This window comes from Chamaea fasciata, unplaced genomic scaffold, assembly GCF_029207755.1.
Source record: "Chamaea fasciata isolate MVZ Bird 193981 ecotype frontalis unplaced genomic scaffold, bChaFas1.0.hap1 SCAF_3, whole genome shotgun sequence".
NCBI classification, from domain to species: domain Eukaryota; kingdom Metazoa; phylum Chordata; class Aves; order Passeriformes; family Sylviidae; genus Chamaea; species Chamaea fasciata.
In genome coordinates, this window is record NW_027094088.1 from 25,147,083 (window position 1) to 25,291,261 (window position 144,179).

The 144,179-nt window shown below is 39.3% G+C and overlaps 3 long non-coding RNA genes across 3 annotated transcripts; 1 reads left to right on the top strand and 2 right to left on the bottom strand.

Moving 5' to 3' along the window:
* Positions 1-33,789: 33,789 nt before the first annotated feature.
* On the bottom strand, positions 33,790-100,462 carry LOC136286615 (uncharacterized). The gene is made up of 3 exons (XR_010719957.1): positions 100,388-100,462; positions 34,037-34,085; positions 33,790-33,878 (listed from the first exon to the last, which is right to left on the bottom strand). It is a non-coding gene; the product is annotated as an uncharacterized lncRNA (long non-coding RNA).
* LOC136287636 (uncharacterized) lies at positions 41,105-42,022 on the top strand. Its single transcript, XR_010720228.1, has 2 exons — positions 41,105-41,382; positions 41,833-42,022. It is a non-coding gene; the product is annotated as an uncharacterized lncRNA (long non-coding RNA).
* Positions 100,463-132,089: 31,627 nt separating the features above from the next.
* Positions 132,090-132,502, bottom strand: LOC136287637 (uncharacterized). Its single transcript, XR_010720229.1, has 2 exons — positions 132,458-132,502; positions 132,090-132,261 (listed from the first exon to the last, which is right to left on the bottom strand). It is a non-coding gene; the product is annotated as an uncharacterized lncRNA (long non-coding RNA).
* Positions 132,503-144,179: the final 11,677 nt, after the last annotated feature.

Sequence of the window (144,179 nt, forward strand, 5' to 3'; positions counted from 1 at the left end):
AGCCCAGTCTCAGACATACCATTTGCTTGGCTCTGTTAGACTAGGTAGAACAATCTGTTGTATTACTGCTTTGTGCCCAATCTAGAATGCCCCATGTAACTCTTGCTGCACCAAAACCAAAGTGAAATAAAATCTCTATTATCAGAAATGTGGATAATAAACCCTTTAAAAACTTTATAGGCACCATTTTAAGTGAAAGAAGGAGAAGAGGTGGGTCCAAAAGCAAACTAATCTGCTTGATCAAACATTACAAATATTATCAACATCCAAATTCCTTTTTATCCCAGGACATGTTCTTCGGATTGCATAAAGGCATTGCATTTCTCTATATTTCAGAGTGGATTATTGATGGTTCACAGCCCTAAAATGCAGCATAGACCTCTTCTGCTTATGCTGTAAAAATACTCTGTGGTCTTGCTTAATAACAGTTGTGGAGAGCACAAAAATAGTCGGGGGAAAGATCTGGGAGCAGGATGTACTGTCTCCTGGCGTGGTGCTCAGTACACGTTCCACCAAACTGCAGCTCAGGGAGCTAATGGGCGATGACACAAACACACACGTGTGCTCTCCCTCCCACCCAGGTGGTATTTTTATTCCTAACCTCCTTTTCCCTGGGTTGCAGGGAAGTTTGACAGATCCAGTGAGCATCTCACGGGATGCTTGGGAGCTGGCAGGCTCTGGCCTGAATTTTACCCACTGACCACAAAGTACAAAGCAGTTTAAAGCTTAGGTTGAAGGTTTTGTTAACGAGATGTCATTATAGAGGGGGGACATGAGACTGGGAGCATGTGATGAAGCCAAGCCTTGGTTCATCTGACATGATTAATCTGAGCCAGACCTGCCAGCAATAATGCTCTGCAAGAGGAAGGTTTGAGGGAACCGTGCGGGCCCAAGTCCCAGGGCTTTGGTCAGCAGACCCATCTCCTGCCCTAGTGCCGTCCAAGCAACCTGCAGCCACTAGAGCAGTGTTAGTGATCAGTTGGTTCAAAGACCACCCTGGTTAAAACAGGCTCAAGTGGGCTGCTCAATGCACTAAAGCTCTGTATGGACCCAGGGTTTAATGACAGCAGCTCTGCAGGCAATTCATGGCACCTACAACATCCAAAACATTTAAAGAAAAGCTGTAATGTAAGTTGTGCCATTGTGTATTTTTCCAGAGGGATAGAAACTGATTAAATGGCAACTTTAAAAATGCCTTTTTCTAGTAGATATTTGTTTCATCAGATAATGGGTTTTATTTAAAAAAATCAGTGCTAAAGGCATACATGTTCCCCATTCCTTCACCAAACTGGAGAAGAAGTACTACTACCATAAGACTCCCCACCAAAACAGAACCTATTTTGTCCTCTGGAGCTATGAAGCCACAGATTAGGACTGCTCCTGTGTATACCAAGACTAACTTCACAGTTGCCACACTCATGTAACTCACACTGAAAAAGAATTGATGAAAAAAACCTACTAGTGGAACTCTTAGATGTCTTAAGAGAGAGAAAAAAAAATAGCAAAAACAAAACAAAACAAAAATAAAAGGAAGGAGAAGAAAGAAAACAGCCCCTCCTATGCCCAAGTTTCTGAAGATTACTGGGATCAGAAAGTTGAATAATGAATGACACTTTAAAATGAAAAGCCATCTACATGATATTTTGTGTGCCCTGGTAGATTTAATTCCCTTTTCAAGTACCCTTAAAAAGTGAATTAGGAAATGGAGGTTAGATCAAAGTTGGCATGGGAAGAAACAAGAAAACAAACCAAAATCAACCACTCATTTGCTATTGAAATGTTTAATCTAAACCTTCTTCTGGTTTAAAAATAGAAACTATTTATAAGACAATGCATGCTTTAATCAGAATGCAAGAAACTAGCCAATAATTAAAAGTTCAAAATAAAGGTTTAAACTCAAACATAGTTTTGCAACTACAGTTACAGCCAGATTACAAAATTCCTTTCACACAATGCACATAGCACCCTTTGAGACTTAATGACATTCTGCAGCTGGGGTAGAATGAATCTGAGTTCTTTCTGTTCTGACTTATTTACTTCTGCAAGAAAATTCCCCATGGCAACTGGCCAAAGGGGCTTGCCTCCTTAGTGTGTGAAATGTGAGCAGATACAAACTTGACACCATATTTCATCCCCTCGCCTTCCCTCGTGTCTGCATTCCTAACTGTAAATTAAGGGGTGTCACTGACTGTTCTGGGGTAGCAGGAAGCAGCTCATTCAGAAAGATAGGAAATGACAAAAGAGGGGGAAAAAAACCACATTGCAATGCTTCAAGACAGTTTCTGAAACTATAGTGAGATTCTTCTCACCCATAATCAGGACAAGCTGAAATTTTGCAACAGCTGATTCTCTTCTAAAAATGTGACAGTTTTTCCTTTTATTGACCTTTTAGAGATGCATTTATCTCTGCATCTATACAGAAATCAGTAGAAATTTGTTGGTACTTGATAACGCATATCTGTACTTGCTGCAGCACCCCTCTCAATTACAGTCTCTTTTCAGGAATGCAAGTTGGGTTTTTCCTGTGTGGAGGGTCCACTAAAACACAGAATACTTCTGCAGCAGAGTCTGCCAAAGCTGATTATGAAAGAGGCAGTTTGGAACATGCAGCCTTAAGCTGGACTTTAGAAAACAAGAGGCACCTGGGAAATGATGTGCAACTGTCAGAGACTAAATACACTCTGGCAAAACCAAAATTCCCCTAAGGACCTCAGTCAGCCAAGGGTGAAACCATGACCTTGTACACATGTTTATCCTTCTTGGAACTGATATGCATAATAGATCTGCTATTTCAGCTAAGGGATACCATCTCCCTGGTTTTCCCTCTGATTCCTGACTGTACAGCTATGTTTAGTAGTGACACCAGTAAAACTTACTTAAAAGACATTTAGTTAACAAGGTGCATTTTTGAGAAATCCTGACAGAGTCTCAAAATACTGTTATCAACTTCCAAACACATTCTAAAATGTACCATAGTTATGAGTTTATGTCTATCTATTGTGTCCTACACACTACAGATTTACAGGCTGCAGGCTGCCCTAGACAGAATCATGTGATTCCTTCCAGAATATGGAGACACCCTTCTAATTCTATTTGTAACCCCAAAAAATGTCAGTGCTATGGGTGTGACAATATTTTAATTCATTGCGCTTGAAATGAGGATGTCTTACTAGAAGTTTCAAGGAACAAGACCAAAACCAAAAGTCTGACGGTCCAACCGTGTTTTGCTTGTAGCTATTTTAAATTTATAAACAGAAAAGATCAAAAACTTTTGTTCAGTCCTATGTGCTCTCCGTGGACTGCAGAGGACCCAGCCATTGGTGTCAAGAGCAGCTCACAGTAGCTGTGCTCACACCTCAGTTCCCCACAGGAGCTGGGATCTTGTTCAGACTGGCTGCAGTGAGGAGGCATTCCAGGGCAGGGAAGCTGAGCCAGGTGAGTACAATCTGCATCCACTTATCCCAACCTGCACAGCACTCCCTATGCTAGCCCAAGCAAGTGAGAACTGATTAATCTGTGCAAAAATTATGCCAAAAACCTTATAAGTGTAATTAACTCCACTCAAAATGTTTGCAAAGTTTAGCGATTTAATTCTCATTTAAAGAAATGGAAAACGAGGTTGGAAGTTTTGAAGAAAAACCCAGGAAGCTGTTACCAACAGAAGGAATCCACAGGCTGAATTCTGAAGATTTTCCTCTGCCTGTGCTAAGGCCTATTGAAGAAAGTCTCCCATTAACATCTGTGTAACGGCTACTGGATCTGTGAGATGTGGCAATCCAACATGAAAGTGATTAAAGCCTGGTTGGCCAGGCAGAAACAGAAATGCAAATGTCAAATAGTGAATGGCAAATTAGAGCTTCCAGATTATTTTCATTGTTTCAGTAGTTCTCTGCAAAACACAAAAAACAAGTGATGTGAGCATTTTAAGAGACTCATATTGTAGATCCTTTTGGTACTGCCAGAGAGATGTTAGATACAGTCCCTTATGCTTCTAGGAGAATACTCCTGAAGTAACTGCTAACTACTGAGAAGAAAAGTTAACTATCAGCTAACAAATAGAAGGAAAAAAAGAGAAAAGCCAGTTCAGAAAAGCAAGAAAACTTTAAGTGCAGTTTGATTCCTGAGAGACAGTGGAGACAGGTGAAGGAGAGGGTTTTTACAACAGCATCCAAAATAGGTGACAAGGAGGATTGGGGAAAATGATTTTATCTTTTCTCTGGGAAGCAGAGCAGCAGTGTCAAGATTTGAGAACCTAGGAACAAAATGAAAGAGGACATATAGTCTTGGGTATTTGTAGTTCTACCTTGCCATACACAGCAGTATGGCAAAAGTTGTCACACACCATTTTGGTATGGCCATCAGGGCTGTAGGGGTGTGGCACAAGATTTGTTTATTCTGAGGGGATAGAAGGGACTGCTGCAATACTTCTTCAGCTGTTGAGGCTCCTGCCATGAAAGAACGTGTGAATCTTCAGAACTGCACACCAGCTGAAAGCTGGCAGAAAACTATATAACCACTGTTGTCTCTGAAACATTTCCAAACCAGACCCTCCTGCTTCCTTGGCTATGAGGAAAGAGATTGTAGTGCTTACTCCACTACTTTACACCTAAAGAGGTCTTAAAAGGCCAACTGTGACCCAATTCTGCTCTTTTACAATAGCAAAAGGGTCAGAAGAGAGTAAAAATATTGGCTGGCAGGCAGGGGGAGAACAACAGAGGGGTACATGCTCAGAGAAGTCCTGCATCAGTGCCTAAGCAGCATCTGTTGAAGGACCAGCACAGCATATCTGTTCGGAAAAGAACAGGCTTGTAGGGATTTACATGTTCTCATAAGCTGCAATAATAAAAGAACATTTTGAAAGAAATAATAAAAAAAAGGAGTAAGGAACATACAAATTGTTCATTAGCTCTAAAACAAGAATTTGGCAATACTAAGTCAGCTGTTTCATATCATTTCAAAATGATGGGTTTGGGTTGCTTTCCTCTTTTCAAAGGTTTTTCCCCCTCCACAGCACCATTACTCAAGTTTGCATAAGAGGTCAAAACAACTAACAGATGGAAAAAAAAATCATAACCATTAGCTGAGGTTCAAAAGGCAGTTACTCTATTAGAAAATGATTTTGACTTCTATTAAAGGGACCTGTTTTACACAAATCCTAAAACAGCACAGGCTGGCACTACTACATTTCTGTCAGGAGGGCCACTTTGAGTCACAGTACCCGAAGATCTGTTCCAGGTACTCTTAAGTTAGGCTCTGTGGGGCCTGAGTCTGTAGAGGTGGGATAAGCCAGATTCTTTTTAAATGCTTTTGAGAAAACAGATTAGTAGTCAACTTTTTCAAAATAGCTTTCATATTTTAAAGGTATCTGTTCGGGGATATGGGCTGTTGTTTTTTGCCTTTTTTTTTTCTTTTCTTTTTTAATAGAGAAAATTTTCTAAAGGAGTTGGCACTTGGAGAGTGGGTGACATTGTCTGACTAAAAAGCACCCCCTGTAGATGCAGAGTCTGAAGGAAGTATCAGGCACCATACCATATATTCTCAAATTTACTTAAAACACAAGTTAATTTTTTGTCCCACAAAGGTCTTTAAATACACAGTGCAGCAACTAGGATTCCACAAATTACTTAAACTACCCAACTCAATGTACTAAATACATGCTAGCTGTCCCAGAGATTTATACACAAGCCTTCATAATTTCACAAGTGTCTTTAACAGCCTGTGCACCATCCTCCCAGAGCAGCTTTCTCTCCCCATGCTCCACTCACATTCAGCACTTCAGTCCTTCCTTTGATTTTGTGTTCCTGAAGGCAGTGTTTCACATTCACTCCAGTACTCAGGCACATGATGATGGAGGACAAAACTGCTAACAGTCTCTAGAACAGGGAAACCTCTCTCCCTTCCAAGCAGGACAGGAGAGTTCCAGAGTGTTCTTGAGTGGTGAAGATTCAAATTTTAAGCCTTTTACAGTTCTACAACACCAGTTGTCAGGTTTCTCTAAGCTGGGAAAAATCAGCCCATAGGGCGTTACTCTCCCTAACATTTCTTTTTCAAAGCGGGTGAGACACTGAAACCTCCACATCTTTTCACTGGGGTTAGCCCAGCCCCTCAGAGGTGTCCCCATCTTTGATAACTCCACTCAAGCTCACTGCAATTTTGCCCTCAGACCCCCACTTTAGCATGTGTTACGCCCATCTAGACAAACATATTCATTGAAGTTCTTGTAACCTCCATGCCTAACAGATTCAGCAAAGATAAAAAGCTGAAAGTCCTTTGAGGAGCTTTCACTTCCATTCATTAACCACAAGGATCATACTGAGTAAGGAATCTTGCCTGCATTAGACTTTGCTTTTAAATTATAAGATAAAGAACAAATATCAGGTCTTTTGCTCCTGGGGAAAAGGGGGTGGAATAAATTTTGAGTAATTTTCACTCTTGTTGAGATTTTCACCTGTCATTTATAGAGTTGAGACCCATATTGTCATCCATGAGCTTGGCACCTCAGCAACACATCGCAACTGAGCAAGCAAGAGCTGAGGCTCTTGTCTCTGCAACATCCCACCAAAGAATTCTGAGATGGCAGAAATTTACAGAAGCAGAAGAGTGAGATCAATGGCACTCTCCCAGACTGATACTGAGAAATGCCCTGGAGTTAAGGCATTCCCCCCATCCTGCTGTCCTCTGGTGGACTTTTTTTTCATATCACTCTTCCACATTTTACCCTAAGAAGGAAACTATTATTGACAGGAGATCCCAAGCAGCATCAAGTTGCTGAGAAATCAGTAGAGATGTCTGCCTGCAGGGTCAGAGCTTCCTTTCTCATTCGTGGTGTTATAATCTAAAACTGCACTCAGCTGTAGTAGGATTTCAGAGTATTTCAATTTCCATTCCAACATGCAGCACAAGAGTGCCTATGGAGCCAAAAGAATTTGGGCCAAACCACTAAGAGTTCTCATCTTTACTAACATGCACTTGACCACACACTGCTGGGCAAGGAATGTAGTCAGCATTGCTTATATCAGCTTACTGTAAAGACCACAGACTTGTAAATTGTGAAGTTTAGTCTCACACAGAATTAGGAAGGAAAGAAACTTCTGCTGATGTTGTGCTGAGTAGCATTTTTTTTTCCCAAAAAAGGAAGTGTCCTCATAATAGTAACATTGTTGGATGTATTTACTATCAAGCTCAACAAGGCACTTGCTTTTCCTTTTTATGTCATTTGTATCTTTCACCACAATCATATTAGCAGCTGAGAAAACATCATTCCTGCTTTGAGGGAGCAGGTTAAAAATACTGTCTCCTACTAAAAAAATGTTCTGCTCATTGTGAACAAGTCTGTGATACAGATCTTCAGCACTTCATACCCACCCATCTCAAAGGACTTCACTCTCAGAGTGAGAGCATATGCAACTTCCCAACTTCCCTTCTGAATAGATAACCAGTTTTGGAATGAGGAAATATGTACCAATTATTTTTAAAACTGGTAGCCTAGAGTTAGACTTCTAGGCTTATTGTTTGCTTTTTTAGATTTTTAGATATAGAAAACTTCCATTATGCATTTTCGAAAATGGATATTCAGCATCTCTGAATTTCAGCACTTTTTTAGGTATTAAGGTTTATCTTTAAAATATTGACAGTCATATCTTTTTCAGAGAGTCATCCGGCTAAATTAAAAGATAATTTTTGGTACAAGTTATATATTTAGGCATAAACATTAACTAAGTATTTATTCATACAGATGTAGTGATTTGCACTGATAACAAGGAGACTAATTATCACTCTTTACAGCTGAATCTTAAATCTATATAAACAAAGATTCCCCAAAAAAGCAAGATGATCCACAGACACAAACACACACTTGTGCACACACAGTTTTAGGAGAAGGACCAAGGCCAATGGTGCCTGCCTCCATTGCTACCCCCATCTGGCCAATTCCAAAGACTGCTCTCCCTAACAAAGCCCTTAAATTAAGCCAGTACATTGCAAAGACTTAAAAGAAAATACAAAATAATGATCATTCTGGGTATGTTCTTATTCTGAATAATAGCAATTTCATCTAAATAAAGTCTGGCTTAAAATTCCCTTACCAGAGAAGATGTCAAATGATTTATGAAAATTCTGCTTCAGGTATCAGAGTAGTAACAGCACTGTTAAAATCCCAATCCCACAAATTATAAGTACCAGTTTAATCTATAAACCCAACCTTTCATCTTCTTGTTCCAATACAGCTTGATCCAGTTTGGCTGCTTCCTGAGCTTCCAGGCTTGGAAGAAGTAAAGAGTTGAAACCCAGCCTGAGCATATGCAATGTTCTTCATTTTACCTCATAAACACCGCGCTCCTAGACATTAGTGGAATTGCATTTGAATGCAGTACTCTGGGGTAAGGCAAATGCAATGAAACATTCCCATGTGTAATAATCACTCTAACAGTGATATAAAAACACACATCTCCTAGCACCATGACAAAGCAGAGCTTGCCAGACCAGCTGGATACAGTAGTTTAACACTATCTTGGTGGACATATATGGATCTAGGACTCAGGTGAACATATAGCAAAATGAACAGCATAAGAAAATTGTTTGCAAAAAAATTTTCTCCCAAGACCTCAGCAATATCTAGTTCATGTTTTGATATGAGCCACTATCCACAGCAGATAGAGCAAATCAATATTTTTTCACATGATAAAGATCAGAAATTTCTGTCTTCATAGGAGCATTCATTGCCCCTTGGATGCCCAGAAAGTACAGCAACTGCCAAATCCTGGGAAGAAGTTCAGCCTTTCATCATGATCCTCCAACAATCCAGATCTGTACTTGCCATCTGCAAAGAGTCCACAACCAAATGCATCAGTCCACTGGACTTTTGTGAGCACAATGAACAGTTTTCCTTTGTCTACTTGCTTATTTAAATTCTAGATTATAAAAAAAAATAAAGAAGAAAAATTCAAGACCTACACTGGTTTCTTCTCTCAAAGGAAAATTCTTAATTAAGTTGGAATCTTAATTAGTACACAAGAGTATAGTAAAGTACAAGGAAATAGAAGTTCCAGCATAAGAAAAGCAGGATGTGTGGAAAATATAAACAACTTGATTCAGTCAGCATGCAAGGGATGGAGGCCTGTTTGTCACCAGATCTGCCCAAGCTTCCCCCTGGAGTGAAACTCAAGAAGCATGCATGGACAAAAGCATGTCAGGGCTTGGTGGGGAAGCCAATACAAGAATAGCTGCAGTAGTAACAGTGTTCCACATTCATGAAGATCTTGGGTTACCAAGATAAATTCAGCTACAAGACTCACCCTTGTGAATTCTTAACCCTTTCACTGCAGGATGCCTTCACACATGGCAATGGGGGGAGAGAGTGACTGCTAGGAGTCTCAGGAAAAGCTGGTTTTTTTGGCTGACAATGATACATCTGCTATCACTCAGATTTAATCTTTCTAGAAATTTAAAGTCTTATTTAAGAGGTAATGGATATTGTTGTGGTTATAAAGTACTTTGCCTTTAAACCATACTGATGTGATTAAGTCGGTTATTTTCCTCACATACTGAGGCATAAGACCTGCTTATCCCAGTCTCCACAAATGAAAAATTAAAATAATAACTTTAAAAAATGTTTGTTTACATTTTTTCCAGGAAAATTTTTAGAAATATTTCACTTCCTTCAACTAATAAAGGACATCATTTGAGGTAATGGCTTTCTTTTCCAGTTTCCAGATGCCCTGCTAGCTGCAGTGTTAACAGGCAACAGCTACAATTTTCTTATCTTTCTGAGTTATAATATTAAAAAACATTTATTTCGTTTGGTTTGGTTTTAGGATGGAACCTCTAATCTTTGCATTTAACAGCACATTACTGAAGACAATACGGAGATGTCTTGAACACCAAGACATCTCATTAAATTTTATATTTTAAAAAGATATTAAGACCTCTTAACAAATGCTTTATAGTCTGTTTGACTGTGGGTTTCAAAAAAAAATTCCTTTTTATGTGTGTTGTACGAGAAGCAGATATATTGTAATATTTAAAAAAAAAAACCTTGTATTTTTTTTTCTCCTGAAATTGGTCACAAGATATAGAAGAAATATTGTAACAAAGCCTACTGATACAGTAGTCAGGTTCAAAATCTATTAATGGGTCAAATTTCAGTTATGTTTCTATCAACAAAGGCTTACTGCATTCTTACTCTTCCAGAATTTCATTTGGTGACCACTCTGTCAGCATCAATGCTTTATGTGTAACATGGGGATCCATAAATAGTTCCCTTCATGACAAGAGAACTGTAGGAATAGAGCCATGAATTTTGGGATAAGTGAAAAACAAGCATTGAAAGATGACATGCAATTATCAAGACAGAAAAACTCACGTTAGGTATCAAGACTTGTGGTCCACTGAGAAGGATACAGAATTAAGAGTCAGGTTTATGCCAGACAACTCAAAAGAACAGAAAACACTGAAAACTCCTTGTGGCTTCTTAGCAAAAGGGTGGGTGTTGGTGCACCTTTCTCCTTCCAAACAGCTTTTCTAAGGCTGCAGTGGAAAAATCCCTGATAATGGACTGAAATCAGCACCATGTACAAGAGCTGGGAAGGCCAGCTCGATCCTAGCAGCAGCCAGTCCTTCCTCGCCCAGATCCAAGCAGTCAGGTTGAATCCCATCCTGAACTCTTCACCTCCTCTCCAGCACGCTTCCCCTCTAAATATAAACTGCACTGCTGACATGATTGCAGCTGGCACTAATCTTTTCAGATGTTTTCCATGTTGTCCTTGGTTTTGTTTGCTATGTTAAATCAGGCAAAATTCTGGTTTAAGCAACAAAGTAGCAAAAATATACAGATGAAACAACAAAAAAAACCAGATTAAAAAAACCTAGGAACCCAAAAGATGGATGTAGGAAGGGAGGAACAGAGCTTCATAGAAAACAAGTGATTTGATGAGCCTGAATTAAGTTGAGCTAATAATATTATCTGAAACATTAAATATCTTGCAAGTGTTAGAATCTCTAACAGAATCTGTAATTCTAGTAGTAACAAAGCTGTACACTGTGAACAAACATGCTTGCACCAGAGATAGTTGAACTCTTATTACTCATTAACGAATGAGTAATAAGAGTACGCTCAGTCAGAGCTGAGGTTCCCCTGGTACTTGAGCAGCTAGGAGGAAAACCTACAGGAGAAAAACTGCAGAGAGCAATTTCCTGCAGCTTGTATCATTCAGTGGAAGTACACAAACTTCAGCTAAATTCTGTGTACCCCGCTGTAGGAGCACATAAAAATTTAAAAATTACAAGCCTTTCTAAGAACTCACAGCAAAACGCAAACTAGGATGATTAAAAGCAGAAAAGCATTATGTACCCTAACAAAGGAACTCTGTCATGCTATTAGATCTCTAGCTTTTTCATGAAAACACACCTTAAGTGACAGCAATAAGAGGCTGCTTCTTTCTCTGTTGCAGAGTGGTGAACACTGCCATGGTATGCAGACAATCCAGGAGTGGTTCAGCAATCATCCAGAATTGCTCTGTGTCACTCCTGATTTTTCCATTGCCATAAAAATAGTGGAGGTGTGAGTTTTGGAGGTGAGGCAGCAGGAACAGGGTTCAGAGTTCTGAGCCAAAGAAAGGGAATGGGGCAAGTCCTGCTAAAAAACTATACCAACCCAAAACACACATGTGAAAAGATGCCAATATTAGGTGAGCAACAAACGGACCAAAGAGAGCTGAAAAATGCCAGAGCCCTGTTTTCCCAGCATAACCAGCTGTCACTAACTGCAACCTTACAAAGAGAACAAGGTTCTATATTGAAGGGAAGTTTAGGAGAAAATGTACCTGCAGTGGCATCCACTGCATGTCACAGTTCCTCCCATCCAGTGCCTGTATGGCCAAGTAGGAGGGCAAATGGTTAAAAGGCATAATCAATTTTAATTAAACAGCTGAGTCCAAGTACCTACATGCTCTAGATGCATTTAGTTGTCAAACTGGGGGCTGCTGCGCTTTTCATCATGACCAATAAACAACCTTTTCCATTAATATTTTACACAGTTTTCTTACATCTCCCCCTTTTTTTAACATTGCATGCCATTTAATTGACCCAAACGCTTGCACAAACACACAGGGAGAGGAGGGAAGGAGGCTGTTGCTATTTGAACTAGTATGCTGTTCATCATAAAATGTTTGGGCAGAAGTTAGTGTACAAAATCATGTAACCATATCAAACTGTAATTAGCATAAATTTATGCATTTGAATGCTTTTACACATTTGTTGCATGCTCAAAAAGAACTTGAAACTAGTAGCTTTATCACTGGGATACCTTCTGTTTCTCTTTCTTCATATGGACATTTATCTCTAAGACTGACCCTATGCACATGAAAAGTCATTCAGCTGTAAAGACAGTGAGGAGGAGGGATAAGGTAACAAAATAATACTAGCTAAACAAGAGGATTTTTGTTGTTTGGAAAACAATAATAATGTCCTTACATTTGTAAAGGACCATGCCCTGTGAGCTTTCTTTTGCACCCTCTTTCTGCCTGCAGGAGCATAAGGATAACCAAGAAAATCCCCACTGAGGGTTACCGTGCACACGTTTGAATGAATGAGAACTCTTTAATGTATTTAAGAGTTCGTAACATTATGGATATTATACATAAAAAGAATAGGACAGTTTTGTGCCTAAAAACAGTCTCTAAATACTATCCTTCAGGACACAAACAGATTCCCTTCAGTAGTCAGTCTAATTTATATCCTCTATAGCACATTACACAATGACCAGTTGCTCATAAGAGCCTTTCTTGCTGGAAAGCACTAGATATTCGTTGTCGCTTGGGTACTAGGACACAAATTTCCAGGTTTGGAAACCACAGCTCCTGTTTTTCTGTGATATGTCCTTAACTAGCAAAGGATAAAATAATTCAGAGACTAATGCCCTATTAACTTTCCTGTTAGATAACTTGTACTACACCTGTAATTTCAGTTAACTCTTTTTTACAGGGTCTGGAGAGAAACCCCAGCCTCCCAGCATATCCCCCTGCATAAGGTTACTCCCTTACCACAGCAAGATCTCTAAAAGAAAACTGTCTGCACCTCTCCCATTTCACTGCAAATGCCAGTGTTTGGCTGCAAATGCACCACTTCCACTGGAAATTTAAGCTAAAGATCTGACTATGTCTGGAAATCACTGAGGGCCCAGGCTGCTTTCCTCAAACCCTGCTGAGAGGGGAAAGCATAAGGCAAGAACAGTCACAGTTTCTGCAGCTTCAGCACTGCTGCAAACTTTTCTGCTCTCTTTTCTGTTCAAAGCTGTGACATGTGGGCTTGCAAACTAGCACCAACAAGAATTTCTAATTTGTCTCTAATCGCATACAGGTGAAGGTATCTCAGCTCAATAAATCAAGATTACTGACTCATGCACTTGCTTAGAAGTATTCCTTTTTGTGCTTATGAAGGGAGGGAAAGAGGAAAGGAGGGAGGGAATGGGGGGGGGGAAGGTGCAAGATTTCCCATAGGCTGTTAAAATGCATAAGCAATTAATTTTTCTTAACTGGCTGAAAAATGAACTGAAATGGAGCAGGAAACTTAAATCTATTTAAAAAAACAAACAAACAAGCAAAAAAGCATAAAGAACATCCTAGACCTTGCATGTTATGTACGTGGTACGAATGGGGAATTTTAGGTATAACTTGATAATTGTTGCTGGTGGCGCAAGTTCTATTAGCCGCACTCAGGGCTGGCAGGGCTCCTGATCCGAGGGCAGATTTCCGCGGGCTGCGAGGCGCTGAACACTCTGAGTGTGCCATGAGGGGGTGGAAGGGCTCTGTGTAATTACACCTCTTGCCAGCCTGCAGAAACAACAGCCATCCACCACTCCAGCCCAAAGATAAAATCTGCCAGAAGGAGACTAGACATTCACACTAATCTGCCGGCCTTCTGTTTCAAATGACACGTGCTTGTAAACAAACAAACAAAAGTACATTTGGGGTTTCAGACTATGAAGAAAAAGGAGACTCTTTTATTTTTTTAATGCACGGGCTAAAATCCTAATATGCAAACCATCAGTCAAACTCTAATTGTCTAAATTACTAAAAATGCCTTGCAAAATTACGGCAAATACTCTACCTAATGGTGAACATGAAGATATTTAACTGCAAATTAATGACAACTCTGCTATGACATTAACAAAGGAGACTTGAGAAAAATGAAAAATTAGATCGTTCTGGAGAGCAGACAGGAAAATGCACAGCTTTCATGCATTGCCTACATGTTTTCAATCAAAACCACACAAAATTTGCCCGAGTTCAGATTTCATTGCAAACATGAAACTTAGCTCAAGGGAAAATTTGCTAATGTTTGCATAACTATTCAGTCAACTGGGGCCCAGCCTCAAGCAAAGCTTTGTGATCTAAAGAATTATAAGAAATGTACAGTTTCACATCAAAACTAGGTGAAATGAGGAAAAAAAAAAAGAAAGACAGTTTAATTTTGAATTATGATGACATTTTAAATAAAACTTCAGAGGCAAATGTAATAACACAGACTGCACGAGCACAAGTGAAGACTGAGGATAACGTGCTGCCTAAAATAATCATAACAATTTTAAAAAGTTTAATCTTGCTTTAACAAGGCCTGTGAGAATAAAAGCTGTTCTCACGCTCACAACACACCTTGAGGGACAGGGCAGAGGGGACACCCCCAGTGCCATATTTCTATCTAAGAAATTGAGCAGAGTGGTTACACATGAGCAATAAAGCTTGACTGTGCACTTAATTTCTCACCTAAACATCCTTCATCTACTCTCAGATTTGCTTCTGCAGCAAAGCCAATCACATACACTCACACACCTGCTTCAAGCAGCTCAAAACTCTAAAGCCAAATGGGGTCTCACCAGTATCACTTTGCACATGCTCTGAGCAAATCACCCAGGTAGGCTCCATGTGCAGTTAGTTAGCCATGTGCATATCCTCACATCTTTCTATCAGCATCTGGTGCCATCTATTTTCATACAGTACTTTCTAAAGCAGTTTGCTTCCATGTTTTTGCTTCTGCCTTATTGAGTCATTCTGAGCTTTGACATCACTACAGTTGAATTCAGCCTGCCGGGGATATTCAGTGATGGAAACTCTAATGCGCAATCAGACTGGCCTACAAAATAGTTAGCAACCCCATAGCTGCCCAAAAAAAATTGTATTGAGTGTGTTCCTTTATGCAGAGTCACTAAAACAACCCTCTCACATACTGCACAACCAGAGGCTCCCCTTAAGTGAAGAGAAAAAAAGCAGTAAAATGTATGCTTTGTATGTCAAAGTAGGATTATACATTGAGATAAGTAACAGAAGAAGCATGGCTTATTTTTATCTCAGTATGCATAATTACAGTCAGACGTATAAACTGTCAACACACTGCTAGGGAGGAGGGGGAGAGTAGAAGGGGAATTTTTTTTTTTGGCAGAAGGAATGGAATGATTTTCTGGTTTGCTTTGGTTTTACAGTCAGCTAGTTATCGCAAAATCCATATCCTTATGTCAGGGAAAAAAAAAAAAAAAAGAAATTCCCCATTTCATGGTGAAAACATAGCTTTTAACCTCCACCATGTGAAGGTAATGATGGAAACATTAGCAGTCACTCTCCTTTGAGAGTAATTTATTCCTGGACTAGAGTAGACTCTGCCAGCAAGATTACATTCAAAAGTGAACAATATTAGAAAATCCCAATGACAAGGACTATTTAGCAAATTACACAGCTAAGAAGAATTTTCTGACTAATTCTGTTCCCCAAGTTAAAAAATGTTAAAAGGTTGAATTCCCCAAATGGAAAGATCACTTGGCCCAGATTATAAAATACTCAACAGTTTTTTCTGACACTATTTAAACCAGCACAAAGATCTAAATCACATTAGAGAGGGACATTATTATTCAGAAGCATTTTGGAAAACCAGAGCAATAGCCATGTTGCAGCTCAAAAGTCTGAGGTAGCATGAGCTCAAAGTGGGCCTCCCCACATTCTGGTTCTGCAGGGAGTCACGTCAAGAACCAGCACAGCTGCATCTCTTGAGCTCCTTAGAGAGTCCTGTGAGATCCCCTACAGTACTATTCTAATCCAGCAACATATTTTCCATTTCCCATTTTCCAGCCCCATCCCTACTAACATGAGCATCTTGCAGCCCTGCCCCCTTTAGCATGGTGTGGACATGTGCTTTGCACTCAGTATAAATCAGCTCCAAAAGCTGACAGACCCTGGAGTCACTTGGGCATCACAACTTTAAATGATGCCCTAAATTTCATTTTAAACCTGAGCCAGGGTCACCGCCTGTCCTGATTCACTTCCCTATTGTATCACCCCAGCAGCAGCTGGTAGATGTGCTCTGAGCGGCTTGTCTCTTGGCACCCAGTGGAAAACTCTCTTTCCTTGTGTGAGGAATTGCTCTAATTCTTCCATTTGCTTCATTCTGTGCAAGATATTAGGTGAGCCTCACAGATATCATCTGAACTTACCAGGACACTGTTAATACCCAAAGGACAGAAATTCTGGTTCTGGAAGAAAGCAAAGTGTCAGAGTGACCTACTGTAAACCCATTTATATCACACTCTGAACTGAAGGCACGTGATTCTGTCAAATGAGGTATCAAGTAAAGGGGCACTGTCAGCAGCCACTGCTTTTCAAAATATTTCAATAAATTCACAGAGTGTTTCCTCAAATGTTTAAGCCTCTCAAAACCCCTGTGCAATTTTCTTTTTCTACATGCATGGCATGTCATAGAGACAATCAAAAATAAATAACTCTTCCTTGAGATGATCGGCACTTGGCAACGACATCCAGAGTTTCTCAAGGCAAATTCGAGAGCAGACAGGCTAAACAGACTGAGAGTCATAAGCTAGACACAAAAGTGGCCAAAGGGAGCCAAAACCCTGACACAGGGAGTGCATCCAAATTTTAATGAATTTGTTCAATCAACAAATTCTGGAAATTCAGGATTCACCCAATAAACTCAGACTTTGTCCCCCAGATGTCTATTAACTCATGAGACATTTTAAAAAGGCCTCAGGTCTTCTTGGCCTGGCCATTTTTTCCTCTCCTTTTTTTTTTTTTTTTTTTTTTTTTTGGTAGGAAATGAGTAAGTGCCAAGAACCATAGGCCAACCAGAGCTCAATATGTTTTATGTACATAAATGAGCATAAGCAACAGAACACAGAGGACCATTTTGTATTATTGTAATTACAGTTGATGGATTCCAGAAGAACAGGCTATATGACACGTCAAAAGAAAGATGAATATGCAAGCTTAAACTATGCACTTGGTGTGAGCTTCACAGTTATGCATTCTGAGTGTCTCAGAACTACAGGTCATCAGCCAAGAGCTACATAACTCATTTGGCAGCAAACAGGTACCAAAAAAGCCCATCAAAATCTGTCATTTGCTTTTTTTTCAAGGAATGGCTTCAAGGTACTTTGGAAATGTCTTTAAGTACCCTGGCTGCCACAGCTAAGTCACCTTTCAGCCTTGACCACTGTTTCTATAAAAAGAAACATCTAGAATTAATCTTTTCTGTCTTGTTGAACATTTAATTTCCTGACTTTACCTCTAAAAAGTCTTTTCTTCCCCCCTTGTCACTTATTCCTCACCACAGTACCAAGTAATTCTATTTTTAGCACAGAAGAAAGTGTCAAGAGAAACTGTCAAGGGTGGTGCGCCACAGAGCTGACCCACCACAGTTTTACATACATTTAATATAACAATTATCTTCAAAGCTCTTTGTTTTCTCAAAATAGAAGACTTCTACCAGGAGGCACAATGAATAAAGGAGGAAAATGCAGCTATTGGTGAGAAAAAAGACAGTAGATTTGTTGCTGCCAGGATGGGGAAAACATAAATACTGAAAAACATTTCAGAAGAAAAGGGGTTTCATTTTGTTATTATTTATATAAATATTAAGTGAGAAGCTCTTGTTCACTATTTTTTAACTGACCATGGCATCATTTCAAAGCTGCTGATAAATGTTTCAAAACTCATGTGAATAAAGTAATGCGGGTTTAAATTTATCCTTTTATTGTTTTGACCCTGTCAACCTTTTTTTATGGCAAATGTTTCTCTAGCATCATTCAGGTCTGCATCAGTGGCCCTACTCATTTATCTTGCTTTGAAAAAAAAATCCACTTTTGGAAGACGGGCAACCAAAATTTTGGAGCTCTGATCTTGTAAAGAATCATGAAAACACAAAAGTTTTCAGTATTGCATTGATCATGTCCATGACTTAAATGGAGAGGGACAGACTGTGACTTCACATTCAAGAACTGAATTAAAGAAAAAGTACAAGAAAGGTCTTGCCAAATCAAGCCCTCTTCACACCACCCTAAGAGGGAAAGGGCCTGTGTTATAGAAAGCCTCATAACCTTTATCAGCTGTAATCCCTATTGTCAGAATCCCCAGCAGAAAGCACAAGTGGGCTGAATCCATGGTATCCAGAGAAGTCAGTCACCTGTCATTAACAGAGTCCTGTATGTAGGCATCTTGATGATGTCAGGTTAAAATAAATGTGTTTCACAAACATGATTAATACCCATATCTTTTGCAGCTTTCCTAAAAAGACACGATTTACAGATACTCCAGAGAGAATTTTCAGATGTATAACCCACAGATATATATATACATCTGAAAAAATATCGAAAGCAAAGCACGTTTCTGCAGGAGCACAGCATTTTTCACATTTGCCAGAGGCACGTGAGGGAAATGTATCCCAAGATCCCTCTCTTTGGTCTCCAGTACTCCTGGTTCTCCTCTCAATATGCAGAACTTGTTTTCAATTTCTGCTGCAGGGTTGAGATTTGAGAGAGGTGCACAAAACCCACATTTCCATACTTTGCATTATGTAAGAGCAAATGCAGCCCGTGTTTGACTGGAGCAGTGGGGTAGCTGCCACCACACCCCATGGCAGAGGCACACACCACCACCTCCAGGACAAGAAGCTGATACGAACCCAGAAAATCAACATCTTCACAGAGCAGTAATTACAGAAGAGGCAGAGACTTACCCAAATTATTTTATTAGTGTAATGTTAATAACACATACCACAGCATGGCATACTTTTCCCAACATGACAGTGACTGAGTGCCATCATTGTCACATATCAGAATCTTTCTAAACAAGGATAGGAAAGGTTGGCTTTGCACTCCAGCAAAATATTTGAATTTAACCAACTGTGTAGTTTCTTAATCTTTAGCCTGCCTTTGGGCAATACTTGAAAGTGAAAGGATCAGAATAATAAATCTGGATGTCACAACAAAGGGTTCATCTGTAAACAGCAACCTGACAAATCTAACAGACTGGTCTGGTAATTATGACAAGAAATGAAATCTCCATGTAGATTATTTGCAGAACTAGCGGCATGAAACTTGTCTCAGTGGTGTCTTTATCTGTTTAATGGGCATGCATACATGTATAAAATCACTTATCAACAAGTTTTTAAACTTTGTTTTCAGCCACAAGAATTCAGTAAGTGGTATCATTTTGGATAAACACCAGCAGTGCAGAGAAACGTAACTTAAGTTTAAATAAAGCAAAAGTCTTGCTCAGACTTTTCTTTGTGCTTCTCCAAATTTAGAGGTAATTATTACCAGCAAGAGAAGGATTAATTTCTTGCACTCTCCTTTAAATAAATAGAAAAGCCTAGATGACAGATTGCATAGAATTATCATTGTATGGGCTCAAATAACTTTTTGCATGATCAGAACATACAGGCTGAACTGTGCAAACTCAGAACTGCTTCAGCTTGCCAAATTCCAGAATTCAAGTTGTAACAGTGGTGCAGTAAAGTTGTACTGCCCTGTAGTAGTATCTTGATAGTAGGGAGGACTCTTGTACTGTCTGTTTCCTGTGTCAAACCACAGCAAGATCCTCTCATGACTATTGCTAGTAATAAAAGCTTGAAAAACATCACTCACCTTTGCAGATGCACAGTCATAGGTGCTCCAGGCTTCTACACTGATTCTAAAAAGCCATTTTAAAAATTGATGTTGGCAAATTTTTTGGCTTCAGATGCTGCCTCAGCCCTTCTGATTCTCCAGTAAGAATTAAAATAGCTTTCCAAAGGAACAAACTGGACCAAAAATGCAGCACAGGAATAGTCCCATGGAGACCAATGGACTACCCAAATGCATTAAATGGTGCCATATAAATATTCATTTGTCTTCACATTGGTCAACTAGAATTTTCACAAGGTGTTGAAGGACATATTTCTTTTTCACAGAAAATACCCCTAATTCTTAGCTTCTCAGGGGGCTGAAGATAAAAGAAAGAAGGTCGTCTGTATGCAACAAGATGCTTTTAATTTTGTCCCACTGAACTTCCAGGACCCACAGTGGGAGGTCAAAATGCATCCATGACTTGGATTTGGTTGTTTCCAAATAGTTATTAATTGTCCCTGACTGTTGGCATCTAAAAAAATTAAATAATAAAATAATAAAATAACAATATAACCATGTTTTATTAATGAGGCTTTAGATACAAGTCAAATTCCTCAATTTGCCAGAAAAGCCATACAGAAGAAACAAAACTCCACTCCTTAACTAATCTGCAGCTTAGAAACATATTTTAAAAACCATAATTTGCATAAGTTATTTGTAATATGGTCAGGTACATCTCAAAATCTGATCTCCATTTAGATATCAAGAGTACTTTGCATCAAGCACCTACTAAACAAGTGACAAAACTGCTTTTCTCTTTTCCTGTTTAATGTTAGATGCACATATCAGCTATGTTAGAAATATGTTTCCAGTCTATGTCCCCATTTCACAGCGGGGTACACAAACTTGCATTAGTTTCTGCTGCATCTGCCAAAAGACTCAGAATGACACAGATCTTTAAATCAGAAAACATGCTGTGCATTTAAAACCTTGTTCATCTCTATTTGTTATTGCTAAATTAATGAATAATAACACCCCATTTGTGTGTTTCATTATGAAGTACAATATGCTCACACAGACCTAATCATAAAGTCCACTGAGTAAGCAAAATTCAGAGGAAGAAAATAAAGATTGATATTAGAGTATAACAGTGGCATAAGAACCACAGGGGACTTCCCCCTGAATTTCAAACCTTCTTCGTAACTGGCCTAGCACTGAGGATAGAAATGAACTGGATCACAAACCTCTGAAGAACAGATTTGCAAATCCCTACCCAGGCTCAACAGCCATAAGATCTTCCATTCATTACAGGACCATCTAAATAACTCCATCAATAAACACTGCTCTGTTTGAAGACAAGTTCCCACAGAGATTTCACCCACATGCATGAAAAGACAAAATAAGATTTTTTTGTATGATGAAGGCAGTAAGCAGAGGAAGAACAGAACTGTTGGAAAGATCCATGGATCAAGGTTAGTTGAAAAGGCTGCTCACAAAGCCTTCAGCAAATCATGACACAGACAGGCACGTATTTTCACCTGCCGTATTATCCCAGCAGCTCAAGCGGTGACTCTGTATAAAGTCAACACCATCCTGAGGCAGAAGCTGCAGAACCTGTCTCAGTATCTGACTTTAGGAGACCCAGCCACCACTCCCCAGCCATGCTACAGTTCCAGGACACCTGAGCACACTCTGCAGTGACTTTTAGACCCTCACATCTCCCAGATTTCAAATGCTGCTGGTTCTCTAATGATGTCACGGGTCTTGAGTCTTTCGTCATATAAATACATTGTTCACAGGGTCAGACAGGTGGGTCACCACACAGGCAGAGCCTCTTACAGTTCTCCATGGAATTTGTGTTCATTGGCAAATCTTATGGTATCTAAGTATGAAGAGAGAAAAATAAAAAGCTGGATCCTTCTTCTGTTTAGAGTTTCTCATGTTTAAAGAAGCTCTAAAGACAGAAGAACAGAGTTTAGAGAAAAAGAAGAGTTTAGAGCTTCTGTTTAGAGCTTCTCCTTAGCTTATGATGGCTAAAGATCCAGTCCCTTAACATATTTGACTATTGCTGTCCTCTAGAAGAGAGTGATCAGCTCTATCTAATGGCTTCGGTGTGGATGAAAGTGCAATGGTACTTTACGGCAATTTGCAAGGACCGTTTCCCATCCCCACTGCCAGTATCACACACCATATGCTTTGGCTCAGTGCAAGGCAGGAGAGAGCACGTGGCTCCAGACTGCACTGAGCACACAGTGTGCTCTGCAGCACTTCCTACACTAACACTGTGTACTCAAAACCATAGTTCCCTCCTAGGAAAATTTCTTTTCACCAACTTGCAACAGACAGGAGCAAACAGGCTCCGATTCAGGGCTCAGAAGGCTATCTGAAGAGATGAGGAAAGCCTCACTACAGTTTCCTGCAGCTGTCATTGCAAGCATTGACACGCCTCATAAAGTCAGCATGGTTACTATCATTTTCTTTTGAGGTCTGGTGATAGCAGCTTTCTCGTGTAACATATTCAGATTCTTGCACCAGCCATATCAGGCATCTCTGCTATTTCAGCAGTATCAGCACAAACAATTTCCTAAGTAGTCCTTTTCTGCCAGCTCAAAAAGATGGATTTGTTTATTCATTCAGACTCACTAAACTAGCTAAATGTTGGCTTTGCCTTAGAAAATGGCCTACAATTATTAGGCAGCATGAAAAATGAGAAAGAGGAAAATAAGCATGAGTTTTCCACAAATCTACCTGTACTCTGAAAAAGACCCTGTGGTTTCTACTGTAAGGCTGGGGGGATCAGTGATACACAACTTGCAAGCTCAGGATACGCATACTAACCTATTTACTGAGCCTATACAATTCTGTCTTTTCTCTTAAATGTTAATACCCCAGATGCAGGGAAGAAAAGACAGCATATCTGAAAAGAGTAAAGTATCCGTCATTCTTCCTCTAAATCTGCAGATATTTAAGAGTTATCATGAGATGAGAAGGGCAGTTTCCCTAAAAGCATTATGTGAGAGTTCATGAATGAGGAACTGTGTTCCAGAAAACTCTCTCTCACAACACCTACACCACTACAAACACCAGGTTTGAGTACAAACCCTTTTCCTTTCAGCACTTGATGCCTTCATAAGCTAGAATACCACAGGCAGCTGTACTCATGGTTTGGTATAGTGACTCTGTCCTGAATACAAAGCTTTGCAGAAAAAAGTGACAAAATTTTGCTGCAGGCACTATAACTAGACAACTTTGCTCTAAATAGATGGAAAATGTGGGGAATATGGAAGAAGCTCAAGAGACATAGTTTGGTTTGTAAAAGATTCAGGTGCTTTATTTGGAGCTCATTCCCAGATCTTTCTGATATTTTGTGCCTCTTGATTTCAAGACAGAACCAGGACATATGAGCCAATTTTTGTCATGTCTAGCAATTCCATCATCCCCCACATTTTTCCTGGAAACAATACCACAGAGAACACCAGCCTTGTCATCAATAAAGCTCCAGGTTCAACAACAAATACTGCATGCCATCTTGCATCCCATTTTTATTCAAATCAGCATCAGGTCTTCACACAGAGGTAATCATAGAGAGCTCCCATGAATACATGCTTAGCAAAGGCATAATGTAATATACAATGAAAGAACAGTGATCACACAATCCTACAAATTAAATTTGTTTGGCCTATGTCAGAAATCAAATATTTGTGACAATTCTCCGTCTGTTTAACACCTTTTATCTCAAATTTAAACAGGACTACAGCTGGCTTGACATCTTACTAGCTTTATAAAGAGGCAACACATAAATGACAAAGTTAACAGGTATTTATGGATACAGATATTTTTCTCAAGCTGACACCCAACACCAAATGATGTTTTTATTAGCAATTTAAGTAACAATTTTTTGTCCATTTGGCCTTGAAAGAAAGCATTGTACTAACACTTTGCTTGCTTCTCCCTCTGTGTAATGTCATTGATTTTCTCAACAGAAAACATGGTGCCAGCTCCTGGCCATGGCCAGTGAGTCAGTATACCTGGGAGACATCAGCTGTAACTTGCAAAGGGTAATAGATCATGTCTAGAGCAAAATGCATATTAAGAAGTACTTTTTCTAGAGTTTGGCCATGTTACACTACTGCTCAAAAAGGATGGGCACCTTGTTATAGATGAATAGAAAAATTAGCCCGCAGGTCTTCAAATGGTAGTTGAGATTATTACACCAACTTGCTGTTGTCCCAAGGCAAGACAAACTCTACCTGTGTCTTTCCTGCATTATGGTTGTCTAATCTACTGGAATTTCTACTACTGGAGGTCCTTTACAGCTTCCCCAGACAATTTTTACCAGTCCTTTACCATCTCTGTGTCTTTACCAGTAGAACTGACTTAAGCCTTTCTTGTGCTAGTTTAATTTCCTCTCCTACCTCCCAGGGCCATGGTTACCAAATTGACTTCTTTGCAGTCGCTTGGTACATACTTCAAATCGATGATTTCCTTTCTCACGTAGGTTAAGAAAATCTGATTTCAATATTCTATGCAGGTGTTTCTTCAATCCCTTAAACCTCTCTTTTAGTTCTTCTACCCAACTGATTATACCTGCAACAAATACTTAAACCCAGAAGAGTAATGTGAGATCAGAAGTTAATTTTATGCAGCTTGAAAAGCTGTGACCTTTTAGAACCTTCCAAAGCACCTGCCTTCATCCTCTTTGCAATCACACAACCCTGTTGATGCCTGTTCAGCTGCTTAGCCATGACAGTACCAAACTCTTTTCTATTAATCAACTGCCTTCACTGTTCTCTGTCCTGCATCTGTACTGCTGCCTATTCACATCATCCTCCTGTGCACTTACTCCCACAAAAATACATCCCATTTCTTCAGAATGTTTCTTCAATTTCTCTTCAAATTTTAGATGTTCTTAAGTTTGGGTGTTACCCACAAACTTGAAATGTGTCACCATCCAGATTGTGTAAATTTTCCACAAAACCAGTGTCTCAAGAAACCTCCCCAGAGCTTTGCTCAGGGGCACACTATTATAACACTGGATCATTGGTAACATCCTTCTTTCAATGAGTTTGTCGTTGCTTTCAGAAATCTCATCTTCTGTTTCCCTCACTTCATGATGAAGGTGCCATGTAAACCGGAGTCATAAATCCAGAAAACTCAAGACTTAAAGCATTTTAAGTTATGTAATGCCTTTTAGCTGTTTTTAGCCTCCCCTCCCACAGTCACCACTCAAGGAGAAACCAGAGACTCTGAAACTGGACTTGTTACCAGAAGCAGCAAGAATTTGAGATTGTGGTTACACTTTCAGCAACAATACTGCACAAATAATCTTAATCCATCTCTGCTCTCAGCAGCTCATTCACACCTTAGTACTGCTTCGAACTTACTGCGTGCACCACAATTCCGTGTGGCAAACAGAATCTGAAAACCAAACAACACAAATGCCTGTGCAAGCACAGGAAAGAGGCAACATTATGGTTAATGCTGAAAAACAAAAGTTTCCTAAACTACACCAGTATTTTTATAAGAACATGAAAGTCAAACCTAAGCTCCTGTGACTGAATTTCTCGTTAACTAACTAATTACAGGTTTCAAAGAGAAATCCAGAGCTGCTTAAAGTGTATAATGGTATTAATTTTGTCAAGAACCAGGCAAGATAAAAGTGAAAGCATCTTGTGGTGCTCATCACCATCTGCATGGTAGCAGTAACTAACCTAAGACTTGCAAGAGCAGAGGTGCAAGGAAACAGAGGTGAATTCAGACAGTTTCTTTCCATGTGCCGGTGAAGAGCTATGCACACTGCAAGCTGCAACCAGTGGGCCATGCTGAAGCACTAGGGACCTGTCTTCAGTCAACATAGTTAGAACCTAGACTGAAAAAAGTCAACCTTTTTATAGTTTTTGTGATTCTCGTGAATTTGACCTCATACCAAGATAGGAAATTCATAAATCACTTCAATTTTAAAGAAATCTGCAATCCAAAATTTATGACTTATAAACAATTACTCCCTACATTAATGTAAACTTCTGAACAGTGCAATAAGTTTGCATATACACTTCAGAATATAGTGCATCCTTCATCATATATCATGTATATAGGACCCAAGCCAAAATGCCATTTTCCCAGTCAATATAAGCACCTTCCCTTTCAAGCCATGGAACAATTCCACAACTGAATATAAAGTGAGTGCTGGAAAGAGGATGACAGTACTTGTTTTTTGTTAATGTGGCTGTCCCCCCTATCACTGGACTAGATGGTAGATCTTTAAACATGCTGTCACATTAAACAGCAGAGACAGAAACATTAATTTGCCTTCTGCTGTTTTGGACATGAGAGCAACTTTTTTTAAATTAAGTTTCCATTCATAATCAGGTTTCCAACGTGTGAATTCAGTGTTCTCTATTTGATTATTTTAATGGTCCCTCATACAAGCCAGCCAAGGCTATTATTACTTTTCTTTCTGTGTGTGAAAAGGTAAAGAAACATGAAATAGCTTACATTCCTAAAGCCTGTTGCCATTGGGCAGGAGTGCTCTGGATCCTCACCACTGGCAAGAATAGACAGTGCTGTAAAAATGGCATGTACACATGCAGCACAACAGACCAGCTGGCCATCTTAGGACAAGGGAAATTCAGCTCTTATGACCTCAGAAATAGTTGCCTGTACCAGTTTAAATCTCCAACAGAGGAATTTAAATGAATGTTGATATCTGCCCACATAGACTCTACCTTCAGTAATGAGATTAATTCTTACTGTTATTGCCAGTTCTGTCTATAATAAAGATGGAAGGTCTTTTCAGTAACATATGGAAAATCATTATAGCCACAGTCCAAAAGCAATTGCTTGTGGGCAGTGTGCTGTTGACTCCCTTCAGTTTGTTGCTTCATCACTTCACCCATGACCTGGAGGAATAATTTCTCCTTTGCCAAAATAGCGGCAGCTTAGTTTCCATACTCGTTAGTGTCTGGGGTCTCATGCAATTTTAGTTCTCAGCAAATCCAAAAGTCATAGAACATCTTAACTTCTATGAAATTGTGTCCACCATGACTATGTGGTACTGAATTCTCAGTTTATGTTAGATTTACTAAATTAAATGATACAACAGATTTGGCTTTTGAAAACAAATTTGGAACATGGAATTTTCCAGTTGCCATGAAAAAGCCCAGAGAGAAAAATCATGCTGTATTGGCAGAGAAAGATACGAACAGCATGATTAGAGAGAGCACAATATGCATAATTCAACTTCAAACTTCCTAAAGACAATTGTGATTACACCCTCCATAAATGGGAGCCAGCTGCAAAGTTTACAGCACTTACAAAGTAGAAACTGAATCTGTGGGGTCAATTCAAAGCCATAGTCAGAAGTATTGCATCTTTCAGTCTTCCAGCTCTCAAGATTTTACCAGGTGTCACTTAGACTTGGAAGGGAATGAGGCTTAGCCATGACCATCACCAGTGTGGCTGTTCCCCTGCTGCCTGCACACCTCCCCAGTCAGCTTGGAATTGACTGGGCAGTTGCAAGTTTAGACACTGGATAGAAATCACCAAGTTTTGTAAAAAAAAAAAAAAAGTTATGACTAAGAGGTTTCATTTAGTACTCTCTACTTGTGGAAAAGCAGGCAGAAAGCAGCAGCAGCAAGTCTACTTGACATAGGGGCAGTCAACACATGCACCCCTCTGAATCGGCATGGCACAGTAGTGCCTTGCTCAGCTGGGCTAACTAGGAGTACCTAGGGAGCAGAGAAGAAGCAAAGGTGGTAAAAGTTTACACAGACATAGCAAATATCGGCTCTCATAATCCTATTTCTCATGAATCAAATTTGTCTGCAAGTTTATAATTTAAGAATATGAAGAATATGAAAAATGCTATGGATCAAATGAAACACAAAAAATCAAAGTAACTTATTTTTATTTTTAATAAAGGAAATCTCTACTTAAAATCAAGACTGGACTATTTTTGCCTTTATTGTTTTTAAAAGACTTCCTCTAGTCCCAAACAGAAATAATTCAAGGAAGTCTTACATAAGAGATCTGATTAGGTGATTCCAACAGTCCTCTCTGTCTTCAAAACCTATGAATCTGTTTTCAGACACAGCAAAAAAATCAAGAAACTGAGTCTCATAAAAAATATCTTGAGGATTCTTATCAAAAGAAAACTGGTTTGCATATTTCTAAGTCAAAGCACATACATAAAAAGAAAGTGTAAATATAAAACAGCAGAGAGATTTCAATTTAAAAAATCAATATTAGAAGAGTGGAGATAAATTCACATTATGAGAGGGTGGATGTATAGCCCTCCAAATTTCTCCAATAATCCTTTTGGTTATCCTTACTTCAAACCAGGCTACCTCTCCCTTAAGCCAACATATCCCCCACACCTGTACCTGAACGTGTCCCTTGCAGTAAACTTTATGACAATGTTCACACACAGTCTGACCTCTTGTGCAGGGCCTAAGAAGGTCCACTGTGACCTATATGTCAGTATTCACACACCACCTGTTCTTTCACAGGAGAAACAAATTCTTTCTTTCCTTATAAACTCTGAAATCTGACCAGAACATGTAGTGACAGCAGCCTCTTGCACGGAGAGGTATAAGGTCAGAGAGAGCATGACCCCCACCCTTTTCCTGATAGTGATGCAACATTTCAGTGTATCCACACCCTGCTGCTGTATATGGAGGGGAAATACATTGCCAGTGAGTATGGGTGTTAGTGATGCCTGGAAAAGCATGAGACACAAGAACCTTGTCCTTAATAAGCCTACTTGAGGAAAGGAAAAAGGCTACTGTAAATCCAGTCTCAAAGATACATTACAGTAAAAATTCTAGGAATTTTTCTTGACAGTAATTTCCTATAGCCCTAATATAGATGCAAGAATACACACCTCCATTTTTTTTATTCTTATTTTCAAAAAATTCTTCCTGTCAAGCCATCTGACCTGCTTAGAACAGGAAAAAAAAATATTAAATAGAGCAAGATATTTTTAGCATTCCTGAAGGAGCTTCTTCCAAATGTCATTTATTATAGAGCTACATGAAATCATCTCTCTGGACACTCACTCCAGAATCTAGGACAAAGTGAAGAACTTCAGCCACAGCCCACCCCAGAGAAAAATTGGATTCCCTGTTCCAGCATAGTGCATTCAATTCAAATTGGTTTGTTCCTCAGCCAAGGGACACAGCAACATAATTTACTATTTCCCTTTTGAATATCCAATACAGAATAAATCTGATCTGCTGGGGAAGTGTTTTGACAGTCTAGCCTAAAAGCACATCATCTGTTTCCTGAAGCTTCCTTCCAAAGCTTCAGCAGCTAATTTTACACCATTGCACCCATGGGGTCTTAGGAAAAGGCAGGTGGAAAGGAATTAAATCATTTACAAAGAGTGAACAACAACAGCAAAAGGTTCTAATAACTGAGTAAGAGTTTAAATCCATCACCTTTTTGCTGCAAAGCACCTGCAATGTTGCACCTCAAAAGTAAGATTGTTAGCTTGCAAATATCATTCTAATAACTATTTTCTTACCTAACGTGGCACCCTAACCCCTCACAGCACTTTTTGTGTCTTGAACCAAATCTCCACTTAGATTAGTTAGTGGGAGGAAATACAAACCAAATAATATTGCCTAGCAATAGCATGACTCATCTTTCTCTATAATCCTCTGCTTCTTTCAGGGTGACAGTTTTCTGCCTACCCAATATTTTACAGGCACTGCTACATGATGAACAGCACACAAGAAAAAGCAACATTTGGGTTCAGGTTGCCTACCTGTGGTCTTCCTCAACTCTTCCCTGCCAGCTGCACATAAATTAAATATATTGGCATCACATCGTAGCCTCTCATGATTATTCAGTTGTAGAAGGATGCCTGTTCAGCATCCATTGATGCTGCTTCTCCAGCCTCAGTAAAATTTATATAAGTAGAAGTTTGATGTGTGGTGCCTTTTTGGATCTGCAAGTATGCTTTTAGTCTGCATGTAGTTTTCTCTACCATGAATTTAGGTGGTTTACAGAAAAGGACCAATTTTCAACACAACCAAGTGGACAGACATAGAAAGGAACAGTTGTGCAAAGAAAAACTCTTGTATGGGCAACAAAAACAGCTGTGATAGGACACACTAATAGTGGCAGGCCAACTGTACTTCCGTTTTATTCCGTATGACTCAGCTGCCCATGTCGGACATTCACAGCACAGAGGTCTCACATTGCTAAAATTTGGATGGGAACAAAAGAACAAAAGCCAATATTTTGTTCACACTCACACTAAAACTGTGCTCTACTGCTTTTTTCTTGTGAGGTGCAGGAGAAGAAAGCTGAGAGAAATTATAATACTTAACTAGCATGCAACTCTGGAGGAGGATGCAGTACTCAATTAATACCTTCATTCACTGTGAAGGATGTATAAAATACTTACATGGACCTTTCTCAGCCATCAATATTTTCAACCTTTAATATTATTTCACTTCCATTGTAATTTATCCTTAATTTTTCTGCCATTTTCTATTTTTTCCTCATTTTTTTCTTTAATTCTCTAGTCTTCCTTTATTGATCACATTTCAAAAGGGTTGAGAAACTGAACCATTTGTACACACTTCATAAAGTTTCTCACTTCTTATGTTTTCAGTGCATACCAATATATTTGATGATAAGCAGAGGAACAAGGAAGCCTGATGAAAACATTAGTCCACCTCCAAAATCACCTAAAGGTGCAATAAAAGTCAAGGAACTGATTTTTTTTCCCTTTTCTCCTTTAAAATGCTCCTGCTTTCAGTTGTTTTTGCCTGTGGAATGTACAAGCTTGTCCCACAGGACATTAGATCCCATGCAGCTCTGTCATTTCATAATCAGACCCAGAATGTGCACCTCCAGATGAAAGGAAAAGGATGTTTTCAACCAAGTTAGTGGACACATTTTGAAGCCCTGCATAACCCATAATTCACATGCAGATGGTTTAAGCAGATCTCCTAGATGGCTGCTAGAAAATACCTTAAGTGGAGGGAAATCAGTTAAATTGGCCCTTTCTGTATATATATCACTGCTTGAACAAAGTAAACAGTAGTAGCAAAAGGACTTTTTAGCCACCATCTCTTAATCTAAATTTACCCAGAGCACTGCCTGGATTTTTTTATTATTGTTGTTGTTATTTTTTTAAAGCTCTCAGCCAGCATTGGTAAAGCTTGAAAACATGAACAAGGCCTAGTAAAACTTTGGGAGAAGATACTGTCAGGAAAACTAAACCCAGTCTAGCCCCAAGTGATTATTTGTTAAATAAATAAAGTGCTTTATCATCCAGTAGTTGAGTAAGATTTTTTTTTTCTTTTTTGAGTAGTCATGAGGTTTTGCCAGTTTAAGCACAAACATAGTATGAAAAAGTTTTAGTTCAACAGGTGTATAGTTGTCAAGGCTGCCTGACTCAAAAGTGAGCTCATCCTCAGTCCTTTGCTTAATATTGATTGGTGCCTAGTGAAATCCAAAATCCTCAATTTGGTCCCAATGCCCACTGTAGAGCACATCAGAATAAATTAGTGTCAAAGATGGCAATTGAGACAAAAAGTGAGGCGAGAAACCATCCAAGTAGTCAAGAGGAACTGCTGAAAAAGGAGAGATGCTGAACCAGATACTCACCTGTAAAGGGGATTCACACCTCCAGCCAACAGGAAACTACACCTGCTCTCCATCACAACTCCAACTGATCCCACTATTGCTACAGCCCAACAAAGATGAAGCTTTCCTCCTCCTACCACAAAGGGTTAACAGTGAAAAAATGCTTAAAACATTTATGATAATTAAGAGGAGAAGAAATATCAGACAGAACACCTTAAAACTATTTAGACAAGATTAATTATAGTCATCAGGGGCTGATGGAGTTTTATTGAGAAAGCTTATGCAATTTCAAACATCTTCAAAAGAGAACAAAGCCTCCAGGTGAGAAAAGGAATCCAGAAAGTAGAAATGGAGCAGCATTGAATGACATAAGGAACTATGGCCTGTTAGGATCTGTGTATCAGTTAGGTCATTAAACAATTTGTAAGCAGATATACAACAGTCAGATCTTGAGTCTTGAACTGAAAAGGCCATCAGGAACCCTCAAAGTAATATAACCATACATATTAGACCATTTCCAAGTGTTATATTTTCACTTGCTCAGGTAGGAGTCCAGCTGTGGACCACTTGGAAACTGCTGCTCACAACACCAGGAGGTACCACAACCCAAAAGTGTGCCATTGGATAAGAAATATCGGCGCAGACTGGCCAAGAAGAAACAAAAAAATGTTAATCTAAATTCTTCTGCTGACAAACAGGATATATCCCTAAGAAAATCGCGACATGTGCACCTTCCACACCCACACACAAACACTGGATTTTGTGAAATCTGCTAATATTCTCCTAAAGAGATTGAGGAAATTATTATGAGACAAAAACAAAACTGCTTGGTATTGAAAAAAGTCACCACTACCAAAAATGTGAACCAGGCCAAGAGAGAGGCTGCTCAGCTGAAGCAGCTGTCCTATCCTAGACTGTACTGTGCTGGTGCAAAACAGCATCTGCCATGTATTTCTACAGAACTTTATGTGATATCTCCAAGTTGAATGGAAAGGTTGTGAGGTTCTACATCTGGGCATTTGCAAAGAGGTCAAAAGAGAAGCCTTCCAAATCCTGCCTAAATTCTCTATGCTGACTTTTTGGACATTAGCTCCTCCTGTCTCAAGGGCTGAATCATTTAGCTCAGTTACAGTTTCTCCTAGGTGATTTTGTTGGGTTTTGGGTTTTGTTAAGGTTTTTTTAGGTCGCCTTAAATATTTATTGGATTCAGCACTATACCAGATGTGCTTTTAAATGTCTGAGGAATTGTTTGTAATCAAATCAAAGCTTTGTTTTAAGAACAGATACTCAGGTGATGATCCTGAAACAGCTTCTGCAACAACTTAGGGTGAACCAGTTTTAGAGAGATTATCCTGCAATCGGGTGCTCCTTTTTACTTTATTTCAAAGAACTACAGAAACCCTACATATCTATCTGCAAATTAAAATTTTAGATCATGCTTTGCTGTTCCATATGCTCAAAGTTATGTAAGTATGAAATAAAACAGAAAAGAAAAAAAAAGTTTTGTACTCTGCATTCTATTTAAACTCTAGATATCTTAAGTAAAGCTACAGATCTTAGTCAATTGCTATGCATTACTATATGTGTTATTATGGCAGCTCATGAGTTATGGATATAACATTGGTATCTTTCAGCTGTCAGAGCTTCTGCAGATCCTGCTAAAATGTAGGAGTGCCTTCAGTTCTGTCAGCTTTGCAGAAGAGAGAACACGCATCTGGCATTGTGTGCGCTGCATATACGAAGTTCATGGCCAAGCCCAGAATTTTTTAAACAGGAAATTCCTAGGGGCCAAATCTCAAAGCTGTTATTTAGCTCTATGTTGTGCCAAGAGTCTTTTCAATTACAGCACAGTCCTACAAACCAAAACAAGAATTGTCTCTCACGAAATTCAGGGTCCAGCTCAATGACTTAAAATTAATTATTTTCCTTAGGTGAGGGCCACTCCAGGATTTGATCTCTATTGCAAAGACAAAGAAGTTTAGCCATTTGGGATTAACATAGTCAACTAGAATGAAAGTTACTCACAATCTTTGTCTTTCCCTATTTCACTCTGAGGCCCCAAGCAATCTGGTATGGCATAGCTTTGAGCACAAAGCAAAGCAGATTAATTTACCAGGTGTACACACATCAAGGACTATATCTTGGGGAAAATCTTTGAACCCTACTATACCACATAGCTGAAAATCAACTTAAACAACTCAAACATACATTGCAAGCAACTCTGGTGTTGACCAGTGAGCTACGTCTTACACCGCCTCTATTATAGTTACCCCTTTTCTATAACAATTGCACAGATTACTCACCAGTCTGGAGAGGTGAAAGTAGTGGCTTTCAAAATAGACTTTGATCTCCTAGCTGACAGACTCTTGAAGCACTCACGGTGATCTGTGAGATATTACTGTAGCAAAAATGACATGGTGATAGCAGAACAAAATTTGTACTGAAGAGGCACAAAATGCAAATGGTGGTTGTTTGAAAGAAAATGCTTTCACAGCAAATGTTTTACAAACTTCAAAATATAAGGGAGCCAATGCTACGATTGCATTAAAATCTTACCTCTTAACTGTGTAAAAGACAAATTTTGAATGAATCTTGGAGATTCTTCCTGTTTCCAGAAAAAAGAAATATAAAATGAGAAATATTCATTATTTTATTCATCATGCTTATTAAACAGGAGATAGTGCCGTTTCTCATGTAAGCACATACACAGAAGCTCCTAGACAGTAAAATTGTGGAGCCAATCTCTCTTCCAATATACACTTAATACAACCCCTGCAAATACGTAGACCTGCATGGGGTTCAGTATGGCAAAGACATGAGCAGCCACCTCAAATCCAGAATGACCTGTAAACGAAGTAATATTCAAATATTGTTCATAGAGGCTCTAAAGAAATTGTGTAAAAAATACTATTACTGAATGGAGAATTAGTGATTTTCAGTCCTTCTGCCTTCCAGTGTTGTTATTATTTAGAATTCAGAGAGCATTTATTGTTGTACAAGCATGAGTAGGTTTGTGTTTAGCCATCAATCTCTGAAGGCCTCCAGCAAACTGTTAGGAAACAATACTAGCAATTGCATTCAAAGCAGCAAACCTTATCACTACTCAATTCACACACCTGGAGTGACCCCCAGGTTAAGCATGCTCAGAGAAGAGGGTTGTGTGAGTAACAACCTCCTCTACAATCCATGTCACCAGATAAAGAAAATTGGGAACTTCAGTAACAATTACACACAGAGGGAAATTTTGTCACTGAGCTTTGAAATAATGCAGTGATCACTGGGGTCTGTCACAGTTGTGCGCTACGTGCACATGCTCACACAGCCTTTGTCAGCTTCTTCCATTTGCAGGTTGCAGGAGGCCAAATTCCCTCAGGTGTGAAGACAGCACAGGAACTGAGCTGGTGGAAAAATAGCCCCGATATCCATCACTCAGGAAAGAGATAAAAGCAAGAATACCTATGGCAGCTTTTGTTTCTCTGCAGTCCAACAACACTGAATATTGCAAAGGCTCTGCGCTCCAGTTTCAGGGTCTTTCTTCTCTGGGTCTCTTCTGCTCCACCACTCCTTTATTCTACTCCATTCCCACCCGCATTGTGGTTCAGAGTAAAAGGCAAACAATTCCTATTCTTGTTTTCTTGTCCTGCATTCCTCCAGTACAGTATATTCACCTTCTCAATTCTTGATGGAACTCTGATTTATTGGAGCAGCAGCAGTTCTTTACTGCTTGCATTAAACAGAAAAAAATAAGGACTACACTTCTAATCACAAAGTTCAAAGAATCCATTTTTGCCTCTAATCTTCAAACTTTATGCATCAGGCTCCATGATGCAAATTTAATTGTACTTCAATGCAGTTATTCATCTTACATCTTTCAAAATCCCTTTCAAACATCCCCATACAAAAAATCAGTAGTAAAATCAGTTCCCTCTAAAGGATTTATTACAGTAACTTTGATTAGACTTCAGGCACCAACTTCATCTTAGTGCCCATTTAAATTAGACCACTTTTAGACTTTATACTGAAGATACCTTCCAACTCAGAGGAGTTCAAATAGCTATAGCCTAAGAGAGTGTAACGAAGTTCACTGGATTGCCAACAGGAAAAGCTTCTTGTAGAGGAAAAGAAGTATATAAAGACTCATAAACCCATCAAGTCTAGCTTTTTTTCTATCAGGTCCTCTAAACTGTGCTACAACGTCACCTTTGCAGTGGAATTGTATATTTTTCTTCATCTATTACGTTGCAGCTGATGGTTCCATAAAATCATAATGCAATTTCTTTGGGGAAGAAGTTTTTTTCAAGTGTAATGAAAGGCTTTAATCAGCTTTAAATGCGGCTTTTGGACATTTTGGCACACATTAAGGAAGATGCATGGAAGCTTGAAGCAAGATTGCATATTGTTGCCGGTCAGATTAAAAATAGAAAAGACATTTTTGCAACATTTTTGCAGAAAGAATAAGAACACTCCAGACTTGGGAGCTTCCAGTGTACATATACTGTAGCAAAGTATTTTATTAGTTTGCAACATCAGATTAGATTTGTAGTTGCAGAGACACCTAATTTATCTCAGTCTGAACTGAAACAGCCTTCTGCCTATTCAAGGCATTAGTCCAGTGAATCTACATAGAAGAGAAGAAAATCCAATCGACCCTGACAATCAAAAGAGATTTGACCTAAACGCTGGCAGTCTTAGCCCCAAACATGTCTACATTAAAACATGAACCAGATCCCTGAAAATGTAATGCTGCTCAAAGAATGTTCCCTTCCTAACCGCAATAAAAGAAGGGATTTAGCCTCCTGTGGTCCGGAGAAAGACCAGAGAACCCAAGACACACACATCAAATTATGACTTACTGTGGGGAAGTTTTTCTTTCGTGACCCCATAGATTACAAGTGAAATCCCCAAAGCATGGCATTATTAACCAAACATACTTTTCTCTTTTTTTCTTCTTTAATAAGCAGCAGCAGGAGACATCTTTGCATTGGACGTGATAGGAAGTTGAGGTTCAAAGTCAGACCACTCAGGAACAGATGTCTCCAAGTGGAAAGCTATGCATGAGGATTGAGATTCTCAAAAGGAGCCAAATAATCGTTGGGTGCCCTTCCATGATAAACTCTAACACTGTAATCATCATTAGTAATGCTACAAACCCAGAGTACTAATTGTACAAACTAGAGTTAAAGCTGTCTTTGTTCCAGGATCCTTAAGTCTGAACTCCACCATTACAAAAGGCCTCATGAAACTCTGAAGAGGGTAATTTCTCAGGTGGAAAGCACCCCACTGACATGTTCCAGTCTGATAAGTAATGGTTACAAGTCATCCTTTCTTCTAAAAATGTTTCTTTAAACACAGCCTGTCCCTGGGTTCTTAAATTAATTTTTACCATGGTAAAATGTCATTTTAACTGCTAGTCCATTTTGGAGATCCTGCACTCTCCAAAAGCTAGTGCACGGTGATGAAATTTCTGATTAAGAATTGTTCAGTAAATGACCTAATTTATAGCAAGGTTACTTCTAGACTGTCAAATCCATCCTCTATTCAAAGAGTGGATACAACATTTTTGGGTAGGGCTTTATAAATACAAGTTGAATTCCTACATTAAGTACAAAACTGAAATCAACAGTGACCACAGATCTGAGATCAGCTCTCAGAAACACAACAGCTGCAGACGGTGGTTATCATCATGTCCTCTAGAGTATTTTCGCAGATGCTTCTTTGCAACAAACTGGAAAATTTGATTATTTGTTAATTGTACTTTCAATTTTAGAGAATGTTATGGAGACAAAGTAATTTCTTACTATAATTCAACAATAACAAAATAGCAACTCAAAAACTGGCAATTCCTGCATGTCAAACATTAGCAATTACTTGGAAAAGTCATAATAGCCAGAAATGCAGATCTTCAGTGTTTTCCCTTTGCACAACTTAATTAGCGCAACAGACACTTAAATCTGTCCCGAAGCTGACAATGCCTCAAGCATTTCCTAAAGAGAGGGCAGTGCGAGTTCAGCTGTGTCAGGCCACACCAGCTGCCTGGCACGCCAGTCTGGGCACAGAGCAAAATAAAGGAAAAGTACAGTGACCCCCACCCGTCACCAACAGGGAGTCTGTGCTGCACTTGGGTCAGGATAACCTGGCAGCTTCTGCGGCTGAATGGGGCGGAAAGCAGAGAGAAAGGCAGAAAAACAAGGGATCCCACTGAACAGTGCTGCACAACACCCAGCCAAACGCCTTTTCTCTGGGCAGGGTGATACTGTGACTGTGCACCCTGCATTAGTGCCAGCCAGCTTTCAACTTGCTACCTAAAACACCCTATACCTTTAATGGGAAAATCAACTTTTCTTTTGTTCCCCCATGTAGACACACAACCCTCCTAGAGCAAAAAACATCAAAAGCAGCAGACTAGATGCTCTACAGTTCTTTTTCATATGGAAGGCTGGTCAGAAATCAGAATTTGCTTCATAAGCAGAGAAACAAAAGATATCCCAAGTGATAGGCTAGAGTTTGAAACTTTCTAGAATGATCTGAATAAAAATTAACTTACAGACAGAAAAATAGGTTACACTGCTAAATGCATGTATTGTACATTAAAATCATAATACATTTAAAATATTCTCTAGCATTTTAAGGTCCAAATTAAGACATCTCAAAGGATGGAAAGGAATACATTTTCATCAGGGGAAAAAAAAACCCAAATCCTTATGACCTTTATGTTCCTATGAAACATTGGTAATTCAACAAAATCATATTTGGGGGGGAAAAAAGGAATACTTGAAATGAATAATTTTATATTATTAGCTCAAATAATCCATTAAAATTATAGATTATTATGGAGCTCAAGATGAGGGCCCTCTGCACAGATCACTGCACAGCAAAAGAAGTGCTGGTCCTGAAAATACACTCACAAGTTTTCATGATTTTTTTCAAAATCCTCTAGCAATCTCACATCTTGCGCACACAACAATTTGCTTCCACCATAACCACTTCTGAGGTCAGAGCTCTCTCCATTACCTTAGACTGATCTTGGCCAAACAAGATGAGTCTGTGGTGCCACAGTGAGTGTTTCCATCTCCCCTTTCACCTAGGCTTTTCTGAGACAAGCAGCATGAACGTGCCAAACATTCTGCTGTTTGCAGCAATAAAACTGTTCTGTCCTTCTGCTGTACTTTGGCACAAGTTATTCTTCAACTCCTGCAGCTGTAGCAGGATTTAATTAACTGCAGTTCCGTGTTCATTTGATCAGAGGCTTTAGTGCACCCATTCATAGTACTTAAAACACAGAGGGTCTCAGCTAACAGCTAAGGGCTCTGAAGGACAAGGCAAGAACCAAGCGTTATGTACAGAAATCCTCGTTTGTCTTTAGCATCTGAACTAATCTGTTACTGGATTTGTTTCACTTTCTTGTTTTCAGTTGCTGTATGCCTTTGGAAAACCGAGGCTCTCCAAGTCGCTCAGCAGTGTTACATCAACCAACACATCAGTGAAACATGATGTCAACATCACCACCCTCCTGGAGAACAGCCAGCACTGGACAAAGCATCCAAAAAGTAAAGGGGACCACTTGCCTCTTTGGAGGGTTTCATTTTCATGCCCTTTAAGGATGCTGTTAGCTAAGAGATCACTGCAGAAACAAAGTTCATCATCAAATTCAAGCTTGTAAAACAGATGGATCCAAATCCTACAGATTCGATAGTGACTCAAACTTGTATAAAATTAAGGAGACAGATTCTATTACATATTTTAATTTTCTTATCATTAATGAAGGGGCCTAGTCAAATTTTCAGCAGGCAGAGAGGAAATATTTCCAATGTCATCTATTACTTCCCATATCAGTTTGAAACCGTCTTACTGATTCCACTGAAATCTATGCAAGACCTGGACCAGCAGAGAATCAGGCGCTGGGATTTTGCTTTGGGACATTTTGGATCTAAGAGTGAACTGTAGAGCTCAAATCCAAGATTCTGTTTGGATCTGCACTGGTTTCATGTCTCTTTGGTTACTTTCAAAGCTATGAGAAAGGATTCTAATATGTAACATAAACAAACTAGTCTCAAGTTAGACTAATTCTATCACTCTTGCCCTTTGCTTACAGCAGTTTTAACTCATCTCTAAATTCCAGTCATCTGTTTCTAATTCAAGTACATTTCAATTTCCTCACTTGATATGAGGAGCAGCAGCACTAGTGCTCACCAGAGGCCCTCACCAAGGGCAAATAAGAGTCAGGAAAAACCCTGGTGCTCTGCAAAGCAAGCTGGCCTGGCAGTTCTCAGCCTGGGCTTTCAGGAACACCACCTGGATCCAGCCGCTTAGTAAGTACAGGGCAAGTAGCCCATATAGGTGCTGTTGCTAGTGAATACAATTTTAGTATATCAAGTGAGTGTTCAGCACTTCAGAAGAAAGATTCACCAGATTTCCCTCTTTTGTTTTTGTATTACTATTTTCTAGAGAAACAATTCCAATTGATAGGTAGATGCCTTCTCCATCAGCTGTTGTCCTGCTTTGATGAATCTTCACTAGAAGAATATTACATTGGATCCTGTAAGATGTTATACCTAAATGTCTATGTATGAAATCCATCCAGAGAGATGAGCAACAACGTAGGAGGTTATGGGACTGATGGGGGGAAGATGGATTGGTAGTACAACTGTGTGGCTACCAATCTATACTATTTCTCAGTAGCTCAAAGCCCCCAAGTCTCTTTTTTTTCAGGATGATAAGAGAAAAAGCAGTGATCTCCAAAGGGGTTGTGTGAGTTATTTTCTCTTTAGTGGAGGGGGGGGGGGGGGGAATAATCTGTATTTCTATTGTTTATTTGCAAGATGAAGTCATTCCTAACAGTATTTCCCATTTCAAAGGTGTGTTTCTTACATTAGGTTTTTGAATTTTCTTCAAGAATTAGTGCACAAATAGAAAATATTATGAAGGTAAGGGAAAACTAATGTTTCTCAGACTTACTCTACAGACTATAGAGTTGGGAAAAGGATGTCCCACGGGTAAGCCTGGGATGGGCTTTCCTGATAGGATATGTGGCTGCAAGAACAAAAAGTACAATGTCCTCATCACAATGGGAAACTTTGAACAATATGGAGAGAAGGAAAACCACTAATCTACTTCAAATAATATTCTTTATTGTAGCAATGATATTATTACTTATTATTTTGCATTCACATGTAAATTAAGAAGAAATAATTAACTGCATTGGGACTTTTCTGAGTGGGGGTCCCCCTAAGATTTTTCAATGAAATTTTGTAGTCAAAACAGCTAATAATAGAAACAACATCTTCAGCGAAAAGGGCAGAAAGGCAGACTTTTTTGCATATTTTGACAGTTCTGTGATTTCCAGATAACCAGTGTGAACTAGGCATGAATTTGTCAATGGAAATTTGAATTTATAAAAGAAGCCAAATATTACTAAAACATGGCGGCAGATTTCTAACAGGAAAACTTCAACAAAAATGAGACAACTCCAGCGCCCACAGTTATTAATATCACATCCCTTATCTAGCCAGTTTCTCAATCAACTGCAAACAGCTAAATCTGGGGCATTATTCTTACCCATACTTCTCACAGAGGTACTAAAATCTTAAATTGAAATCCTAATTTTATTTTTTTTTTGGTAGATTAGCACAGCCCTCTACACCACATACCGAAAATCAACTTCACACAATATCAGCGCATGTGCAAAACCTGCCAAGCCCTGAATGAAGAGGGATACTCTCAGCTTTTCTGAGTAGTAGCAGATGTGAAGCCCTGGAAGTGCAGCCTCCAGTCAAAAGATTAAAAGGGGTCTTAATTCACATTTGCTAGCAGATTGAGGTGAATGGGGCTACAGAAACACCTCCAATTGACTGCTACCTCCCATCTGCCCCCCACTGCAACCTCCCCGTTGGCAACCTACAGAGGTGAGTAGGATAAACACACACTAAATCACTCTGTGCTTCTGGCACGGTTATGTGAGAAGAAATTGGTGGGTACACCATGAGAGTGGCTTGTTGGACACTCTGTATGCAGTTACCAGTAATCAAGTACTCTTCCCATTCAGAAAGGGTTGAAAAGCCCCTTTGACTGGCCTGAGCTCCCACTACAGAAAGCCTCTATAGAACAAGGCACACCTTTCCTAAGGGCTGGACAATGCCCATACACTTGGATTTGTAAGAGTACAGGTAATATTGCCATCTAGTGACTCCTGTCATAGCAATATTGGCAAGATTTTTATTGGGCTATACAAGTATCCTCAGAAAATACATGGTTTTCACCAATCTGAAGATCCACAGCATGTAAATTTGCAACCTTTTTCATATCATTGCCTGTTACAACAACAAAATAACTTTGGGTCTGTCTTTGACTTCTAGAAAAGCAGTTACAGCCCTTCTTCAGCCTGCTCATGATCAAGCTTGATGACCCTCAGATGCCAACAGCTCAACAGAGCTCAACTTATTCCATAAATTCAGTGATTTTCCTGGCATTAGGCTCTTGTATTGCATCACCTACTTGGCCTTCAACAACAACAACAACAAAACAAAACAAACAAAAAAAAAAGAATGATGGAATTTTTGTCAAATTCAACTTGCAAGGTGCAAATAAATTAAAATAACATTCTTGTAGCATGCAAGCAAAAATATTCTGCAGCTGTGCTACATCTCCAGCACATTAACCAAACTTTGATAGGGACATACCAAAACCATTCTTCTCAGAATGACACTGTCGGTCATCTAACTCATTGCAGGTACAGCAAGTGAGAACTGTGACCATCTTAATGCAGTTGGGATGGAGCTGTGATCCAGTCTGAAGCATTTAGCAATCAGCAACTTTTTCTATACACTGCAAAAGATACTTCATGGTTTCAGGGAGTTTGCTGCAGATCTGAGGGAGATGCCATCTCAAGACATTTGGGTTTTTTAGTGTGGTTCTTTTCCATTCATTATTTTTAAAATGGAAGAATGCTAGCAGTTTCCCTTCAACAGGCCCATACTGGAGGCTTCAGGGTAAGGGGGAGAAGGGGGTGGAGGAGGGGAGAAGACAACATCAGCAAATAATTTAGTAGGCAATCATGACCACAGGGCACAGGTGAAGTGCTACAAATAGAAGCATGGAGGGTGGCTGTGAAAGAGGTGGTTGGGTTTGATTACAAAGTGAGGGGAGAGCAGAAAAAGAAGTGAACAAAGTTTGAGAGAGCTTTAACAAAGAAAAACTAGTAATACAGGGAAGACATTAAAGAGAAAGAATGTGCACTGTAAGACAACAAGAGGAAAAATCAGCCCTGAGTAGCCAGGAGACAAGCAAGGCAATAGTCCAAGTTAAAACAGGGTCAGACCAGATAAACACTTTTGACACTTATGGAATTTGCTAATGGCCCACTGTGATGATGCTGCTTCATTCAGTGTCCCTCACACTGACAGCCAGCACTCACAGGTCTGTTTCATGGATTAAACAATAGTGCATGCACTGAAGACACAGCTTGTGCTAGGTATGACTTTAACATAAAATAGTCTGGAACAGCCCCAGTGCTTTGCTTCCATACCATTCTTGCACTTGAATTACTTTAGGAGCAGCAGCTGCATTACTCAGAAAACTGAGAAACCCTGACAATGCCTCCATTGCAGCTGGACCAGCTAAAACAACTCAATGCCTTGGGAAATTGATCTGGCCCTTTGTGACACCCCATGTTGCCACTGGCCTCCAGCTCCATTAGCTTTTCTCAAGCATTCCAAGGTTTACTCTGTTACCCTCTGTGAAGATTTTCTGCAGTTTGTAAGCACACCAGTGCTCTCATTCATATGCACATCAGTCTGGAAAGGTCAGAACTCCCAGATGTTTTGTAAAAGACATAGAACCCATGACTTGCATGAGATCTGTGTCTTACTCAGAGAGAAGGATATATATCCTGCATATGGAAAGCATCACGTTTAACTCATTTAAAACATGAATCACATTTCTCATTCTTGCACAGCTCATCCCAGCTATATAATGGCTGCTATCAGACTGTTAACATCCAGCTTTAAAAAAAAAAAAAAAGCTTATCACTACGATGTACCATTCCCCATAGATGAAACCTTGAAGGCATGACCAATGAAGAATGTACCATTCCAGAGCAGAAAAAGACTGAACAATGCAGAACACTCATCTAACACTTGTATCATACATACATAGCATTGTGCCTAGATCTCACTTATGGACTGCCACCCATATTGATGTTTATATAGTGCAGGGTCAAACAAAGAATTGCTGCCTCAGAAGACTTACAGCTTAATTCTCCTTCCAATCCTTAGGTCAACTCAGCCATAGCAAGTAACAATGACACATTCTGAAACTGACTTCTTTAAAGGTATGAGAATTTAAAATGCACTGAACCCAACCTCAGGGAGAGTTAAGAATGCCTTATGAATGCTGTAACTTAGCTGAAAGTTTTGTAGTAGTCTTTCATTCCTTACCCTTTCCAGCTACACCTTAGGAGCACAGAGCCATCACATCCCGTTGCATCTTAGGTACACCGTCAGTACAAAGGGAATGCCTACATATCTGATTATGCAATCTTTTTCAGGTTTGTTGTTTGGTTTTTTTTTAATAAAGGTCCAATAGCATAAAATTCTGTCTGCACACAAGCAAAGCTTTAGGTTTACTTGTAAGCCAAGATTTTCTTAGTTGGAATTCGAATTTTAGAGCTTGTTTCAACAATGAAGCCTGAAGCCCTGTACGAAGTAGTGTGGTTTTAGCTGCTTTTTTTGTTGAACATACGGAGCATAGTCTGTACTAAGAAATACACCCATTCCTTACACGGAATTAATAATCACATTTTTTGCTCAAAAAAATCCACCTATTCTGAGGGAGCCTGACATACTCACCTTTTGCAAGAGTGGTTTCCTACCCATGGACTGCCCGCAATGACATCTAAATAGGCAACACAGAAACAACAGTCTAGGATAACTATAGTTTGCAGAAACAACACACACCACAACAGCTCTTAGTAATGTTTTGGTTTGGGTTTTCTTCTCCCTCCTTGGTGAATAGATGGAATAGCAGAAGCTATATGGAGACATGTGGAAACAGCCCTGAAAGAGAAGAGCAAACTGGACAAAGATGAGGATAAAATATCGGGAACAAACCACAACCGATAGAAAAGTAAAGGAAGGAGAAAATGAAATTAAGCAGCTCAAACAGATCAGATAAGTGTGGATCAGTCAGATCCACACAAAAGCCTGCAGCAGTTTACTTGCTGCAGGACACTGCTTTAGAACAACAAAAATTTGTTTGGGTTTGCCCCACAGGGCCTGGCAAAATGTCCTTATAGGCACACAGTGTCACTTCCTGAGGCACTGAGGGTGTGACCCAGACCATCTTTCCTGCTCCCCCACCTGAGTACTGTGGCCTCACTGGGCAGATCATAGGCAGTTGCTAAGTTGCAACTGCAGTTTCTTCCTTCTACTACAACACAGCATACACGGATGGTCCAGGAGCCCACAGGGATGGCAAAAGGGTATGAACCTGAGCTGTAGGAAATATTGCAGCAGAAAAGCAGAGGAAATGTGGGGTTTGAAGCTGACTTTGTCCATCCAATACAACCAAAAAGCACACAGGGTGACACACCACATTCTTCAGCATGTGTGAGGCTTACCCCTCCAGGTGCCCTCTCATGCAATAGGCCTGCTGCTCTCCTTGCAGCCACACTGTGACTTGATTTTGTGGGGTAAAAGAGGCTGGGCACGAGCACAGGGCACCACTGAAGTGGAGTACACAGGAGAGGTGAGAAGTCATTCAGGTAAACTCAAACATAGGACAGTGGAGGATGAGGAAGAAAGAAGACGTGGCAGTCTTAAAGACAGCCACTGAGAGGTGGTCAGAGGCAGATGTTACAAGACTTTAAACGTCATTTCTGCCTGAAGGCTATGAATAGCTGCTATTTCCTTTAATATGAGGGAAATGGCACAGCCATAACTGCAAGAAATCAGGCTACAAAATTTGTTATCCATATATAATTAACCTAAATTTAGTTAAACATCAGGTATATTGCAAGAGGGATCTCTTAAGACTGCTGGAGAAACTCTAGAATTTCTCTCTTGATTATGAGGGAACTCTGATGAGGTATTTGGGTTTCTGAGTAGCTGTAGCAGACATGCAAACTTAGCAGTCATACATCAGAATGACTGAGTAAGAAACTTCAGTTTTCAAACATACATGTAAAGATTAAAATTAATTAGGAAACAAAAATAAGTAATCTTTCACTGGAAACAGAAAAATAATGGGCCCGACACTGTAGAAAAATAGCAAGGCCTCCATTAGAACAGATCCAAGTTTAAAATGCAGTATTGTAAACATGTGTGCAGAATTTATGCAGGGGGGGAAGAGCTTTTACAGTGGTGCTAGGAACAACACATCACACTGAAGAACAGAAAAAAAGCATGTAGTGGGTAAGAGGAAAAGTTCTTTTCTTGTTAGATCTGTGACTCTACAGGATAGTCTAAAATAAGCGTGCTGAAACACTGCTAAACAAGTGAGGCAAAACCCTCTAAAAATTCATGCTTAAGTGATGACATTTGTAAGTCTTCCCCTTGTGAATATGAATGTAAAAGGAAGGATTTTCACTAAAGCAAGAAAATGCTGGCTTTTTAACCCACCCCTTCTGCTCAGTGACCAAGATAAGAGGTCAGGAAACACAGATGCCTGTGCATGTGTCTTGCAGGGACCCACATACCAGATCCATGACCCTAATCAGCACACTCTCTGCTTAAGCCTCTTTTTTTTCCCCCTCTCTTTACAGTTCCTGTAAGTTTGATAAGTCTTGTTTGGGGTTTGTTGAGGTTTGGGGGTTTTTTTTGAAAGAAAAGCTCAGGCAAGCTCTGCATGTTTTATAGTCAATACATCCATAAACCAAACACACCAAATGCTAGAACAGTTTGCTAAGAGTCACTCAGGCAAGGCCTAATTAAAAAGAAAAGAAACCCTTGCAAACAGCATGCCTCCAAGAGGTGAAAGGTCCTCATGCTGCTCGGCGAGGAAACACCAGGGCCACCTTTAAACTTTGGAGTTTTATTAGTGCCTTTGTCAGCAGCATGTATCTGTGTGTTGTGTTTTAATCGAGGCTCTGAATTTGTCTGTGACAGACTCAAAACAGGAAATTAACACCCTGCGGTGTGGCGGCAAAGCCTCAGAGGAAGCAGCAGTGGGGTACATGAGGCTGAGGATGAACAAAGACCCATAAACATAACGTCACCCATAAAAGTCACACTTTAAGGCACAGGAAGGATACTAAACTACACTTGGCTGCATTATACGCTTGCAGTAAAAAGAAAGCCTCAGGTCGAGAGGCAGAACATTTACAAGACACTTATTTTCGACATTATTGGTACAGCTTTTATTTTGAACTAAGCAGTTCAAAGTTGGGTGTAGGAAATACCCAACGAGCTCGCAAATATTACGTTTCCACTCGACACGTGGCTCCAGGCTAAGATATTGCTTTTTATCTATCCCCCTGTTTATTTGGGTTGTCTCCTCTTCGTAAGGGGTTCAACTTTTCTGCAGGCAGCTGGATGGATTTCCACTGTTACCATGGCATTGCTGACCTTTAACATGGGGCTGTTAACATGACCTTTGCTTCTTTCCATTCCTACAAGGATGTTTCAGTGTAGATAATGTGGAAGACAAACAGCACCGGGAGATTCCTCCTCTGGAAGATGGGAATGCAGCTAGCTCAGCTAGGAGAGGAACAGGGCAAGAGCTGCAAGCTGATAGCTGACAGCAACATAAAACTGAAGTACTGTCTCAAACAGAACTCTTCTGCCCCTGAGAGATGCCTGGCAACTACTTTTACAATACTTAACACTACCTGAACTGCCCTATCTTGAAAGCCAAAGATAGGACAGACCATGCGCAGTTGCAGGGGCCCAAAGGCAGACTCTGCAGGGCAGAACATCTGTGTTGAGTGGGACAACAGAGCCTTAGATTGAAGAAATATTGGCAATATTGCCTAAGATGTTATTGTAACTTCTAGGATTTTTAAAGACTGAAAGGCTCTCACAAACAGAGGAAAGTTTACTTTTTAAGAAAAACATACATTTTACGGAATTTCAATTAAAACACCAGAAACCACCTAAGTCACTATTAAAATAAAAAAGAGGAAAACCCTCTGTTGTAGCCTTTTATCTAATATATTCTTTGCCTCAAGCAACTCTTAATATAGTTATATAAATTCTATTAACTTAAATGAAAGGAAAATCCAAAGTTTCATGGGGCAGTAGAAATTGCTGCTGCAAATTAGACCAGTCTGGAGCCTACTGAACTGAGGGGAACTTTAAAAGATTTCTGCCAGACTCCACAGGCATGAAGTGATATTTTGAACATTGTAACAGTGGCTAGAAGCTTCAGGAAAAGGTGTGCATTATTGGGAAAAAGTTTTGTTCACAGTGGGAGTTTCCTCTAATCTTGCACAGATTTAGAATTAATTTTTCAAGAGAGACCAAATAATACCCTAAATTCCACTAAAATTTGGTAGGATTTATGCGCCTAACATCCTAAGTCCTAAGCTTTTATGTTGGGCTTAGGCAGTAGAGCATGAGAGGGAGATATTTCATATATAACTCCAACAGTTCAGATTATACTCCAGTAATCTAAACCACCTGTGGATCACTGCAGTCAAAAATTTGTGGAGGGAGCATTTTTTTCCCCTTTTCTGATTTTTGAAGCAGGATTTCCAGTACCTTTAGGACTGGAGCAGGCTCCAAAAAGCACAACTCCCAAGTGAGTGTCAGAGCAGCCCCAGAGCTGTCCTGGTGTTCTGGCTGGGTCTGGTCCTGACAGGCACCCTATGAGCAGCTGCAGCACTGTGCTCATGCAGAGACAGCACCAGCTGCAGATTTCCCTGGGCCTGGGGAATCCCCAGCCAGCAAAATCAGTCAATTTCGAGTTCTTTGAGCTGTTGGAGCAACACATGGGTGCTAGATCAGCTTTAGGTATGATGTCCCAAGATTTGCACCCAGTATTAACACAAAATATGCTGCAGAGTTAGGATAATTTCATGGCTGTGGACACGTTGTCCAGAAGAATCATTTTCAAAATTATAAAAAAGGATAAAATCAAATTGCTAATATAAACCAGTACCATTTAAGGGGTTATTTCTCACAGATTCCTACTGACTTTCTTTTAAACACACAGGATTAAAACACTTTAGATAATTTCACTTGAAATGCCATCTGAATATTGGCAGCTCGAACATGTGGCTTCTCACATACAGGTTTCAGACAAAACTCTGCTCTGTCAGATACTGATGCAAAAATCTGTGAAAGAAAAGTACCGAAATAAATGTAAAAGCCTTCCACTAGCAAACAGGAAGCTAGAGCAGCACCAAGAAGCTATACTGTTCACTGAGGATCAGTTCAAATCAGATGTTGCTGAAGAGATTCAACCCAAATGAGGATGCTCAGAAGACAAGTTTAAATACATGTCACAGATTCAAGTGGAACCTAAAATTAGTACAGAATGTTTTGTCTCTCTATATTGCTGTCCTGTGTAATGAGATCATATCGTTGTTGGAGCCAAATGCTCTCTTTCACTGCTGTTACTACGAGAGGCTGACAGAAACTGCCAAGACCTCTGGTGAGGCATTTTAAATGAAAATCTGTATCAATTTTTAACTGTCTTTTTATCACCATACAATGTCTTACAGAGTTAAGATTCTGATACGGCAATTATTTACCTTGCAAAACCAGTTAAACTATGCCTGATTTCACAACATATAGCTGATAAGTGGGTACATATAATGTTAGAAATATTTTGTTGAGTAGAAAACCTGAGATGGGAGTTGGTTGCTATGGGCTTTTGAGGCACTTATATAAAAATTAAAATTGGAATAGACTCAAAGGCCTCTTTGTCTCTCATTTTTACAAGTGACAATCCAAATGAACCCCCAAATGCCAAATTAGCAGTCCTAGAGTAAAATCTAGTGTGAGAGGAGGCCAATTAGGCCACCTTAAAAAGTTATTTTTTCACAGGTTGTAGGAACTTCAGAAAAAGCCATTTTCAGCAAAATAAGTTGGTTGTAATAATGTGCTGTTTCAAAACTGAATATCATTCATCCTAGGAGAAATATGCTGAAAATGTACTCCCAAAAGTGACAAAAGAAATGGTTGTTGAGAATATATTGAGAAAATGACATTTTTAACCAGCTGGCATTTCTCAATAGGCAGCTCTACAGTCAAATCTCAGGCAGGCCTATTTCTTCGGTATGCACAGAGACCAGAGTGCAGATATATCCCTTCCAAACTGTGACACAATCCCCACTAGCACATGGAATTCTACTATTCCTTTTGTTTCTCAGTCTGATATTTCCACAACCAAGTTGCTCAGATAATCAAGAGTTCTATTAGGATCTGGTGGTGCTGGCCAAGCTGCATCTGCCATTCCTTTCCAGTAAGGAGGCAGGATTCAAGGTAACCAGGTAGAGACCATGGAAGGAAGCCTAGGTGGGATTAAGGGTGTAATGAAAAAGAACTGGATTATTTTTGGATGAGGTTAGTGTTGCTGGTCATAACAGACAAAGTGATCCTGCTCCTGATTTTTTGAGCCCTTTTTCAGTTCACTCAGTATTAAAATCAGAGAGCAGACAGATATATATAAGCAAAAGATTAACTGTGGAAATCTCAAGACAACTCTCCTTCAGAAGAAAGTTGTAGCAATGCAAGGGGCAACCTCCAGGCTTCATCTCAGCTTTACACTTCTTTTGCTGATACATGAAAAAAAGTGAGAGGGTATAGAAGACAGAAAGGAAACATTAAACAAATGAAGGTCAGATATATTAAAATAGATTTAATGCTTTTTCACAGAGTTTGCAACTTCTTCTTGAAATTGTTTCATTCCTCAGGTACATTTAGGTTAATATTAGGAACAAGGCTGATGTATACAAGTCATTTAGAAGACAGGAAAGGGGTAAGAGTTGAAATTTATCACCCAAGATCAGAGACGATCACTATCACAGTTGCAACTAGAACTCAGGTTTGTCATATCTTGGTTTGTCAGTTGCATTTCTGGGGAACACTGTGCCCAAATGAGCTTTTTGACTTTACATTTACTATCACAATAGACTTCTTCCTTCTACAAGACAATCTGATTACCCTAGAACATAAAAAAGAATAAGGATCACATTTGCTGAAATCAGAGGGACATCCATTGGTAGCAAGTGTTAGGAGAAGCAGGTTTAATATTGGGGTTTTTCTTTCTCTTGAGGAGTCATTCCACAACGTAACAGACAATCTTTTAAAGTTTACACCCGAGCATTATTTTTGATCTGTTAGAGAAAAAACTTAGTTGGACTAATTTAGAACCAAAGGGGATGGGGGATGTGTTCTAGACTGCCTACTGAAATAGAGTAATACCTAGGGTTCAACAGCTCATGAACAACTTAAGCAGTCATACCTGTATAGCAGGAGGCTTCATAAGGTTTTAAACAAAGTTAATCCAAGATCTAGAGAAGACAGCTAAGGAAACAGTGCTCCTGAATGGATTACATAACACTTTATAAACCTATTTCTTAACTAGCACCTTGGCCAAATAGCACATCATTGTACTTCTTCGACCTTACAATAAAAATACAAAGAATCTGTCTAGCCACCAACAGCATTCACATGAGGGGAACTTCCAACTTGTTCTATATAAGCATCCTGTAAGAGGTTTAAACCACAAACTTTTACTGCTAAAAAAAAAAAATAAAAAAAAAAAAGGACCGTGCAGGACTTCACAAAAACATTTCTGTAAAGTATGAATAGCTGCCTTGGGGAAACTCCCCCATATTAATAGAAATAGCTGTTATTGCCCACGCTGAGCAATGGCTCAGAGGGAATCTTTACAAATATTCTTGTAAATTATTCCATTTGAATGCAGTAGTTTTCAGGAAGACATCTCAATAAGCAGGGAAGTCAGAAAATGAGCTGATAAAGGGAAAGCAGCAGCATTTCCCAGTACAAACATTGGCAGCAAGGATTGCCTTCCACCAACACAGGAGTTTCTGCCCAAGTAGTTACCAGCATTCTACCCTCTGCTCCATGAGATCACATTGCCCATTTCCCTAGGATTTGTTATTGAAGCAAGACCATTTCTCAGTTTCATGGACTACACTCTAATTAGAAAAATATAAGTTCAGACCTTAAGGATGTCTAAAAAATTTAGATCTAGGATAAAGAGGGGGGGTAATGTTGACACCAATGTAAACATGGATTCTGACATTAACACATAGCATTTCTTAACTGTCATCAGAGCAGAGACAGCAACAGAAACCTCATACTCCCTGAAGGCATCAACTATAGTATCTTCTCTTGTACCCTTCTCCCCAAGCTCTTCAGCTATAATATATTTCCTTTTCCTATTAGTTGCTCCAAAATAAGGGTCCCAAATGACTGACAGCCAATTCAACTTTATAATGTGCCTCCAAAGGACCAGGCGTAAGAATGACCACTTAAAAGTGAGGAATATTTAAATTTGCTGTTATTTATGCAGTTATTATTAAATTTTATTCAGTGTTTCCTGCACTGACATTTTCAACTTTCTAGAAATTTGACAAAGGTTATCAACACCAACAAAAGAAGCAGCATGAGAAAATCTGAAACAGCAGAGATTATGAAACATATATTTTTTTAATTTCTGAGAGAACCATTTGCAATAAAACTTAATGCTGAATTAGAACTGTGGGTAATTAAATCTCTTAAGAGATTTAATTCCTTTACACTTTTCAGGAATCCTCATGCAATATGGGCTGCAAACTCTGATAAATGAACTACATTCTGCTACATGGATATCACAAAAAAGTCTAGGGACTTGTCACAAACTCTCCACTTTTTTTTTATAATCTACATGTTTTCCAAAGAAACAGCCTCTAAAGTCATTAGTAGTGTGCTGGGTGCCCAACCTGAGGTTAGGGACTCATGGAGTTCAGCATTTCATTGTACTAAAAAATAAATCAAGAAACTTGAATGTGATGCTCAGGATACATGATATAGATTGCAAAGTATAAATCTAGAATTTTCAAATTGTTTTTTGGGGAAAAAGGAGTTAGACTTAAAAGATGATAACTTCTAAGAGCTCATGGTTCGAAGTTGTTAATCTAAGTATATGTATATTTATGTATATAAACATATTTAAATGTACCTCCATCCATTCAATCAGTAACCAAAAGCAGGAAACTGAGATGGCAAAACCAGTTTTTGTTCCTTGATTTTCTTCCTCTTTCTAGTTTTACTTAGATTGAAAGATAAGAAACTATATTTACAGCAGTGGAGAACATAGTCCTACCTTTAATTATATCCAGAGACTTTTCTGTATAATGAATTGAAAACAAATTTCTAATTTTGCAAGACTAACATGGCTGAAGAATTTCCATGCCATGTGTTCAACTAAACCAAAATTGGAGGGGGAAGAAAGGGAAGAAGTTCCTCAGTTAACAGCTTAGCTGTTCCTAAGAGTGATGAGTGTCAAAAGTAAATTGGTTTTCCAAAGCTCAAATTCTTTTCTTTGTGCATCCATAACATTTCTAGGCCTTGGAGTAGAAGCATGACATTTGACAAAATCCTTCACATCAAGAATGGGCCTTTGTTGTTCCTGAGTACCTGGATTACCTCCAGTCTGCCACACTAAGCTTTTGCAAATGAAAAATAAAATAGTCTCCACTTGTACCTGAAGACATTTTAGCAGTTAACATTTCCTAGCCCCTCTTCATTCAGCAAGCTATGATGTCTTGTCATTTCAAGCCATGTATACTATTCAAACAAGAAAATTTTAACATGCTCCACACATTCACAACTTCTGCCTGCAACAGCCACAGGATACCTGAATTCATTCCAGCCTGAGAAGAAGCAGATTAATCTGGATTTATTTTTTCATTTCTTAATTTAATACCTCTTTTTGTTTTCTTTGCTTGGAAAGCTGATGGCAGGGACCCGGTGTCTGTTCTTGGCAACCCAGTGAATCCATGAAGGGCTTTAATATGTTCAAAAACATTACTTTAAACTTAAAACAAGGGAAGAGAGTGGAACATAACCAAAGTGTGAGTCTGGATAAATGGAATCTTGGGCATCCACATTTTCCCTTGCTTCCATATCCATCAAAACTGGTGGATCTCACTTGCAAGGTTTGGATTTCATTCCATACTTGTACTTGTCTACACAGAACAACAACCTGCCATGACTACTGCTCAATCCAAACTGGCTCCAAAGTCCTGCTGGTGAGTCATTCAAATTGTCCAGAGTAAAAGGATGTGAGCATTACACAAATAACTGCTAAGAAATGCAGGGAAGTCACTATCCACTACAGCTCTGGTGTGTGGAACAGAGATGGCCCTCCCCTTTCAGTTCATGTTGATAGCAGAGATCAGCGGCTGCACAGCAACAGCAAACACCAGAGAACAGCCTTGTAGGGAAACCCTCCATCAACCTGCCTCTAGAACAGGCAATATTGTATGTAAAATAATGATCATTTGAGTTTTAAGAACTAGCTCATAATGGGTTTGAATGCATATAATTCATACTTTGTGGATTCTCTCATTTACCAGGCATTGAAGGCTTCCCTTAGCAGACTTGCGTGCCCCTAATTTTACTCAATTATTTAGCAGCAAGTTTATACATATGACTTCTGAATACATACAATCTCCTGTTTTCCATGCCTGAAAGTCAATGGCAATTACACAAGAAGCAGAAACAAGGAATCCTATGACCATTTGGGCTGATGTTCGGCAAAAACTAAGAAATTTACCCAGGGAGTCTAAAACATCGGTCAAAGCCAAGCTTATTTTTAAGCAAGCTATCCATTGTGGAGGCCAAGATTTCAACTGATGGCAAATCTCCCACATTGTTATATAAGTTGCTTTTAAACTGAATTTTTAATTACAATTTTGCACTCAGTATTTTAATATAAATTCATTCAACTCATTTTTTTCATACTGAAGTTCACCAAAACAAATGAATACAAAGCCAGAGATGGTAAAAACCAGTGTAGGTGAATGTACCATGCAATATTTTAAATATTTTATATTCTATTAACAAATGGTTCCTACAGAACAATTTATACATAACCCAATAGACCTTTGATGAGACCACTGACCTGGCCTGATTCTACTTTTAACTACTTGAAAAATGTGAATTACACAGTAGGTTTTTGGATTTGGTTTTTGTTTGGGTTTTAGGTTTTTTAAGATACTTTCTGGTTTGCTGCATTATTTCTTGGATACTACAATTAAGAGTTTATTAAAATTAAAATCAATTTTACAGTATCATAACAGGACAATAAATTATGTGCCTCAAATATTCATTAGAAATTTTTAAAAAGGCAAATCTACATCCTTTTATTCAAGCAAAACTATTACTGAGGCTTTTTTTTTCAGCTAAGAGGTTGAGGCTGACCTACAGGCTTAAAGGGTGGAAGACTACCATATTTACAGTGGTACTCAGAATTCTCACTTCTCTGCTGCTGGTTGAATGGAGAAAGCTGCCACAGAGACACAGAGACATGCTATGCAAAAGGAACAAAAACAAAGGTCTGTTTACTCTCTAAGCTCAAGCCAGAAAACAGCAGAAAAACAGGAAAGAGCATTCAGAAGCTGGTACCCATTTGGTGGTTTCCGTGTGTGGTTTCACACCCATGAGGTCACGGGCCGATGTGGAAATGCCGCATGCTCACACCATGCTGCTCAGGGCACAGCCACCCCTGGAGAGCCCTGCTCACCCTGGGCAGGGTGAACAGCAGTGCTTCAACAGCCCCCACCACAACAGCCAGGAAAATGAGACCTAGGCCAGCTGGTGGCAACCCTGTGATTCGAATGACAAAATGTAGGAAAGATAAAAGCTTCATATGAATGTTCACACACAGACAGAGATGGAAAGTGGTGAAAATTAAAATAAATGTATAAACTCATTGAGTCAATGAGAAGCTAGAAGCATGTTTTATGCTCTACCATAGCAGTGAAACTGTAGTTTATCCAATGCTACTGCAAAAGACCCCTTTTTCAAAAAAATAATCACCAGATATGATTCAAAATTATCAGTTCCTCCAGAGTTTTAAATCTTAAAAAGAAAAAAGAAAACTGGACAGGGAGAGGGGAGCTTGGGGGTGCCTGCTACCCCTAACTTATCTACTTCAACAACAGTACTGAAATTCTGAGCTGCCTGGGGTACAACCTTGCTTTCATGTATTTGCATTTACAGTGAACAGCACAACAAAATCTCACCCACTTGGGGATTTCTAGAAGTAGGTGATAATAGATTCAGAACATATAATTAAAACAAGCATCTAATTAAGACAAATATATTCCATTAGGCAAATCAATTTTTCCATTAGCTTCAGTAGAAACAGGTCTATTAGATGTAAACAGATTAAAGATGACACCAGGGTACATGAGCTCAATTTTGACTTCCTGTTCCCATTTCACTTCAGTTGAGCTGGTGAGACATCCTCATTTTGTCTAAGAGTGACAGATCACAAATTTGCAGCTGCGTGCTTACAGGTTGCAAATAGGCTACCAACAGGATTAGCTATTGTCCATGCAAAGATGGATGGCAACAGCAGGGGGCCGTACCCAAAGATCTGCTTGGACAGGGGGTGGGACACTATCAAGATAACAACTCTTTTAGTTATCATTCTGCAGTGTCCCAGTTTAGAAAGGGGATAAAACACTTGACATATTTATGCAAACAGTGAGCACAGTACATAACCACATACTGCAGAAGCAGAACTCTTGCTCCAGAGAAAAAAAATTTACCAGTCACATTCATACATCTTCCTTTTTCATGGCAGTGTGGGGTAAATCCACTGAATTCAAAGACATTAACCCTGAAATTAAGGATTCAAAAGCCCTTTTCAAAGCCCAGTATGTTTCTGTGTATCTTTCCAGTTAGTGCTTTAGATGAGCAGTTTGGGTAGAATTAGGCCTCTAGCATGTCATGAAGTTTCCTGTCAAATCATGAGAACTATTTTCCTCAGATTAATCCTTGGGCAACTATCTCTACTATCTCCACAAGCAGAGAAAATACAAGACTCTTCTGACACACCAATAATCATGATGCAAGAACACAAGAAAAAGATACAGACAAAGGGGGTGGGTAAATTTGCAGAGCCAACTTGCTTTTTCAGAGAGAAACGATACCCAAGTGGGAGACTAAGCAGCAGGGGGAAAAACAGATTACACAGTTTGAAGAAAACCAACTGCTTTTAATATTTATTTCTTGAAGAATGCCCAGCCCTTCTGGACTCCTTATCCCTTCAGGACTGCCTCCCAAGGTGCTCTGTCAACCAGTCTCCCAAACAGGCCAAACTTTGCCCTCCAGAAGCTCATGGAGACAGTTCTGCTGAACCCTCTGCTTACTTTTTCAAGAATTGTCATTGCTAGGACCAAGTCAGCCTCCAGCCATCACATCATCTACAAGTCCTTCTCTGTTCACCATCAGGTCCAGCAGGGCACATTCCCTGGCTGGCTCACTCACCAACTGTCTCAGAGAGTTAGCTTCCACATACACTACAAGAACCTCCTACACTGCTTCCTCTCTGCTGTATTGTATTTCTAGCAGACATTGAGTAAGTTGAAGTGCCCCATGAGAACCAGGGTTAGTGTTATAGATTATATAGATTAAAACAAGAAAGAGCAGTACATTCTTTACTTGCAGTAAGGTATGCCAGAAGGACATCTATTTGCCCACATGTTATGCCAGTCATTATAAGAAATTACTGAAGGTCTTCACCTTCATCTTCTAAATAGGTTCTGAAGCCTACACCTTTCCTCTGTTGTTTAGAACATCTATAGAACCTTTTTATGCATTTCCCCTTCAAACACACTACCTACAAATTTATACTGTAGAAGTATCTCAGCATCATTTTTCTACCCAAATCCATACATGGAGACCAAGCTAGCTCTCTGATCCAACCAAAGGAACTCTTCTGAAACAATGTGGGTTAAAACCCAGGCACATATTTATCCTGTGACACAGACTTGTACAGAAAAGCTTTAGCATCCTTACCTAAGCCTGACTGACATTTTTATTACCCAAAGCACTAGGAAGAATTGTATTTTCCAGTGTACTGCTTCTGCTGTATCTGGAGTTTTAGTCAATCCACCAATTACCCATCAGGAAATGAAAAAGAAGGAGCATAGGTTATTTATGGATGTTAGAAATCCTGTCAAGAGTACAAGCAGTGATTTTATGGATATCAAGGGACCACAAACCACCACAAAATATTCAAACATACCACATAACCCAACATATGTAAGCCCTACATTAGTCAGACCCTCAGTAAAGTGTTCTGTTCCAAAATGCTTCTCTTAGTACAAGTACAACTCAAAATACTTTTAGAAGGAATAAAGTAACCTAGCATTTAAACATCCTGTTGACTAATTTTACTTATAATTTTTTTCCAGAGCAGAGCATTCTGACTAAAATATTACCTTAGTAGGATAAGAATTAGCAAATTGAATTCAACTATAGTGCTGTCAATACAGAGATGCACCAAGGCCCCGGAAGAATTGAGAGGCAACCTCTGGAATTCCTTCTAAGTCCCTTATTTTAAATTTAGGTCAGTAATATAAAGCACCAACCTGCAAGATTTGAAGAAAGGGTAGCATATATTCAGGCATTCAGTACTTAGCAACACAAGAGAAATTATATAGATTTCTGCAGCTTTAGTCTCAATAAGTGACAGCTAAAGATAGAAAACCCAGCTCAAAGAAATATAGCATACTTAAACACACTCATAAAATTTACACCAGTTTTTAAAGTTATCACTGTGACTAAGTCATTGTGTCATCTCAGTCTCAGCTCAAAGTCCTGAAGCACGACAATAATGCCCAGCCCATAGCTTTCCCCAACTTTCCTTTCAGCCTGCCAACAAGTGCCACGTGTATTTTCCCAGGTGCATTATCTTCTGCTCCTCACTGTGTCACCTGCAATCGACACATTCAGATTCTCTTGTTGGCTGCCTCAGCCACTCTTTACAAATAATCCCTCCATGGCTTTAAGGGTGGAAGGCAATAATAGCAGAATGACTTCTTACTCTCAAGGGCTCCTTTTTCCTTCCATCTACCCTAGTCCTTCTTGCAAAGTCCCTCTGTCTTTTAGCCCCTTAAAGATCTCCGTTCTTCAGCTCTCTTCTGCTAATGAACCAGTGAGGGACACCATGTCTAGGACACTTGCTCAGCAAGGAGAGGCTGAGGAACGCAAACTTGCTCAGTGTGGAGAAGAGTTGGTTTTGAGAAGCTCATCAATCCCTGTGGCAAGGCTGCTGAGGGTCTGGAATGATGAGACAATGGGCATAGAATGAATCAAGAGAAGTTCACACCAGATGTTAGGAGAAGCTCTCCTCCCCATGAGGAGAGTGAAGTGGGTTGGCCAAAGTGTCTGTGCAGTCTCTATGTAAAGGTTTTTATAATTTGTCTGGATAAAGTCCTGAGCAACCTGGTCTGACTTCCCAGCCATGCCTCCTCACCCAAGTCAAAAGGTGCTGATCTGTGAAAAGTGTACCTGTGCTTGCTTAACAAGCAGTGCAACAAATTTCTAACCTCTTTAACCCCAGGCCCTCAGAAGCAGCATATTCATCAGTGGGAAAAATTAATTATATTTTAATAGGTATTAACATCACTCACTGATCCAGTAGATGGAGTTTAGACTTGCTTCTTCATTCCAAGTTTCTGACAGAAATCAAATAGCAAAGCTGTCACCTGGTTAGACTTTGCAGGCCAACGTCTTGCAACAAAGTCTTTTCAGACTGCCAGAACCATGTCATCGAAGACGGGCCACATCCCTAAATCTTACGCCAAGCCAGGTGCCCATGGTGATAAAACATTCTCCCAAAGGCAGCCTGACCTTGGCAGGAGCACAGGTGCAGTTATCAATCAAAGTTTATAAACACAAAGCCAGCCCAGTGCCTTCCATGCAGACAGACAAACAGAACAGACACCCTGCTGTTTGGACAGGCAGGTGCCTGTCACTTCACCTCCTAGAACCTGCTGCTGGGAAACACAGAGTTGGAATTCTGGAGTGACAGAGGAACTGATGCACGAAAATAGGTGCCTGAAGTACTAGTTGCTAAAGGACTGGCAAGGTGACGGATTGTTCATCAGGAGGAAGATCTAGAGAAGGGAAGCAGATCAGGCTGCAGTTAGACTTTAAATGCTGTAACTAGTAAGCTATGTCATCCATTAGGCTTCTGTCATCCATTAAGCATCTGAATTTCTCCTTTAGAAGAAGAATTTGGATTCCTGAATATTACTCAAAAAATTATACAGAAATTTCAACATATGTTGTCTCTGTGGCCCAGGAAGATGAAAGAAGTTCAAAGATCTAGCAGTTCTGTTTTGACCTCATCTGTTTTAAGGCACGTTTCCCATGGTCTATGGGATTCCAAAGTTTATATTTAAGGTGGGCAGTTAAGTAGAGCAAAGACACAAAGAATAAACTTTCCCGTCTCTTTTTTGAGGCAGTTAACCAGGAGTAGGGACTTCACAGAAGTATTTTCTTGCATATATGGAAGTTTTCCTGAAGGAAACAGGGACGCTTCCTGATAGATGCTTAAACGAAAAAGCAACAATGAGCTCACACATTGTAAGACACCCAGGAATCTGCAGAAAAAGAGAAAGTTTAGGAACACACAGCGCACAAAAACTTTTCAAGTCATGTTAACAAGATGAAACCATAGGCCATCAGGCTTCACTTGTCCTAGCACTCCCAGGATTTCATGATTGAATATAATCCCCCTCCATGAAACAAGCAGAGCCATGGTAGATCACTGACACTAAAACCAAAACTGAGTATCTAAAGCATTTAGAGGTGGTAAAAACATGCCCCTATAATTAATTGGAATAAAGAATTAGAGGAGCTTCAGTCCTCTGGTGGTTTTGGAAAGGAAGAATTACTTTGTTTCAGTTGAATGCTGAGAAAACACAAATTGAGACGTCATTAAGAAAGCTAGAGAACAAGCAAGATTTTTCTTTTGCCCCATATCAAAAAAGGGACATTTCAAGGAAAAAAGAAAAAAAAAAAAAAAAAAAAGAAAAAAAAAAAAAGTGAAGTTTTGATAAAGAGTTCTACAAACATGTCAAGAGTGATTGACAGCAAAAATACAAATCTGCCTTTCGATACTGCCAAATCTGCTTTTGTTATTGGAAAAGAGCCAAAGCAACAATTTTTTTATAATCCTGAAGCATATCTTTAAAGTATTTTCTACCCTTGGACATGTCTTTCAAGGCTTCAAAGTTAGTTTTAACAGTATTTTTAAGACACATCCACATTCTTCCTTGCCAGTTTAAATTATTCAAATACAACCACAAAGTTACCTTAGTCTCCTGTTTTACTGATAGATTTCACGTGCCTCGGTTTTCTTTAGTGGATTTCCCAGATTTACAGGCAGAAAGTTTCAAAGAATCAGGAACAGGAGCTAACTCTCCTGGTTTCCTATTCAGTAACGAAGGGGCCATCCTGTTGATTTTGCACGTGTACGTTGTATAACTCCTTTGGGGACCCAGGGGAGAGGACATGCGCATGTAGACACACATGCATCCAAATTAACTGCCCTGTGTGATAATGCTGCTCTTTTTCTACAGGACTCAGGCCAAAAATTAACAACTAGCAGAAAATGTACATTAAAATGTATTCACACAAATATTCACACCTAGACACTACACAAATTACCAGGTTTTACAGCCATTGGATGCAGGGACAGTGAGAGCACCAGGATTAAAATCACAGAATTTACAGAGCAAATCTTCAATCGTATGCAAATGCTCCATTTAATAGCTCACCTGTCTGTATAATGATCAAGCGTATTAAAACAAAAAATAATTTACAAACCAAAATTAGGACCTATATTGTTGTCACAAAGCTTTCATTGCAGATAGATCATCTCACTCTCACCACAACCAGACTTTGCTGAGATAACCTGTTCAGTACAATACTTGTAAAAGTTCGTGCATGCTTACAAGCCAGAGAGGAACCTAGATGGTCTACCTATAGAGGTTAGTCATGCAATTAGATGTTTAAGTGCATCACTCCATACTAAAATCCTTAACAAACCTGCTTTTTTGTTTGCCTGTGCACTGAACTGTAAGAGGAGCTCAATCAAACATCTCTAAATCACATAGGTGCTGTGAAAAGTTATTAATTTATAGCAAGTGCTTTGAGTACATACTGTAAAGTTGCTATTCAAGTTCTATGCATTCAGCAGGTCTAGTTTTGCTTAGAAATTCTTGAACTCTCGAGGAACCTGATCCGAGTTTCGACTCCAAGAAAACTTGAAACCAGTTGAGATTTGTGTGGCCTCAGGTTTCGTTGACTATTTAGCATAACTGATAATGAGCCCTTCTCATACACATTCCATCTCCTACAGTCTTATTTTACTTTCCAAACTAAGCAGTACAAACATGTGGCACTGCTTTTGCAAGAGAAGTGTGCCCCTACCACGTTACTCTAAATATCCTAGAGATTCATGTTTCTTGCATTGTAGGCCCAGCTAGTCCAGATATTTTTGATACTAAAACTGTAGCTTCATTAAGAGTATCCTTTTGTATGGCCACTCTGCTGAGCAAAAAGCCCTACATAAATATATACCTTGTTGTCTGAAAGAGTGATAAAAGTGAATTGAGTTCAGTTGTGCTTTAAGTACAGGGCATTCAATATCCTCATTTCATTGGTCTTCCATAAAGATCCCTTAAAAGCCTTGTGGAGTGTGGGAAAGCTTAGAGACCTCACAGAACTGAGCCTAGCACCTGAGACCCAAAGCCAGCAGCAGATTCCCATTGAGTCACTGCTTTAGACTTTGTCACTCAGCTGACTCCAAACTACATACTCACAGCATTACAAATGCGTTTCTGGCTGCCCTGTCACAGCCAGGATGCACACTCTGTAGACTGTCTTCCCCCATCTAAATCTAGCTCTGTTTAGAGGAGACATTCAGTTGAGTGCTCTGAAAAAAAGCCAAAGCACAGAATGGTACCTTGTACCTTAACCACAGCCATGTAAAACTCTCACAGAGGATAAGCTAACACAAAGTGCAACAATGCTTATATATTAATTACTGAAAAGTTCAGTTAGTTATGTCTCTCTCTAAATCATCCTTGTGCACCACAACCTGGGCAAAAAAGAAAAAAAAAAGTCAGGAAAAAATATGCCTTTTTTTTAGCAGTAATAACACCCAGCCCAATGCTAGAAACCTTGGCATATCCAATATGCCAGTGAAGGCCAGAAAAAACAGTTAAGATCCTTTTTTTTCCTTACCCATTTAAGTATTTTTGTATCTCTGCTTCTCGGGTTTGTCTCAGCAGGTCACAGCTGCATTTTATAAAACCTGTGTATGAGTGGGTTAACATTAAAATCTTAATATCAGACCATGAAATTTTGAAAAAATGTAAAGTACAAATACATTACAAGCTTTTCCTTCTATGAACCAAATAACTTTATTAGCATTTTCCCACCAGTTATAAATATCCAAGGTATGAAGCAAAAAAAAGATAGATAATTAATAATGACCAAACCTCCATAAAAAAAATATATGTTTAATGAATCACACAGGTATCTTTGACACTGCTGTTTCTTTACAGGGTGCCCTTCCTCAAGTCATGCTTCCTTGACCAAGCCTTTTCCTGCTAGGAAAACTGTCTTCCAGAGAGCCATAAGATCTCAACCTCACAGCACACTCTAAATCAAACCCTCCTCTCTTCCTCCAAGGCCTAATTCCTACCGTCATCTTTGTAGCAAATAATCCTTTATTTCTTCCTTTTTAAGGTCCGTTCTCCTTACAAGTCTGCATACAATAGCACCATCCTGAAAACTTCACCACATGATGATTTCTTCTCCTCCTTATTTGACCTTCCCCTGAGTGTTTTTATTCCCTACAGCTGCGCTCCTTCCTGCACCCTCCTGTCTGCTTTCTATCCTTGCTCTGCCGTGTGTGCTTTTTTTGAACCCTATCCAATCAGAACAATTTTCTGTACACAGAATTTATGTTTTTTCCTTACTACTCTTCTCACTTCCAAGGTTACCGAACTTCCCTGAACACATTAAAAAGTTTTGTTACAGAAGTTAATAGAAGAAACCCAATTTGTACTTCTTCTAGAATGAAGTTGATGTAAAATGGTTGTTTGCCATCTGCCATCAAATAGAGGGAAAACTCATCTGATCTGAAGCAACTGAACATAACAAGGAAATATTAAAAATTATTAACTAAAAAAAGCTGTGAACTGCTGTAGCTCAGTTGTGACTTCACAGAGCATTAGCCTTTCCCACAACACAGGCAGACACTCCAAAATTTCCAATGGAGTGATAAACATAAATATTGGGTTTGAATTAGGGTCTTTTGCTTCTAGTCCTCTCCTAATATTAGGGGCCTAACTTGAGATATCTGGAAGTTGCTTGATTCTCCACCAAGTTCAATCATTCACCTCTGACAAAATCACTATGCTTTTTAGTATGTCAGTTTGGGGTACCTGAAAAAGACACAAATAAAATGTGTTGGTCACTTTAAAACCTTTATACTGTAACGATCTGAGATGAGAAATGACTGTCTTGCGTCCTTAATCCCACAACCTCTGAAAAACTGAGCTGCCTAATAACCACACCAGTTGTAGTTGAGATGATTCATGGATTTTCCAATCATTAAGATAATTCAATCTGTTTGAGTAACACAACACTTAAAATCTTACATGGTAGTTTATGCAGCACAATGGATCACAAACCACATGGTAATTTTACTATTTCTAGAACAAAAACTAGTTAAGTGACTAAAATTGAAGGAAATTTATTTGTAAGGCACACGCACATAGAATTGTATTTAAACAGAATGTCCCTTGACAATGACTGAATCCCATCACAGGAGTTCCTGAAAGAGTATTTTTAAAAGTCATCTGACTCCAAATTATCATCTTTTCCTAATCTCAGATTTTAGTCTGCAAACAGCCACACTGGGGAAGGACAAATAGTTTAAGTTTATGCACTCCCCAGAGAGTATAATCTCGGTAGGGCAGCTGTGTTGTAGAGAGCAGGCTGCTCTACTTTGTATCACAGATTCTCTCTGGTCTGTGCAAGTCCTGCCACAGCGAAATATAGTCAAGCAAGAGAGGAAGAATGTAGAGCTTTCAGCAGAGGGAGGTATTGACACAGCGTATAACTCTAAGGGAGGGGATCTGAGACTGACTGTTTCAGTGTTTGGCTACAGTCAGAGGCGATAAATCCCTCCTCCAGCAGTTTGTTAGGGGTGTTTGTTTGCTTTTTGTTGTTGTTGTTGGGGGGGGGGTGTATTATTTTTAAAAAGGAATAGCCCTTAAACAGCTTAACTGAAGTTGTCTTTCTGTTTGCAGAAGCTGAGTTGCATTCTGCTGTTGATAGAAAAAAAAAAATTAAAAAAAAATTTTAAAAAGCATAAATGCGAGGGTGGGGGCAAAGGAAATACAGACATAAATTTAAAGAGAGATGCCTTTGGTCACCAAAAATAGCCACAACAGATAGTGTAACTAAAACCTGACTAGTGCCTACACTGTCAGAGCAGTGCACAGGGCAAAGTTACATAATATTTTCCACATTTATTTCAAGCAGGGCAGCCTGCCAGCTTGATAGATTTCTAGAAAGGGTGGGAGAGGGAGAGTGGTTTGATTCACAGACTGCTGTATTTACAGCTCGCCCCACAGCCACTGCCTTCCCCTCTTTGGGCGTTTACCTTTAGAGTTTGCCAGAGAGCAGTGTGAGCATAACCCTGATATAGAAAGCAAGTCACCCTTCAGACAGTCTAAAGCACTACAGCTGCACAAGTTAGCTTTAGTTTTAGGGTTTCGAGGGTGCTAACATGCAGTGGCTTGCTGAAAGCTCAGTCACCGTCAAAGTCCAGAAATTAACAGCAGGAAAAGCACCTTGACAAAAAAAAAGGAAGGAAGGGAAGCTTCAGCTTCAGATCCTTCTCTACCCAAACTCCGACAGGCTTCAAATGTAGAGTCTTCAGAAGCCAAAGGTTACCAAAAAACTGTAGAAACAGAAATTAATCTATGATCACTTAAGTTTAAAACTGGATATAAATTTCTAAAACGGACATGAATTTTCTCAGAAGACAGGCCTGCTCTTTTCAAAAGCCTGGATGAAACCAACTACTTAGTTTCCTATGAGAAATTTACTATTGAAAGATATTCATCAGAAACAGTCATACAAATGACTGCATGAACAGTTCTGTGTTATGTGTGACAGGACAATCCATAAAACAAAGCACTGGCCTGCGTGTTTCCTGTATCTATTCTATATTTTCTCTACATGTGGCAGGTTCTCCATTGGGACTTCTCAAATACCTCATTAAGATTTGACTGTTGCTGGCAGCTTCCCATCAAAGATAGACAGGAAAAAATTACCAGGAAAATGACAAACAAAAAAGTTTATTTGTTACATCCAGTTTGCATGAAGAGAAAAGGAGGTGAAAGACAAGGAAGAAATAGAACACTGTTATCACTGTAATAGACCCAGTATGTCATCCATAAAACACACTACAGAAAACAGAGGTTAGGACTATCCTTCTCTCTCCCATCCATAATGTATGTACAGAACCATACATATGACTCTGTAGTTTTATTTGAATGGGATTAAATGGGGAAATGAACTGAGCCAATTCTCACCAAACTAAAAGGTACCTACACAGCATAGAAGTTGCTAATACATTTATGAAGAATATTAGTGCTGGTATCATTAAATCAAATTGTTACTCCAAAGCAAATTGCTCTGACCATGGCTTTAAACTAAAGAAAACAAGAAGACACCAGCTAAATGCCAACATGTTATAATTTTAACCTGGAAAGAAGAGATATTCCCAGACTACTATGGAGATAAAACAAAAGCAAAGTTCATGAAACAATGCAATGATGTCAAGCGAGGTGTTATATTTCCTCTTACTAGTAACACTGTGTGCTTTGGAGAGCAATGCCTTTGAGCATGAAATCATCCTCCAAAACAAACTCCCCTTTTAATGTTGGTCTCATCAATAGTTTACAACTGGAGCTTGCTAGTTTTTGTTATAGTGACCTCCTGAAAAATTGTAGGGGGTAGTACATCTTTAAAGATTAATTTTGTTTCTTATGACTGTGCTTAAAAGGAATCCCTCCATTTCTTTTTTATTTTGGATGACATTTTATCATTTCCACATTTTTTCCAGCCCAAACTTGCTGCACACTGGCAAATTCTATAAATTTACCCAGAGAGAACTCAGTATCCTCTTTTCCCCTCTGGAAAGGACCCTAATTTGAAAAACTGGAAAAAAATAGTATTGAACTTACATGATCAGTTGTGAGATAATGAAAAAAAAGACATCCTAGTATTTGAGAAAGGGTAACTTATTCAGAAACTGATAAAACAGAATAAATCATCTCTAACACAATAAGCAATGAGATTATGTCGCACCATCCAAATGTAACAGTTTTTTCCACAATGCTGTATTCCCATTCATTGAGTTTTCTGAATATTTAAAGATTAAATAATGGAGAATGGCAAGAAGGAAAAATAGAAGTGGAGTCAGAAGTTTGCTTGGGGGTGAAAACACAAAATCAGAAAAAAATGGAGAAATGGAAATTGAGATGTTTGAGGAGTGCTGAGTCAGACTCTGAAGAACGAGAGTGACTAGGACAATAGGCTGGGACACACAGATGCTGGTTCAGTTCCAGACTCAGCCACAAACTCTACAGCAAGCTGTATGATTTACTTGGAACTTCAACAAACTAGTGGTAAAGAGGACAAAAGGGGACAAAATCTTCTGTCTCAGGGAAGGCCCAGTTGTGACTACAAGGCATGAAGTCCCTTGGATGTATGATCATCATGCTCTGAAATATGCAGGAACATGCCTGTTTGGCTCCAGACTGTAGCTAAGGGACAAGCTGTGGTGTCTGACAGTGCCACACCAAAGTCATCCAGCTCTCCTGAGCACTCCTGCTACCGCCCCACATGAAATTATTGTCAGCCGGGAACATGGCCTGCAATTTCAATGCACAGTTTGGGATCACCATGTAGGAGTTTCCTAAATACTCACAGTGAGGTTTGCCAAAACTCAGGTTTTGTACTTCTGCTGCAGAACCACATTAAATCATTGTTCTCTTTCTGGAACTTGCTGGACCTAATATATCTGCTCTGTGATATACTCTGCTTTGTAGAAGTAAAGCCACACACTCAAATGATTGGCTCAGTCATTTAATTAAGGAATTTAAAAGTAGAATATAAACAGTATTATTTCTCCAAGGGAAAAGATTTATCAGCCCCCTTCCTAAGGCATTAGTAAATATGTTGCACACTATAAATGCTCACTTGTTTTTGCTTTTGGCCATAACTAAACAAAAATTATAAAATATTTAATTTCCCTTCTGCTATTTCAGTCCTTTGGCATTCATACTCCATACTATATGGAAAAGGAAATTCAAAATCTATATCTAGACCAGAGGACATAGGAGGGCACCACAGTTCCCAGGGGAGGGCATGGCTTTTCACCACATCCTGGCAGCATCCTTGGGCAGGACCAGCCTGAGCACAGCTTTCCTCACCCATCACACATCCCTACCTGGCCCTTGTCAGGAGGGAGGTGCAAGGAGAGCCATGCTGATATCACTAAACATGGGCAACCAGTACCAGCTGAGCTGCAGCCACTGGGCTTCACCACGACCCCTTTCCCTAACACAGTCATAATGCTAGGACACTAGGCAGGGCACTGGGTTTTGATATGGCTGGATAATGCAATCCACATTTACTACAATTATTTATCTAGGGCTTTTGGTTTCAACTATTGAAATATTCTGTTAGCCCAAAAAGCAATTACAAGCTTTAATTACATTCTAAACTTGAGGAAATAACTTAAAAGTTCACTGGCAGCCTCTTTCTTTTAATTGAAATTGAACTTGGGTTTTTCCGGTGGTGTGGAAAAACTCTTTTGAAGGTAATCCTCTCTATTGAGGCTGTTTTTCAATTATATATTTACTTTAATTACAAGGTAATATTACTAGACTAAGGATTAGTTTTACATAGTGCTATAAATGTGTAGAGCAATTCAAAAATGAGAAACCAGAGCAGCCTCAAAAACACTTTATTGACTGTGTAACAAAGTGGCAAGGGTTCTGAGTTTCCGCTGAAACTATGGTGTCATGGGAGTTCTCCTCACCTTGAAGAAAATGAAAGATAGTCACTTAAATACACTACTAAAGGATTAATAACTGCTGTAGGAGACAATTTCATCTTGGTCTGCCAATAGAAAGTCTACAAAGCAATATGATAAGTTGTTAATCAGGAGGCAAGAGTTGGAGCAGTTTTGTGTTAGACATGACCATCAGTGGCTTTGTCATTCCATGTTTAGCTGCTAGCTGCTAGCATGACTCCACCACTACCTAGAAGGATGAGAGGATCTCTGAAGCACAGCCAACCACAATATAAAACTCTTCAAAACTAGAATGCTTAATATCATCAGTGCACAACCACAATGAACTCACAAAGTAGTATCTGACCAATATCATTTTAGAGTGGCGTTGTCCAGGAAGACAAGTGCTGTTTATCAACACCATACAGCTGTGATTTCCACCTGAATTCTGACACAAGAAGAAAAAATATCTTTTCTGAAAACAGTGATGTTATGTGATGACACACAACTCATAAACAAGTTACTCATGCAGCATTATCATAAACACAAACTGGATGCACTGTAAAACTGCAGAAAACTGCCTTTGGCAAGGGCCTCTCTGGTCTAGGCTTTCACACCTACATCTGTTCTAAGAGTTAAGGGGTGAGGTGTGAGTATGTTGGTTCCTAGGGAAATGTGAAATTTGTACGCCTCAGGATGCTGGAGTTTGGTGTAAGCTGATCCACCTTACAAATGGTTCCACCACACTGTCATGGCAGCCCAGGATGGCAATGACTGGCCTTCATTTGGATTAGCAGGAATTACGGAGCTTTTCACTGCCCAGTGCCTCTTATGCACAGGCACTGACTGGGCTTTTTTGCTTCTGGGCCTAAAGGAACAGATCTTCTCCCAAAGGTTGTGCTGGCCCTGGCATCATCTCACAGAGGCTGGACACCCTATGGAAAAGGTCTCATGTTATATGTAGCATATAGAACACCTCAAAAAAAGGATGTAGCAACCACTAAATACCACTCTCTCTTTAATCATGCATATTCTAGTCTCACTCTGACTTAAAATGTTACATGTTTACTTTAATTAGGGTTCTCTGTAGGGAATGGAATAATATGCCAAAAGAAAACCAAAAAAGAAAAATGCAGTACAGAAAACAACTGAAAATTCCATAGATATATGAATATGTTAAGATACAAATCTCACTTCAGCTTTGTACCCACCAAGTATAACCCCGATACACTAATTTGTCCTGGCACAAGATGAAGGTTTTCATGCATAGAAGTATATCATATTTTTTCACCTATCATCAATTCTCATTTTCTCTTTGGCAGTTGCAAAATTTCACCTGGGAAAAACATTTTAAAATCTAATTGTATATACATTTTATATAATTATGCATACTGTCCATCTCTATATTAATCTTAGAAAATTGTCTTTATTTATTTATTATTTGTTTGCATTCTGCAAACAATGTGTAGATCTAAATTCTTCTGGTACATAAAGAAATAGAAAAGAAAACAAAGAACTTTCACTGAAAAGAAAAATTCTCAATTGATATCTTAATTATAGTAAGACTACATCAGGGAATTTGGAATTTAAATCAGGTCTAATTCGCAGTCTAAAACAGGAGATTCTGCAAAAATGTGGCTAGATGCCTTTTGTGCCAGAAAAACCAAACCTTTTTACTCTAATGTGTCAGAAGACCAGAAAATTGCAGGTTTTTTCCACTCAGTTGTTCACTTATACAAGTGAAAATATAAAGGCACATGCAACCACACAGATTTAGGGAGTACAAGTTAAAAGATACTATATTCTCCTATCACATACAGCTTGCAAATTCACTCAGACTGACTAGGAAAAAAGCTTTGTAACAAACCAAGGTAACCACTAAAACTGAAAGCAGACTGAAACCCACAACATCCAGAAGTTAAAGCCAGCATTAGAAGTAATCAGAAGAAAATAGTGAAGAGACAGGTCCCCTTCTCTGCAACTGCTGTCTAGACTAATTCAACCTCATGCAGCTGGGGGCTTCTGACTTCTGACAGCTCACCAACAGATTCAGCGAGCACCAATAACCATATGGCAGCAACCAGTCCTGGGTACCACCCTGAAATAAATAAAGTACAGATCCCATCTAGATCCTTATTCCTTTTCTTGTTCTGCAAAATTGAAACACAACCCTGTAGGCCACTTTTGTGGTTGTCCCATTTAGAGTTTTCATATTCCTTGGGGACATAAAAGCACACTTGTATTTTTTGTGAGGAAGAGTAAAAAAATTAAACCAACCAAGAAAAGAAAGACAAAAACTGCCCACATACTTATACTGAAAAAAAAGAATTCAAAACCCAAATGCAAGAGTAGGTAAGCAGGACAGTTCTGGCCAAAACTCTTATCTAAAATGAAGTTTTCACCACCTAAAGACCCCAAACAAGCTCTGCTATGTTTCAGTGCACATGACCCTTTTCCAGACTGCTTCATCTATAGAAGGCTGTCACAAAAGTCTTCCACTGGATTTACAGCTACTAGTGCAAAATGAGCTGTGATCCTCTGCCTTGGGGACACTGTGAAGAGAGCACTACACCAGAGCCCCATGTACCCTGAGGTTAAACTATAACATCACCTGTGTTAGAACTTCATTCCAATTTGTCAAAGATTTACATTTTAGAGATGAAGAAACCAAAGCAAAACTGGACCTTTAGGTACCATCCTTTCCTTTGTGAAATGGAATGAGTCCCATTCCTAAATGTAAACACATTCCCAGGGCATTCACTCCAGAGAACATCTGGAATTATAAGCAGTAAAAGAGCACAGTAGGCACATCTATAGTCCCTGAGATAACAGTGCTCACACCTTCTCTTTTCCCACAATGAATTATTGAAGCAACTATCTTTCTTCTGTTCTCATGTAATACAACACATGTTATCTATTTTCTGATCATGGAGGTGGTGATTTTCTAAATTGTGCAGAGAAACACCATAGCTCAGCAAAGTATTTAACCCCCCATCCCTTTTAATTATTGTGGGTGGTAGGGAGTGCGATCCTGCAGAAGCACAAGTGCTGAATGCAAACAGAAAGAAAAGAATTAAATACAAATCTGCTAAAGAATCATCAGTGACTGCACCAGAATATTTGAGAACTATTTCTTGGTTCAGTGACATACACCCCTAAGGAAATGGTCACTCATTATGAAAGATCTGAACTAAATAAAAGTACTTTAGGCTGGCATGCACTGAGTTCAAAGATGACAAGGAAGCCCTGACAGAGGTTTGCTGTGCAGCATGCAGTGAGCGTGCCACAGAGATCAAACCTCAGGTGCCACTGGAACATGTTGTGCTCCTCAGCCTCTCACCACCTGCTGCTATTGGCTGACTCTAGATATCAAGTGGAAATATCACACCACAGCTCACCCAAAACTGCACCCAATCTTTCGCAGCAACACACATTTATGACTTGCACATTGCGTCATTTATACCCCCTAATAACAAGAGCTTGCAAATCTGCCTGCATTTGCAAAACCTCCTTATCTAGAGGTGCATCCTTTCTTGGGGCTCTTTAAGAAAATTTTTATTTTGGTATTGTTTTGGGGGTTTTAAAGTGATTGGTTTCACAGTTATCCTAATGTTCTTTTGAGAGACATTTTTTTTCATAAAATTCTGCTTTGTTTTCACATTTGCTAAAATACTTGAAAAATAAAACAAAAATATGTAACTTCATTCCAAGTCTAGACAATTGAGGCCTTATGTTGCGCAGGTTTTTCTGTACATTTACTTCATTAAATTTTCCCTTTTTGCTTTCCTTTGCTTTCCCAAGAGACATCAGTTCAAAATTTTCTTCTAACTGAGAGGAGCAGGAGTCCTTCTTTTCTGGGACAAATTGCACTTTACAACTGTAATTTACAAATTACAAACAAAATGTGTAAAGCCTGGCTTCATAGAAAAACTGAAATAACTGGATGCCTGCTACACACACCTGCTAAAAAGGGAACCTGTGCTCTACTTTCTACATTGAGAGGATTTCTGTTCACTGTGGGAAGGACCAGGACCTGAATCTTGTTTATCGCTACTAACATGCAATATTAATTAAGAAGAAGTTGCCAGATGAATGAAGTGGCAGAGGGAGCATACAGAAATCATCTCCAAAAATATTTTCAGGGCCACTTTTACATAGCATTTCACAGGGAAGATGCCTCTGAGAAGCGGAGTGATGTGCTGATACTGTGTCTACATGCCAGATTTTCAGTTACTTGGGAAGATATTAATGAAAGCTTTACATTTGCTATCAGAACTACTGAGATCCAGATTCCAATAAAATCTGCCTATAATAACAGGAATTGATTATCTAAAATGCATTTCTAAATTCTTTTTGGTCCCCACACATTCAGAAGAGATAAAGGCATATACCTAATAGTGGTGAAGAGATTTAAGCTGAATCAATTTTCTCCAAGCAGCTCAGGTATGTCATTCACTTGCTAACAAGCTTTTGCACAGCATCCTTCAATGTGCTCTGCACACATTATATAAATAAAAATTATGCAGTATTAGAAATTTTTCCAGTTCTAAAAGATAAAATATCAAAGCTATATAGAACAAATTACTATAATGGATTCGATTACTGACAACATTTATTTCCAATGAAAAGCAATGTAGAATTCAAAATGTTAAATATTTCTCTTATAACAGTTTTATACACAAAACAGTATTTTGAGTATGATTGAGTTACTGAAATATTTTGTGTATTTCACATTTCAAATTAACAATGACTTCAATCTCCCTTTTTACTGGCAAAATACGCTATCTTTCCTAATCCTTCTGTTTTGTAAGAAAAGGATGTTCCTCTAGGTCCTGGAATTCAATAAAGCAGATGGACTCAGTAAATATGGCTGCTGACAAAGGCCATCCTAAGTTTGCAATGTTAGAAAGACACTGTTGTGAGCAGTGTGCAGGCTGGGCATTCCAGGGTGTAAAATACGGTACCGTAACACCGGGTGACAAAGGCAGGATGTAAGCCCTGACACCCAAACCTTTCTGGATGTAAGCTATTTCCAGTACTAGCAGGAATTGGAGACATTGAACTTGCTGGCTGGTGGAGCACCAGTTAGGCTTGTGCATTTTTGTCTCAGAGCACCAGCAGATCTCAGGCCACATTTTGAGAAGTTTTGAATGACCAGTTGCCAGCCATGACTCAGCTTTGTCCTGACATTGTTCCCCTTTTCTCCGCAGGGAGCTGTGCAAGACTTGGGAGTGGGGGCAGAGTTTTGGCTTTGCAGCAGTTCAGAGAAAACCAGTTATGTGGTGATGGGCTCAATCATTCCCAAAGTTGGAGAAGCCTTTCCCTTCCTCTCTTTTTGGCAAGAATGGAAAACCAAACAGGTTCCTAGCATTTTGACACCCTATTCAGTGACCTCCACTGGACTGAGCAGGTCCAGCAGAGAGAAACAAAGATGATTAAGCGACTGGGGCGTCTCTCTTAGGAAAGGCTGAGGGACCTGGGCCTGTTCAGCCTCAAGGAGACAGGACTGAGAGGGGACCTCGTCAATGTCTGTCAGTGTCTGAAGGAAGGTGTCAGAGGATGGAGCTGGGCTCTGCTCAGTGGTGCCAGGAAATAGGACAGGAGGCAATGGGCAGAAGCTGATGCCCAGGAAGTTCCATCTGAACATGAGGAAGAACTTACTGTGCAGGTGACCAAGCACTGGAACAGATTGCCCAGTGAAGTAGTAGAATCTCCCTCACTGGAAATATTCAAGGGTCCTGTGCCTTCACTGGAAATATTCAAAGGTCCTGTGCCATGTGCTCTGGGATGACCCTGCTTGAGCAGGGATGTGTGACCAGATGACCCTCTGTGGCCCCTTCCAACCTGACCCATTCTGGAATTCTGTGATTCCGTGACTGATGATCACTCTCATCAAATGCCTCTGCATTGTGTTTTGTGGAGTGAGCCGTTCATTCACAGTACAGACTAGAGCTATAAATACACAATTCCATAAAAGGCTTGTGTGTAGGCCTTTCTCCTGGAAAGAAAATATGTTTTGAAGATAGCTTGTCTGATAAAAGTTCGGCAACTTTATCTGCAACACTTAAGCAAAAAGGAACAAAAAAAAAATACAATTTTAAAAATCTTTTTTACTTAAGACATATTTTTATACATATTTATATATGTATAAAAAACAACAGTCTAAAAGTATCTAGAAGAAATGAAAGATAAGGCTGTGGCTCTGCAACAGGCCATGCTTTGGAGCATTTTATGGTTTGTTTCTAGGTTTTCTGAAAGCCCTGTGTATCAGGAGGATACATTATATATCCCTATCAAACAGCTCCATGTAACAGTCTTCACATATAGCTTTCTGCAACAATTTGATAAGCAAGTTGAAGGACAATGTAGTGTTATAGAGGACTAACATAGGTTTAATATTTTGATACTACAACATCCTCCTTGTAAATCCATTCCTTAATTTACCTTTGTCCTTTGAAACTGAACTTGGAGGATTCCTATAAATCTGCATGATGCTGAGAATCTCCAGTGAAATGCTTGGTATTGTGGTGGGCATGACTTGAGGTGTTCAATAATTAACATGATCAGATTTCTCCACCTTTCTACCATGAAGATCCATATTTAGGATAATGGTCACTAACTGCAGGGCTTTGTTTTTGACACCTTTTTTTGTCTTTCTAAACACAGGTATTTACAGTAGTTGTCTCCTTTCATGCAATCTGAATGCCTGCCAGTAATTCACTTGGAAATCTCCCTTGAACTATAGAGGTGCATGTGTCTGTCCTGCCTGGAGGTCTGGGAGGACATCTCCCGTCCTGTATGTGCTGATAGAAAGCAATTTGTTGGGCTTTAAAGCAGAAGCAGCCTGTCTGCACTGAGCCTGGAAGTGAACTGGCAGGGGAAGCAATCTCCCTGTGGATGTCTGGCCAGGAGCTTTAGAGTGACCTTCAGGAAAGGTCTGTCTCTCCCTCCATAAAGTGAAACTCATAGTATGAGGAGTCAAACTAACCACTGTTGTCACCCCAGGACTTCAGACAGTGTTTCAGATGCTAGGCTCTGGCCATCGTAGAGAATCCGCAGACAGGCACACAGACACCCAGCTGCCTTGCCGGGATCGCTTTCCAAGCAGTGGGTAAAGTAAATCTTCTGCAGTGTGGCTGAAACATTAACTTATGGGGAATTTGCCTTTCTTTCCCTTACTCTCTTGCTGCAGCAAAGTTGCCAAATGCTCAGGATTTATATGCAAATAGTCCTGGTTGCTCTCTGGTTGCAGAGAACCAGCGGGAGTACGGGCTGCATAACAGGAGCTCATTGCCCCTTTTATCAAACACAGTTCAGGCATGCTGATGGTTAGATACACATCAGAATTTCAAACTGTGGTTTATATAGCTGCTAAAACTCACTAAAACAGCACACACAAATTTCCTTCTCTTCTCTCAAATCAAGAGCCCCTGACAAGAATCAGTGCTAATCCTAGTTTGCGAGATGGTTTTTATCCGTCCTGGAGACAGTTTACACTGCAGTCCAGCTCTGTGTAAGCCTCACAGGCCTCTTATGTAATGTATCTCTTTCACAGCACGTTGTGCATTTTGCTTAGGCTTGCAGTGTGCATTGAAAACCCTGTCAGACTGGGACCCGTAGGAAGTACTAAATCAAAAAAATATAGAATATTGCTTTCTTTAGAAAAACTGTGTGCTAGGCAGGAAGACTTTTGGCATTAAGAGACAAAAGATGATGCATTCCATCATCTTTTACACACACCTCTGTGATAACACTATGGTATCTACTTCCTAGAACAGAAAATACTTCTCCCTTATTTCCTATGAGCCCAGTAACTGCTGAGGACCCTCCAATACAGCTATTCCACCTTTTATCACAATGCAAAATGCAGCATAGAATCAGAATGCAGATACAAAATCTCCTGGCATTGAGAAAAAATAATTTCTGTAGGTTTGTCCACAGCTATCACCACAATGAATTACCCTCTAAGTCTAAGTGTTTGGTAAAATCCATTTGGTTTTTTGCTCTGCTCCACCTGCATCACTTTCTCATTCCAGCAGTCCAGAGACAGAACACACTCCTCACCCAAAAGTGTTTCCTGCATATTATGTTGTCTGTATTTTTGCACAGAAGTTACAGACTTGGAGAAGTCCTGCAGCAGGAGATCCCTCAGGATGATTGTTACAGCCCATGCAAAGGTAGCAACTGCATGTTGCTAAATTAGGAGTAGATATATTCACTTGTACCAACAGCACAGATGGGGGCAGGGAATGGGGAGACTCTCCAGAGCAGCTGAGTTTGGACTTAGCAGTGAATAGAGCCTTCAGTGCTGACTCACTTTTTCCATTTTAAAAATAAAAACATTAGCAAAGATACTTTTAAGTAGTTACAGTGCTTTTCTGCTGCAAGCAAAGCCTTTTCGTAAGTGTTAACTACCCTCACCCCCCTCAACAGTAACATACTTTAGTAACCACTCCTATTTAATAAAATCCTTTCAGCCATAAAGCCCTAGATAGTTTTAAATGGAGCAGTCCTTAGTCCATAACTTATTAGTTTCTAAGGGAAAACTATTGTCCAGAGAAAACGTAGGAGCCCGGGAGCCAGAATCCCTTGGCTCTACCCTTCATGTTTCTGCTGACATGTTGTATTATGGAAAAATGAAACAGTCCGGGTTGCGAAACTGTGGCCTGAGCTGTACAAGCAGATTTCTGTGCTCGCTGAAGTTGACAAAAGCCCAGAAGTTCAGCCGTAGAGAGCAAGATTCTTCAAATACAGCAGGTTTACTTATGCTATGTATCTCAACTTCCTAGCATCATAACAGCAGTAGTTGCAAAAATCTTGAGTCAAATCACATTCTAAATTCACTCCAGGAGAAATAAAAAATGCTGTGGCACTTCCAGAAGAAGGACAAGCATATGACAGGGTAAGACCACCAGACTTGGGCCATTGAGTTGTGGAGTGCCCTCCATGCATCTAAAAGAATTTCAGTAGCAGTTCTCAGAAACTAACAGGTCAAGGCCTCAGGAGCACAGCAAAACTGGAGATTAAGCAACAATGAACCACAACTGGGAAGTACAGTCTCAGACAAAGTGGAACTTAGAGAGGCCAGGAGAGGTTGAGTGGCATCTTTTTTGACCTTTGGGGCATAAAGCAATTTTTCATATGCTCCACCACTCACAAGTGGTGCCTAATTAGGCAGCTAAAGAAGCTAAAGGCAGCTAAAGAAAGCTCAGGTTTTTGAAAGCATTCAGTATCCAGAAGCTTACAGCCAGACACTCAGGGTTCTGGCTTTTGTAAAAGGTACACTAAAAGATTTTGAAAGCTGGTCACATATCCTAGGATAAAAGAGGGAATAAAAGTGTTTTGAAACTCGCCTTTTAGTGATGTGGCTATAGGTTCAGAATTAGCATTTTCCCTTGAATTAACTGCAAGTACAAGGCAACAAACTTTAAAAGAGAAATAATTTTTTAAAGTCTTATTTAAGGTTAATTTAGGAAATCCTCACTTGGAAATCCCCATGGGTTTATGTTTTATCAAAACAATTTTGGTAAAATTCTCTTCTGTGTACTTTTTTAGATTAATATGAAGAAGGCTTACATATTAGAACAACTATTCCTCCTGTAGCCTTAAAATTACCAGCACTATCCAGCTAATTTTAAAATTTCTCTTGCTCTCTCTTTCCCCCTCTTCAGTTTTGTATTTGTCTCTGTATTTTTTGGTATCTTTTTTTTTTTTTGGTAATTTGAGAAACTCTCAGCTATTGTTTTAAATAACATCCATTTCACAGAGGAGAAGTCTATTTTTTTCTATTCCTATTCGCCTCCAATTGTGCATTCCTCTGCACAAACAGACCCTGGAGTTTGTTGCACGGCAGTCAGTCTCTCTATATTTACCCCAAAGCTCCCACAAGATTCTTGCATTCCTGTCTCCCATCCTGTCCTCTGTGGTTGCCATGTACTCTTTAACAGTTGCCACATTCCACCAAAAAGTGGAAGAATTTCTCAAAATTGTTAGCAATTGATTTTAGTTTGCTCAATATCTCCAGACTTTCCTTCCCATGTGACTGGTTTAAAAATTCATTACATGCAGTTTTGTGCTCCTTAGAATGATTAAGGTGCAGAAACCATATACTTTCTGAAGTTCTCTCTATGGTTAACCTGGCTGTAATCTGGCAGAAATTCAGGCACAAAATATACAAAGAACAACAACAACAACAACAACTAATAATAATAATCCAGGTTTGGGATTAGCTTCTACCAGGAGAGAGAAAAAAAATTGCTAAAAGAAGATTGGAGCACATAAATTCAGATTATCAGACTCACAACAACTGAATTTTAGCAAATGATTTGGCTCTGACCCAGCAACCTGTATTTCCACCTCTGAAGTAAACACAAAACAACTAGGACTAATTCCCAGAAAACAGTGCATCCCCTCTCCAAAACTCTCATCTTGTCAGCTACATAGCTGTAAGACTGTCTCCCCTAGTCCAAGGGTGATAACCAGCACAATGCTCCTCTCTGCATTCTCATGCCAGAGAGCGTAAGAATAACACTGATGGCTGCATCCTCAGCTGCCAGCCCCTGAGCAGGGCAGTTCCATTGGCTTGGGAAGAGCTGTGCCAAGATAACTGAGGATTTGGGCCCAAACATGCACAGGAGAACAGGGTGCATAGGCAGAGCAGACAAAAACCTCTTCGTTTCTGTCACAGCAGTAGATGGGTGCCCTGTAGGTGGGAGGGAGGGAGAGGTGTCCCCTCCATCTCTCTGCTTTCATAAATCTTTCCCAGACACTCTGAGAGATGATGTCTTCACAGTGTTTGCAGAAAGTCCAGACCTTTGTCTGCTGCAGAAGAGAGGGTCCAAATGACTTTTTATCCTCTATCAGTACCGACCCATGAACAGTAATAATATGACAGACACAAGTGTCTTACTTGGGTTCAAAGCCAGTATCTTTTCCTTTTTTTTTTTTCCCCAAACACACAGACACTGTACCTTTTGATAACAGAGATGCTGACATCATCTCCTACACAGTTGTGTTTCCCTAATCTTTGAAGACATCACAGAGGTACAAAACAAATGCACTATGTGAACCACTGCTAAGGAGGACAAGTGAGGGTTCAGATATGCCCCAAGCAGTTAAACACCTTTTAGATCCTAAACATTTTAATTCACAATATTTACTGTTTGGAGAATTTGCTTAGCACAGAGATTTTCATTTTATATTCATGTTAGAATTCACATTTTCATTTTACAAACTGAAAATTACAATTCATGCTACTCCTATGGAGCTCTGATGAGTCCTTGCAGAATAAAATGAATTTGTGAGACAAATTAACTGAGCCTCTGTTTTATGACTAATTGCACAAAAGCCACTTTACACCTCTATATGTGAAGAAACGGCACTACTAATACATGCATTTCATGAAGATGGATATATTTAAAAAAATTAATCCCTCTTGTGTGACTGTATTTTTTGACCTTTATTTACTAAAGACCTTTCCCTTGTATCTGTTTTCTACCAAAAATCTTACCTTCTTCCTTCTCATAAAAGTGCCTCCTCAAAAGAAATGTGAGTAATTTCCCATGCTGAGATCCGTGCAGCAGCAAAGACACTAGGGTTATTGCTACATTAGAAGCCACACAAGCCCCTGAGAATGGTCACATAGGAATTAGGGCTTGTCCCTCCAAAAAAAATGGCAAGATCAATGGCTCAGCTGAAGTGCATTTTCACCAATGCAGAAGGAGCTGGAAGCAATTGTGCAGCAGGAAAGCCATGACATAGTTGCTATCAAGGAAACATGGTGGGAAGACCCACACAACTGGAAAGCTGTGATGGATGGCTATAAACTCTTCTGATGGGAAGAGTTTATCAAGGAAAAGTAGTTAGGGAGGAAGCCCTGTGTGTTGGGGACAGTTTTGTTGTCTAGAGCTTAATGATGGTGGCAAAAGGCCAACAATGTGAATGCCGTGGTGGGAGTCTGCTAGAGACCACCCAAGCAGGATGGAGGTGCAGACAGAATGTCCTAGAAACAGCTAGGACAGGTCCCACAGTCACTAGCCTTTTTTCTTGTGGAGGACATCAATTTGCTAGATGTCTGCTGGAAGGGCACTGCAGCAGAGAGGAAGCAGCCTAGGAGGTTCCTAGAGTGGAAGATAAGGATGCTGTGAAGTTATGCAGGGAGAAAATGAGAATGGCCAAACTCCAACAAGAATTTAACTTGGCTACTGCCATAAAAGACAATAAAAATGTGTCTATGAACACTTTAGCAACAGAAGGGGGCTAAGGAGAATCTCCTTCTTTTATTGGATGGCGGGGGAAACACAGCAACAAAGGATGAGGAAAAGGTTGAGGTACTAAGTGTCCTCTTTGCCTCAGTCCTTCATACAAAGCCCAGTTGTTCTCTGGGTACCTAGCTTGGGTTTAGTCCCACTTTAAACCCTTTTTTGTTTGCTTGTGGATGATTTGGGGTTTTTTTTGGTTTAGTTTTGTAATGTCATTCCAGTCCTTTAAGTATTGTTCCTCTCAGCTGTAGTAGTTTCCCAAATGAATGCTCCTGGTCAGGTCCAACTCAGACTGTTGTGGAACGAGCAAGGTAGAGAAAAAGGGATTAAACAGATGTTAATGCACATGAGGTCCCTGTTGCTTTGTACAGCAAAGAAGGAGTTTCCTACATGTGAAGGCAGATGTCAGCTGCTCAAAGTGTACTGCCAGTTTAGGACATGGCAATAGATAGCACTTTCCAGTAGAGGCCTTTCTTTTTTAAACCTGAAAAATGTGTTGTGTGTATGGGTATATATTAAATATAGAGATGCAGATATCAAGACAGTCACATCAATTTCCATCACAGACCACTGAGGCATGGATAAACAGTGTCATTGTTTCTTAAAAGCATATCACACAGTTGTTAAAGTCTCAGTAACTGCTCTTTTCATCATCAAAATAGATTTAGACATTTTTAAGATCTGTATTGACTTGGCTGACAGTAACTGACTCTGAATTACTACATCTAAATTTAGAAATCTCTGTACGCACAATTTACTGCACCACAACCACACTTAGCTATTCAAACATTGTTTCCAGAAGTGATGGCTTGCACCAACTGCTAAGATTCATCATATCAAGTCACCACCAAAACATTTCATTGTGCTTCTTGTTGCCCTTAATCAGCAAGCCTTGAAACCCAAGATAATTCTGATATTTTTGGAAGAAGAAATTAATACATGTGCATACTAGATAGATACATATGCATACAAAGATAATGTACTTTCTACATTGCTAAACATTAAAACTTTCAGCTTGTTTTATTTATTATTATTCTGAAGAATAACTGTTTGCAAAAAATGTTTTTACATGCAAAATATGACTCAGGAGATCTGCAAGCAGCTTCCACCCTGAGACCTCTCTATGGAGGTCTGGCTTACGTGTAAACCTAAGAATTACAGAAAATTTTCATTTTTGGTTGGAAAGAGGACAATCATAGACTAAAGATCAGGGCATAAGAAACAGAATTACAGTAGGCAAATAAAGTCAGATGAGTTTTCAACAGTCATAAAGGGCTTTAAACAAAGCCAGACAGAATGAATCTCTACCCTTTATTTTAAGAACATTTGCTTGCTGTATTAATTTCTTGTCTGTCTTTAAAGATAAAAGCAAAATATAAATATTAATCAATCTTATTTTCAGTGTGGAATTTCACTGCAGGATCTTATTAATAAAGACTAAGAGAGAAAAATAAAAGATATTTAAAATAAATTACGGCATTAATTCCGTGGCTTGTGCAACTGAAATAAAGCCAGATTGTCTATTCTCATCATTCAGGATTTAGTCTTTTTATCTTGATGTTACCCCAGACTTCAGGTTTTGTGCATAAAAGTACAGAAATAGCAAAGAGAGAGAAAACCTTAGGAAAAATTGTTTCTACTCCTTCCAAAGAACTGTTGTCTGAAGTCCATTCAAATGTACTTGCTCCGCAACAGTTAACACTTTCAAAGTAACTTAAATCCAAGTATTCTAAACTACTTTATGAACTAATTTTTAAAAATTCCACTGAAAAGCAGAGGAAGTTTGAAATAAATTTCTAGAATAGAATTTCTAGTCTGCCTTAAAATTAGTTTAGGCAGGATTTTCCTGTATGCTTAATCATTTATCTGAAAATTTAGCCTGCATATTTTCTGTATTCTTTGCTGGGAAAGATTTTGGATAATGTCAAGAGTCTATTGGTAAGTGGACAGTAACAAAAATACAGAGCTAATTATGATCCCCAAAGGTTGGTTTTAATTAGGCATTTTTAGCTTACTGCATACCTTTCACAGGTCATAATCATGCTAGTGATTTTAATGATTACATCCTACTAACATCCAATCTCCAAAAAGACAACTCCTTTTTTCCAGACTGAGTTAGACTATCGTTTCACACAGCTCCATAAAGTTATGTATTTGCCACAGAGGTGCAGTTTATGCAGAAGCTTCTCAGTTGTTCACAGGAGTGAGCTCTCAGGTACAAGTATCAGAACAAAGGACAAAAAGTCAGTCAGAACAAAATTTCTGCTTCTGTCAAAAATGTTAAGTACAAAACCTAAGTGGTACCAAAGCAATGTACCATGGTTTAATCCTTCATAATTCATACAAACTACTTGATTGAAATAGAAAGTTGAGTAATATAATTCTCCAAGTTTCACCAGATTTTAAAGTCTATACCCTATTAGAAGAAAGTTTACTATTCTGAGCATTGAATTAATTCTTCCTTTAGCAGTATATAGGTAAGAACTCAGTGCCTCAGAGCTTTCTATTGTGACTGAGGTGTCCAACCATGACGATCTTGCTGCAGCTTTGAAAGTTTGGGGGTTTTTTTGAGATGCATGAGAAAGGTTTGTGAATCATTTTCAGTTTGATCTTTTCAGTCAACTGTTAAAATATGTAAAAATATTCGATAATATGGCATAAACTAAAATTCCACTCACTTCAGCTTTGAAAATGTAGCACCATATATAGGTAGTGATGTCCCCATTAGCAACTCCACTCTGTACACAAATTAACCAAAAATGAGGATAAATATTTGCCTTCAGTTAGACAGCCACCAAGGTGCATTATAACTATTCCAATCACAGCTGATCTTCACGTTTTCCCCCATAACAGTCCCTGCACTTCAGCCTATGATTATGATTTCCACAGATTTTCTGGAATTCCTGGATTACTTTGCAAGATCAGGTATTAAGTCACTGTTTGTGCCACTTACTCTGAATCTCAACAATTTACAGAAATTACTTGATTTTTAAAAAGGCCTGCTATAATTTAAATATCTATCCAAAAAAATAAATCCAACAACTTAAAACTCAGGTTTAGACTTTAGCAAACGACATTCCCACAGTATGATTCAAAACTGACTCTTCATGGAGTCGTAAAACTACACATGGAGTTTTGAAAGTGAATACACAAAAATCACTCCTGTCAGGAGTCATTCAGTAAGCAATTATGTAGCATTCACCTTTAAATCTTTGTTCTCTCAGTTTTGTACCACTTGTGGAATGATTGATGTCCTTTCCTATCCAAATAGGACAGTGGAAAGAATGTTTTCCTCATTTAAATAGATTTAAGCAGACCATAGAAATGTCCTGAATATTGATTAAGAGTTAGCTTGAAATTAAAATGAAATTCAGCTGTAACTGTACAGTTCCACAGCACAACTTAAAAGAGTAAAGATGAACTGAAATGTATTAAGATTGACAAATACATTTTTTAAAAGAAACTGGAACTAATAATAGCTGAATTGTGTATTTGTCACAAATACCCATAGGCAAAAAACCCCATTGTGTTTGCACAATGCATTACTGAGACAATATCAAATAAAGGCCAGTATACTCTTCATTACATCTTATGTCCTTCATAGGAAGTTCTGAGCTAGTATGGAATATGTAGTACCTCAATGTTCATCACATCAGACCAGAGGAACCATGCCATGCAGCTCTCCAACAAATCACAACTAACCAACACTGTTTAAAATTAGATTTTCCATGAGCAATCCACATAGCAATTTTTTTCACGTCATGGTTCTATTGAAGAGATTTTGATCTCCGTGCAGATACTTCATAATTCAGTCACAAACTGGGTCCTTAGTGTTACCAATTAAAGACACAAAGAAGGATGACAGTAAGATCTTTTCTCAGCATGGGTCTCTCAGAGTTGTGCTGTTTCTTCCTGCTCTCCTCCTCTCTAAAAAAGTCCCTTTAGACATCTGTTTGACTGAGTGCAAAAATTATCAAACCTTGAGTTACTCAAACCCTTCAGTTTCAGGCTCAGCCAGCAGCTGAAACAAACAGAGCACCAGGTTTGAGTCACAGTTTCCCCATATCACAGGCAGGTGAGATGCTAGGAAGCCACAAGGGCACAGCACCTGATTTGAGTGACATGGACATCTTCTGCCCACTGAGACTGGGCAGTTCCAGCCCTGGGCATGGGGCAACAGCTAGGGGATGGGGAGATGCCAAGGCCAGGCCAGAATCACAGAATCTATTTGGTTGGAAAAGTCCTCTGAGATTATCAAGTCCAACCTAAGACCAAACAGCACATCATCAACTGGACCATGGCACTAATTGCCATGTCCAGTCCTTCCTTAAATACCTTCAGGGATGGTGACTCCACCACCTTCCTGGGAAGCCCATCCCAATGTCTAATTTCCCTTTCTGTGAAGAAATTCTTCCTGATGTCCAGCCTAAACCTCCCCTGGCAGCTTAAGGATGTAGGCCTGTGGGTGGGCATGGCACAGGGGCATCCATTGCCAGCAGGACCATGGAGATGAACCCTGCTACTGCATCCATGTCTGGGTAGCAACACAGGGACTTCTTGCTGCCCCCAGGGCCCTGGGATAGGAGTCCTGAGAAAAATGTCCTTATTTGAGTGGTAGAATCACCTAGCCAGGTTTTTAGAAATGAGCAGACAGTGTTTTTACTTCTGATTCCTGGTCTTTTGGCAACTTGACCTTTTTTTCTGACTCAGCTGACCAGTTTATACGGTGAGCAAAACAATATCTACTTTTGAAGAAATTTAACACCCCTGATCCTCATGTTCTCAAAGTGGTAAATATTACTACATTACAGAACTATGAATAAGAAGCCAAAAAAGATTGCTTTATTTTACTCTGGCCAGTTGTGTCTTTCATCAGAAATGCATTGAATATGGAGAAAGAGGAAAAACATGCTGTTGTCCTTCCCTTCTCCCTCTCCCAAAATTAATACATTTACAGGTGCTGTTGAAATATAATTTACACCTTTTAACCTCCATCTGTGTCATTTGCAGGAGTTATGACAACACTTCAGCAATCCTCTACTCCCATCCCCATGGAAACTGCCATCAAACTGCCAAAAATGGGACAGAATGCTTTAAACTAATCACTTTTCAATGGAGGAAGGCCTTTTTTTTCTACAGCCGTTTCCATGGGATCAGAAGCCATTGCTGCTTGCCTAATTGTTCAAAATCTTGTCAAGTGCACAGGCAAGTGCTCAGCCTTTTTAAATGTGACTTTTTGTTTTGAATCAGGCTTCTAAAGCAGAATATGTGAGCCTGATTCTTCTCCTATCCCACCAGTTGTCAGCCATCAAAAAACTGAACTCAATAGCGTCTTACCAGTTGGAAATATGGAAACAGCTCCATCATTTTATTTTGGAGGAAACTTTTCAGTGGGTGAAGGAAAGAGAGGACATGTATTAGTTTTATTCCACAAGGTAGCTCAGCACCACTGTGAAAGAAAGAAAGAATTCGTGAGAAAGGCTATGCATCAGGAGGTGGAGACTGCAGTCACAAAGATGCAATAGAATTCCTTTGAGAATTTCCATTCTCGCCTATGCCATTTTATATTCATTTCCTAATATTTAGAAAAAAAAATTTGGAATATCAGGTTTCCTTGAGAAGAAGTGAACAATAATACCAACAGGCAACTCTCCCAGCTGCTGTGAATTCAGAACGTATATTTTGCTAAGCGGTTCCTCAAATAAGTACGGCAAGACAAATCAAATGTTTCTAGGTTTACAGTTTAGCCCCGTGATGCAAAATCTCCTTTAGTGTAAACATGAATTTTCATATGAATATGAAACTTCTGAGTCCAGTTTTTGTGTTAATGGCAAAGAGCCAGATTTCAATCCAATCTGTTAAAATTATACAAGCATGCCCATGAGATTGAATATGATTGGATATGTCTCTGCTCGGGTCAGAGCATCAGGTTCTGCAATAAATCCAATCATTTAAACTGCTAAAGGCATGAATTACTGTTAATTCAGACAATGAAACTAACCCTGCAAGGGGAACACAAAAACATTTCCAACTGCATATCAGTGTTTTGCACATAAAATATTCTAGGAAAAATGTTATTTATACAATAAAATTTTTTAAAATACAAAGTTATTTGGAACCTCTAGTCCTGTATTCAGAATAAGAACGAAGAGTAACACTTCTATTAAAACATTTGGTTACTTGTGAACAGGTCTGAAGATATGCAGCGAACTACACTGATTTCCCCTGTCATAAGATTGCACTATCTTTTGTTCCAAATGCGTGAGAAGCAGGATTTGAAAGCAATAATTTTGTGACTAAGTAAATATCAAGAAAGAGGGTAAAGAAAATACATCCTCCCCTCCACCACTGCTACAGAGTTACATCCTGCATGTTCCTGGAAGGATGCAGTAACTAGGGAGTGGATTTCTCTGAAGGACTAAATATCCCTTAACAAGACCAGCTGCAGCCATTAAAAACCTCAGCAGCTTCAGGTGATGAAACGAAGAATGAGACCAAAATTTCTCAGGTTCAGAAATGAGTTCTCAGGTTGATAACTCTGTCTGAAGTGATTGGGTTTTAGTGGTTAGTTGGATCTACTGGGCTTTAAAGGAGGCACAACCTTCTCTCTGGATCTCCTGAAACCTTTGCATTGACCGTAGGGTTAGTAATTAGCTCTGGCACAGGACAGGACCTAACCCCACCTGAGAGCCAAAGTCACTTGTAACAGCTGATTTTGAAAACAGTTTCTTCAGAATAGTTCATCACATTGTTATATCCTGGTGCATTTAATTGTCAACAGTAATTCAATTAAAAAAAAAAACCAAACTCTAATGATTGTTTGGCAACAAAAATCAAATCAGCTTCTGTACTGACTCTTTTATAACAAGTTTTCTAAAGATTTTGATCTTCAAACAAGACCCAAATGGCTGTTGTCAAAAAACACTGTTGAAAGGTTTTCAGGTAAAAGCAAAAGAAAGGAAAAGAAAGCCAGCCATGCTTTCTTCAAATTGATGTTAAATGATCAATTCCATTTTTCTGGAGCTAGATGACCGCTGGCTCTATCAGGCTCTTAACTCTCTTTTCCCAGGCCTTTTTTGGCCTTTCTTTCAAAGACTTCATACCTTTATTCAGCCTCCTCTCAGATTCAAAATACAATAGCTCACTCTATATAAACCAGTCCTTTTTGTTCTGAAAAGTGCACAGGAGCTGAAATAATCTTATATTCCTGACTTATAAGTTAGCTATTCTCTAGATTTTTTTTGGCAAGCTTGTAAAATTCCACACATGCCAGTTCTGATGCAGAAACTGCACAACAAAAAGCAATGCAATCATTTTGCCTGACAACTTACCTGCAAAGGAAAAGCAGTATAGTATTACAATCCACTAGTCAGTGTTAAAGTGAGGTAAATACTACAATATTTCCTTTTCAGTTATTTTACACTATACATATTTCTGTGATTGTAGAAAAGCTGATATAGAAGTAAATTAAAATTTTGTTCCAGGACTTGGTGTCAGAAATTTTGGTCTTTATATTTCTTGTTATTCATCTGTATCTTCCTAACAAGAACCCTGGTTTTGTTTGCAGAAGTCATTTTTCTGAGGCTCATCACTGTGGGTCTTGATAATGCTTTTATTAATGAGTAATCACTATGTATCAAGAGTCTTGCTCATTTGTTCCATCTAGGAGATAATTCCTGTCCTCAGATGCCATTCATTTGAATAGGAGGCTCCTGCATACATCCAATTTTTTATTCTTCCTGATTGTGGGGTTTTGTTTTGTTTTAGTACTTAAAAATTTTAAAAACACTCTGGAAAAATAAATCACATGTACGTAATGATAGACCATATCCCCACCCCCCCAGATGGGTTATTTTGGGTCACATTTCATTTTCACATCAAGAAAAAACTGGATGAATAGTGAATGGGAAAGTATCACTATAATTGGAATCCTGCTGGTTTATGCAGGCCGGCACATCTGGAATAGGGTGGGAAAAGAGAAACAGAAAAGTGGGATTCTTCTCACTAGACAAAAACAGGGAGTCTGGAAAGCACATGTCATCTGGTTTCTTAAGTTACAGCGAAAGTTAGCATTCAGAAAAGAAAATGTTCGACAACAAGCCCTCCCTCCCCACACATCTCATTTCAGAAGAGCTCCTGTTCTCTCTTTGAAGCTGTACCTCCACCACCTCTGTTAGTCACTTTATATGAATATGTGTGCTATTTTCCTCCTCTGTAGGCCCCAGTGAACACTGAAGTGAGGTATCAAAGTGATTCCTCTCCAACCAGACTCCTAGTTACAGTTTAACAGGAACTGCCCTCTTACCATAGAGCAATTTAGGCAGGCAAACACGTTCATTCATGTGACTGATAGAACGTGTTTGCTTTGTGTTAAAGAATCTATAAAAGCCTTTTCTAACACTGTATTGAAAGAGTCATGAAGGTTTCATTAGTGGTAAACAACTTCAGTGCCTTATCTGGGTCACTATGGTGTTCCACACACGGGTCTGTGCCCAGGGGCCTTTACAGCCCTTTGGAAGCTTCGTCTTGAACTCCAGCTGAGCCCCCAGGAGGGAAAGAGCAGGGCCACAGCCTCTCTGGAACTGTGAAATTACACCCAGCCTCACAGATGTGAGGGGTGGCATGTCCACCCCAAGAGTGCATGTCTGCATTCACTCCACAGAGGTGCCAAAGGGCTCCAGGGACCTCCAGAGCATGCAGACAAGCCACTTTTACACCAAAGTGTAGGAGAGGGACAATGCATGCTGTTGGCTAAATATATGCTACAGGAAGAAGCCACAAGATTACATTAGTCTGTTTTAAAAGACAGTGACAGTGTGGTGATGTACTGTGAGGAAGTATCACATAACCCAAGGACTATTACTTTTGTTACCATTATTTTGCCATCTCCATCTTATTTAGCTCTACATGCATACTTCCCAATCCATCATACAGCATAAGAACATTCAATAAATGAGCTCTCAAGTTACATTGCAAAAAGAAACTCATTCTTAGAAGTTTCTCAACTGAGTCGTAAGCAATTAAAACCATCTCTGAGTGCTTCGTTTCATTTTCTTCAATGGAAGAAGTCTTAGAAGTAGGTAGAAGTAATTTCCTTTTCAGAAGGGCCATGAATTCATATTATGGCATATGAATAATGCATTGTTCTATTTAAAACATCTGAAGAGCCAGCACGGGTCTGCTCAAAGCTGGACCTACTGGCAACATAAAGCAGGGGACTAAAGTTCTGCAAATAAGTCAAAGACAAGTAAGGCAGTGCTGAGGGTTGCCTCATCTGTCAGACGTGGGGGGCCTATAGAAGAGGGGACCTTGTCTTGTTCCAAGCACAAAGCTGGCTGGAGACATGTTTAAAAAAAGTAACTTAGTAAGACTAGTCTATTTCATAAAGGGCAAGTTATTTGGGTGTCTCAGCCACTTGACCATGAGCAAGATCCAGATATTTTCCACTGAAAATAGAAAACTGGTGAAAAACTGGTGGAAAAAAAAAACTTCCCTCATTGCTAGTGTCACTGAAGCAGCATGTTCATCATAGTCAGCATGGCCAGTTTTTATAACTAACCCTTTCTAACCAATTTTATAACTCACCACTAAACCATTAACTCTTTCAGATGTTTTACTGAGAACACATCAGGTGTATTCAGCAGCTGCAATTCTGACTGCATAGTTCTACCACCCTTAACATCACTTAGTCTTTGCTGAGGTCAGTAATCCCTGCTAATAGGTTCACTTTAAATGTATGGTCAACAGATTGGAGCAACTGGTGCAGAAGTGTGTTTATAGATGTAAATGGTTTTGAGATCTTCTCTTATTTCTGAGAAAGAGTGTATTTGTTTAAAAAAAACTTACAGCTATAACAGCAAAATCTTTGTTTCTGAATAATGTTTGCATAATCAGGACTGACACTTAGGTATTTTCTGCTCTGGCTAATCTCAGTGTCTTCTGCAAAACATATAAAGTGATTCTTCACAATTTCTATTGGCAGTCTGGACAAAAGACTCTTTGTGCACTGCAGTACCAAAAGCATTACATACAGTAAATATTTGAGCTGAAGGTGTGCTACTGATAGATTTGTATGCACTATCGTTATTTTATGCTATTCATGTTGTTGGCTTTGATCCCACTTTGTGGCCCAGTAAAGTAAATGACTGCTCAGAAAGCTGTTGAGCAGGAAAGAACCTGCTACATAATACACAAATTGCAACAGATGATTGCTATTTCAGACAATAAAAAGCTTGTTATTTTTAATAGCTGGGAGAACGTATGCTTCTTGGACCACATAATACACAGTAATGATTCACAAGACATTTTAAAATACTACAATAGCATCTTAATTTACTTCAGATCCACCTAGCCAGGTCAATGTATATAAGGTATGACCACTTTAAAAAAAAATAAATTAAAAAAACACCTTCCATCATGCTTAGAGTGGGGCCCCACTCATTTAGCCTTAACTAACTGAAAGATGAACAAACTTAGTCAACTAGATATTCCTATGAAGGGGTGAACAGCTTTGATAGACCTATTATTCTGCCTTAATTTTAGGAGACAAAACAACTGCTTCAGATAGGTTCAACTTTTAGGCTGTGAAAATATATGGGATTAATTCATTTCTAATGGGTGTTTTTGTTTCTCTGATAAGTACCTTGCTATAGTTGAAGAAAAATGTCCTTGAGAATGAGAAAAAGAGGCAGAAGATATGCCTTTGTTAAAGTGGAATTTATTTCATTGTGTGGGAACAAACAAATTTAAGTTACTTCTGCTGCCACTAATTGCCTAAATCCTCCTTTACCAGAAGAATAGCCCTTTTGAAGAATCACCGCTTTTAGCTAAAGGGTTAGGTAAATAAAGCTGGAAGAGGTGACAGCATGATATAACACTGTTCTTTTCTCGAATACCATATGAATGTGATTCCTATCATGTTCCTCTTCCACTTAAGTGCCAAAAACAAGCCAAAGATCTCAAAATCTTATCCTCTATCTCATGACTGGAATAAATACCCAATCCTGTACATGGTGAATAAAAACTGAGCCATGTGCTTCAGATCATTTCAAGATCAAAGCAAAAAGCATCCTTGAATCTCTACCAGGGATTTAACTCACAAAATTCCTAATAGATATCCTGGAACAATATCATCCTATTTATTATCTTCCTGTAGGTTTGGCAACTTTATTCCTGCAATATAGCATTTCTAAGAATAATTTTCAAAAATTGCTTATACAACAAGCAAGGTTATTTTTTTAGTATTAGTCCTTATAATGAGATAATGGGAACTTCCAGATGCCAGACCAATCTATGTCTGGAAAATAATGCGCCCCATGTGGCCCATAATTAACCCATACTCATAAGATGTGCCCCAATGACTTAGCAGAACCTTCTTTGAATGAGAACAAAAGACATTACATCTAATTTAAAGACACAAATTAATAATACTGAAATGGAACCAAAGATTAGACCCATCAATATTGTCCTCTATATTGATATTCACCAAGCAACAAGGGGATTTTTAAATTCTATTTGGGGATGTTTTCCTAAGAGAAAAGTGGAAGAGAAAAAAAGCAGAGAAGGGGTAGGAGGTTTTTATTTTACTATGAGTCTTGGAATGGAGAACTCTGGGCTAAGATGTCATCTGGTTTTTACTTCATAAGCGTAATTAACAAAATAGTGATAAATGAATGGAATTCTTTAATCAATGCTGCAAGAGTTTCTATGAGATGTATGATTCAACTAACCCAAAATGTATTTGCTTCCTCAAGAAATCACATGACACAGTTCTCTAGTTTAAGGTGCCAGGGGATCAGAGAATACTTTGGGTTGGAAGGAAGCTCAGGATGTCTCTAGATCAACCCCTTGCTCAAGGCAGGCTCAGGCATGTGGTCAGACCAGAACACTCAGGGCTGGGACCAAATGGGTTTTAAAAACCTCCAAGGACGGAGACCACACAGCCCCTCTGGACACTGTCTCACTGCCTGACTGCCCTCATGGAAAACAGGTTTCTTCCTGTCCACAGTTTGCTTCTCTCTTGTTTCAGTAAATACCTGCTGGGTCTCACCTTCCCACCACACCCTGCTGCCCACAGTGGCAGCACTTTCTCAGGCACTGCAGGGCTGCTGTTTGTCTCCCCTTGAAGCTGCCTCTACCCCGGGCTGAATACCCATTATTTATTGGCAGCAAGTCCACAATAAGTAACACAAATCATCATAAATCCTCCTGCACTCGGGCAAACTTCAGCTGACATCACCCCTAGGAGCGTCAATCAAAGAAAGTGCTGACAAGTGCCATGGAAGCTCCAATCTGTCTGCTTCCATCAGATGGACTGCATGAACCAAAAAATTTACTCCAGTTTCTAATTTCACTTTCTTTCATTGCAGCCTCCAGCAGCACCTCAGGCATCCCACAAGAACCGATGAATTTTTTGTGCTGTATTCAAACATGCTGCAACTCTCAGCATTATTATGACCATAAGAATACTGGGTTGATTGTACAACACAAACTGTTCACTGCATTACAGCTTCCCAATGCCAAGAATATGCACCTGATGAGGGAAAAGGTAACACAAAGTCTGCCACAGATCCAGCAGTCACATTATCCATGCAGAAATTATCTTTTACTATGAGTGTAAGTTCATACCTTTCTACCCACCTCTAGAGAGGCGTCAAAAGTCTAAAAACTCAGTTTTTTGGGAGGATATGAAGAATATAACAATGAGTTATCTAATGAGGACATTCTTTTTCTAGCCCATTGTACAATATCCTATTGTATATTATAATGGAAATTATCTCTGTGTGTGCTTTTTGGCTTACTCCACCATGACACCCTTAGGTAATAATGCCCTGCTAAACCAGACACAGATGGCTTCTGCATGGAGGCAGATGAGGAACTTTCTTGCATCCCATTCCACCACCTGGCTCAGAAATGTGATAACAAGCAGCCAGGGATACAGTCACATCTGATATTGCCACAGCCACTTCTTCTACTATGAATATTTATAATTGAAGTGTAACCAAAACATGGATACATATGAGAAGACATACTTAAGCATATGAGAAGCAGAAAGAAATTGAAACAAAAGTAGTTCACATCCTGCCTTTAAGACACTGGTCTGAAATTTCAATTCAACAACACATTTCAAATTTTTTAGCATGATCCTATATGAACCATTCAGTCTCTCTTACCTGCAAAAAACAATTGAAAAGTACCCTTTTTGACACCCACTCTTTTTTTGCTGTTGTTGTTTTATAATGTCAACCTTTTGGGGAGACTACATCACTTTCTCCTTTCAAGAGCTACACAGTATGGAAGAGTAAATATGGTTCAAGTAGTTGTTAATTTGGAGGGCCTTAGATCCTAAAGTTGAGCAGGGTAAGTGCACTTGAGCACTAAGCAGAAACCAACTGCCTGAGATTCCATTGTGGTGTTTGTCAGGGCTCTAGGTTTACTCCAAGCACCAGAGCTCAGAGCATTCTCCCCAGCACCCAGCTTAGCACCCATGAGCTGGATTCAGTTTAATTGGTGCTCTAAGCAATAATGTTACATGAGGTCAAAGCACAACTTACTCCTGGAGCAATATGGAAACCTGAAGATGAATGTGGAAACACAGGACACAGTGTGGCAATGGCATAAATTATCTAGTAAGATTAACTCTGCATTTATAATCTGTCAGCATTCCACTGGTCACCTAACAAGGAAGGACAATTTAGGAATGCTCTTGGCATTCACAAAGCCATTTGTAGACACTTTTTATTCGACCTAAGAAATAAAGTTACTCTTCTTCAAGAGAACATAATGTACAAATAGGGTGGCAGGAGCAAGAGGTTTTTGGGAAATAAATCATTCAAAACTCCTTTGATAGTCTGAGCACTCATAAGGAAAACAGAACTTAGACAAGAAAGCAGTTAAAGTTTCAAGGCAAATCCTCTGTGGACATAAATCTGTTGCACTATTTTATACAAGGTGAAGAGCTGGTCCTGAAATTAATTCACCCTGCTGCTGTGTTATCAAGGAGCTTCTATTTGCCCCTCTTACTCATCAGCGCTTAAAAGGAAGCATCCCATGAAGTATATGCCAGAATCCACACAATATATCTCACTGCATTTCCTCATCCTATCCCCTCTGCTGATGACCTCTGGACCCTTTCTTTCAAATCCTCTGTGTTCTGATACCCCCACTGCACAAACATGGTTACCTATTTCCTACAGAAATAAACTTTGTTCAGTAACCATGGACATAGCTTATCCAGTCAGGAAAACATAAAAAACAACAGTCCATTGTGAAAAAAATGAAAACGCTCCTGTTCCCATTCAGTGACCCCATCCCTACTGACACCAGAGCAGCAATTTTTCTTATCTGAGGAAACATGACCACATGGGAGAAGATTACACGCTGGAATATTGCAGTCACATTGAGCAATACCTTTCTTTTTCCTCTTCTGTAATCACAGTACTGAAGGATAGATCTGACAGGATTTTATTGACACAGACTTTTTATAGATCCAGTTAAAAGGTCCCCAGACACTCATTCAGCTTCCTGTACATATAGTACAAAAGCACTGCAGAATCATTGTTAATGAAAATACATTTTACCGTGAATAAGCAGGGCAGGAGAGACGGGAATTCCAAAAGACCTTAACAGACACCACTTCAGTGTGACACATTACCTGTGTTAGTTTGCCATAACCAAATAGGAATACTTTCTCTTATCATTAAGGGAATTGTAAGACATGGCCTCAGTCCTTAGCCCACATCTATCTGATTGAACTTTGGCATATGTCTCCTTCACCTCATTTCCCTATCTCAGCAATAAAGACTAGTTCCTTCACTTCATCTATCTTGTCAAATTAGACATGTACATGAACCCTTTCACCGTACATAATGTGGTTGGAATAATGTAAGAGAGCCCTAAAAGCCTCATATCCAGCCACAAAAAGATCCCTGCAGTGAAACACAGAAGCCACCAAGCTACTTAGGGAAGTAACACACTGTGTAAGTCTGATCTCAGTTGAGCTTCCAGAATTACACAGATTGATTATAACTTTAATTTTACGTACTTTGAGATCCTTAGCTGAAGGATTCAGCCAACTATCACAGTAACACCATCAACACTAGTTAAAATTGGAAAAATAACTGCTTCCTCACCCTCCTGGTTTCACACATGTATCCAGTTTTGGTGCTAAATTTCTCTATGCTTTAAGGTAAAAACAAAACATAACACCAATGCATCTTGCTAAAATGGGAGCAAATTTCCAACAGCTTTTGTGCTATGGAACAGTGGGAAAGAAATACACACACATACACTTTTCCCATTGTAATGAAGCTCTAATCATATTTGTTTTTGAATAGAGCAACTGCAAAAACAGTTGAAGTTTGAAATGTGACACTCAGCACACAAATTGTCCTTAATAAGAAGTACATGGTGTGCAGTGTTTGAGGGAGACATGGGGTTTACTTTTTTCCTCAGTACTAATTGACTGAAAAAAATCTCTTCCAATTTTAACAGAGCTTAATAAAGCTGTGCCTTTCTGACATCACAAGAGTTACCTTTACCCAGATTGACAAGCTTATGAGCTGCTGAAAAGATTTGTGTGAGGGGAATGTTCATAGATAGACAACATCATACTGTCTGATTCATAAAGTGAATTCTTTTTACCTGAGTAAAAAGACCTAAAAGTGGTCACTGATCCATAACAGACCAAAGATCGGCTCTGGCAGCTCAGACTTAACTCAGTCTAAACCACAGACGGAGTCAGAGCACCCATTTCTTCAGGAAAAACTTGTGATTGTCTGTGAACTTCACTATACCCTGAACACCTTTTCACTGACCTGGAGGCCTTCATTCCTCTTCTTCAGTCATGAAAGATTTGGAAATTATGATTCTGGATGTTCCACTTCCTTTGTAAGTAAGCTTAAGGCCGTTTTCCCACTCCTGCGCGTGGACAAAGAAATGCTTTTTTGCACTGGATACTGCTGCTACCCTCATCCACCTTCAGAGTGCAATTCTCCTCCAAGTCAGATAACAACTATTTTCACAGAACTCTTCTAGTTTTAACCTATTTATGGCCATATTTATTCTCTGTGGCCACAATAGGGTCACATCTGTAGAGTACTCCATCTGATCTCTCTCAGTGTGAGAGTAGGCCCTGAGGAACCTCCTTATCCTTTGGATCAAGGATTTGAAAGAGAAAAGCATGGCTATACGGGCCACTTACATACAGTGTATGCCATGGGGAGCATCAGGATCCTGAGCCATTATTGGATCAAATCACAGGCACTGAAGAGTACATGCAAGGCAGAACAATGTCATGACTTAAAGGATTTGGAACTTTGCAATGTATAATCCAGGAACATGGTCATATAAATCTGTTAGTGTATGGGCACCTGAAGGAATCAGGCTGGCATGGAGGACCACCAGTCTGGATATCCAGGCCCTGTTATCTCTAGAGAGATCAAGTGCAACTCAAATACAAAGGCAGTCAAGCACTCATTATAATCTAGATCTGTCAGAGTAACCGGTCCAGGCAGAAAGAAGGGGATATATTTACAAGGTTTGTGACCATGCATATCACTCTTATTTAATGTTGTCTTTTAGTCATGGAGGCTACTCATTTACAGATTGCTCCATAAATGGTTGTAACTTTCGTCCCAGCCGTGCAGCCAGTCCAAGACTTTGCAAACTCCATATCACCCACCCCATGCAGCACCACTGTAAAAGCGCAGCAGTGCATAGTCTTTCACTCATGGCTCTTAGCTGGTTAAGTTTCCAGTTTAGCAGATTTAAAACATTGCTAATGTTCATAACTTAACACGGCAGCAAGCCAAACTCAGGTTCTAACCAGAAAAACAGACACCTCATGCGTGCTGCTCTAGCTTTCCAGCTCAAATAATTGTCTTATGTCTGCCAACACAGGACACATGAGTAAGACATTGGCACTGAAGTGAAAACTGCAAGATCAGTTATCAGGGTTTGCAAGCTTTTCTTAGCAACAGAAAAGGCAACCATCATTTTCTGTCTGTGCAGGATTTCAGCAGAAACAAGCCTCTTTGATTTCATGAAGAAGAGAGACCTTCTCAGGCTTACACGAGAGGTCACGTACAGCATTCTAGCAGTGCTGCCTAGATATAATCAAATATAGAAGTGCCCACTGCCTCTGTTTTCACTTCTTCATTTCCCATCCTCTAGTCACTGACAACTTTAGCTAATTATAGCTACACTTTCTGCTACCTTTCAATTACCTTTGAAACTGATTCTAGGAATATTATATCCAACACCACTACTCGTCTATACCAAAATCCTAGCATCTCCTTGCAACACTCAGTCTAAAGTCTCTGGCATTGCTGTGAGTCTAGGATAACAGTCTAAATCCTGATCCTTATGCTGAAGCTTTCCAAATTGAGAGAAAAATACTTTTCTCGTCTGTAGGTCCTCCTAAGCCTTAAAGGTACTTGTGAGGAGACTGCATGTTAGAAAAGGATCAGGACTTGAATCTGAGACGAGCTGGGACAACTCTATTCTTCATATCTGCTGAAACATGTCATTAAGAGGCATCCACTGTGGCAAAGCCTTTAGTCAGAATAGAGGTTTAAAGGCAAGAAGAGATACCAGGGATGCTGGCAGGAGGTGTCAAAAAGCTGTGCCAGAGAAGACAGAAAAAGCAACTTAGTGTGACCACAGAGGTGATCTTCGACATCCACCATTCTCAGTCTTTGGCCAATACCAGGTTGGTGGCAACACATGACAAAAATCCTGGGGATGAAAAACTGTAGCAAATACCAGAAAAAAATGCCCACTCCACCATGACACATGTGCCATTTACACCTTTCAGTATCCTCAGTAACTGTGCCAGCATTGAAACACAGAAGCAAAGCTAAATTTTCTTTATACCTTTCCTATCCTTCTTCACCTGACATGATTAAAAATTCAGAGTATAATAGTTCCATACCTATGTTGTTATCCACCATTGCAGGAAGATTAATTTTCTGGAGAAACACATAAGTGTTACAGAAATGGTGAGAACTATACTATAATTCTCTGGTCTACTCCTGTTGATGATGTTTAGGACCACTGATGATGTTGATGACTGTTGATGACCACTACTCCTTTTGATGATGATTAGACCAAAAGCAGGGAAGTCTTAATTCTACTGTGCTGTACAATCTGCAAAAGACTTCAGCCTGTTCACGTTTTGGTTTACCTCTTTTGCTGACCTTGGACATGAAAAATTAGGCTGCCGAGGCAATCACTCATACTAATTAACCCCAAACTCACAAAGCAAAAGGACACTTCTTCCACCAGGCACTGCTGAAGCACAGATTCAGCCATGTCTTGGTACCAAGCTCTTGCTGCAGTACCAGGCCTCTTCAGCTTGGGAACTAGACCCATGGAATCACGTGGGTTTTTGCAAATCAATATGGCATAGTATCTTTTGTTCTAAATATACACACTCCCTTATTGCTGAAAAAGTGCATTTTGATGCAGTTATACTGGTAATTCTGAATTAAAAGTTCTTAGAAAGAGATATTAAAGACTATTTAAACACTGGTGCTTCTTCTTGAACTTAGTAGGGGATGAGGTTGCTCACTGCTTTGCATATTTCCTCTTATTGTACAGAAACAGAAGTGTGCTCACTAAAAGGGTTGTTAAACTTCATTGTGGCTTGCAGAGTTTTAGAATAGTTTTCACAGAGGAGGATTGAGGGGAAGACTTTAGGGTTTTGGCTAGAAAATTCTATTTCAGAACAATGCTAATCAAGATACTAATGACTATCCCATGAACAAGCATGGCCAGCATTGTTCTTTGCAAAATATGTACCAGCATTGTTCAGGGACACTAAACAAGTATTCTTTTGGCTACAATTCACAGTGCAACATGTCATCATAATATCATTCTGAGGAAGAAGGCCTAATGCTTTGGATATCTACCTGAACATTATTGGTACCTCCTCACTGGAAACTAAGACATTGGCAATGCCACTTTTTGCCAGCCTTTCCTCCTTCAAAGCAAATATAGTGGACTACAAGAACAACTGTTTAATTCCAGCTAAATGATCAACAGGTCAGCTCTAAGTATAATAACTATAAGCTCTAAGCATAATAATATAATAAGATATTTCTAAACATCCAAAGGGTTGTTTCATTATTAAGTTGCCTTAAATGCTATTTAAACAAACTTATCCACCACGAATACCAATGTTGACATTGCCCTGGATTTATGATGCATTTTCAAAGGTCATTAATATTGTCATCATCAAATATTCAGCATTTCTTCTCTGAAAGGAGAGGATTTTTGTTTTCCTATATTTGATCTGATAATATCAAAGAGAAACATTTCAAATTTTTTTCTGCAAACACTTTTGACTCAGTTCTAATTCAAGACAAAAATAAACTACATATACTCAAAACCTCAAACATCCCATCAGGCAGGGGCTCAGTTTTCCGAGCAATCTTTATCTTCTGTAAAGACAAACCATTTTGAATCTTTCTGGGAAGTTTTCAAAATTCAAGCTAGCTTGACACTTAGTGTTACAGAAAAAGAATGCCAAATACAAAACACTCAGGCAATATTCCACACGTACCTTTTTCTTCCCTTCAAGATATGACAAATGCTTCTGCTCTCCACCCTACTGACATCAAAGCTTCCTTCAGCCCACCATTATCACAGCTGAGCACCAAAGCAGTTGCTGGGTTTCCTTTATTTGCTCCAGCCACAAAGGAAGGAAATGTTATTTCTCCTACAGAGAGCCCATCTTAATGACCCTAATGAACAACAGCTAAAACACCTCCAAGTATCCCACCAATGCTCGAGACAAAAGCACGTAACAGCTGGAGTAGGTTGCAATGGTTGTTGTTGTAGCAGGTCTAAGTTCAGATGTTTCCCATTCCCTTACAACACATTGATCCTGAACACAGACCTCTGTATGAAGAAAATACAATTTGTTTTCACACCACTTCTCACTCCTTAATCTAATCTCTCCTCTCTAAAATGGGTTTACCCATCTCGAATCTTCCTATAGGTCACAAATTAGCAAGGTGAAAATTTCCATTTTTAACATGGAAATTCTACAAACCAAATCACTGGGTTGGAGTTAACACTGAGTCAGAGCACCCCAGACCTGGCATAACTGTTTTCAGTACCATGGGTGGTGGCATTTACAACTACCTCTATTCAGAGCTCTACCTTGTTTACAACAAATAATCTTGCTACAGTTTGATAGAAGTGGCAATGACATCTACAGAACACAACTGGATGAATTTACTTTAAAATTATTCTAAAATGTATTAAAATCATTCTAAAATGTATTAAACATGAGATGAACACAAAGGTTATTAAATCTGAATAGGACATCTTTAAAAGACTCTAGTAACTGATGAAAAAAAATTGTGTTGAAAAATGCCCACCTGACCACAGACCTTTGGCTCACTCAACAGCTACAGAAAAAAGGTATTACAGGACTTGCAGACTCTTGCAAAAATTCTGCTTTGGAAGAAAAATACCTCAGCCTGGCACAAGTTTAGAAAAATAGCTAGGCCAGTACAAAAGGATGTTTACTGTATTATATTTCCCTTTTAAATGTGGACCTTGTTTCTTTTATTAAAATAACACTATGTATGTGCTTTATCTAGATTAAGTTATCATTTCATCAACAAACAAGTGCCGCACAGCCCATCCGCCCAGCTTTGGAAATAGCCCAAATAAAAGAAAATAACAGCTATAAAGAAACACCTCAGATTTATTATTTCAATATTCTGAAGTACATCTTTTATGTGACTCACATGGTTTGCCTATGACACCCATTTAACAGCTGGGATGGCTACAGGAATCTGAATCTGTCTCACACTTGGCTTTATCTGCTTGGCTGTCTCAGACAAACCAGGGGTTGACAAACCAAGTGAATCATGAGGGTCTAATAAGTATATTTACATCTGAAGCTGCTATTGTGGCTTTCAGCACAGCAGGTAAGTCTGGTTTTGATAGTTCATAGCACAGAAATGTATCTGTGTTGTGAGAAGCTGCTGTTCACGAAGAGGTACTCAGCCTTTGATAACACTAAGCTTGCTTTCTTGGGAAAGGTGAGAAAAGGCAAGAGAGCAGGAGAGTACAGGGCCACTTCTGCTAAAGCAAAAAGATAATGCAAAACCTGGAGTTCTAATCTCACACGCTTAAGTTGATGTCTAAGGAGTGTTATATGCATCCTATTGTTTGCTACACCAACTGGGATTTTCTTTATTCAGAAGGTTCTTGCTCAATTACATGAATATAGCCCCACAAGGTATTAACAGAGAGGATGACAATTATGTCAGAGGATCTCCAGTACACAAGTTAATTGTGGTGTGAGAGAGTCATTGACAACAGGGTGAAGCCTTGTATTCAAACCAGCCCACCACAGGAAAACTTGTGCACAATACCCAGTGTAAAAATATATTCTGATAAGAAAAAAAAGTCATGTTTTATGTAGCTACCAAAACCTCCTTCTTCTCCTTTGCCATGTGCAAGTGATTGTTAGAAGAGCCTCTTTGTTCAGGCCAAGAAGGCTGGCATAAGGAAAGGGAGGTGCCTGGTTCCTCAACATGGGATGCCATTAATATTACTGATAGACTATTCTTTAAAGATATCCATCTGTTTCTTATTTGGCATATTCGGAATAGTAGCTTGTTACATTTTTACAAGAATCTGTGTGATCCAAGAAAAGCAAAACCTCATGTAATGAAAGAATAAGAAAGAATACTTATTAAACAGTCCTATCAATGCTGTACAATTTAAACATCCATCTCTAAAATGGCTTCAGTCTGTTCCATTCACAGCTGTCAAATTTCTTTGCCACAGGGGGAAGGGGACAGAAGACTACTTATTTCCCTATAGTTTTGCAAAATACACATAGAAGTAACATCTCCTAGGTACACAATAAATCCTCTTGTCAGTCACTGTGAAATGCTGCCCTTCACAGCTACATTACAAACAGGTTTCTTCACTCAAAATCCTAATCTCTGCAAGAATTTAAGCTGAGGGCAAGATCTGGGGTTGGATGAAGTCAGGTTAGAACCAGTGTATGACAGTAGGTATCTTTGTTTGGATAACAGCAGAGTTGAGTGGGGAAGTCTAGAAGGTGTGCTGCCAAAGGTGGTGGGAAAAAGTGCCCCAGCATAACGACTAGGTCCTTCTTCAAGTGTCACGTATGTGATTTCCTAGTAACAGAAAGGGCTTGTATTCAGCTTGTACTATATATATAAGATGGTTCAAATATCTGAAACAGTCAAGAGCATAATTTCTTAGTGAATTTAGCCAATATAAAGTTATTTGGAGTCAAGTGCTTCTGCTAATAAAGAATCCAGCCTAGCTATTCGTAGCATTTATCAGCACTGCCCCTTCTTCTGGCTGGTACTTGAATCAACACTGCAAAATGTCATATACCTTCTAGACTTATAAAGTAATTTAATTGTATTCTAAAATACAACTAAATGATCCTTAAGGTCCCTTCCAACCCAAGCCATTCTATGATTGTAGGAAACTATTCCAATTTGTGGGATGCATGTTCTCTATTGACAACAATCATGTGTAAGTATTTATACAATATTTAACATACTACTTGAGCAAGGCAATGACAGGATGAGGTTGCAACAACCAAACCTAATTCTGAACCAACAGTGAGAATTCACAGTTGAGGTTTTGAACAGTGAGATCTATATAAGATCAGAATAAATGTTTGGTACTAAGCCTAGGCTTATGAGAGGTTATTTGATGTTCAGAGACAATATTATTTTCAACAAGGTTTCTATGACTTCTGTCACTTGTTTTATGTAGCTGTAGGTTCAGGACATGCCAGGAGTCAGCTGCATCAAGTAGATAATGCAGTTAAATGCCATTACCCTTAGCTTCTAAATAATTGCCTTTTTAAAATTTCCATACAACTGTGTACAAGAAGCATTCTTCTTTTTATAGAGAAGTACTTATTCCATAGACATGAAGAGAGAGAGCAAAACTGGTGTCAGAGAATAGCTGCTGAAATTTTCCTGAGTCTGCAGATACAAAATCACACATCAGCAAAATCAAATGATTGTCAGGATTCAAAAACAAGAATTGCCATTGAACAAAATTTTAGCAGCAGAACCACAAGCTGATATGCTTCCTTTTCAGTTTCAGAATGAAAGTGCAGTTAATCACTTTCATGGTGCATGAGAGAAGCAGGAAAACAAAATCTCCTGTGCTTTCAAACACGAGTAGCTTGTGCCTGACAGAAAGAGGAGCACAGACCTGCCTCCCGTGAAAATCCAAGTGCAAAGGGCAGCAAGCACCACACACCCCTGTTGGTCCCTAACTCCATTGCCAAAATCTCTCCATTGATCTTCTACAATGCCTGGTGCTCAGTCAGCCCAAAAATAACACTGGTGTTATGCTTCAAATTTGGGATTTGAAACAATGCAAAATGAACTGGTTAGCAAAAGAGTGCTACTGATTAGCACAGACAGCAAGGGCTGAAATGCAGAATGCTCTGTGACAATGAAGGCCAGTATAGGAGCAGGGCGTTTAATCTTGTAATATATTAGGCTAATGGAATATTCCACTAGCTGCTCTTTGTGCATTGCCAGTTTGCAATATGGCTGGAAGGAAGTCTGGGCACAGAAAACAGAAAAGACCTCTGGTTTCCAAGGCTGGGAGGCTCATGGAACAGATCTTTCAAAACTATTGGAAAAGGATGCATCGTGAGGCATCATTCCTCTCTGGGACTACAGAGAAGTGCTGATGGTTTGCAGAGACCACTGTTAATTCCTCCAGCTCAGAAGAGTTCTCCTCATAATAAATATATCCTCCTCAGGATATATAGACACACTTCAGTGGAGACAATGTATTTCCTTTCAGCTGTCTAGCAATGAAGACATCTTGATCCCAGAGGCAATGTTAATCAGACTCCAGAAGGACCTCAGCCTACTTGTTATAATTTCAAAATTTTGCTTGAAAGAAAAGAAATTAAAAGAGAAAGTAAAGGGAAACCTGAGAATGCAAATATAACTACAAGGACATCCTTGACACCATAGGAGCTTCAGAATGGGCTGTGCTGGAACTTACTGTGACTGAGTAATGCACCAGAAACCCCATAGATGACAGGAATTCCTACACACTGCCTTCACCATTTTTGATGGAAAACTTGTGATACAGCTTCCTAGCTAAATTTCATATCTGCATTAGTTATTCTTAGCTCTTTCTCATCTAAGACTGAAACAACAGAGTAGAGATATTTTCAAGCCTGAAAAGCTATGAACCTGTACTTAAATGGGCAGTTTTCGAAACCTGCTTTCATCAGAAGTGTGACTCATCCCGGAGGACACAGGACAGCATATCTTCCTTGAGCAGTCACAGAGTCACAGAACAAGCTGGGTTAAGAGGGCCCCACAAAGGACCATCAAATACAACTCTTAGCCCTAGACAGGACCACTCCCAAGAGTCAGCATGTGCCAGAGAGTATTGTCCAAATGCTTCTTGAATTCTGTCAGGCCTGGTGCTGTAACCATTCCCTGGGCAGCCTGTTAAAGAAATTAATTTCTAGCACACACATAACTTGTATCTTCTTGTTTACAAATTGTGAACCAAAAATTGGCATGAAATACCATATATGTGGAACTTAGGAACAGAAACCACAAAACTATTCCAATCCCAAGTAGATACAGAGAAAGAAGAATCTCAATTAATATCAGACAACTCTTGCTGTTGTCTTATTGCACCAGTGAATAAAGACAGTTGCCCAAAATCTATGTTTCATTATAATGCATCAGTAAAGGAGCTAAGGCAATCATACCTTAGACTTCTGGAAAGTATTGGGAGAGTACTGGGAGCCTGGGTTTAGAGCTGGGCATGAACACAGGGTTTTCATAAGAAGACACACAGTCACAACTGACAATTCATCAAAACTGAAATTATTCCCAGAAGAACTTCCTGTCCTCAAAAAAAAAAAAAAAAAAAAAAAAAAGAAAAAAAAAAAAAAAAAAAAGAAAAGGGAAAAACCCCTGGATTTGAAATTCTAGAAATATGCCATTTCAACATTTTTAAAACAAAAACTCTTGGGTTTGCGGTTGAAAGCATCTTCTCCTGTTGAAACTTAATTTAGTTTCTATTAAAAGGTTAAAAAAAGAAAAAAGGGGTCACCATTAAAATGAAATATGTTTGTTTGTTTCTTAAGTCACTCATACATTCACTGAGTCCCATGCTAGGCCGAAAATTTCAAAATCAACAGAATACTTGTGGGACAAGAAAACTGTTCTGTGTATCCACACAGCAAAGGGAACATCAGCAGTTCAAGCTCTTTCCAATTTCCTTGCCATGCAGCTCAAAAATTACTTTTGAGAATCCCCCTGATAAATGGAAACATAGTCTAGTTCTCCAACCTTTTAAATGTTTAGAGACTTTTTAAATTTCTTTTATATTATTATACTTTTTGGAAGAAAACTACATAGCTAGTCCTTAGGGAACTAAAATGGAGAGGTTACTTCAACCAAAACAACCCCAAATTGTTCTTTTAGATTAATGAAATGAAAGCATTAAATATACACACCTGTATTTTACCATGGAAATTGCATGGAAAGCAGATTAGTGACTGTTGATGCTTCAACTATTATGGCAAACTAGGCTATGGGGTTTTTTTAAAGGATAATATATTTGAAAAACTCAAGATGAGTTAGAGGCCTCTCCTCTTTTTCAGCCTCCATCTTTTCCAATAATCTCAGAAAAGCACAAAACACAGTAACGAGAGAAAGCTGAACTTATTTGGATCAGTTCAGGTTATAAATTTATGAAACTTAAGACCAGAAAAGACTGATTGATAAAGCTATCTGAGTGCTTCTACATGACAAACTAGCAAATTTCCTCTGTGTTCTTTTATATTGTGGTCCCATCACTGTGTCTCACTGACACAGTGTGTTTGGCTGAAGCAAGCCTTGTTGACAGCCCTCTACCTGAGGGACAGCTGAGATATTTATTTAGGCACATCATACTTATATAGAAGAAGATGGCCACTAAGGGAGTTTAGACACAGACACAAAGGTAACTAGCCACTGACTACAATCTAAAACCTAAAAAACTCCCTCTGGAATTATGCATATCCATTTTGGATACAAAATCATCAACTTTCCCTGAAACGGTTGAAAAGCTATACCATTATGTTTTTTTCAGTTCTTCTAGGATTATCTAGGACATCTCAACTATGCAGCCCTAGCTGTGCTGCTAAACCCATTGGCACTGAAGAACTATTTCTTCTCATGTCCAGATGTTCAGTCAGGCACATCTTTAGCAAACTTTCAACTATCCCACTGAATTTAGGTTTCTGCAGTGCCTGATGCCCCAAAAGTCTGGAAATCTGAAGGGGGTAAAAAAAGCTGTTCTCAACTCAGGACTGCTATAGGAAAAAAAATCTTCTTTTAAACAGTGTGCTAGATTATCCTACAAGGAGAAGAAAATGAAAGTTTACATTAAAAAATCATCTACAATAATGAGAAATATCTTCAGATTTTCTTCATGCGATGTCTTTTATTTCACTGAGTGAGTCTAGTCTATTGACTTTATTGACTGCAATAGATCAGGTGAGGAAGCAGCAGCCTGCAGGCTTACTTGTTTATACACTCTTTCATGAACGAAAGCACTTTCTGTTCTTTGGAGGAGAGGTCTCTTTAGTCCCCAAATCCAAATTTCCAATATTGTAAAATAATGCTAGTAATATGAGTTGTTGTGGCACAAACATGTAGAAACATTACAGTCTGTAATTTTTTTTGTACTTTGGCATAATCAACCCCAAATCAGGAGACGCATTCAGATTAGTACTCTGGTTATCACTACTTCTAAGAGTTCTTTGTAAGGTATTTGTGAAATTGTAGACTATGTCTCTTAAAGCTAGGAAGGACCACAATAGATATTTCTTATAGCACAGCAGTATAATTTCACCCAGCTGTGTGTGCATTGTTTGCTAAGGCATAAAATCCCCTCTCAGTTTCAGACTTCAAGAAATGGTAAACTCCCTGCTCCTCTTCATAACTTGTTCAGTGGCTGACAACTTCATTGTCAGCAACTGAGGAGTAACACTAATCTAGGTGGAAACCAAAAAATACTGGGAATAGCAGCGCATGTTTTAACATTGATATTTAAGATAACCCTTTTTGCCAGGTCTGTTCATTGTAAAAGCAAAAAGGCTTTACGATTTTATTTTTTTAAAGCAAATTTTTGCATTTGTTTCTCGTTCATTCATGTTTCTAGAAGGTTATAAAATTTGGAGGCAACTCCAGGTTCTGTTTTCCATCTCCATAGACCACAATGCTTTAAAACAATGACTGTTTGAAAGTACTGTTTCAAGTACTTTCTTCTGTAGCTTTCTGTGATTTTCATGCAGCTTTTTTCCAGGATAAAATGGAAGCCACCTTCTCACAGGGAAATTATTCCCATACGGATTCATAGCTGAAAGTTCATGAGAACTGCACATGTACAAAAAAGGAATAAGAAATGTGAATACTCTTTGGGATGCCACAGAGCACATTTCCAGATAAAATAATAGTCTACATTTTTGCAGATCTTTCCATCTTCAAAGTATTGGACATGCATTCATCATCAGATATTAAATATCATAAGTGTTATTTGACTAAGGTTCAGCTTCTGACCATCACTGTCAGATTCAGCTGCTTCAGGTCCAGGGGTGATAGAAACTGTTGTGCATGACTGACAGACTCTGTAGAGCACCCAACTTTGACTCACACATTGCCAGCAGCATTCTTGGAAATCTCACTGCCTGGAAGAGGGGTAGGATACAGAAAGAGTGAGTGGCACAAAGGCTGACTGCTACTATATATTAAGACCAGGTGGTCTTGATGGATGGGCTACAACTCCCTTATCTGCCCTCCCTCTGCAAATCTGTACTTACTTTGAAGCTTTACCCTTACAAGTCCTGAGTCCTTTATTAGAAGCTGAGGCTCAGCAGCACAGAGGATTAGCCTTTATTCTCACTCATGGCCAGGCCTGTCTGAAGGTCCTTTTCTTCTGTAAGGAGTGGTTACTGATGGCAGAATTCCTGTGGAGGATATCTCCCAGAATTTCCAGAAGTCATGGTGATGAACCACGATGCAGTGATTCCTGAGCAAACCTGACGACAGAGATAGTCCTGAAGCACGTGCAGACAAGATGCTAGGGTCCCAAAGGAGATTCAGGTATGTTCATATGGCCCTGCACCCAAGTAGTCAGCCCTTGCTCTAGTTGAGAGTCACCTTGATACAGCTCTAGCAGCTCAGTGCCCATCTCACCATGCCTACAGCAACCCATGGCCAGGAACTGCCCACTGCAAGGGATTGTTACAGCAATCAGCACTTCAGAAATGAATGCACAATAAAGACATAAAGAAAGCAAGAATGTACTTTAAAATTCCATGTCTAGCATCTGTTACACTGGCTGAGAGGGAAGCCTAAGTTTAACTGATTTGATCAAACTAATCAATTCAAGCGTCTTCTCCCTAATTTTAGGCCAAGGAAAATTGTAGCAGTGCAGAAGCAGATGATAAATCAAAAGAAGAAAAATAGAAATTAAAGCTCAGTTCTGGCCTTTCATCTTTATTACCCTTCTTTATGTGCATATGGTAGGTGTTCAATTCTTTCCAAGTCTGTATGATATTGCCTTGTGCTTCAGGAGCTGTAGAGCTGTAGTTGTCTATAAAAAGGCAACCTAACAGTTTCCTGTGACTGAGAGTTGAATGTGTTATTTGTTACCAGCTGGTTCATGGATAACTTGAGCCCATGTCTTGGCTTTAAGTGATCAAACTGACTTTAAACCACCCGCTCATGGGGTGCATTCATGTACAGAGAGAATTCTGTTGCAATATTTTATTTCTGATGCCATATGACTTTTTTTTTCCTAAGCCAATATTAAAACCAGAATCTATAATACGCCAAACTGCAGACTGCATTTTTTGGAAAGCTGATACCAAATGTAAGAGTAAATGAACCCTTCTGGAAGGTTAAATTTGCTTTCATATAAAACATTTTCTACCAGGAAATGGAAATGGAATGTTGAACTAAGCGTTTAACTTGAAAGAACTGTGCACAGACTCCAATGGTTGCATTATACTTTAAAATAAAAAAGGCAAAGGGTTTTTATGAGCATACATAGTTCTAGCTTCATAAAAAGGGTATTATGGTGACAAGGCAGAATGAATCCCAGTATTTTGGATGCTTCTTTTAACCTTCTAAAATCTCCCTCCCTGTCCATTAAATATTTTAGGGTGAGCTTTCCCAATATGGTAAAATTCATCTAACAGTTCTGCTCCCTTCACTTCCCCTGCATCCTTTCTTCCCTGACATGCAAGCCCATTGCTTTCCTTCCACTTTCTGATTTTCACATGGCTCCTCGATAAACGTAATTGGATTACTAAACCAACAGAAAGCTATCCATGTTTTTATTTTGCTGAATTGGTTTCCTACCAGCTGGCAAGGTGAACCAGCTCTAGGGGTGACACAGAAATCAGAGCTGGTGCAGAAGCAATGGTTGAGAACAGCACTCAAGATTTACTTGGAAGACCTTAAGCCCTTAAAGCACCTATTCTATAATAAATATTGTGATTGCCTCTTAAAAATACAGTTCCTGTTTGAGAGGGTGAACCTGTTTCAGCAGATTCTGCAAAAAACGAATGGATGAAAGTAATCATATCACATTTGCCACTTACAGAGAAAACAAAGATCAATGGCAAACATGCACCATGGGGTGGTTGCCCATTCCTGCATGAGGGCAGTGACTTTCTGACACACCTTTATAGAAAGCAAATAAAAAGTATCTGTTTCCTGGGTACAATCTTTTCCTTTGGAAGGAAATAAAAAAATGCCAACTTTATACAGATTCCTTGAAATTTGATTTTGATTCTGTGATCATTCAGGAAAGGAAGAAGCCATCCAAATGAGCTTGACACACTGAGCTACTGCTGATTTGCCAGATTCCAGTGTCCTCACGTGTAACACAATATTATTTTTCAGTGTGCTTTATTTAAAATCAGAAGTGATTTAATCTGGCTCTCTGCCATACCACTTGCTGGCATGTTGACACCATGTAAATAATGCATAGCTCTGTGACCACATTACTTTCATGCCACATGCTGGGAGAAACAGACAATGCCTGCTATTATTATTAGCCACAACTTAGATACCTTGGAAATTTTAAAAATTAGCATCAAAATTACTTCAAACATTTGTAGTCTCCAGCTCCATACTTCTTCATTACAGCTCAAAAGGAACCAATGCATCCACTGTGATTAGAAACAGAGATTGCTGATTTATATCTCACATCCTTTAAAAGTCACCCTTCTAAGATTGTTTATAAATAAATGAGCGCGTTAGCTGACACAAGAACACTGGCAAGACTTTTCTCTGTTGACTGAAAAGGCCATCATTTTAGAAGAAACCTCAAAATATAACAAACACCCAGTTCTAGACTGCAAATTTTGAAATAATTGGTATCAGATATTGCTCCCTGCAATCAGTGGACAGTCTACTTCTACTCGTCAGTCATTTCAAAAGGTAAATGCCATCACGGCATGCTCATCGAACCAAAGTAAAATTGTGGTTTTCACTGGGAACACTTGTAAAGCAAAAAAAGTGTGTTTAATATGCTACCTACTTCTTACATGAGAGTCTTTTATCATCTAAATATCATGCAACCTGAGTCCCACTGAGGGCAGACAGCAATATATGCTGCTTTTCACAGGAAATTTAACAAGATTGGAAGTTAACATTTGTATCACTGGTACCCAGCCACCGTTCCATACACTTCAATCCTCTGACTACCAAACAGAGAAGGGGCTGATAGCATTTTTACCTTTTTGCAGTTTATCATAATGGAAAAATTGCTTTTCTTCACATCCCTGGGCCTATGCTGTCAGAGCAGGACTGTGATGTGCATTCTTCCTGTGACGACACACAGGAGTAACTATCAAGTCAAGAGAGACAACAGAATACAACAATGAAAAACAGAAAGCTAGAAGTTGGGTGGTTACAAGAAGAAGGTTAGAAGTTGGGGTGGCTGTGTTATTGTGGAGAACTCACCTCAGTCTTCAGTCTTTGGCCATCACTAGTGAAATGCACCTATAGAGACATGCATTTGCCTACTGACTTTGGATTCCCAAAGCCTGAAATAAAAGAATGTCTGGCTCAAAACCACTGAACTCCGCAACTGGATCATAGTTTCTCAGGGCAAAACAGATGTACGCATCAAAATGCCTTGCCCAAATAAATTCCTTCAGAAACTTTGGAACATAGCAAACATAAAAAAGAAAGGGAGGGGTTCTTTTCTTTTCCTGCTCCTGTGAGACAGACAGAGCACACAGAAATTTGGTTTCTTTTTTTTCAAGGATGAATTCATTGGACAACATTCTGTGCTTGTCCACATTGTTCAAAAGAATCAGCATTTTGAGGGTCCCAAACCAAGACAAATTCTTTCTGTTTTCTCCATTAAGAAGACCAGGAATCTTGTGGTCTCTTTTCAAAGGAAAGTCTTTGTCCAGAATCTTGCCTCAGAGATTTATTTTCACTATGTTATTTAGAACAGAAAAGAACACTAGAATGACTTCCTAATTTCTTTAGTAAATCTGTTCTTAATCTACTTTACTCCAAGCATTTTACAGACAGTTTCTTACACGATGTTCTACTCTGAAGTTCTGTAATTTCACACACAGTGGTCAAACTTTCTCTTGACCAGAAAAGACTGGTAGTAATTCCAGTAAATTGAAAGGAAAAGTTTGGGGGAAAGAGTAGGATGGTTGAGAAGATAACTTAGTGTTTAAGATGTGATTTCAGTTCTAACAGCTTCACTGGGTAATGGAGTTGCCCCTCACAGAGAAGTGACAAAGCCTGTCTTGTGGAAGTTTTCTACAGTTTTTGTTTTGCCTGGGGTTTGTATTTCACAAGGCTAACTAGATTGCCCTTGTCTCGGAAACCCTGGGGGTGAACCCAGATGGTGTCTGTGTGCAAACTGCAAAGATTGAAAATGGGGAAAGGGTAGTGGCTGAAAACCAGAGAATAAAAACCACTGAACTAGATGAGTGGGTAAAGTACAACAAGTTAACAAGAAGTTATGAAGTGGCATGACAAGAGTAATGAAGTGTCCTTTTCACAGGCAAAAATGTAAGTGTTTTGAGGGGAATGTTGAATGTATTTGGGCCTTTCTTCTAAAGTCCATTCAAAGCTTCCTTCAGCAAAGTATTCTCTTTTCCTCCTCAATGAATTCTTATGACAATTCTGTTACCTACAGGAAATTCCTCTTAATACGTGTTGCTAGATATATACCTCTATATGCAAGAATAAATTATTCCAAGCAAGTCCAGTACTAGAAAAGTAGCAAGTAAAAATAGCACAACTTGCACATTCTTACTAAGAGCTAGCTCAGCAGTCAGCAGCACTGCCTGAACAGTCAACTGTAAAAGCCCTTGTTTTGTGATAGCCTGATTTGACTATTTCCTCTACCAAAATGTTCTATTTCAGTGACTTAAAATGCACAGATCAGTCTCACATTTTGTGCAGCTGAAAGTGCATGCACACTGAAAGAGCAGATTCTAGGTTAATATAAGATACTGAGAGCAGCACTGAGTCTCTTTGGAGGAAATGGTGCACTCTTCCTGTGATCGTGGTTTCTCAACGGTGGAGGGGGAAGGAACAGGGCAAATAGAGACTCTGACACATTTAAAGGCAAGTTTTCTGACAGTGAGTGCTCCTAGGGTTTTATCTGAATTCCATCTTTACAAACTCAAGTACATGCAGTTTCACAGAAACATTCAAAAGGGAAGAGGGGGAGATGATCAGCACATGCATGAGCTGCTTCCTGGGTTGTTTGAGAAGGGTGTGCTGGGTGCCAGGCCAGGCTGGGAGGGCAGCAGTGAGAGCTGTGGCACACAGCTGGGGGTGCCATCACAGCTGTGGCAAGAAGGTGGGTGGAAGAGCAGAAAATGTACACATGTACCTGAGCCAAATCAGAGCCCAGGGCAATTCATTTCCTTGCTTCTAAATTATCTCATTTGTAGAGAAATTTTGAGTGACACACAAAAATAGCATTCTTTTAATACACATTAATGACTACCATCCCATCCATCGAGCATTTTGAAAATTTTCTGTGATAAGCAGTACTATGTTTTTAAAATTTTCTATTGTCAACATTTTAGTTCACTTCTAAAAAACATGCACAATTCCACACAGTTGTAATCTCTGGTTGATTGTTTACCGTTTCAGTGTTATACCCTTACTTATCTGTTCTCTTTGGCTAATGTGGCTTGGTGATTTCACTCTGTGATTTCGCTTTTCAGTCGTATACATCAGATAGCAGATATTCATACTTCCCCACATCATGTGACACATTTTCATAAGGCAGTGATAACATGGCAGACTTGCTCTTGAGAACTAGCCTTGATCAACTCTACAGCATATCTTAGAAATTAGCACTAATTTTTACAGTATAAATTAGAGAATGCAAGGTATTTATGGCTTGAAAATATTGAATTCTGTGTTACATCCATACAAACTCAGTAAGTAGTCTGAAGATTCATTTGTTAATTAAATCTAATTCTATTTCTGAAACAGCCTCTTTAGAACTGTATCTGCTTCATCTCTGTGCCAGGCTAGTCTCTGATATGACTGATGCTTTGGAAGACATTGCCCTGAAAGGAGACTACACTTGCAGCAGAGCACTTGAAAGCCAGCGAAGCGCCATCCATCTTCTCCTTTATGGCGTGTGCTGGGATAAACAATGGGGAAATCAGACACTCAGGCTGCATGGGAAAGTGATGAACCAGAGTTTCATGGAAAACTTGGTGAGGGTGCTAGGTTATAGTTTTGAAGCTGTTCAGTGTTCCAGATAAACGGATACTTAGCTTTCTGTAAAGTGCTTAGGTATCTTAACTCCGCTTACTTCAGCTCAAGGTGATTACTTTCAAACGTTTCAAAATTGCAAGAGGCAACTACTTGAATGTTAAAATATGCTTAAAAATCTGAAGTCCAGCTTTTGATGAACAGTAGTCTCAGTCTGCCAGCTCAGCTCAGTCTTGAACTCTCCACTGTATAAGGGTTGCCTGCCTATCCACTGGAAGTAGATCATTGCCACCCATCTGAACTGAGAAGTAGTGAATGGGAAATATCCCTCTTGATCTGTATTTGAAGTTGTGACATAGACGTAAAAAGATAACCATGCCTTTATACCCTCATAATCCTAACCCTCCAGTCCTACCAGCCTTCATACCTCTAATTAAGCCTGCAAAAAAATAAATACCTTACTGACAGTTTTTCCTCAGGCTTGGTATGAGTAATCTGACTACATCTGGAAAATTGCTGTGAAAAAAACGATGTTGTGAAACAATTTATCATTCCAAGACTTTTTTTATGCTAAAGATATCAAATTTTTAAATTAAAAAATATAAAAACATTCTAAGCTAGAGTCAGTGCGTCTGAAACTAAAGCAAAATCTACACACTCAGAACCTACACACTCCAGTTACAATAAAGATTTTTTTTTAAGTTGCTAGCAATATTTTTAAAAGGCAGAAGAATTCATGTTTTTAAGATTATACCCATGAAAATGCAAGCCAAAGTGCTCTCCTTTTCCATTCCAACTAAATCATACACTATTTGGGGTAGAAATTTGGCAGGAAACGCTCTTGTATTATCCCTACATTGTGGCTGGACTGATTTCTTTATCCTTTTTTGATAGATGGATGTCTAGCTGAGCCCTGAATATCTTCAGCTGTGCTGATTCCAAAGCTTCATTTGGCAGCTGGTTTCCTTGGCTATGAGTTCTTATGTTTATAAACTTTTCCCTGATACATAATTCTAAGTTTTTCCTCACAATGCTTCAAGTCACCTCTTGCTTTCTCGCTTGCTTTCTTAGCTAATAAGAATAATCAAATATCATCTCTTTTTCATTTTCTCTCAATTGCAGACAATAAGAGGTCAATTTAAACTTCCTGGAATTAATATGATTGAATTAATCTCAGCATCATACTGTGGGCCTTATTTTGCAAGCCTACCATCAATTTTCTTACATAGCTCAAGATTTAGACAACTTTTTAAGCAAGAATCTAAAACCAGTTACAGTGCTTCAGCACATAACCATAAAAGACCATAAACAAGACTAAAGTTTTCTCTTCTCATTATGTATATTCCCATGGATTATGTTGTATAAATTGTTATACTAGCTGATTATGTGGACCTTTCATCATCCTATAAAATGTAAGAGTTTGCAGAGCTGACATATATCAGCGCTGCAAAAAAAGAATGATGCTGGTTGTTGAGACAACAGTTGGAGACTCATTCTGTAGAGCAAAGAAATTAGATAGTACATCAGAATCAGTAATGTCACTGAATTGGGAGGCTGGTGTCTTTGTAACCACTCCAAGACACTAAAGGAAAGACAGGAGAGATTGCAGAGAATAGAGACAACTTGGAGAAAAGGACAGTAGGCTATGAATTCCTTTTTTGAAAAGGAGGCACTTTTAGGAGCTGATGAGGGGATCTAAAACAGACTAAAATGCTTTGGGAAGCTGTTTCTACACTGGAAAACTACAGCAGACAGTTAGCCATGCAGGACCAAGCTGTGTCACTCAGTTCATGGCTGAGGACCCTTAGAAAAAGGAGGCTGAACTGCAATCTGAATGCAGAAAATGGTAAATTGAGCTAAGTCCTACCTTTCCTCCAAACAACTCCTACCCACTAACAGTTTATTCCTTGGTTTGTGCAGAGGTTTTTTTGTACATTTCCTCCCAAGGTACCCAGTCATGGTCCTTGACACAGTATAGACACATCTTTTCTAAATAAATTCTACTGGGTGCAGTGGAACACAGAAATTCTTTGGTAGACTTAGCCCTGGGTTGGATTTTCACAAAATGATCATTAAGTCAAAAGTATTGAGTACCTGATAGCTTCTGTAAATTCCTCTAAACATATATTTATCCTGTCTTTGAACAACTGACTGCAAGGGACTGGTCATTGCAGCTTCTTGGCTGAGAAAACAGGATGCATGAACATACAGAAAGCTGGATCAGGACAGTATGACTCTGGGAGTCTTTTCTATTACCAGGATGAGCACTTGGTTCAGACTCTGTTTGCTCAAGTTTCCGGACACATCACAATCCCATCAAACATGCTCATATGACTAGTGGGAGCTGTACCAGAATGTGTCCCATGCAGTCATTAGTCTAATTTGCCAAGTCATTCTCACTCTACTAACCTGGCATGCATCTTTCTAGTTACCATGTAATTGTTTACATTTTGTCAGTAGTTACACAGTACCAAACGTGCCAAGACTACTCAAATGTTTTTGACCATTTCTCTAGTTAAGTTCCAACCATGAAAATTAATTCAGCCAATTCCAAATATAAAAGAACTGCTTCATCTGGCAATTCATCTCTAGTAGTAACAATTAAATAAATTGTTTTAGAGTAGGAGTGTTTTGACCACTGAATAGAAAACTCACAATTGCCTCAGAACTGGCCTTCCCCAGGTAGCTTTTAGCCACTATGCCATTTCCTTTGAGCTGTAAACCCTTTGACTCCTGCATGTGCATCAGGAGCAGTGTGTTCAAGGAACACTTAGTTCTGCTTTTCACTGTAGGACTGTCACTTTTAAGATGTGAGAAATGTGGTTGTTTTTTTAAATAAAGGAAATGTGAGTAATTCTGTGAAGCCACGAACACCAAACTCTACATACACATTTGTTCCAACACTTCATATCATTTTAGGTTTTGAAGTTCTGATGTCCAAAATAACATAGCTAAAATTACAGTGCTTTTATGCTATTAAGTCCATCTAGGAAAATTATTTTCCTGACAATGAGGATAAAATTTCCCAAATCAGAATACTGTACTTGCAAGTTTTCTTACTCTGCCTCCATCTGTCTACTTGATGATTTGCTGCTAAGGATTACTACTATATATAAACCACCCAGCAATATTGCTCCTGTCTTTAGGAGCCACTAGACACCACTTGACTTTGAGAAAAGTTTGGACTTGCTGGGATACCTGTTTTTGCATTTAGATTTGTCTCTCCCACTGGATCACAAATGGAGGATGCTGTAGGATGCCATATACCTGAATGTCTACCTGGAACATGTAGCTGCAGGCTTTGACAGAAGTACACAGACAAGCCTGCTCTCTGATGGAACTGTCCTCTCAGGTACAGCTGCAATGATGTGCAGTCTAGAGAAAAGCCACTTTGAAGTCACTCCTGCATGAAATATTTGCATGGTCATTAGGACAGCAGGAGACCTCGTGCTCCTAGGCTGCTGCCTGTTATCATTCAGGTCCTTTCTGCTTCAGCCAGCTCCAGAAGATTAAAGCACAGGCCATAATAAGGCCAATGAGAAGTTGAGCGCAGTGACCTTGAGGAAGCAACTAAGGACAACGTGTATATGGCCAAACCTCTGGCCACACAGGCTATCCACCTGAGCCTTGCAAAGCAACAGGGTACCCCACCACACACCTTAGAAAGTCGACAGGTGTATGGGACCCCCAGAATGAATCACCAGGAGAAGATAATCAGCTCAACACGGTACATAGGGACATGGAGATGCTGAACCTGTCAGGACAATTTGGCAGTATCAATTTCAGAGGCAGACATGGGTGCTAGTACACCCTGCTGTTCCTCACCTCCTGACCAGAACACCTTGCTGGAAGGCTTCAAGTGCTCTCAGAATGGGATAACTAACCTCCAAGTCCTACTGAACCATGTACAGCCTATAAACAGATGCACTCCTACTTCCATATCATGTCTAAGGGCAGTGATGCTTTTGAGGCTGGAATCCCTTATTAAAAACAGGGAATACTCTCAATGCTCTTTTGAGCTTCAGAAATTGTGGATCTTGCCACTTTTAGACCAAACCAGTTAAATATGGTGACATTTCAGGCATGAGCAGCTTTCTTATTTCATTTGAGGATGACAGAATATATGTTCTTAGGTGGATGAAAGGAGTAAAATCAGGCCAATTAATTAATTTCCTGAATGCTTCTTAGTAGATCTCAGGAGAATCAAGTTCTAATTTGAATGAGGTGTCAGGAAGACTAAAAGCCTTGTTAATACAAATACCTACATAAAGTCACTAGCGTAAAAGAAATTTTTTCTAAGCCAAGTTTTGCCACTTAAGTCTACGGCAAAACTTTCACTGACAAATATGCAAGCAGGCTGAGACCTCACAGAAGCTTCTTTTAAAGAAATTCTAAACTTTCACCTCATCTCTTTAGAGCATTTTTGCAAGCACATGCACCTCAAAGGTTTTATATAGCTGGTAAGCTAAAACATATGAGGAAGAAATAATTTGTTCTAAGCCACAGAAGAAATCTGTATCCAAGCTAAATATTGGATTCAATAGTGATGTCCTGTTCTTCTCACTGAGCTTTCAAGACCACAGGGCAGAAACGATGCTGTCCATGAGTTAAAGCTGTTTCCCTTCTTCACAAAGAAAAGTGGCTGTGATGACACTAGTAGCTCTACAGTTTTCCTTATTATAAAATGAAAGATAATCCTTATTTTAAAGCATCCAATCCAGTTTAGTTTGGCTGATTTTTAAGTGTTTAATGCACTTTAAGTAGAGGCCATAGGAACTGTAAGAAGCCTAGTATGTTTAATCAGATCCTTTCAGCTGTGATGTTAAAATACTTAGGAGGAAAAAATAATCCACAGACATGTCAGAAGCACAGAGGAAACGCTTCAAGTTTCCTTACTATTCTGTACTACAGAAATCAGAAAGATGAATTCTCCTCCTTGAAATGCTCAATAGTCTCTTTGAAAATAAAACAAAGCATTTAAAACTACAATGGTGATTTTCAGCATGTGACCTCTGATAAATGTTGGTTCTTTAGGAAAATGATGGAATTGTGAATAAAATCATAAAAAAAGAAAAAAGAAAAAAAGAAAAAGGAAAAGAAAAAAAAAAGGAGAAAAAAAAACACAAAAAAAGCCTTAAAAAAAAAAAAAAGCAGAAATTAGACAATGAAAAACTGGCATTGAGGCAGATTTCAGGAAATATATTTTCTTTTTATTTTCCAGTGTTACATTCCAAGATATTTTTAATCCACAGATATTGAAAACAGATTCCTATACAATTCTTAATAAGTTACAGTAGCCACCAGAGTTAGTGGTTCCTAACATGTGGCAAAAAATCTAATACTTCTAACTCAAGTCATGTCATGCTGGTATTTTACCAGCATTCCTCATGCTATTGTTACAATTCCACTAGTGTCATGACATTTAATTCTTTCTGAATGTAAGAACAGAGTATTTCCCTTTCTGATATTAACAGTGAGCACTATAATCATAATAACCATAGTACATTTCATCGCACTGTATCAAGATACTCAGGATCCTTACCTCTGATTTTGGAGATAGAGAAATTTCAACTTAGAATACTGAGGTGGCCCTCTGGAATCAGCCATCAGTAGGGCCTAGAATAGAAAAGAAAAAAAAAAAAAAAAAAGAAAGAAAAAAAAAAACCTTCACAAACTTTTTAAGGCCTCCCTGGTGTAACACAAAGACTTACAATTCTCATCACCTTGCCATGATTTTCTCCAAGTGATGCTGCCCACATGCATCTATAGGGCAGCAGTACCTCCTCACCCTGAAGCTGGGTTCTCAACCTGACAGACACAGAGAGTGCAAAGCTGTGCAATCCCCTCAGAGGTGACAGCCTCATGGGGGTCCTGAGTGTCCCCCATAGAGGCCAGGGAGAAGGATGCTCCCCTGGAAAGCTGAGACTGTGGTCCTCCCTCTTGAGGCTCTGCTGTTGGAGAAGAAGGGGCACAGACAATTCTCTATCAGATGTAGGCACCCTGTCAGAGCCACGACCCACCATGTCTGACATGTGGCACATGCCAGCCCTTACCGCCAGGATGTGCATTACATTCAGATGCTAGAAATCCACATGCATTGGGGCAGCATGTAAAGTCTTATAAAATAAAGTATAAAATGCATTACTCCTCTGTGATACATTTATAATTATTTAATGAAACTTAGTGTTTATACAAAACACATTGAAATAAATCACATTAACAAAAGCTACTTGATTTCAAAAGGAATTGACATCCAATATTTAATTTTTTAAAAATCATTAAAGATGAGTTTTAAATGAATTAACTAGAATATTAAGACAAAAGCATGTAAAAGAGACTTGAACTATTCACTGAACAGTAACAGAAAGTGATTCTAAAAGAGATCTTGGAAAGGTTCCTGTAAAGTTAAATCAATGTTTTTATCAGGAACCATCCCTAGTTAAGTATTACCAAACAAAGCAGAGTTACATATAAAAGCTCAAAACCAGAAGTCCTGTCATTAACACAGGAATATTTCAGAAGCTGCCACAAACTCCTTATGAGGTGCTGTTTACAAAACTGGATGGATTTTCTGTTCAACTTGGCAAGTCCTATGCTTCTCCAAAAATTCAGTTTGGGGATGACCAAGCATGATTATAAAACTGGATAGGAAGGATGGGGATAGATGAAAGACATGAAATCTGGAAAAGATGGATAATAATACTTCAATATCAACATTCTATTTTTACACACACAAAAAATCCAGATTGAGTTTTTAATTTAATTTCAACCTGAATTTGTTTCTTTGGCTTTTTTTAACAGTATCACTTTTGCCTACATTCCATGAGGTTAGAGACATGAAAAAACAAACTATGCATGACCAAGAGTAGAGAAAGGCTCATTCCAGGACATACAGGGTTGGTTATCCATCTTCTGCATAAAATACAATACAACAGTGGCTAGCAAAGTATTGCTGACTTAGCTGATGCAAATACTGTGGGCAAGTTAGACATTTTGGGAATACCTTCTTACTTTATAACAATTATTAGTGCACTTCAGATGAAAGTTTTATTGTTCTTAAGAAGGACAGTTGTTCCTGAAAAGCATGACATGTACCTGGAATGAAAGTTGTCAGCTTTATTTATATGAAATGCATTTTTAAATTGAAGTGTTAGATTAAAAATTCAACATTTTCCCAAACTTCACCACCAAAGTCACAAATACAGTAACTTGACATTTCTTTTTCATGTATTATCAAGGAAATTTACAGAAATGAAACTAAGCTTAAACTAAGGGCGCCTGTTGCTCTGCAAAAACACTAATGTCCAAGCCCAGTGTGTTTCTTTTCTTGCAAGGATGTCAGCAGTATATTTAGCACCAGGGCGGAAATAGAGGAGGTGGATTAAAAGACTCATATACTGCAGGTCTGATATTCCCACTTTTGTGCCACTCCTGGGTTTATGGCCTGGTCATTTCATGGTTTCTTTTGAAGGGTTTTGACAGAAAATTGCTTGTCTACCTAAAATTCAAAACCAGCTTTAGTAAGATACACTAGATGCACAGACAAAGCCTTCCCCACAATATGATGTTATTTGTCCAAAAGAAAGTGGTGGGTTATTTTTTGTTTGTTTTTAAATCATGAAAAGCAGATGAAGCAGCAAATGACAGAGGAATTAATTGTAAATACAATAAATGTGAACACCTCTGTTGCATATATTCAGCCTAATTGAAATACAAGGTTACTCTGTATGAGACCAGGTGAGGCCTCAGACACACACAGAGTTAAATGTTGTGGTGCTGTTGAGATACTGAAAGATGAGATATTGCTGCTGACTACAGAGAGCAAATTACAATTAAGTACACATCTTTCTGGGAAGTTTGCCAAGGAAAAACCAGGGAGAGGTGGCCATTACTGCTGCTTTGCTTAAGCTATGGAAAAATGGAGATTTGGTTGCTCTAAGTCTTACCAAATGAGCAATTGCACTCAGAAAACAAAGCCAACCAGTGCAAATGAGACAAATCGGGAAACCAGCTCCCAGAATAAGTTCAAAGCACAAAAGTAGAAATGCTTCAGCTTTCTCTGTGTTATCAGCTCAGCACTGGGGCAACTGCATCACTGCTGGCTGTTGGCGTGACATGGTGTTTTTGCACAAGACAGAAAAGCATAAACAAAAAGTACAGATGTGGCATTACAGTAGAAGAAATGAGGGAGATTGAAGAAGCAAAAACAAAGTTTGAGCAGCTCTTTTAGTTTTGATAACAGGGGTACCAAGAAGAACTGAACCCATAGAGATAGATTGATAACAGCAGAAAACAAGAATATTCATACCGAGTTGAATTTCCTCAGTAGGCAAAGGAGAAGGGCAGGTAACAACTCTGGCCACAGTGACCACAGTGTGTAAAAGATGAAAAACATCCCAATCTACCACTCCCCTAAATGAATTTGAGATTTATTCTACTAGAGGACCCTAACTGACAGAAAGATCACTGCAATCACAGGACGATGTCACGTCCTACAATATTTCAACACTCGTTTGCTTCCTTACAGAGAAATTGTCTGATTCAGCAAGAAACAGACCATTCTGACTTTTCAGTCAAGGTTTTTTTAGAAATTTTCTACAGATCTTTGCTGGTAATACATGGTACTAATACTTCTATACTTAAGATTCAGAGGAGCGAATGTCTCCTGCAGCCTAAGCATGGTCTGCAGCATTAACACATTCCTGCCATGTTCTAATTGTGATGGCATCTAAGCGGGGGGCGGGGGGACACTTCAGCACCAATCTCTCACGTACCATGGCAAGCAACTTACCTCCTCAAATGCATCCTCAAATGACTGGGTAGTTTTGTTCTGAGTCCAATGTTAATTCCAGTTCTCCTGTCTATCATCCCTGTTGTTACAAGATCTCTTTTCTATAATTTCTCATTATATTTTCAATGTGAAAGTCATCATTAAACATCATTAATCAAGTTAGACTATGCTCTACAAGATTCTCGAGTATATCTCTATGTCTGGATCAAATAGCCTTTACTTTTTTTTCTTTTTTATAAATGTGTGAGAAAAATCCCTTTTGGGGTGAAAAGAAAATAGTGGGAGTTTCCTCTTGCATGATTTCCTGAGATAGTCGGTAAGCAAAGATCATTTATATTAGATCATTTATGTCTCTCATCAACTCTCAGCCTCTCACAAGGCTGGGCATCCAAGCTGTACTCAACTATGGCTAATCAAAAAAAAAAAAAAAAAAATTCACAAGGAACAAAACTAATACAGATAGAAAAGTCCAATTTGAAGCCTCAATTTCTACATAGCCTCTGCTTTGTCACTTTTGCCATGATAAGTTGGACTTATGGGTTTTCTCTTGAGAGATTTCCCTTTCCAGTGACACCAAAACAGGAAGCCAGCACTTCACAGGTATCTCTTGTGCAAAGAAAGCAATGTCATAGGCATGCTACAGAAGCCAAACTCATTCAATAGTCCAAGGTCTCCTTTTAACTCAAATACTGTTTCATAATGAATGAAAGTTTGGGACCCAAAATTTACTTAACAGCATAAACCAATATTTCCATGGGATTTCTATAAACTCTCAATCCAGGATCAACATTCAAGGGCTTAATTGCACAAAAGGCAACATCACCAACCTGCGACTCTGGAGGACCTATATTAACACTGAGTGTCAAATCACCTGCAAAAACAATACCACAGTGAAAAAGTAACCAGTCTTGACCTCAGTGAACATTTGTCTGAGTATAGTTATCAGAGAATTCAGAAATTTGAAATGTCTCATAAATAAAGAAGATGTTAAAATCATTTGGAAGTACACAAGGAAGCAAGTGTTTCGCTGCCCTTTGGCAGCAACCTTTTCTGTGAGTCCTTTCCCAGTCTGACCTTATGCACAAGGCTGTAAGACTGAAGCAGAAACTGATTACAATATGCATGGGCACATGCATGTGTCCATGTTTTTACACATGCACACACATTTCTAAGTATGCGCAAAGGAAAGAATGGGCTTGGGGAAGATTTTAAGAAAGCTTTTCTGCAGGGGAAGCTTAAGGAAGTCAGGGACAACCGCTCTCAGTAAACTGATCGGAGATTAAGAAAAAAAGGAAATGGTTGCCTTTGATGAAGGAGTTTAGAATAGGTACAGCTGCATTGAGCAGGAAAGGGAACTTTGTAATAAAAACACTCTGATGTGGCATTTACCCCAAAACACCAGTGAGTAAAAATAAATACACATCCACAGAGCTTAGGCTATTCTGGTGCTGTTTTAATCACTTTAGAGCATCACAGTATCTGAAATGTACTGGAAGATAAGTTTCTAGTGATTATTTAGGGTGACTGCAACCAGTTAATGGATATTTGTGTCTTTTAGGTAGTTGCATATAATGTGAATCGATTACAGCATTTGTGAGCACAAAGTTCTGCAGTAGTAACTGGTTAGTTAAGGAAATTTAGTGCCCAGAGCCAGAACCTATATCACAAACGTTCCTTGTTGGGTTCATCTCTTCTTCTTATGGATTGCTGCTGTCCTAAAGTCCCACAAACCAAAGTCCTCTTGTTCTCACTCATGGGCTTTTTTTTTCCAGTCCAGTACAGCTGTCAGTCAGGGTGGCATCTCTTTGAGAGCAACAAATGAGCCAGATACATAGTTCAACGGCCAGACACTTCAAGTCATAACAAGCTAGTGAAGCAAGCTAATTTTGCTTGCAAAAGAATTAGCCTTTATTAGCCACTAATACAACTTTTTGCCCTGCATAGCCCTTTAACCAGCTGCAGTTCCATTGACATCACATTTTGGAAAGATTACTAGTGGCACGTCTGGTTATAGAAAGCTTAGAGGGCTTCCTAGAGCAGCTACCGCTTATTAGGACATGAATGAACTTAAACTATCTGATGAGAAATGAACTTCAGTTACCACACTGTAGGCATTCATATGGGGTAAATCTTGTCATTCAGACCACAAATTCTGCAAGGAATTTTTGCCTGTGTCTAATTTTTATCGTATGTTTATCATGTGTGTATATATAAGCAGTATAGTTCAAATTCATATTAGTAGCTCATGATGTAAGAACCAATGGAGAACATGTACAGAATTGCATCTATCCATATATATTTATACATGCACTTCTGATATTTAGTCCTGGGTTTAGAGACAGTGATGAAATTGTCAGTACTTTGTATTTTTCTATCTTCTCCACTTACGTAGAATTGAGGAAAGTCAATAGCCTAGCTATACTCATAGACTCACTTCAGATACCTTCTGCATTAATCACTAGGATTTACAAACCTAAATCAGGCTAAATCAGGTGTGATTGCTTTTTTTTCCCTATGGAAGTGTGCAGTGCTATGTTACAAATTTATGATATTGCTGTAGATTAAAAATCACAAATTAACCTGCTGATCTATAGACAAAGGATCAATATTTTAATCAGCTACAGCACTCCCTACACAGCAAAAGAGTCGATAGAAGCTCTTAAGATTCCAAGCAGCTAACTACAGGCAAACTCACTTGATTTCATTTCAAAAGGTTCAAAGTCTAAGTAAGGAGCAAAATTATATTTTATTCTGCATAATATTTAAAGACAGTACAAGGAAGCTGCACAGGTTGCAACAATGAGAGGGAGAAGAGAAAAAAAATCTCAAAAAAATAATTAAACAAACCACTTGCAAGTTTTCATTAATTGTAGTCTAGCTTTGAAGAAGAGGGAGAACAGCAAGTATTGTAGGTTCTCAGTCAAGTTGTTTAGGTGGGGAATCCAAACCAGTTGCATTTTTTTAACAATTATAACCATAAAGAAGATCCACAAAGGCAACTGATGTCTAAAAGTGGTAAAAAGGCCAACAAAGGAAAGAGAAGGAGATAACTTGAAGAGTTGCCCACATCAAAAAAATTAGGGTGTGGGCCCCTGTATACTGGGACTGTGCCTCTGACACCAGAAGTAATGGTCCTGTTGTTTCCCAAAGCACAGCATCACCTTGCCCCTCCTACAGCAGCAAGAAGTCTCCCTACAGGTAGACTGCAGTTTCAGCCTCATGTGATGTCTTCTATTTTAAATTTTTCTAGTCTGCTAAATAATGAGTGGGTCCTGATGTGTTTCTTCTGGATTATAACAGCAATAATGTACAAAAGCAATAACATGTTCTCTTATAGCTAGGATGCTCAACACCCTTCAAACCTAAACTGAATAAAAAGAACAAATAAGGTTGAATTATTTCCTTTAATGTAACTGCAGAGCAGAAGCATGGTTGGCAACACTTCTAACAACAACAGCAACAGCAACAACTTTTCATCATTTAGAAAACTGTAAGGACGGCCTCCCTGGGACCAAACTGGTAATTCTGATGAACAATTACAGTATGGAGCAGCTGACACGTGGAATCAAACCATGATTTAGCATTCACGTGTAGGATGTATGATCACCAAAAGCATACCTGAGCAAAAAGGGGGACCCAATCCAACCAGACTTCAGGCTGTGCCAACAGAAATAAGTATATGCCACTTGACACATGATGAGGAGGAGTATTCTCCCTCCTTCTGTCACACACCAGCATGGCTTTGATAAGAAAACTGTGGGTATATATCTTACCCATGGTTACACCAAAGAGAATTTGTCTCTGCCTTTCCTCCTGACCACATTCTACAAAGTCTACCATAATGGATTCTCACCCTGGAAATTATCAATGAGTGCAGATGTAATCACCCTCTTTTTGCAAGAAGGCTGGGAAAGATCATATGCAGAATTTGAATGGGTAGGCCCTTAAACATTTCTCTTGTATGAAAAAGAAAAGAATCAAGCAGAAAAAACCCCCAAACATCTCATGGGAATGCAATTCCTCTCCCACCTTAGCAACACCAATTCTCCTCATCAGTGACACATGCAATATCTACCTTTGCATTTTTACTTCACATATAAACTCAGAAATATCTCTTGAATGCAGGACTGGTCTTCTAAACACCACACAAAGTAAAGCTGAAACACAACACAAAAGTTCATCTGGCAGCTCTGCTATTCCCAGTACTGGTGCCACCCAGAGAAAGCAAAAAGATGAAGAAAAAAGGTTGTGCAAGAAAAGCTTCAAGAAAATACCTAGTTTGCCCGTTCCCCTTGCAAACAAAAAATAGTTATCAAAGGTGAAGCCTGCTTTGTACAATACACAGAAAGAAAAAAAAAACACTCTAGAAAGGACATATGCTGAAGAGTAGCAGGGGCAGAAATTCCCATCAACACTGTGTACTGGCTAAAATCACTGATGAAAAAGGAAAACAAGCTCTAGGAAGAGCAGAACAGCAAACAAACCTAACGACATGGTTAAAGCTAAAATGCAGAGAAATAATGCTTCCTATCAATGCAACACACTTGTAACTGAGGGAAGCAGCAGAGAAAAGCCACCCTGATACCACACTCACAGAAAATTTTGATCCTGAGAACAAATCTGCCATGTACCACAGACATAATAAGTGTCATCCACACCATGTGCTGCTGCCAGAGATACTGATGGTCTCAGCAAGTTTCTGGATTTGATGTATCAGGAATTGAGTTGCCATTGACCCACATGGAAAGGACAAACCTGAAAGGAGGGATTAGGATTGGCACAGGCTACTTGGGTTAAATTTGTACAATGCTAAAAACAAGGCTGACATTTTTGTTTATGTTTCCCCTCACCCCGCCCTCCTGAGCTCTCGTTATTAAAGAGTGAAGAACAATGTCAGATCTCACACAGAGTCAGCACGGCATGACACAGGAAGTCTGCACTAAAGCGATTTTATGGATATATGATTTCAAATGACATCAAAACTTCCCCATGACTGCAGCCCTTCTGCTTCCAAGACTTTCCCAAATTCTGGGGGTTATTGACATTTACCTAAGGACTTCTATTTCAAATAACTAGAAAGCTGAAGTGTTCTGGATCTGTCATAAACAGACAATCATAGTCTAATATGGGACATTGCTCTGTTGGATACCCAGGCAGTCTGGAATCAGAGAAGCGCTGCAGCTGAAGCTGAAGCAACAAGAGGGATTTTACATTCCTGTTAACTCCAATGCACTCAGCTCCTGTCCACAGAAAACACACAGTTGTGCTTTAATTGGGGATTTAATTTGGAGATATTTTAGCTACATGAAATCTCTGTAGAGAAGGACCTTCCCTGCCACCTCCCACAGGAAATGAGTGCTTGGAGTTATGTGTCTCAGGTAATATTAGCAGAGCAATTTGGCTATCAATTTGGCTATCAGCAAGGATATTTAGGGGATTTATCAGATTGTAAAATACTGAAGTGTGATGACTATACAGCAAGTATAGTGGCCAAGTCATCTGGGCTTGCCAGACAGAAACTTTGAGTCACGAAAGCAGAGGCTGTTGGCCAGTGAGCCCCGTGTGCCCAGCTCCAGTCCATTAAATAATCTGCCACAGCAGAGCTGGGCTGCAGCACTGGTGCACCTTCACTTTCAGTGAGGCACACCAGTCAGAAGGTGTTTATCCCATTCAAGTGTATTAACTTGGTGCGTATGCAACGCAGACTATTTCATAAATTGTTCAGTAAGGGGTTTTGGCAACGGTTTCATATTACAAGACTTCTTTTTATATCCCCTGTTGTCTTTTTCAGGCCCTATCCACCCATTCCTTACAACTATTAATAAAGTATCCCTTCCTCCAGCTGTCAGACCAGGCTTTACAGTCTTGTTTTTAAGCTATTGTTGAACTTCTAACAATTAAGGCTTCATAGCTTATGCTGCCTTTTTTTCCCCCCCTTAGTCCAAATTGCGTTTTTAAAGGAGCTATATCAGCTGACAACTTGTCCTAAAAATAAGCAATCAAAAAGCTAGAACCTAATGAAATGCTTCCAAGACTTTGGTGTTTTTTTTTTTTTTTTTTTTTTTTTTTTTTTTTTTTTTTTAGTTCAACTCAAGTATTTCTTGTAAATGCAGTTACTTCAGCAACACAAAGTGTACTTCTCTGTATTGGCAGGAAAGAATTTGAGGGGAAAGCTGATTCTAAGCCAAGTATCCTGACAGCACCCGTGCTCACGCTGTCCTTTTAGAAGGCATGCCTCTTGCTGCCCCTGCATTGGGTAGATTCACCCACACAACAGACAGAGAAATGGAATATATGGGTTATTTATGCTTTATAAAATATATACATTGTAGCTGTTACACCTATTCCACACATGGTACAGTCAGCACTGACCTCACCACTGTCTTACCAGAAGACCACATCTAAATCTTCAGTAAAGCTCTAGGGCAATTAGGAGGTTAGAGAAGAGAAACGGAGAGACAGGGTGATGTCACTGCTCAGCTTTACTTCCTTCAGCCTGGACCATGGCCAGGCTCACATTCCAGTTTCCAGGACAGCAGTACCCAAATCTTGTCACCTCGGTTCAGAAAACCAAAGATCAGACATTGAGACAATGAAAAGTGAACAAGGATTTTGATCGCACCCATTTTTTCTTCTCTTGTCTTTTCATGCCATGTTGACAAACCACACAAACAACTGAGTTTCCCTACTCCAAAACTTCTCTGGTTTGGACCCTTAAAAAATGGGGGTGCTCAAAATAAACAGTCACTTTGAATATCTTGGCCTGTATCCCAGCAGGGAGTGAATCGAGTCACGTAAACAACAGCCTTCAAACTACAAAAGTATGAAGCACTAGAACAATAAAACTGCAAATGGCAATATGGAAATGAAAACCAGTATGACACAGCACCTAAGATCATGAAGCTTCCATTATCTATTCAAGTTGTAATTGATCCTACTTGGTTTGGTAGTCCCTGCCAGGAGCCAACACCCCATCAGTTTTCTCTTCCTTGAAAGGCAGCCCAAAGCACAGTTCTTATACCATCAAGATTAAACTATGTGCAGTAGGAGCAACACTCCATGTTATGTTTTACCTTTGCTGTTTCCTCTTTTTTGCTGAATACCTGGTGTGAAGGAATCCCAAATTTCTCTTATTCACTGCTGACTTTTCTTTTTCCTGTTGACTCAGCCTTTCAGAAGAGTTTGTTACCTGTGCGGTTCCAGTATCATTTTTATTTAATGAGAACTTAAAGCTGTACAAAAGGTAGATACTTAATTAGTATTATTCTTTTGTCTGAGCATACTCATTCACAAAATCAAAATGCATGGCCAGAAGTAACAGGAAGCCTCAGTTCTTGAACAATAAAACCACTGAAAGAAAAAGTTTTACAAGCCAGCTCTGGTGCACAGACCACAATGTAAAAACTGCTAGATTGAACTATTTTCATTGTCTAGGATGAAAAAAGGATGAGACAAAGAAAGAAAAAAACTAATCCTTGTACAACCTTATCATAACTAGAGCTGAAAAAAATATGGAAATTTAATCCTATAAAATACATTTTTATTCAACTTTTTTTTCTTCACTTAGGACGATTAAGTAAATATCAGCTGTTTTGTTTTGTTGGGTTTTTTTAAAAAGAATTTTCAATAAGAAATAAAACTTCAGGGTTATTTTGGGAAGACATTCCAATTTTTAGTATTCATGAATTGAAAAATAGTGTTTCAATTTGCTGGGCTCTTTTTCTGTTGCATTTTTCATGAGGCCCACAGGAGTGACCGTCTGCATCCTTCATTCTCTTCTACGGGACAATGACTGCCATAATGTACTGAGCTCCCCAAAGAAAAATATGATTCTGATTCTTAGTGGCAAATACCAGTTGGCAAGCAAGCTCAGACCAGCGGAGACTGGGAGCAATAGGCATGCAAAATATAAATTGACTAAAGAAATGCACCACAAAAGGGAAATGCACAATTTACGCAAAACTAAATAGTCTTATAATAGAAGCCTTCATTTTCTTTTCTAAAAGAAAACTAAAGGAGTACAATGTTTAAAAAAATAATTTCTTTTCATAAGAACTTGTGTTAATTTTTCAGAAGTTTTTTTAGAACATCATCCTGCTGGCAAACTCCTGCCCTGTCCAGATCTGTCCCTTTTAATCCCTGGTATTTTATATTCCCTAAAAGATAATGCTGTTGTCAAAATCATCCTTGAATACCACGCAAAAAGCAGGTTAGGGCACAACTGGTAAAGAAGCTATAGCAATATTTTCTTAAAGTCTGCTCAAGAAATTCTCTGTGTTAGGGCTAGTATATAAGGCTTAGGCCTCTGAGTATTTAGGTATCATAACACCAGTGTAATTCAGGGTGGCAAGCCAGTTTGCTAATTAAAATACACAGAACTGGGAAAAATATCCCCTAAATCATTTTCCAAGCTCTCCACTGACCTACTGTAGCCTTGCTGAAGTCATTTTAACTATATTCAAAAGGTCTATTAGGATACCTATTTTCTTCCACAAAAATGTGTAATATCAAGGAAATCCAGTCAGAAATGGACTAAAAAAATGGAAACAAATAAAAAAAATGCATATTTGATGCTGTTCTCTAACAATCTGTTTGATAAAATAACATGCCCTTCCCCATGCAGTTGAACTGAGTGGTTCTTGCTTCACACTGTAGGAGTTTTATCACATTGGAATCAGTTTTCCCAGCATGATTCAACATTATTTTATTTCCAAAGCATTTTTTTAATAGAAAGATAAAACAATCTCATGAGAGAAACTTTCAAAGCAAATTTGAGCAAAAAAGCAAATTGTGTCGGGTTTTCTCAGGTATTTTCTCCATCCAGACCAGATTGCTGCATGCTTCCACAATACACAGGAACTGAGAAGAAAAAGAGAGAGAAAACAGCTTACACTCTTGAAGTACCCACGGTTGTCTCAGACAACCTGGAGGCCTGTCAAGGCTCAGGGCCACTGTATTTTATAGTCAGATGAAAATGCAGCTTGAAGTTGGGCCGGAAACAAGTGTCATGAGCCCAAACCACAGATTGCATGCCTGCCTTCACCATCCAACTCACCCAGGGTTGAAATCTGGGAGACACCATTTGGGAGAGCCCACAATGGCACTTCCAAAGCACAAGCTGTGTTGTCCATGGGCAAATGGAAGGCAGGATCTCTGAGTGCCAGGATACAAAAGGAGCCTGTATGCATGAGAGCTCTTATCACTGGCAGGCTCTAGGACTTGCAAAGTCAGAGCAATGAAGCCCAAAATACATATATATGCAAAACAAGCCACAAACTTTCCACCCTGATGAAAGCACAATGAGGAAAATCTTTCCGACAGATTCACAGCTGGTTTCAATCTACAGCCTAAGCATATCTAATGGATCGCTTTTATCAGAGGAGCTCTCACAGGGTTCTGGCTGCTACTGAGGGCAGTTTGCCACTGTGCAGACCCCTCAACAAAAGTCTGAGAGGACACTGTGTACTCCCTACATGAACTGAGACATGGGATAATAGAGACCATCTGCTCCAAATTCTGGCCCCACTTGCACCTTTATTAATCCATTCCAGCTCCTAAGATCTTACTGTAGCTAATGTAGTTGCCCCTATGAAAGTATCTGAAAAATGCAAAATATTTCTCTCAAAAATCTTACTTCTTGTAATGCTCTCAGAAATAAGTTAGAGGATTCTACCCATGTGAACACAAAGTAACACCTGGTTTCAAACTCTTCTGGGTGAAACTCTGGCTTCTCTAGAGACAGAAGAATTTTCTGTTAGGAGAGGCTACCACATTCAGTAAAAGCAGGACCTTTACCTTCTACAAACTTCTAATAGAAAAAAGAGTTCAAAACACTGCATCCTTTAATGAAAATTTGTATGCCAAGTACTTGATGAGAAGTTATTGTGGGCAAGTCATGCTGTAAGTAAAAAGTACTTCAAATATATATTACTTTATTTTTCCCCCTGTGGTTTACAGATTAGTCCTGGGACAATAGAAGTTTACAGAGAAGGGGGAGATGTCTGTGATTAAGGCGGCTTTCAGCTCTTCTTCCTACAGATACCCTGTGGATATTGCTGTATTCTCCAGAATCCAAGCTTCCACTTAAAAAACAATGAAGTTTCTAGCCCATCTGGGTTTGCGGAAGCAGAATGTAAACAGATGTACTGTTGTCTTATTTTAGAAGCTATAGCAAGGCAGACTGAAACAATAGCACTAAGAAATGTCAACTGCTCCCATTCATCTCAGTGGGGTGGGGTGTTAACTTTGAAGCCTAATTGCGACCACTTTAAAGTCAGCCTTTTAACCATTTCACTGCTATTACTGCACCAGAAACTCCAATGTAATGAACTTACCCAGCCTCTGTATTTGTATGCATTACTCCCGAGACCTTCCATTCACTTGAAAAGAATACTGCATTACAATCGAGCTAGTTTGAATATTCTTTTACTTAAGAAGTTAACTGAATTGTTTGCTACTGTCTTTCAAAATTAGGGTTAAAAGAAAGTCAAGGGTGAAAGGTTAGCTTCATTGTTGTTGCTCTCAGAAGTGCAACACGTGGGATTTCATGCTTTTTGCTTTGATCAGGGTGCCTGTATGGCAGTTCATTTCAATAAACAGACAAACAGCTACACACAAGACTAAAAATAATGACTACACAAATAACCCTGCACCATCGATCAGGAGTAACAGAACAAAAAAGACATCCTAATGATGTGGTAACATATACTTGCAAGAATAAAAAAGGGGAAAGACGAAAAGGGTCTTCATTTTCAGGAAGTTATTGTTGCCATTACCTTAAATCCAAGGTGTATTAGGCCTGGTTCTGTGTATAGAGAGAAGCTGCCCCTCCAAAGATAGAGTACATCCCATTTCCAGGAAGCTGTTGCATTCTTCATCAGTGGTCACTCTGAAGTCTGCATGTGAATTTTCCTCTGGGACCAGCAGTTGAAGACTAGTAGCCCTACACACACTTTTTTGTAAACATTACTTCAGGTGCTCTGAGAGCTCATGCTGAAAATTATGAGGGCAAGCTACTCTACTCTAGCTTATGTTTCTGAGCATCTGGAATGACCCTGACATGCAGCTGGAGTCACAGGAGTCACAGTGCTGCAGGGCACAATGGAGATGTCTGGATGGGTTTGGTGGGGCTGTTTGCTGTCTCTGCTCAACCAGCCTTCCTGCCCAACTCCACTGCAGGACATCTCTGTGTCATCTCATCCATTATGTCTGCCACACGTCATGGGTGACACAGGATGCCTGCAGAGCAATATATGCACTGCATTAATACTTTAACAGTTACATCTACACTGATAATCTTTTCCACCTGTCATTTTCTTCCTAGTATAACAGATATTAGGCTGAGAAGTCAACACTAAAACCACCACTGCACTGCTCTGATCATCATTAGTACATCTATGTTAGCTACCCTAACTAGGTAATCCTGACATGTCTCAAGAGGCCTTCATTGCAGCTACAGCCACTGGCTCAGGGGAAGTGAAACAGGAAGGGCAGGACCTCAGCTACAAGACAGAGCTATGGGAATAGTATCACCCAGCAGAAGACCTTGAACAATGAGCTGGGACAGAAGTAACGCCTCTAGGTCATGGAGCAGCAACTGGAAGAAAGTGGAAGGATCTGCATAAGCTGTACTATATTTATTGAAAGATAACTCCCTGAGCATACATTCTCACTCCTGAATTAAGCTGTCTTTGCTTGGGAAGGTCTTGAATTGATATGAGTGCCTACGTGTGGTAAAGGAATAAGGTTATTTTGGTAGAAGGGGGAAAATTTTGCTGCCCACACAATGCCTAGGTGTTTGTGCAACAAAAGCCTAATTCATCCAGTGCAGGTTCTTTTGCCTGCTACAACAGACAATACCCTGACATTGTTATTAGTAAGTTATGAATGCACAATCATTCCATGTGTAAATTCCACTGTTAGCTGGACATTAGGTTGTTTGAAATTTGCCCTGACTGCTAAAATCACCAGATACACACCCCCTCTGTTGTCAAATATCTGTGTTTCTTAAATCTTGATCTTTAGACTCCAACATAGGATTTGTAAAATACTCTGGACATAAAGCTGAAAATAAACCTCTGTTTACACTTAAAAGCCTGTGAGCACTGACTTCACACACAAAAGACTTGCTATGGAAAGGCAGACAGACACCTTCATTTTCTATTAACTTCAGTCAGCTGCAGTGAGGTGATCGGTTCTCTGCAGAAGGTGCTGAATAAAATCATATATAAATTCACAGAAGTGTCTGAGTGCTGTTGAACATGTTTTCTGCAGATGTTTAGAGGTGCAGAACAAAGGCAGCTGAAAACAGGCTTGGTAAGTTTACAATTTTACTTTATCACTGTATTAAATTCCCATTCAACATCCATGAGGCACCCCACACTTGTTATAGAAAAAATAAACAGCCTCATAAAAATTAGACTTGCCAGTCTTTGCTCTGCTGTGTATCCCTCTTCTTTTAAACTGCTAGCAAGTAAAACAACCCCCTGACAGCTGGATGTGTGGAAGTCTGTGCCGACAGCGTCCTGGTCCGGAGCAACACTGCAGGCTGGAATGCTGACGTTGGCAGGGCTGCCACTGCGTTTACTTAACACTCATTTCTCTCAGTCTGCTTCAGACCAGAAATGCAGGCAATGAAAACCTATTCAACCTTTGAGAACCTCGGCCTTAGCAGTTTAGCAGAGCAGGGTTTGTGCAGGTACATGAAAGAGGCATTCAGAAGACACTCCCATTCAAGGGAGGCAGAAAGAGAGCCCCCAGCTGTCTCTGGTTACCTTTTATTGGCATGAAAAGAAGGAGGCAGGAGGGGCAAGGTTTCAGGACAAATGAAAAACAAGATTTCTAAGATTCACTGTTCAGCCTCAAAACAAAAGCTCAGCGAATTTAAGCCACAGGATCTTAGTTCCATTTCTTTCAGCTTAGTAATTTATTACAGAGAAGAGAATGAAAACCCTACTTCAAATAATGGATTAAACATGACCCTGAAACAGAACTAGAGAGAAAAAAATATAAATTATGAATTCAGATAGTTTCTTGGGCAAAAACTATACATTATGAATTCAGCTAGTTTTCTAGACAAATAAAGAGCAAATTGGCAAACACACGAGAAAGTGTACCATGTTAGTAAGTATCCAAGGCTCCTTGGTTAAAAACATTTACATCATGATGAAAGCTGGACAAAACAGCTGTCACAGAAGCATTATTAAGTAGAGGGTATAATCTGTAAACAGTCGCCACCCAAATTAAACCAAGATCGTTGAGATGGATGAGAAATGCCTCATTTTATAATGCAGGCCCAATGGCTGCATGCAGCCCAGTGCTACCGGGCAGAAAACTCTTGCAGAAAAACTCCTGTTTCTAGAAGAATCTAGAAGATTCTAGAAGAATCCAGCCCAGGGCAACATGAGGGTGTGGGGGAATTGGCAGGAGTGTCACTCCCTGCAGCCACCGGCAGCTGTGGTGGAGGAATGCTGGCAGCAAACACCCCAGAGCCAGCAGGGCAGACAGCCTGCAAAGCCCTGCACTGTCCCAGCCTTGCTGCCAGCCTGGACAAAAGCCAGTTTTGTGTCTTGCATGACATGGCAGACACTTCCCCAGGCATGATGGATGCCCAGATTAGTTCTGAGTTTACTGCATTGAGCACCTTAGGAGAGAAGATGGATGGGCCAAGGCTTCCTCACCGAAGCTTCCCCTTAGAAAACCCAGTGCCCCCCATGTGCCCACCTTTGTACCACACAGCTGTGCTACATAAGGGCATGGTATGGGCGCCATGGCATGGCTGCAGGAACCCTTCCTGCAGGCCATAACACAGCCCTGTACAGCACACTTGCTCATGAGGGGTGAAGAGATAAGTCTTCTTAGTGCAGCATCCAATTCCTTCCCATTAAATGGCGACAGCACAGAGTTCCTCCTTCACAGGAAGTGTAAGGTCTGCAGAAGACAGAAGAGGGGACTGCAGAAGTATAGATTTAGTGACCAATAAATATGTTCAACAATTAAACAGATTATGTCAGTCGCAAAAAGAGAAATTATACCCATATTACCTAATATTTACACACTTCTCTATACAAACCTATTGTTTTCCTGTAGAGGTGTACAAATATTACATAACCAGTCACCTGAGGACACATGGTCAAAGCCTTGACTCCTTGATGAACTGCAGAAGTCCTTTAAAGTGTGACCACATGCTCCAAAGTTTGTTGTATTGAATCTAGGCAACACAAGTTTAGGTACACTTGTATAAATACCTTGAAATAACTCAGAGCCCTTTATAAATTTAGGTGGCCTTCATGACACCTAAACATAGGTGAGTCTGTGAGATCTGAAAAAATGATGCATTCTAGGTTAGGGGCAACTTTAATAATTTTTCAAAGACCAGTAATTTACATCTAGGTTATAAGTTTTTCAATTACATGACGTATCTCTTAGGTGTAAGCTACCCAGAAAATAAACTATCTGGTTGAAGCCCTAATCTGGACAGCATGCTTGCTATCACCTTAATACACAATGAGACAGAAAAACAGGAAGGATTTATCTGGAATTCATTTGGCAGTACTGTAGAGTTTTCTGCAAGGAAAAATACACAGGTGTTTATGTAATTCTTTAATTGTTTGAAGAGACAAAATGTATAATTTAGAAAAAGTTCTTAGAAACACTTAAGAAGAAAAATATTTTACTCATTACAGTAACTTCTTTCTTTCTAGGTCATTCTTTTAGTCTCTTAACATATCTTGAAACAAACATGGACTGCCAAATATTTTAATCAGAGTACTTCTGATCTGTAATCTCTTTGATACAGATCCTGTCTAATAAATCATTTCACAGCCTTGAAGAACCATCAGAAGCAAACTACAGCATTTGCTGTTGTAGCATTAAGTTACTTGGAATTCCTGTATGTGATATGAGAGGTTAGAAACAATGATCAAAATTCAGTATTGATACATGAATATTTAAAAATTGGTGTATAAGGACTTGATTCCTGTCATTTTGCAGGCCATGCTACTGGACTTGATCTTAAAATCTGACATTAAATGTTATGAGAGAATATGATGAGGTGCATTCCTAGAGAAACCTGACTGAAGGCAACAGAAATCATCCCACCAACATGAATAGGATTTGGCCAAAGCCTGGAGCTCAGTGTTGTTAAATGCACACTGAGGAGGGAGAAAAGGTCAGAAGCAACAGTTTTTAATCTCTTAGGCTCAACAGCAGGATTAAGTATTTTGTCTCAGATCTTTCACACACCAAATACATTTTGGACACTACATTAGAGATAAATAAATAGTATTAGTCTTATTTTGCCAAAAAGAACATTTAGTGGGAGCATCTTTTCATTTCTTCTCAGATTTCATATTGGTGGCAAATCTTGCAGGTGAGAGAGTAAATACTCAAGCAGACATCTGCTAAACATAATGCAGTAGTATTCTGTTATTAAAATGGCACTCTTTCTAGTGTTTTTCATGTTGTTCATTTTCTCTGTAACATTCTGCTTTACTAGTAACCCAAAATGTCCCTAATCAATTTTTCATCCTGGTCATCTTTGCCCGCCTGACTCCTCACTTGCAGAGTCCTTTTAGCACTTATCTGGGCAAGTCACTCTTCCTTTTCTGTTTTAACTATAGCAGGCAATTGTCTGTCAGTCCCTTGTAGAGAATGGACACTGCCCCTGCACCTGAGCTTCCACCCACATAACCAACATTGGAAGAGTGTTTAGGAAATTCTTCTGGTTCATATTTCTGTAACTGTGCCAAGTTTAAGTTCTGTCACGTGCTACTCAGCTCCTTCTGTTTTCTCCTTGGTTGTGCGCTCTTCCCTTCTTCTCCTCAACTGCCCCACCTTCCAGAGCAAAAAAAGGAGCTGCTCACACTGGACGTGGCCAGAGCCTGTCCAGAGTAAGCTCTAAGTCTGGTCCCACACTACCACAATATCATTAGCACTAACTTGGAAGTCTTACCCATTTCTGGGGAAAGCCTACTGCTCACGTAACACATTGGCTCAGCAGAGAAGCAGCAGTCTTTGAAGGGATTTAGCTGTGTTCAAAATGAAATATTTTTTCCTATTTATACATATGAACAGCTGCACCCCTGTTTTAACATCCCCGCTAGCCTAGGCAGGAGAACAAACAGAAAGCTTTCCAGGAGCGGCCTTCAACAAAAATAACAAAACCGACTTAAGAGGTTCAAAGCCACACAAGAAGACACCCCATCCTTTCCAAAATCTGGAATAATGAAAAAGAACAATCCTGGTGACAATATTATTTGCTAGTGAACAGATCCAAGCTCTGTGTGACTTGCAACATGTAGTAGTAAATGCAAGAAATTGCGGCATCTTACTTGCAGGAAACACCCGCCGAACATTTTAGTACTAAATATGATTAGAAAACACTAAAGATTTTGAAAGCTTTGCTTCAGATATGGCCATCATTGATTACTTATTGCACAGGAAATTCACATGACTAACTTGTTAGAAAGGTTTTATAATCTGATTCCAAATGAACAGTAATAAAATGTTGAGAAAAAGTTTGAAATAATGAAATAAAGCAAGTTAACATAAGTCACACTGATTTACATCAGTATTTACCTCCCATGAGATGGTTTGTATTTAGGGAAGTTTTGGTAAATATTTTACTGACACTTCTGCGGGGCATTTCTGTCAGAAAGAGCCCCTGAAAAGGAGACAATAGAGGTATTTTAGAAGAGCATGCAAAGGTAGTTAAGCACAGAAAGAGAGATTATTGGACAAGATTAATGAAAAATTAAATATCATCTAGTGTTTATCCAAAGTTTCCTTTGGTTTAGAAACTAGGCTTATGAGAACATGTACAATCTGTTCCAGGCATTACCACCAAACTCTCTCACTCCATCTTGACTCCTTTTGCTCTTTTCCTGTATTCCAGTGCTAGGTTGTACATTAATAGAAAGTTATTACTATGTTTTTACAATTCTTGGGAAGTAAATATGTCTGAGTTTGGGGAAATCCTTCTATCTGGACACATTTACTCAGCACCACTACAATCCACTATAAATATATGACTTATACTAAGCTGCTGCCTCTGCCTCAGAAAGCAGACTGAAATTCTGTACACAACTTTGACTCCTATAATGTAAACATAAGTTTCACAAAAAATTCCCTTCCTACCACTAAGAGAGAATGGCCTATAAAATTCATACTGCAGAAAACCAGAACAAAATAGTTTGGATGAGGAAGCCACAGTTACACCGTAACTATTTGATGCTGCAGGGGGAAGAAGGCATAACTTAACTTGTTCAAAGCACTTGGACTGAGCACCTTATTCTTATCATTATCCCGTGTAACAGACCTCATCCAACTGATCTTTATTTGGATAAGTAACTTTGATGATCTCCGGGTCATTCAAGTGTTTTTCCCTTCTATCTATCATTATACAAACTGAGGATTACAAAGTTTTATGAAGTCCTTGGGAAGGGATTTTCCTTACAAGCTTTCAAAAAACCCAAAGTATTTCATTATTCAAAGAAGGTGCAGAGAACTTTCATGAAGATTTTGTCTACTTTCCAGAATTGTGGCTTTTTATTTTCTGCAAGGTAATACAAGCAACATCAGTGTCTGGAAAAACACCTGAAAACACTGTGAATAGAATCACAGAATAATAGAATAACTGAGTTCAAAGGAACCCATCAGGATCATCGAATCCAATTCCTGGCCCTGCACAGGACACCCCAGGAGTCACACCATGTGTCTGAGAACATTGTTCAAACACTTCTTGAGCTCTGTCAGGCTTGGTGCTGCGACCACTTCCCTGGGGAGCCTGATCCAGTGCTCAGCCACTCTCTGAGTGAAATTTTTTTTCCTGATATCCAACCTAAACCTCTCCTGACACAACTTTGTGCTGTTTCCTTGAGTTCTGTCACCACAGAGCACAGGTTAGTGTCTTCCTCTCCTCTTCCCCTCACAAGGAAATTGTAACTACAGTGAGGTCTGTCCTCAGTCTTCTCCAGGCTGAACAGACCAAGTGCCCTCATATGGCTTCCCCTCAAGGACTTTCACCATTCTCTCGTCCCTCCTTTGGACACTCCCTAATAGTTTAATATCTTTTTTATACTGCAGTGACCAGAACAGCCCCCAGCACTTGAGGTGAGGCTGCTCCAGTGCAGAGCAGAGTGGGACAATCCCCTCCCTCCCCTGGCTGGTCATGCTGTGCCTGGTGCCCCCCAGGACAGGGTTGGCCCCCCTGGCTGCCAGGGCACTGCTGGCTCAGATTCAGTACAAAACATGAGGGAGGTAACATGGAGGAAGTCAGGAGATTGAGCTGCACTCAGGATTCCGCTTCACTTTACAGACATTGCTGTGTTACAGCTAACAACCAGAGATGGAGGTCAGTATGGTTTCTATTATATTGTTGTCCAAAACAACAGCAGAAGATAAAAAGACACAGCTGTGAAGTACACTGGAATGGGGTTTCAGAAAAAATAACTCCAGTTTCATATCTTGGTTGGGTCATGCTCGCACAACAGGAATGAACATTTTGTAATTGAATCAACTGAACCAGACTTGTACAAACAAGACCTGATAAAGTTTTGAGTTTTGTCTGACAGTTTCCAATGTTCAACTGCAGCTTTTTCTAAGAATTTCTTATTCCTGGAAATTATGAATTTTTCACAAGTCCTCTGATGAACTGTGAACACATAATGGGAGATTAGGTGATTGAAATTAATCCTTGTGTCCAGTTTGGAACTTAATTAGCTTGGTTTCAAACACTGAATTGTAAATGTACTGAGAGTATGCTACTCCAAGCACTAATTATACTATTTCTAAATTGTTCCAGGATATTTCAATGTGTTCATATGCCTTGTTTACAAATGTTTCCAGGGTTTTAAGCAGTTTAAATTAATAACCCCAGTAAAGACTAAGTCTAAAGGTCACACATGTCAGTGTGATCAAAGTCTCTCTGTTCCTAAATGAATATACAATTCAGTGCAATGTAGCTAACACAATGAAATCAGTGCTGCCAATTGATATAGGTAAACAGATCACAGCCTGGGAGAAGGTCTACAGGCAGAAGACCCAACCATTCCTCTCAATGTCATCCCACACTTCTGACTAGAATTTCCCCCCCAAAAAAAATCTCCAATCCACCTTTCACCCAAAAGAAGAAAAATTAGTCAAAATCACTACATGAGGATGACATGAATGCAACAATTCATCTATCATTAGAACACCTACAAACTGTCTAAGCAGAACCTCACTTTTTTTCTTGTCCAGAGTGGCATTTTTAATGTAAAGATTTTGGATAGATTTTCTAGGGGGAAAAAACCTCCACAAACCAGAAAGCAAATGTAAAAAACCCTATTTCAACATTTTAAGTAAGCTGTCTTGCTGCCTATATTAATAAAATGTAATATAATAAAATATCAATTATAATCTCCCCAGTTTTCCTAGAAAAAAAAATGCATATTTAAATTTCTGGGGACAAGGAAGTGCTTAGGGGTGAAGAACTGCTAGTAAAAGATATGCTGACCTAAAGGTAAGAAGAGAAAAAGTAAGGATGTATCCCAAAGGCTCTTCCATTTCCTGTTGCCACTCACTATAGGAAAGGACAAGAACTGAGAAGGTTCCTGTCTGCTGCTCCTGGCTTTGTATGAGATTTCACTGCTTCAGTCTTGGGCTCAGCAAAATTTTTCTCACCCAGTTATCTGCATCAATTATTAGCATTAAGACCAGAGAAAGACAACTCAGCAGCAGCAAGGCAACTCTCTTCTCTCTGCAGGAAAGACGTGGAATAGAATCAAGTTAAAAAAAAAAAAAAAAAAAAAAAAAAAAAAAAAAAAAAAAAAACCACACCTTAAGCCACCTGTCCATCCACCCTGAAAAAAAATCTATGCAAGGGGCAAGCCTAACAGAATAAGCAGATTTTCTAAATTTAAACACGTCTGACAGCATCAGAGTTCATATAGCTGTGTTGAATGTGTGGCCATATCTGAGAACTCTCCTGCAAATGGCCCGTGCCTGTGCTAGCTGCCTCCTTCAGCTGGTGGAAATGGGTGGCTGTGTGCAGCCAGACTGATAGAGTGGCCTCTACAATGACCAAAATTTCCAAAATGACCAGAATGCTCTAAAGGTTTGGGGCAAACAAGACCATGGCCCAAATGGGAACATTCCCAGGCACAGCTTAACTTATTGCTTGTACTTACACAACAATAATGTCTTTTTAAACTAGCATTCTATCCTATCTTTTTCAGGAGGCAGTCACATGTGACCAGCAATCCTGTTACTAATAAAAGGTGCTTGCAAGGAAAACCAAAGGTGTTCACTCCGTTGAGCTCAGGGATGAGCTGTAAGTTTTTGGGGGGTACCTCAATAGCATCACAAAGACAGACACCTTAACATGGAATCCCTATATCATCCTATAATTTTGCTTTATGGAACTTTGTGTAACAACCCTTAAAAACTCTCAAGATCTAACACACAAGCACGTGCACTGCAAACAGCCTCTCACCAGCTATATTTGCATTCATTGTTACTCCTTAACCTGAAACCTCAGGTTTAAATAACTGTCAGTTGATATTATCAATGTTTGGTTTATGAGTAATTCAGCCAGCACAATGGGCCGAGGAAGAAAACAGCACCTTTACACACATGCCCTAATTTTCCTGCTGCCATGGGAAGTTGGAGAAGCAGAGAGAGAGTACACGAAGGATCTGTAGCCTGAACAAAAATATATGTCCCAGCCCAGAGTTCTACCTGTTAGGCACACATAAACTCAAATCAAGTCACGAACAGAACAGCAGGAAAACAGCTCT